This window comes from Leptopilina heterotoma, unplaced genomic scaffold (assembly GCF_015476425.1).
Source record: "Leptopilina heterotoma isolate Lh14 unplaced genomic scaffold, ASM1547642v1 Lhet_134, whole genome shotgun sequence".
Taxonomy (NCBI): Eukaryota; Metazoa; Arthropoda; class Insecta; order Hymenoptera; family Figitidae; genus Leptopilina; species Leptopilina heterotoma.
In genome coordinates, this window is record NW_025110853.1 from 26,274 (window position 1) to 148,169 (window position 121,896).

General features: G+C 29.2%; 1 protein-coding gene, 2 long non-coding RNA genes and 2 other non-coding genes across 5 annotated transcripts; 1 reads left to right on the forward strand and 4 right to left on the reverse strand.

Moving 5' to 3' along the window:
* Positions 1–45,308: 45,308 nt before the first annotated feature.
* On the reverse strand, positions 45,309–45,382 carry Trnaa-ggc. Its single transcript has one exon. It is a non-coding gene; the product is annotated as a tRNA-Ala (tRNA).
* Positions 45,383–45,646: 264 nt separating this feature from the next.
* Positions 45,647–45,719, reverse strand: Trnaa-ggc. Its single transcript has one exon. It is a non-coding gene; the product is annotated as a tRNA-Ala (tRNA).
* Positions 45,720–49,378: 3,659 nt separating this feature from the next.
* Positions 49,379–120,998, forward strand: LOC122497605 (BMP and activin membrane-bound inhibitor homolog). Its single transcript, XM_043604834.1, has 4 exons — positions 49,379–49,523; positions 52,801–52,935; positions 109,899–110,171; positions 120,472–120,998. Exons 1-4 carry the CDS (start codon positions 49,379–49,381, stop codon positions 120,723–120,725), a joined length of 807 nt encoding a protein of 268 aa, XP_043460769.1. The 3' UTR covers positions 120,726–120,998.
* LOC122513092 lies at positions 64,708–100,256 on the reverse strand. Its single transcript, XR_006302685.1, has 3 exons — positions 99,977–100,256; positions 77,569–77,651; positions 64,708–65,061 (listed from the first exon to the last, which is right to left on the reverse strand). It is a non-coding gene; the product is annotated as an uncharacterized LOC122513092 (long non-coding RNA).
* Positions 75,253–76,038, reverse strand: LOC122513090. Its single transcript, XR_006302684.1, has 2 exons — positions 75,695–76,038; positions 75,253–75,537 (listed from the first exon to the last, which is right to left on the reverse strand). It is a non-coding gene; the product is annotated as an uncharacterized LOC122513090 (long non-coding RNA).
* Positions 120,999–121,896: the final 898 nt, after the last annotated feature.

Sequence of the window (121,896 nt, forward strand, 5' to 3'; positions counted from 1 at the left end):
TATGTTTCGTAGTGGGATGGCCACAAGTTTAGAAGATATTTAAAAACAAACTAAGCGGCGCGCCCGCGTCGCTGTACGTTACGCTGTCGCTGCGCCGTTGAACGACACAAATATTACTGTTTCCTCTTCATCTGCTTCAGTAAAAGCTCTCTGCATTCTACAGGGTTGAGACTGTCATAAAAATAATGCCTGCATTACTGTTACTAAAAAAAATTTTAAATAATTAATTTTGAAAACAGAAGGGAAAGCTTAAAAAATTTTTGACTGAACAATTTTGAATAAATAATAAAATTATAATTATAAAGAAAATTATTTTTAATAAATAAATTAATTTTGAAAAAGAAAGCTTAATGCTTGAAAATCAAATACTTTTCTGATTCAATCGAAATAAAGATTTATATATGTATATGTAATTTTGAAAAGCCTGCGTTAGTATTATTGTTAACTTGGGTTTTGAAGTTAAAAGAGTTTTTTTTAATTTAATTGACGAGATAGTACATAATTTTTTCATTTTTTACTCGGTTTTTGTTGTTGAGAAACTCGTGGTGTAATTTTTTTTACTTTTTTAGGAAAATTATCAAATCCCTTGTATAGTTTGAGCATTATCAAATTTGTTCTTTAATATTTTTTGCTGTCTCAAAGTAGATGTCTTTGCCACTGTAAAATGTTTGGGTTTCTTTACAATATTTTTGCGTCTAGTCAAAAAGAACTTTTGCAGTCAAAATTCGATTATTTGGAGAATATTGAAGACTATGGAATTTTTGAATTTGATAATTTTCCTAAAAAAAGTAAAAAGAATTACTACAGGAGTTTCTAAAAAAACCGAGTAAAAAATAAAAAAAATGATTTATTATCTCGTCAATTAAATTTATAATTATAATTTTATTATTTATTCAAAATTGTTCAGTCAAAAATTTTTTTAAGCTTTACCCTTCTGTTTTCAAAATTAATTATTTAAAATTTTTTTTAGTAACAGTAATGCAGGCATTATTTTTGTGACAAACTCAACCCTGTAGAATGCAGAGAGCTTTTACTGAAGCAGATGAAGAGGAAACAGTAATATTTGTGTCGTTCAACGGCGCAGCGACAGCGTAACGTACACTGACGCGGGCGCGCCGCTTAGTTTGTTTTTAAATATCTTCTAAACTTGTGGCCATCCCACTATGAAACATATATGTTTTTTTTTGGAAAAAATGTCAGCTTTCAAATAAAAATAAAAAAAATTTTTTTAAAAATACCCATTTAGGTCAAAATTAAAAAATAAACTTTATTTTTTAAAAAAAGAGGGTTAAAAGTTTTTTTAAAAATTTTTAGAAAGTACGTGAAAAATGCTTTAAATGCATTATAGAAACATTAAAATCGGTAAAGTATTATAAAAGTTATATGGTTTTGAAAATCACAGTGTTACTGAAAATTTTACAACTTCAACCCCTACTACTTTCTAGAATTTTTTTTAAAAGAACTAATATTTTGCAAATTTATTACTTTCATATAGGATAACAATTTTCCAAAATATGAAGCCAATCCCAAGACTTTTTTTTGGGCTGGGACGTTTGAGAAATAATGCCTCATTTATAAAGATAATTTAAACTTAAAGGAGTAATTAAAAAAATTTTTAAACATAATTGAATTCCTGCGAAGAATTTTATTACTTTTGAAAATAATTGAATTGTTTTTTTAGAATTTTATGAAAATTTATGGAAATAATTGAATTTTTGTAAAGAATTTTTTTTTAAATAATATTCAAAAGAATTTAGTAAATCTAAAGAATTTTGCTATTTATATGGAAATAATTGAATTCTTGAGAAGAATATTTTTACAGTTTCTAAAAATAATTGAATTCTTTCGACGAATTTCAAGAATAATTACATTTTTAGATTGAATTTGATTTAATTTGTATTAAAATAATTAATTATTTTTAATAGAATGTGAATGTAAAGAAATTTTAATTATTTAAAAAATTTTCAATTATTTGTTTATAAAAATTCAATTATCTTGAAACAATAGAATTGAAAAAATTCAGAACTCTTATTTTTCAGAATTTTCATAAAAACTTTGCGAAAATTCAATTATTATTTATCAATTATTAAATTAAAACACTTTGAAAATTCTATTTGTTAAAACGTTTTTAATGAAATTCTTTAACAAATTTAATTATTTTCAGTTGAATTTCACAAAATTTGTATTAATTTGATAATTTTTTTTTAATTTATTTACTAACTATATTTTAATCCCTGACTGATTTTTTACTATCAAATTAATTATTTTTAACTAATTCAAATTTAGAGAACAGTATAAATATCTATAAAAATTGAAATAAAAAGCGATTTTTAAAAAACAAATAAAAATAATTAAACTTTTTTTAATTTGATGAAAAATTGCCGGTTTGGCATAAAATTCCTGACTTATTTCCGGTGTTTCCCTGTCAAATTAAATTCTTGGTTAGTTGACACCCTGTTTTCTACATTAAGAAAATTAATTATTTTTAGTGTTGCATTCGAACGAGAAATCGAAAAAAACGAGAATCTCGTTAAAAATACATACATAGAAAACAAATGAATACCTAAGTTCTGTCTTTTTTCTTTTATGAAAGGAGAGATTCTCGAATGCAACACTAATTATTTTTGACTAAGAAAATATTTTTGTTTTTTATTTTAGTACAGTAATGTTTGGAAATATTTAAAATAGATAAATTAAATATATAGATAGATATATAGATAAGTTAAATAATTAATTTTAGAATGAATTTATGAAATTTCATTACATGAAATTATGGAAGAAATTGACATTCAGTCGAAAAAAAAGTTAGCCCAATGACATAATTTCCTATTTTAACAGTAAAAGACAAATTAATTTTAAACTTTCTTTAGTGGAAGGGTAAAGAATTCAATTTTCAACATTTTAAACAATTAATGTTGCACTTATTGAATAAAAATTATAATTTTTTGTTATTGAGAAATAATTGATAATTTTTAGATTATGTTATCTAAATCGTTTCTATTGATAGAAAATTGTAAATTTTATTTAAATTCAACTTTAAATTATTTCAAATGTTGAAAATTAAATTCTTTACTCTTCCACTAAATAACAAATTAGAAATTCAATTTGTCTTTTTCTGTTAAAGTACGCAATTATGATATTGGACTAACTAATAGAATATTGTAATATTATATTATTTACTAGTTTATACAATTATGATATTATTTATAATAGAATAATTATTTTTCACCAAATAAGAAAATTATCCAATTTACATTTACTATAATCATATAAAAATTTTTGACTCAATCTTTCAAATGATAAAATAGTTTAGAAGCAACTGTCTTTTTTCATAATTTTATAATAACCTAATTTTAAGGTAGTTCTCCGGCTGCTACTCTTGTAAAAATTGATTTTCGATAGATTTTCTTCTAATTTTGAGAAAATGTTTCTTTGGGTGCCCTTAAAATGTGGTAAAAATTTAAAAACCCTTTGCCATGTCAAAAAACGAGATATTGTGGTTGACATTTTTTATTTTTAACATAATCGCATGTAAAAGTGAAAGTTTGAATTTGAATAACTCAAAATTTAGCATCGCAAAGGGGTTTGAAATTTTTACCACATTTAAAAGTCACCCGAAGAATCATTTTCTTAAAATTTGAAGAAAATCTATCGAAAATCAATTTTTACAAGAGTAGCAGCCGGAAAAATACCTTAAAGAGTTATAATTTTTAATTGTACACGGAAAAAAATTAATCTCTAAACTTGAAATAATATTAATTTGAAGTCCAATGAAATATAAGTGTATCTAAATTAAACATTATAGTCACAATTACTGTGCTAAGTTGTGTTTGATTCTGTCAAACTTTATACCAGAAAACGCCATAAATTCACATCTCTGATTTAGAGATTTGTTAATTTCACAACTTTTTTATATGAATTAGGTACATTGTGTTTTAAGTTAATCAGTGACAAAAAAAATTTAAACCATTTTAATTAATTAAGTATTAATTTTATTTTCAAATGTCCAAATAAAAGCGAAGGTCTGTGAAATTTTAAGGTTACAATTGTCGCCCGACAAAATACGGCACTGACTGATTTAAATGACGTGAAATAGGTAAATAAACATTTTTCAACCACTTTTTCTCTAAACACAGATACTTTTTACAAAATAGGCCAACATACAATGGGTAAGAATCTTCTTAATAACCTAAATTCAAAAGATTGTTTAAATTCATGCAGAAACGCGGTTGTCAAGCGGTTGTAAAATGTAAAATTGGAAATGATTGGAAAGTAATGTAATGACAGACAACAAGAAGCGGATTACTGCCAGTCGCCAAAAGAGGGCAGAAGCATGCAGAGAGCACAATGGTCCAGCTGTTATATTCTTAGCATTACATCACTTTCCAATTTTACATTTTACAACCGCGTTTCTGCATGAATTTAAACCATCTTTTGAATTTAGGTAATTAAGAAGATTCCTACTCGTTGTATGTTGGCCTATTTTGTAAAAAGTGTCTGTGTTTAGAGAAAAAGTGGTTGAAAAATGTTTATTTACCTATTTCACGTCATTTAAATCAGTCAGTGTCGTATTTTGTCGGGCGATAATTGTAACCTACAAATTTTACAGACCTTCCAACGCCGTTAAAACAAAAAAATGAAATAAAAATATAAAATTCGTATTGTGTTTTAAAAATATCCAACTACTTTTTTATACTTGTCAATGTATAGTTCATACAGGGAAAAAAATATAAATATTTTGTGAATAATTCTCACTCTAAATTGTGATAAATTATAAATTCTTATTACATCGAGTTATTACAAAAATAAGAATTATATAAATATACGACTAAAATTTTTAATCAAGTAAGTTGATAGTTTAGAACATATGTTCCATATGTTATAAAATTTAAGATTCCTAATATCATTTTTAGGCATAAGAAATACGTGTGTTCTTCACAATACTAATATTCGGATTAGATATAATACCAAATTTCAGTTTTAGTGATCTGCTTACATCTTACGTCCGATTCCAGTGATAGTTTATGCCTAAATCTCAGATTTAATCACTAATTTAGAGATTAATTTTTTTCCGTGTGTAAATCATAAATTCTAAATAATTATAAATTATTATAAATGTCATATGACAATGAACCATAATCAATTTTTTTAGATCAAAATCCCATTCGGATTTTTCAAGTTTTGAAAAAGTGTTTATTCAAGTATAAAAACATTATTTGCAATTAACATTTGTTAAAGTAAACATTCTGACATATGACATTTATTAAACATTAAAAAATATATTTCATTATATTTAGACTTGACAGACATTTTTTTAATTTATGATTTATACAATTTCATAAAAATCCTCAAAAATGTAAATATGTGATTACTTTAAAGTTTAAAAAATAATTTAAAATTATATTCATAAACATAGAAATAAACAATAAAATATTAAATATTAAGTAATAATTTAATAATTGATATTAAAAGAAATTTACTATAAATATTTGTTTCGACTGGTAATATCCCTTCCAAGCTTCGCGCTCGTTTTATGGATCTCGTGAGAAAAGTAGAAGAACCTCGAATGCGAAAAATGTACACGGAAAAACCTTTAAGCAGTCTGCTCACCCGAAACTTATGCGTCAGCGCCACCACTAAACTTGTTCATCTGCACTCCCAAACTGGGTGACCAACGTACCCAGTTGTAATTTTCTAAACTTTTTGGGAAGTTTGTCTATAGAAAACGGTAATGCTACGCACCCAGTGGCGGGCGATCAGACTTTCCATGCAGTGAGAAGCGAAATTTTGTGACAGTGGGAAGGCAGACTTCTCAAAGGTTTTTCCGTGTACACGGAAAAAAATTAATCTCTAAATTAGAGATTAAATCTGAGATTTAGGCATAAACTATCACTGGAATCGGACGTAAGATGTAAGCAGATCACTAAAACTGAAATTTGGTATTATATCTAATCCGAATATTAGTATTGTGAAGAACACGTATTTCTTATGCCTAAAAATGATATTAGGAATCTCAAATTTTATGACATATGGAACATATGTTCTAAACTATCAACTTACTTGAATAAATTCAAATCTAATATATTATTTGAATAAACAATATTAAAAATTTTAGTCGTATATTTATATAATTCTTATTTTTGTAATAACTCGATGTAATAAGAATTTATAATTTATCACAATTTAGAGTGAGAATTATTCACAAAATATTTATATTGTTTTCCCTGTATGAACTATACATTGACAAGTATAAAAAAGTAGTTGGATATTTTTAAAACACAATACGAATTTTATATTTTTATTTCATTTTTTTGTTTTAACGGCGTTGGAAGGTCTGTAAAATTTGTAGGTTACAATTATCGCCCGACAAAATACGACACTGACTGATTTAAATGACGTGAAATAGGTAAATAAACATTTTTCAACCACTTTTTCTCTAAACACAGACACTTTTTACAAAATAGGCCAACATACAACGAGTAGGAATCTTCTTAATTACCTAAATTCAAAAGATGGTTTAAATTCATGCAGAAACGCGGTTGTAAAATGTAAAATTGGAAAGTGATGTAATGCTAAGAATATAACAGCTGGACCATTGTGCTCTCTGCATGCTTCTGATTAACTTAAAACACAATGTACCTAATTCATATAAAAAAAGTTGTGAAATTAACAAATCTCTAAATCAGAGATGTGAATTTATGGCGTTTTCTGGTATAAAGTTTGACAGAATCAAACACAACTTATCACAGTAATTGTGACTATAATGTTTAATTAGATACACTTATATTTCATTGGACTTCAAATTAATATTATTTCAAGTTTAGAGATTAATTTTTTTCCGTGTACAGTTTGTGTAAAAGAGCTGGGTCTCGTTGGGCCGAGTATTCTCGATGATATTCGTTCAAGTTCGAATTTCTAAATGTATGTATGGGTCTCACGGGCATAGGGAGGAAACATAACCCGCGAAAGCAACTGAATTCAAATTACACCCCTAAGTACCACTTTTTGTCCGCTAGAGGCACTGTTTTACGGGAACAACTCATTTCCATTACGTGCCTACTCTCAGTTTCTCTCTGACACTGCTCAAGATTTTTCTCAACTTTCTGTACTTATATCCTCATTAGAAAAAGTTGCCCGATGATCAACATTCTTCATTATTGCAAAAAAAAATAAACGAAAATATTACATCTTACTCTCGAAAATGTTTCTCTATATGTGATATATACTAATACATATATACTCTGTTCAAAGAGAGAATGACCTCGGCAAAGGACGATTTTTCGTCTAGTTCGCGCAGAATGTTGTAAAAATGAAAAAGTTGGTGTGGTTTTTAATATAGAAACGCCTTTTTCGATAGAAAAAAAGAGTTTGAGTCGTGGTCTTAGCTCCCCTTAAACATCTGACTTTAGGTAAAATTTTTTTCTTCGGTTTCACATTTATGAGGGTTTCCATAAAAGTGAGTTTAAAGGGTCATAAAAAATTAGAAAATTTTTTATAACATATTTTGAAAATTTTAAACATTATATTCAGAATCTACAACGTCTAACGATTTCAATGATATGTTATTTTTTTCGAAAATATGAAATTTAAACATAGATATAAATGTTATAAGTTTTACGTATACCATAAAGTATCATCTTTCATATGTTACATGAGTGCGAGCGAATTATGCTTAGGTAATGTACAATGCTATTTTAGTTTAGTTATTCCAAGTAGCACGTAATATTACAGTTCATTACAGTAATATTACACTGTAATAGTACTTTAATATTACAGGATTAGGAAAAATTCTCAAAAAAGTTTCTTTTTATAAAATAAGAAAAAAATTTCTTCTTTAATCATTAGATATGCATTTTATAGTCATTTTTATTTACTTCATATACAAGTGTAATATTACAGTAACATTAATTATTTAATTTATTTAATTTAATAATTATTTCTTTATTTAAAATTAAGTTTGTACAAATTAAGTTATTTCTAATATCTTTTCATGCACTGAGAAAACTGTATAGTCAAACTTGGAGGGTTAGGTTTTGAGTGTTAAGCCTGATTCTGTGGATAGTTAACTTTTAGGCCAACGCAGAATAGAATCTTTAACCGGAACCGCAATCGTAAGCGTAACCGTAAGAATGAGTTAAAGAAGGATAGGTATATTGTTTATCCTTCTCTAACTCATTCTTACGCTTGCGGTTACGATTGCGGTTCCGGTTACAAATCTATTCTGCGTTGGCCTTTTCCCTCCGAGTTAGTCAAATTAATCATCGGAGTGTCTATTTATCCCTCCGAGATGGTTACGAAAAACTTAACCTCAAATATAGTCTGCTTGTCCCTCCAGATAGTTAGTTGAATACTCCAGTTTTCTCCGTGTATATTGTACATAATTTGTATTATGTAAAATATATCTGTATTATTTAAAATTTAATTTTTAATATTATATTTAGATATTAAAAATTAAATTTTTATTTATTATAAAAAACAATAGGCATTATTTAATTATAAACATTCGCAACGTCTTATTAGAAATCCTTATGACCCTATATTTTGAACTGTAGTTTGTTTTACTTTAAAATGTCAAAATAAAAATACTTATAAAGTATTCAATTTAACTGTCCTTTAATTATATTAATTTTCATATGTCAGAGACAAACGATATAGGTACTGTTTAAATCGTCTTGATATCAGGATTTCAAATTTAGCATTCAAATTTTGTAAAATTAATTTTTTTAAATATTTAATTTTTCATAAATTTATTAGCATTTGAATGGTCCGTTTAGGGTCTAGGGTTATAAATTACGCTTTTGTTAGCATCAGTCTCATATGGGAAAGGAGTGGTCACATCTTCCCGAAGTAGAAGAGTGAAACACGAAATTTTTACTGGATATTTATTTATTTATTTATTTAGATATAAGCTCCTAGGGCTAATAAGCCCTTCAAGGAACAAGATACAAATTAATTTCAATTACAAATTAAGGAAATTAACTTATAATTAAAGAAATTGCACTTAAAAATTTAAAATATAAAAATTGTATAACATATAGTAATTAAATCACAGCCAACCATGCTTGAATATAAAATAAGCAGTGGTATATCGCAGACAAAAAGTTTTCAACTCTATATCAAAGTAATGAAGAAAAATAATAAATTAATTATGTAAATATGTATATATGTTTCGGCTTCTCAACAATAGTGTCCCTACCAGTAGGTAACATCAAATAATGTGTTGTTGGTTCTAAATAATAAATCAAAAAATATTCTCTTAAAAATACATAACTTTGACGCATCTCTTATTGTAGAAGGGAGTTTATTCCACAGTCTAGAACCTCTGACTATAAATGACCTCTGCATCTTACAAGTTCTATGGGATGGAATTTTGAGAACAGATCCTCTCTCACGGAGTCTATAAAGGTCCGGATTATTATTAATTTTAAACTCAAAAAAGTCAAAAAGATAAGAGGGAACCTTATTTTGAAATATATTATAAAGTAAGTTACCCATGAAAAACTGTCTCCTCCCAGCAACATTTAGAAGTTTCAATTTAGACCTATATTGTGAGATATGTTCGTACTTTGGTAGATCAAAAACAAAACGAATGCAAGCATTTAAGGCTCTTTCAAGTTTATAGTTTAATTCATTCGTAATATCGTCATAAGCCACACAACAATAATCAAAAAAGGGCAAGATCAAAGTTTTTACTAATAGAGTGCGAGTTGAGGTTGGAAGAGAACCCTTGTTTCTATTTAGTTGTTGAAGAACCCTGAATGTCTTACGTGATATCCCAGAAATATGATCACTTAAGAAAAAAAAGTAGTAAAACGCCATTTTCAAATTTTTCTCCGCCTTGAAAGAAAAAAATCTGCGCGAGCGAGGTCATTCTCTCTTTGAACAGAGTATAGTATCAAACATATTACAAGTTGTATCAATTATATTTATGGTTCCGCTAATGAAAAATGTGTATTTCGTGGTCGATAAGTAATTCCTATACGTGAGTATATGTTTATGAACGCATATAGACGTTTAAAAGTATGATTAATGATTATGCTAATGTTAAATTCCGTATGGGATGTGATGCGGTATGCGTGCATGCGTTGCATTCGAAATGAAACGTAGCTTTCATTAACGAACTTCCATTCCATGTTCAAGTTACTTTTCCATTTCTCTTACACGATTCGCATTGCGATTTTTAAAACCGGAGATCAAATGTTTTACTCATCGCTAATGTTTTGTATGGATTCAGAGTTCATAACCTTTAAAACGCGCATATTTTACACTTTTGTCGCGCACTTATTTTATCTCACATTAACATTTTTTTTCTCTTTTCGTATATTTTATTTCTCAACTTTTCCATTCTGTAACTTTCACAAAGTGGTAGGTTTTATTATATTAAATATTTGGTTGAATTATTCAATATTAATGAATATCTAAATTGATTAAATGCAGTCGCGAGTTAATTCGATATTCTGTATAATGAAGAAAAAAGTATTCGTTTATAAAATGATTAAATCTACCCACTCGTAATCTTAAAAAATTTATAATTACAAGCATGTAACAAATTGATTAGAAATGGTAATAAGCTTCGCGTGTATTTTAAAATTATATGTCACTTTCTAGAGCACAAGTGAAATAAAAGATTAGATTATTTGTCGTTGGGACTGGATTTTTTTTTAAATAGTGAGAAATTAATCAAAATCATCGAAGTACTTTCGAAACATTAAGAAATTTATAAGTAATATTAACTTTTCGATATTATTAATGATAGTGTAGAGTTTTTGTGGTTTATAGGATCACTATTACAATAATTGGATCACAAAAGAGTCTTATATTTATTATTATTAATGATCCTTAAGAATGCTCAAGTTGTTGATTCAATAATTTTATACGCGATTCTCTTTTTGGTTTTGCTAATAACAATAATTTTTTTTGTATATTATACTGTTAGGAATTTTGTTTCACCTGGTGCATTTCTCTTCAAGTGGTACAACATACCAATTTTAAATTTTTATTAAAAGTAGCAAAGAAAATAGAATGCTATTTTCGGTGTTACTTTCATGGACATAAAAATTCTCTTATTATACTGCTGATATCATCAATATATTGCACCTATACAATTCTCAAAATCCGTAACCAGATCAAAAGAAATATCTGGGCTAAAGACTACTTCTTTGCGGATCTTACGACTTTTTTGTCATTTTAAATCTAAAATTTTATTTTTTACATTTATCGGTACAGAAATCTTATAAAAATAAAGAAATTTTATTGACTATCTTCTGATTTTTGTAATGTAAATATACTTAAAAAAAGACGCATAATGACATTAAATATTATAGTGTAAAGTAACTTCAAAACAATTATTTATCCATAAGGGGTCATCCATAAAGCATGTAATACTTTAGGGGGTAGTTTCATGATAATCATTAGTGAAAAAAGCATTATTATGGGGGGGTTCACAAATTAAGCATCTCATGCTTTTATTGATGACCGCTAATTATAAACAAAAATATTTTAAATTTCTATTATTAAAACCAAGTCCTATCCGAATTAGTTCGGAAAGATTATTGCTATTAGCTGATAAACCAAGATTCCTAGTTGCACTATAGCAAAAAATGTGTCAAGATTCAGCGGTAAATTCAAAATTAAAAGATAGGTGATAGAAAATAGAAGATTTCTACAGTTACAAATATTAAGGTTTGGGAATTTTATCCCGATTTTTGGTAACATTGATGTTACATTGATGAAAGTATTGTCAAATTTTTCCCCTCTTTCAAACCACATGAAAAATATTTGCACTAAAAATTCGAAAAAAAATGCAAAATGTCAAACTCTTTCTGGATTTAGGGATAAGTTATTAGTCCTAATACATCATTGGATTCATAAGTCCATTTTACGGATCATATATCTATTAGTATCCAGCTTACGAATTTTTTAGTTCAGCTTTTTTTGCTAAACTTACAACAAATAACAGTAAATATACGGTTGTAAATTCTGCTTCAGCTGTTGAATTTCTCTTCAAGCAGTACACAACATAGTAATTTTTTATTTCTGTCAAAAACACAGCAAGAAGAAAAGCATATGCTATTTTCCGTACTGCTTATTTCATGGAAATAAAAAGCGAAATGTGTGAATAACTGATTAGAACCATAATGCTACTCGTTAAATAAAGATTACGTGCCTGTTTTCAGTGTTTGCATAATGAGCAAATCAGTATTATATAAAATCAATCTTGTTTTTTTACGCTTCTCCTCCATTTCTCACGCACTGCTTCTATAAATACTATCACATAGCAGTGGGTATATTGCAATATGTATCCACTTTAGATCCAATGTCGACAATGCTTCAAGCAGATAATAATATGTTACGTGCTCCTTATATTTAATGAGCATAATCAGCTGCAAGTTACGTTTTACAAACAACGCCTCAGTCAACAACGACACGTAATTGTTTGAAGATTGCATTGATTTCTCTGTCGTTTTCGTCGAGATAAGACAACTTAATATCAGTATGTTTCTACTTATCAAATAGTGTAACAACTTACGAAACTTTTGCATTGAAAGAGAAAAAAAAATCTAACCTTGATTATAATTTTACAAAATTGTTAATAATATTAAAATACAATTCCTTTCGAACTATTCACCTTGCTGTTCACTATTTATTAAAGGAAACCATTCACTATGGTTTGATAGTCACTTTCGCTATATATTTTTTGGGGGGTGAAAATAATTTTCTCGTTGGAGATTACAGTGGAAAAATTTTGATGCGAGGGAAAACACCCGCGAATGGTAGTAGTTGATATTAAATTATCGCACAGAATTTCAGAGAGCGCTGTGCATCTTTGCGTATATACAAACAGACAATTTCATCGCCGCGGAATCTTTTATGCCCGGGAGGAGCCATCTTGAGAAAATATGCACAAGGCTGATTTAGCAACTGTGAGAATCGTGTATATAGCGGTTCTTGGCTTTTGAAAGCCGTGAAACGATCCTGAGGCTTTTATCGTTTACCCGCGTGCGGCTCTCTTAACACTATTATATTCACTCTCTGCCAACCAATTGCGCCATCTTATGATTGTCTTTGCTTTGCATCCGTACTGCTACAAACTGTTTATGCACTTACGAAATTACATCTAAAATTCACTTGAGGTGGATTCCACATCAGTTCAACACACTTATTTTCATGACTTGTTGGGATTTGGCTGTACTTTTGTAAATTTATTACTTTTATAGTGATAAACAACTCCACGAAATATTTTTTCAAAATTTTGACAATTACCAAAAATATGGCATTTTCAAAATTTGTGTCTTTTTTTTGAAAGAGCTATAACTTTGGTTCTAATTAACCGATTTTGGATTTTAAAAAAAGGATTTCTTTGGTTTTAAGTATATTTTAAGTTACAATTAATATAAAAAAGAAAAATTCAAAAAAAAATTTTTTTTGAAATTTTGAAAAATTAAAAATCCGTTTTTGAAAAAACATCATCTTCGATTTTTTTCAAAATTTTACTAAATGTTAGGGGAAATGTGCTTTATATGTCCTGTAAGTTTCATCTTAGGATCTCAAAGGGATTCGGAGTAAAAAAATAAAACGTAACCACAAATTACGAACATATATGGGGCAAAATTCCTCAACTGCCCAGATAAAAAAATGAATTTTCTCTAAACTTTGCTAAAATGTTACTATTATTAATAGAAGTGTAAATATTAATTTTTTTTTAATTTGATAAAATATTTTTTGAGTTATGGAGTTTCAAAATTTTGATTTTTTTGAAAATATCTTTTTTTTATTTAATAATATATTGATAAGTAAAATTAATCAAATTTAAAGTATGAATAGTGATTTTTAAAGGGGTTTTCATGGGCTATAAGCTGGTGATGAAAAAAAATTGTTTTCTGTCAATTTGACCTTGAAATTCGAGGTCAAATTCTTAATTTCAATATACAGTAGAACCCGGTTAATACGATCCCGTTTAATACGATTTGCCGCTTAAGACGCTCATTTACGGTGGTCCCTGCAATTAAAGACATACATTTTATATCCCACCTAATACGTTTTCCCGCAAAACGGCAAAAGACGCATTCTTAGTGCGGTCCCTACAGAATCGCATTAAATAAGTTCTACTGTATCTCAAAATCGGTGTTTTTTATTTTTTTGTAACCTATCCCAATCGAAAGCTTACCTTTTTTCATATGAGCCATGTAACAATCAGAGTGGGACCATGGAACTTTTTGAAGAAATTAATTATAAATCATCATTTTCTATGTAAAATAATGATAAATTATTATTTTCCTCAAAAATTCTCATGGTCCCACTCTGATTTTTACATAGCTCATAGAAAAAAGGTCACCAGCTTATAGCCCGTAAAAACCCCTTTAAAAATCACTATTCATACTTTAAATTTCATTAATTTTACTTATCAATATATTAAATCGAAAAAAAGATATTATCAAAATTTTGAAACTCCATAACTCAAAAAATATTTTATCAAATTAAAAAAAAAATTAATATTTACACTTCCACTAATAATAGTAACATTTTAGCAAAGTTTAGAGAAAATTCATTTTTTTACCTGGGCAGTTGAGGAATTTTGCCCCATATATGTTCGTAATTTGTGGTTACGTTTTATTTTTTTACTCCGAATCCCTTTGAGATCCTAAGATGAAACTTACAGGACATATAAAGCACATTTCCCCTAACATTTAGTAAAATTTTGAAAAAAATCGAAGATGATGTTTTTTCAAAAACGGATTTTTAATTTTTCAAAATTTCAAAAAAAATTTTTTTTTGAATTTTTCTTTTTTATATTAATTGTAACTTAAAATATACTTAAAACCAAAGAAATCCTTTTTTTAAAATCCAAAATCGGTTAATTAGAACCAAAGTTATAGCTCTTTCAAAAAAAAGACACAAATTTTGAAAATGCCATATTTTTGGTAATTTTCAAAATTTTAAAAAAATATTTGGTGGAGTTGTTTATCACTATAAAAGTAATAAATTTACAAAAGTACAGCCAAATCCCAACAAATCATGAAAATAAGTGTGTTGAACTGATGTGGAATCCACCTTGAAAGTTCAACCTGAAAGTTGCACTTTGTAAATTAGCGCAAGTAATTGAAATACATCTTTTACACAAAAAGAACAATTTTTAATTGTAAACTTTACAGAATTATCTGAAAAACAAGAAAATATCTAGAAGTTTACTAATATCGAAATAGATATACATTTGATTACAGTTCCCCTTCTTGTCTGATAAATCGATCGACTGACCGTAATATTAATGAACGCTCGCAAGATTTTGCAAGAGCACCCGCGAGATAGAAAATCGACGCCAATCGAAAGACTATATTGATTTTAATTGATAATCGGAACGACAAACTAAGTAGTCTTATTTTCCCATGAAAAAAAATCTATCACCGTAACGAGGTTCACAAAAAAAATTTTTGTTGCGCGCTACATAAATTACATCTACACTATACATACATAAATATAGATCAAGCGCTGGCATCTATACCAACATGACTATTAAGATAGTCAAGATTTTAACAATTCCTTCCATAAATAAACTTGCAACAATCAATAAACTTTGCAAATCGATAAAAAAGGGATAAATTAATGTTAATTAATCTCAGCTAATGACGCGCGAACTAAAATTTTTCTCTCTAAAATTACACGTACGCATTTAAAGCGAAAAGCAACTTTTATATAAATCGCAAAAAAAAGAAATCAATTACGTCAGTCTTGTGAAATGTCGCCAGTATTAAATTTATTAAGTTAACAATTATACTTTGACCTTTTGATTCTGTACTGATTCTATATAGTTAATTTTTAAATTGGCGTATTTATTTTCAACCTTTTTATATCATATAAATAATTCTGGATAAAATATTAAATTGTTCAATTTTTAAAAACATTTTTACATTTCCAGTCAATGAGGGATCAAATTGCCTACAAATCAACTGCTCACGATTAAAAATTACAAATTCTAATAAAAAATATCGATATAAATTATTAAATTACCAAAAGCACCAGTACATAACATATTGTACAAAGTAGAAAATGAGTCATATTGTCGCAAGGCAAAAAGGAGAAAAGAAAAAGACATCAAGAGGGTTGAGAGAAAGAGAAAGAGATATAAAGCTTGTGGAAGAGATAGAGTTCATTGATAGTGTCCGAAACAGGAAAGAGTAGAAGCTATTGGAAAGATCTTCACAATGCAATCCGAACAAATTGCCGACTTCGGTTCCAAGGAGGTGAGCACGCGAGTGTAATGTATAACGATTGGCGATAACTGGTAGTTCTCTTCAGGAAGACAATTATCATTACTAATAATAAAATCGTGTATACTTTTGACGTTTCTCATTTTTCAAACTGTTTCCTCTTTCAATAAAAAATACAGGTCTCATCGGATCGACTTTAAGATACAAAAAAAGTCGTTTTAGTCAATTCAAAGTACCAAATTCGATTTTGTACTTTCTTGCGCTTTCTTTACTTTCTTAATTTCCAGCAATATTTTTTAATCTTTTTCCTTATCCAAAAAATAAGTCGAGACAACAAAAATTTTTAATCATTTTAAATTTCTGAATACCTTTCTATATAATTGAGTGCTTGGATACAACAAGGGGACGTACGCTCGGCGAGCCGCTTTAAAGTCAGTCAAAGGTACCGTAAAGTGTAAAAAATGAAAATTCAAAATTTTGAATTTTGAAAACTGCCATCTTATAGGAAATAAAAATGCGCATCTTTTTTTTCTTTGAAATTTCTTTGAATAATTAATATTTTTAAATGATAATGGAAAAAATGTGATTAATTTTCAATGTTAAATTTCATTGAATTTTAAAATATAAATCGTCGTATCTCCGACAAAAATGAATGAATTCTTTTGATTTTTGGTATACAAATGCATTTGGACCTATAGAAGACGACAATATCACGAAAATGTTAAAAGCAATTAATTGTTTATTGATTTTTAATTGTTAATACTGACCGGTCAAAAATAATTTTTTCTTATCTTTGGCTGCAAAAAGTATGCGGGGAACTTTAAAATTCAAACAACTTCCAGTGAGACATTTGTTTATTACGATGTGAAGAAGTTTTCTGTAAAATTGCAGAAAGATTAGTTTTATATTTACAGAAATACAATAGTTTTAAGAAAAATGCTCGCGCCGCCAACGATCCCTACCGCACAGATTTTAAGGTTAGTTGCACGGTAAAGTTTTATATATGTATAAATATATGTGTGTAATATTTGCATTGAATTATTTATTAACTATTACATACTATACAACATAGGTATACACTTTTTTAATAATTTTGTAAAACATTATGTGTATGAATAAAAATATTACAAATAATTCTAGCAATATTTAATTAAATTAAGATTATTTCTGATATTTATTTTTGTTAGTATATCGTTTATTTACAACTCAATTTTTATCGACTCTATAATGTATTAAAACTATTACTCAATATGCTGCAACAACACTTAATGTCCTTTTTAATTACATACTATGTTGAATCTAGTATAATCTAATAATATCTATTAAAATATAATAGTTCAAAATATCACAATTGTCAAAAATTGTTTAAAATAAAAATTTTTCCTAGTTTTTAAACAATAATATTAACATCTAAAAACGTTTTATAAATTTAATAATGTTTAAAATAAAAACATTTCTTTTAACACAGATATTAATCTTAATTTAATTAAATACTGCTAGAATTATTTGTAATATTTATATTCATACACATAATATTTTACAAAATTATTAAAAAAGTGTATACCTATGTTGTATAGTATGTAATAGTTAATAAATAATTCAATGCAAATATTACACACATATATTTATACATAAATAAAACTTTACCGTGCAACTAACCTTAAAATCTGTGCGGTAGGGATCGTTGGCGGCGCGAGCATTTTTCTTAAAACTATTGTATTTCTGTAAATATAAAACTAATCTTTCTGCAATTTTACAGAAAACTTCTTCACATCGTAATAAACAAATGTCTCACTGGAAGTTGTTTGAATTTTAAAGTTCCCCGCATACTTTTTGCAGCCAAAGATAAGAAAAAAATTATTTTTGACCGGTCAGTATTAACAATTAAAAATCAATAAACAATTAATTGCTTTTAACATTTTCGTGATATTGTCGTCTTCTATAGGTCCAAATGCATTTGTATACCAAAAATCAAAAGAATTCATTCATTTTTGTCGGAGATACGACGATTTATATTTTAAAATTCAATGAAATTTAACATTGAAAATTAATCACATTTTTTCCATTATCATATAAAAATATTAATTATTCAAAGAAATTTCAAAGAAAAAAAAGATGCGCATTTTTATTTCCTATAAGATGGCAGTTTTCAAAATTCAAAATTTTGAATTTTCATTTTTTACACTTTACGGTACCTTTGACTGACTTTAAAGCGGCTCGCCGAGCGTACGTCCCCTTGTTGTATCCAAGCACTCAATTATACATATGTATATATCGCTTTTAGATCCTTTCAGATCTTTTAGAATTACGCTTTAAAATTTTCAATCTTCTTTAATTAAAAAGGATAAGTACATAAAGAAAGAAACATTTCATTCTCGTCGGTGTTTTTCTTGAATATTTTTTCTAATAAAGAACTTCTTCTGATCTATTCTTGATCTCAATTGGCAATAATGCTACAATTGATCACGGACTTTGGATTCGATTTGACACATATCAACGCCTCTTAGAAATGCGAATTATTGCAGTTGAGAACAACAGAGAAACCTTGGAGTGTGAAGAAAATAAAAAAAACTTGATCACTACCAGCAAAGAAATAAAACCTTTGTTACACTTCTAAACAATTTTCAAGTGCTGGTAAAATTTTTAACTCGTAATCTAAACATCATATTAGTACATATTGATCAATAATTTTTTTTGGAGAATATAAATGAGAAAATTCTTATACGTGAAACCAGTCGTGAAGAATGCGTTCGATTTTATATGCTTATAAAGACACTATGTTTAAGCAGATTGAAAAAAATAACATTTGGTGTATTACAGAAAGAACATCAATCATGCTAATGTGGTTTAAAGAATTTTTTTCTGGTAATATTTTTCTGAGAAACTATAAGTAAGCTTAAGAAGCGTACTAGACATTTAGAGTATATTGGACTAAGACTTGTTATTAACATACAGCATAAATGCTAAGGTGATCTCTGCCTCTCTCGCTCTGTATATTACCTCTAGAGTATATAGTAATGTATACTCAAACGAATCAGAGTCCATAACGATCGGAACTGTTGAGTAGGATCAGATGATAATCATTTTAGCTTTTATATCTCATGGCTTTCCTGTCGCTGTCATTATTAATAAATCATAGCTCGGTTTTACTTGCACTGACCCGTAACGATGTAATAATATCTCTTATTTTATATACTCTCTTTTTAATTCTTATTGAGTTATTTATATTATTTATTATATAAATATTTTTAGAGTTTCAAGAAAAAGAATATCAGCATCGTTTTAATAAGTCCCTGTAGGTTTCATCATTAATGGTTTAGCGAAAATTTTCTGCAAACCCTAATAAGTTTTTACTTATATATTAAAAGTCCAAACAGAATCAAAATTTTACCAATTTTTTTGAACTATTATAATAGTTCAAAAAAATTGAGAAAATTTTGATTCTGTAATGCCGAAAAATTAATATTTAGGATCAATGTACTTCAGTTTTAGGGGCCGTTCAAAAAATACGTAACGCTTACAGGGGGAGGGGGGGGGTCAGCTATGTGTTACTGTCATCAGAAAAAATTGCGCTAATGTATGCAACAGTGCGTTACATTAGGGGGAAAGGGGGTTTAATTTTCCGAGAAAAGCGTTACGTATCTTTTGAATGGCCCCTTAACAGTTTATAATTGAGCCTAATGATCTAGATTAATTTACTCACACAGCACCAGAAGATTCCTAACAGTTGAAATTAACTTGACTGTAACCTTCTTATAATCTTTAGTTGCGAAGCTTATACCAATTTCCGAGAAAGCATTTCTTAAAAATCGAAAACAAAACAATTTACTTATGGGATAAATTATAATCTTTTTTATAACTGGTATTGAATAATGTGGTCTATTTTAGATTAGAATAGAAAATAATTATCAAGATGGATCATGTTGAAGCAGTAGATATTTTCTATATATATTGATGGGATTAAGCTTACAAACTAATTTCAATTAAACAAAATCACTTAAAATTATTTTCCTATTTGAATTAAGTACCTATATAATGTTTTCTCAGTGTGGATGGAATGGATCATCTTATAGATTTGAACAGAGGAAAACTATCAACTTACAGATAATGTTAAAAATTACCGACAAACATTGAAATTTTTACTTCATATCTGGCGTTAATAATTACATTTTTCTACAAATTCCACAATAATTACCTTCAATCATAATATTTAGGCTTCGTCCGGGGGAGATGGTCATAATTTTTTTAAAGGATTTTAAAAATTATAAAAAAGCATTGATAAAATATTACAAAATTTTTTTAAAAAATTAATAACTCAAAAGCCATTTACAATAAATTAATGAAACACTGAGAAAAATTGCGTTTAACCGAGTGGTAGAAATAGCTCGGTTAAAAAAAAGTATTTAAAAATAAATAAGATATGGTTAAAAGAAACTAAGTTATACTGATTATCACAACCGAGCTGAGATGGTTAAAACACATCTGTTAAAAATAATCCTCCAAAGGATTGTCTTAACCAATCTGAAATGTGCATAATGGAAACAAACTTTTGTGGTTGTTGTTACCTATCTGTTTTTTGAATATAAACAATTACTATGCGATTAATATTAACCGAGTTTCATGTAATTACGTTCAGTTGTGAGATTTTAACCGAGTAAACATATCTAGGCGACATATCGTCAGTCACAGTCAGTCAGTCACTTCGTTTCGTCTTTTCCGGAGAGTCGTGTTGTTACAATTCTGGTTTCTACCGACGCGATACAAATTTTTATTGATTATGTTACAGCAGCCATCAAATATAGAATTCATCTACAATAGATACATAAAAATAAAAATGAAATGGAGAATATTAAACGCATTAAACCTTACATCCCCGATGACATATTACACGATGCACGTTAAAGAGGTTAAAAGTATTTTATTCTATTTGAAAGAGATTTGTTTGATTATAAAAAAGAATTTTAATTTTCAGAAAATTTTGGTTATCTTTAAATTACAACATAATTTTTTAATCAAATAGATTTCTTTTCAATAAAAGAAAATAATTTTTATCAAGGGAATATTTTATTGATCAAAAAATATTTTAATCGAGTTGGGTGGTTTAAAATCAATTAAACGGTTTCTTTATTATAACAGAGCTAATTGACTACAATATTCAAGTTTATATTATTACTGCAGCCTTTTTAGGTGGCTACAGTAACCGAGTAAGTTAACTAACGTTTACCGAGCATTAATCATAAACTGTTAGTTACAGTAACAGAGAAAGAAGCTACCGTAACCGAGTAGTCTTAACTAGTTTCTACCGAAATTTTTAATCGTATTCGATCGGTTACTGCAAACAATTCACATTGCAAGTGCTATATTAGCAGCATCGCTCGGTTGATTTAACTAAAACTTGGTTATATTTAACCTTTTATTTTTCTCAGTTAACTTACACTGATTACACAAAATTGTTCATACTTTTAAAAGAAAATATTTGCAAAATTGTGAATTTAAATATTCTATATTTTTAATAACAATTTTAATTATTTATGTGTTCTACCCCTCCAATTGCAATGAAATTCATAGGAAGTGTACTCAGTAGTCTCTTCTTGAAGCCCCCAAAAAAATTTTTGGTATTTTCAATTTGGAATGTACAAAACGAATTTTTTTATTAAAAACGCGCGCCAACTCCACAGTAGGAAAAAGTTTATTGTCGTGGAAAATTCAGTCTAGAGGTTACAAATATTATTTGTTTTTAAAAAATTTTTTTTTTAATGAAAATTTATAAAATTGCGCACCGATCAGATCAAATCAGATATCTTAATTTAAAAAATTATGAATGCTATACGCATTTGTTAACTAATATTTTGTAAATTTTTTTCTCTTTTGTTGATATATATATATATATATATATATATATATAACAAAATTTTATAAATTAAAAAAAATGTATTAAAAACAAATAATATTCGTAACCTGTAGACTGAATTTTCCACGACAATCAACTTTTTCCACTGTGGATTTGGCGCGCGTTTTTAATAAAAAATTCGTTTTGTACATTCCAAAATGAAAATAAAAAATTTTTTTTTTATCCCACATGCACAAAAATGGCGCTTTTAGATAGCTGACGACAGGGAGTAAAGTCACTCATTTGTTCGACCATATGAAAATGGCGTCCATTTTCTCCCATGTGTAAACATAACCGCTGATTCCATGCGTTATTTTTGTCCAAGGGAGAAAACGGCCGCCATTTTCATATAAACGCCAACGCAGAATAGATCTGTAACCGGAACCGCAATCGTAAGCGTAACCGTAAGAATGAGTTAAAGAAGGATAGGTATATTGTTTATCCTTCTCTAACTCATTCTTACGCTTACGGTTACGATTGCGGTTCCGGTTACAGATCTATTCTGCGTTGGCCTTACGTCGAACAAGTGACTGACTTTTATACCCTGTCGTCTGCTATCTGAAATCGCCACTTTTGTGCATTAGGAATAAAAAATATCGTAAGTAACACCCCAGTAAAAAAAAATTCGATACACGGACCGCGGAGTTCGTATACGAGCTCGGTAGCTCGTATGAGAAATATGAGAAAACTCTCATACGAGCCTTTTCCGTAATGAGAAGTGTATAGATGCTTGTATACGAGGTGACTTTTAAAGCATTTTTCTTAATATAACACTATTTTAAAGTAAATGTAGATAATAGAAAAGAATTTTCAAAGTAAAACAAAGCTAAATTTATAAGGGAAATGAAGTTTTAAGAAAAAAAAGGATAATTTTATTCAAAAAATTTATTCACACTGAAAACAGGTTAGAATTTGATAATTCCTTGTTACTCTAACTAACCGACATTAGATATTTCTCGTATACGGTAAGCAGATTTTGTATTAAATTTAATTATTTTATATAAGAACATTTATATAATAAATAAATAATAATATATTATTAATTAGTAATGAAAAAAACTTATTAATTCTACCGCCAATACAAAATCGTGCTTACCGCATCCGAGAAATATCTAATGTCGGTAAGTTAGAGTAACAAGGAATTATCAAATTCTAACCTTTTTTCAGTGTGAATAAATTTTTTGAACAAAATTATCCTTCTTTTCTTAAAACTTAATTTCCTTTATAAATTTAGCTTTGTTTTACTTTGAAAATTCATTTCTATTATCTACATTTACTTTAGATTAGTGTTATATTAAGAAAAATGCTTTAAAAGTCACCTCGTATACAAGCATCTATACACTTCTCATTACGGAAAAGGCTCGTATGAGAGTTTTCTCATATTTCTCATACGAGCTACCGAGCTCGTATACGAACTCCGCGGTCCGTGTATCGAATTTTTTTTACTGGGACGGGAATAAAGGCGGTGATTTTTGTGACACGAGTGGAGGTCGAGGGCGCCCTCGACCTCCACTCGTGTTACAAAAATCACCGTAAACAAATGGCTGCCTTTACACGGAGAAAAATGGATAGTTAAAAGTAGATAGTTAGAAAATATATAATCAAATTTATTATTTGTATAGTCAGAAATATTATCTTCCTAAAATATTATATATTCCCGTTTAGTATATCTAGATAATTAAATTTATTATCCTGGATAGTCAACTTGCCGACCCTGTAAAAAAAAAGTATTGGGAGGTACGGGATTCCGTATTGCAAGTGCCAACCTGCCAATGCGGTATTCGCGAAATACCGCATTGGGTGTCGTGGTGAATACGGAAATCAAGGGGTCCCAATGCGGTGCCAGTTTTAAGCTTTAAAAAAACGAAAATACGTGACAGGAGGAAATAATTAGTGTCAGTGCAGAAATATGCGAGTTAAAGGAATGAGAAAATAATAATAGTGAGTGTAAAAATGAAACTTTAAGAAAAAAAGGTAAGTTGAACTGTCAAATATGAGTCCAATGCGGCGTAGGCTGCTTTCAATGCGGTACACAATCGGTACATAGTGCAAGTCGCCAGTAGAGGGCAGAAGCAAGCAGAGCGAATCGAGCGAACACAGTGGCCCAGCTGACATATGATTTGCATTACATTACTTTCCAATTTTTTATTTTATAACCACGTTTCTGCATGAATCTAAACAATATTTTCGATTATTGTAATTTAGAAGATGCTTACCAATTGTACGTTGGCAGATTTAGTGAAAAGTAACTGTGTACGGACACAAATGTGTTAGAAAATGTTTGTTTACCTATTTCACACCATTTAAACCAGTCAAAGTTGCTTTTGCTGTGGCGCATTGAAATCAGCCTATGCCGCATTGGGCCCATATTTGACAGTTCAACTTACCTTTTTTTCTTAAAATTTCATTTTTACACTCACTATTATTATTTTCTCATTCCTTTAACTCGCATATTTCTCCACTGACACTAATTATTTCCTCCTGTCACGTATTTTCGTTTTTTTAAAGCTTAAAACTGGCACCGCATTGGGACCCCTTGATTTCCGTATTCACCACGACACCCAATGCGGTAATTCGCGAATACCGCATTGGCAGGTTGGCACTTGCAATACGGAATCCCGTACCTCCCAATACTTTTTTTTTTACAGGGGAGCGCTTGCGCAGAAGTTTGGTTACCGATCACACGCAGGGTTCGGAACGTAAACTACTCGATGTAGTCTACATACCCGTGTAGAAATGGTGGTCGGGTTCTAGTGGGGACCTCACCAGTTTACCCCATTTGAAAAAGGGCTCCAACTAGAGAAACTGGTGGGGTTCTAGTCGATTTTGTCACGCTCTAGTTGATAGGGCCCCGACTAGAAGTTCTAGTTCACTTCTACCGGTTTTAAAAATTATTATTTTTCAACTTAACTTATTTATAATTGAATTCTCCATTCATATTAACATTATTAATGATTGTTGCACACGAAAAATCTCGTGCCTATGAGGGTTCGAACCTTGGACCTTGGGGACACCAGACGGATACACATACCTCTCGGCCATGATAGGTTGGATGGACTTCCGCTTAAAGTACATCCCGTTTGGAAATTCCGCCATTTGTCCCTATCTCTAGTAGGGCTCTCGCTAGATTCTGACTAGAATCTCCAGTCAAGAAAAACTAGTCGGGTTCCAATCTAATTCTAGTTAGATGATTCTTACAAGCATTATTTATTAAAAAAGTTTGCATATTATTTGATTACTTAATTTTTTAATTATTTAAACAAAATCTTTTATTTATTAAGTACATTAAAAAAGAATAAACCATAAATAAATATTGTAATATATTATTTATTATTATATTATTTATTATTATTATTATTTATTAAAACAATTATAGTAAATATAAAAATATAAAAAGTAATGTAATAAATTAGTTATGTTTAATTTTTCAATAACGTTATAGATATAATTAATTCATAATATTTTGAATTTTAGGGAGTTATTATTCATCACTCTTATTTAACTCTGCATTCCTAATGATAGTTAATAATAATTAATTATGACATTATTGAAAAATTAAACATTACTAATTGCAGTGCTTTTTATATTTACTATAATTATTATAATTATATTATTCAATTTATTATTGTAATTATAATATTATAGCATCTTTTTAATTATTATTAAATACTTGCATTAATTGTGAAAAACATTTTAAAGTATAATTGCACATACATATCTTTTTAAAAAAAAATTATTTTTACGAATAATATTACAATATTTAGGTAATAAAAATTAGTTATACCCACATAATTAATATTTATTTATGTTTTATTCTTTTAATTTACATATTAAATAAAAGATTTTTATTTAATAAAATTGCTTTATTGGAATTTTTTGTAAAAATATTCTACAATATTTAAAATTTTGTTTAAAAAATGTTAAAAAATTAAATAATTAAATAATATGCAAAATTTTTTAATAAATAATGCTAGTAAGTTTTTCTATCTATTAATCTGAATTATTTATATCTATAGAAAGATAATTTATGTATGTCATACTTGTACACTAGTTTGTCTAGTTTGAAATCGATAAGGTCCTAGTGAGTTTTTTCCAGTCTGAATTATCTAACTAGAATTTGATTGAAGCCCGACTAGTTTTTCTAGACTAGAGATTCTAGTCAGAATCTAGCGAGGTCCCTACTAGAGATAGGGACAAATGGGGAAATTTCTACACGGGTAGTTGTCTACACGTATATTACCTGGTAATTTACGTGTCTAGTTCTCTACGTAGTTTACGTCCCTTAACAACATAACCTCTAATGTCACTTTGTTCATGTTGATCATGCTCACAAGCGTAGAGAAAACACGAAAATACTTATTATTTGGCTTTCAGTTTCAGTTCAATTAAATTTAAAAGAAAACTTAAAATATCAAAAAGTAGTAGTGGTGCTGGTGACAGGCCCAAATACGAAGTTTGGGATAAATTAAATTTTACTTTATCAAGAAATGAAAATGGCAAACATATTATATTTATCAGAAATTTCCGTATTTATATTAAAGCAAAAATTTTAATTTCGTATAAAAAACAATATTTATTTATCTAAAAAACTTAAAGTTTTATTAATACTTATCTGTGGACAACAAGTCGCATGTAACTTGTATTTTTTAAAATCTTTTAACAAATTAAGCACTTTGCTACCGTTTAATCTTCAACAGTTTTAATTTTTTCAAATTTCATTTCGAGCCACGAAATTTCTGTATATGTTTATTTAAAATTGCTATTTTCATTTTTAGAAGACATTGGTTAAATAATACAGCAATAAACATAAGTCAAATAATAAATGTCAACAAATTCTGCGTTTTTTGATTTTAGACAGTAACTTTGCCTTTCGTTGTAACAGTTGAAGTTGTCTACATACATTACGTATTCTACGTAAATTACGTAGAATATGTAATTTACGTAGACAACTCAAAGTTACGCGTAACTTCCGAACCCTGGTCACACGCAAGAAAAACGGCACTGCCTGTTTCAAATGACGTGAAATTCGTAAACATTCATTTTCTAACAAATTTTTCTCTGTTCACAGGCACTTTTTACAGAATCTGACAACGTACATTTGTCACAAATGTTTTTAATTGTCTGAATTCAAAAGATTTTGTTAATCCATGCAGAAACGCGGTTGCAGGATTGGAAATGCAAAAGTAATGTAATGACAGGCGGCAAGACGTGTGTTACAGCCATTTTGCCAGTGGAGGGTAGTACTAGTGGAGGGCAGAAGTATGCAGCAAGCGTAAAGGTTCAGCTGTTAAAATGATTCGCATTACATTGCTATGGTAATTTCAATGCAGCAACCGCGTTTCTGCATAGATGGACAAAATCTTTTCAATTCAGACAATTAAAAACATTTGTGACAAATGCACGTTGCCAGATTTTGTAAAAAGTGCCTGTGAACAGAGGGAAATTTGTTAGAAAATGAATGTTTACCAATTACGGTCAGTGCCGTATTTGTTGGGTGATAACTGTTGGTCGCACATTATCGAGAAATTTAAGAGACCATCGAACACCGTTAAAGAGTTTTATATTATTCGAAATTTAAAAGCATTGTCAAGTTTTTTATACTGAATTTCAGATATAGTATTGCTTAAAAAATATTGTTAAAAAATATATAAAACTTACAATTAGCAACATAACCTTTAAACCTGTCAAAAGAATTTAAAAATTTCAAGGGTATCGTTAAATTAATGTATTTTGTTCTTTAAAATTTTCAGATTTTCCATAAACAATTGTTTATCTAGGAAAAATGTTCACTAATTTCTAAAAAAATTAACTTTTATCATTAAATATTTCTTATTGATCAATTTAGATGTGTAGGTATAAACACAGCAACTTGCGTTTATTATCTAGGATAGTCAAATGTGAACATCTTGGATAATGTACACTTCCTATGAGTTTCATTGCAATTGGATGGGTAGAACACATAAATAATTTAAATTGTTTATAAAATTCTTATTAAAAATATGGAATTTTTAAATTTACAATCTTGCAAATATTTTCTTTTCAAAGAGTGAACAATTTTGTGTAATCAGTGTAAGTTTCATTAATTTATTGTAAACGGTTTTTGATTAATTAATTTTATTTTAAAATTTTGTAATATTTTGTTAATGCAAAAAAAATAACAAAAATTTAAAACTTCAAAAAACGGTTAAAAGTGTTTTTTTGTTTTGTTGTGAACTATAGATTTTCATAAAAGTTTTAACATTTTAGAAAATTAATTAAATTTTTTTAACACAGTTGAGATGATCTGACCCACCCTGTAAAAAAAAAAGTATTGGGAGGTACGGGATTCCGTATTGCAAGTGCCAACCTGCCAATGCGGTATTCGCGAATTACCGCATTGGGTGTCGTGGTGAATACGGAAATCAAGGGGTCCCAATGCGGTGCAAGTTTTAAGCTTTAAAAAAATCGAAAATACGTGACAGGAGGAAATAATTAGTGTCAGTGCAGAAATATGCAAGTTAAAGGAATGAGAAAATAATAATAGTGAGTGTAAAAATGAAACTTTAAGAAAAAAAGGTAAGTTGAACTGTCAAATATGAGTCCAATGCGGCGTAGGCTGCTTTCAATGCGGTACACAATCGGTACATAGTGCAAGTCGCCAGTAGAGGGCAGAAGCAAGCAGAGCAAATCGAGCGAACACAGTGGCCCAGCTGACATATGATTTGCATTACATTACTTTCCAATTTTTTATTTTATAACCACGTTTCTGCATGAATCTAAACAATATTTTCGATTATTGTAATTTAGAAGATGCTTACCAATTGTACGTTGGCAGATTTAGTGAAAAGTGTCTGTGTACGGAGACAAATGTGTTAGAAAATGTTTGTTTACCTATTTCACGCCATTCAAACCAGTCAAAGTTGCTTTTGCTGTGGCGCATTGAAATCAGCCTATGCCGCATTGGGCCCATATTTGACAGTTCAACTTACCTTTTTTTCTTAAAATTTCATTTTTACACTCACTATTATTGTTTTCTCATTCCTTTAACTCGCATATTTCTCCACTGACACTAATTATTTCCTCCTGTCACGTATTTTCGTTTTTTTAAAGCTTAAAACTGGCACCGCATTGGGACCCCTTGATTTCCGTATTCACCACGACACCCAATGCGGTAATTCGCGAATACCGCATTGGCAGGTTGGCACTTGCAATACGGAATCCCGTACCTCCCAATACTTTTTTTTTTACAGGGCAAGTAAAAGTCACTTATGGCTATCTTACCCAATAATACATGACAGAAGTAAACATCAAAATATTAAATAAATAAAATAATTTTTCCATTCATTTTTTGTTTATGGGTGATTCTCCGCGTAGCGCACAATTTAATGTCCCTCATGTTTTTTAAGAAATCAGTTTCTTATATTCTAATAAATTCAACGTGGATAACTTATTTCCATGATAACAAATAAAAGTCTATAGTCGTTTTCATTTAAAAGTTTATAATTTTACTTAAAAATCTGTTTTAAGGTGCCAAAACGTCATGGTGTAATCAGTCCCCACTACTATTTCATAATTAAAATGTTATTTTTTTAGTAAAATATAATAATAAATATAATGAATATTGACATTTTCTTATTTTCTAAATTGGTAGAATTGAGAAAAACAAAACACTTATGGAAAAAAAAAATTATTTTTTAATATTTTTGTAGATATTTCTTGTCCCCTGTTTTCGCGTCATGGTATCATCACTTTGTAAAATTGCCTAATTTACATAAAAAATCAAATCGAAAAATTACTTAACATTAATAAAAAGCATTAATAAACTCTCCTAAGAAATTACTAAAAAAGAAATTAATAAAAAAATTTATTTTTCTGTTTTATATGTGTTACAAGCATGAAAGTTGCATAGGGAATCACAGAATCGTCATGGTCGAATCATAATATATTTGCAATAAAATGAATAATTATTTATATTTTACCTCAAAACAAGTTTAGTAGTATAAAGTAAGTGAAAACAAAATACGTGGAAAAAAAGAATTTTTAAAATCGATAATAATTTGCTTAAAAAATTAGTTTTTCTTGTGCGTCATGGTCCCAATGGGAAGTAAACGATTGGTTCAATAATGGGCCATGCTTGGCGAACTCCGTTCCATTATTGGAACATTAATGGCAACCATCATTGGACCACCAATGGTTTAAACTTGGGATGATCACGCTACTGCCAATGATCGGTAGCCAAGCATCGGGCCAATATTAGTTGCCAAGGAATTGCCAAGAAAAAAAAATCGATTTTTAAAAGCTTGATTTTTTATTGGCAGCCAACAAAAAACCAAGGTTTTGAAAATTGATTTTTTTTAATTATTAATTAAAATTTATTTTCAAAAAATATATTTTTCAAAAATTAATTTTAAAAAAATATATTTTTCAAAAATATATATTTTTTTAAATTAATAGAACATATTAATTTAATTTGTCACCTCTGGTAAAACAAAGATGAAAGACTGATAAATTCCCTCACTTTATATCTTACAGTGGAGGGATAACTGTGAATGTCTTTGCGAGAGAGGAGCAGGTACTTATATAGAGCCAGTGAAACAGGTCACAAGCGAGAAGAAATCACTAGCATGCACTCTGGCGGCGCTTGTCGGAAGTGGCGCAACGTTGGTTGCCAAGCGCTGTGTCGATAATGTCAGGATATGCATGCGCGCCAGAAAACAGTTCCGACAAGCGCCGCCAGAGTGCATGCTAGTGATTTCTTCTCGCTTGTGACCTGTTTCACTGGCTCTATATAAGTACCTGCTCCTCTCTCGCAAAGACATTCACAGTTATCCCTCCACTGTAAAATATAAAGTGAGGGAATTTATCAGTCTTTCATCTTTGTTTTACCAGAGGTGACAAATTAAATTAATATGTTCTATTAATTTAAAAAAATATATATTTTTTAAAAATATATATTTTTAAAAAATAAATTTTTGAAAAATATATTTTTTAAAAATAAATTTTAATTAATAATTAAAAAAACCAATTTTTAAAACCTTGGTTTTTTGTTGGCTGCCAATAAAAAATCAAGCTTTTGAAAATCGATTTTGTTTCCTTGGCAATTCCTTGGCAACTAATATTGGCCCGATGCTTGGCTACCGATCATTGGCAGTAGCGTGATCATCCCAAGTTTAAACCATTGGTGGTCCAATGATGGTTGCCAATTGTTTTGCCAAGAAAAAACCATTGGGCACCAAGCATGGCCCATTATTGAACCAATCGTTAACATTGGCAACTTCCCGTTGGGGTCGAATCAGAGCGTCATGGTGTAATCAATTTTACATGGGTGTTTATTGTAAAAAAGAAAATTATAATTATTTTGTCTGACCCACCACGAATATTTCGTTCTTGAATATTGAACTTTAAAATTCTATATCGACTTTTACTTAATTTGAAAAAAAAATTTCAAAAATAGTAAAATCAAAATTGTGTGCTACGCGGAGAATCACCCTTATATCAAAGCGTAGGTTATGTACTACCCAATGAAATTTAAAATTTAAAATTATCTTAAAAAATATAAATATAACAATAAGAAATCTGAAATTCTCAAATTATTTTGGACCGATGCAAGAAAAATGTAGAAGGATTACGTTTACATTTTCATTATTTTTCAACAAATTATTTTTTACATTTATTATTAGTCACAAAAGGTTGAAGAATAACCAATAATAAGTGATATTTTTTTACAAATTCTGTAAAATATTTGAATTGGCCATCTCCACCGTATGGTCATCTCCCCCGGACTTATACCCTAATATATACCATACACTACGCTTCATAAAAGAATTTCCCATATATATACTTGATAAGGTTTAAAGCGTAATTAATCAAAAGATTACCATCATCGGCTGTAATATTTCATAAACAGCATAAAAATAAACACGAAAAAAACTATACGATTTTCATTTTCTCAGTTCAAATAAATGAATTGATAACCATTTTGTAATTAGCTATACAACCACAGTCACGTACCTGTCGGAATGATTTGTGGTCTCATTGTTTCTGCCGCATCGATAGTGAGAAGTTAAATCCACTACCCAATGGGAAATTTACAACTGGCGTAGTACTGCGCCAGCACTGGCAGCACTGGCGGCAAGGCTGAGAGCCAGCACTGGCATGGCACTGGGATGATAACGCCGTCTGGCGCTGCCGAAGTACTGTCTGTCAGTGCTGCCAGACAGCGCTGGCGCAGCACTGGACCAGTGCTGGCTGAGAATATTGCCGCAATAAATGCCGTAATGTTATTAATTAGTCGTAAATTAATAATTATAAATAATTTAACAACAAAATGGTAAATAATATTAATAAATAGTTATTATTCATAAAATATTTCTCCTCTTAAAGAAATCGTATTAAAGATGGAGACTAACAATGGATATAGTAATTGAAGTAGAAAAAAATTGTTTATAACATTTAAAAATTAAATAATAAACAATTACAGTAAGTGTGCATTAGATTATCATATGTTAGTACCTAACGTTTGGAATCTAGAAATATCGCAAACCTATGAAAATAAACAAAATTGCTGACGAGGGGATTCGAACCTACGACCTACGGACTAACAGACTAACGCTCTAACCACTATGCTAACGACACATGTGTACAGTAAAGTATTAATATCTCAGTATCATTCAGACATAAAATTATTCAGTCAAAGATGAGAAAAAAATAGGGATACGTTAGAAATAATAAATTGAAGTAAAATAAGTTAAACTAAATTTTTAATAATTAAATTAAATTACTTTATTTATTGCATTTAACATTTTACGTAATTCTTAAATTACGTGGTAATTTTTTAATAATTTTTTATTCATAGTAAGAAGTATAATAGTATTTTAATAGGAACCAAATTATTATTGAGATTAAAGTTTAAATTTTGTTTATAATTTTAATTTGTTTAAATAATTTATTATTTACAAAATTAGACAATTGTGTTAAATTGTTATTATTAAATTTAATAAGAATAAAAAATGAACAACTGAAAAGCAAAATATTAATTTTTTTCAATAAATTTATATTTATAAACATTTATAAACTTTTTTTATAATTTTTTTCAAGTTTATGTCAAAAAAGCAATGTTGGCAAAGAGCGTTGTGAACAATTTTTCTATACTCAGCCAGCACTTGCCGCCGTGGCTTGTCTAAGCTTTGGCGAAACAAAAATTCTGTACTGCGCCAGCACTAATTGTCGAGGCTCGGCTAGACTACGCCGAACATTCGTCTGAGTACTAAGCCAGTGGTGAACATCGGCACTACACTGGCATTTCCCATTGGGTATATTCCGAAAAATAAAAACCCCCATAATTTTCATTAAAATCCTTTCACTTGTTACTTCCAGAAATTTTTAAATCGAATTTATAAAACTCATATAAATTACAGAGAAAATAATAATTAAATTACCAAAAATAATTAAAAGAACACAAAAAAATAATTATAAGAAAAGAAAATGAAAAAACGACAAAATATTGTAGGACGAAAAGAGAACTTATTGGATTTATAAAAAAAGAGACGGGAGGGGATTAGATCTGAAATTTTTCCCCCAATGAAATTATTGTATATATCGAGTGTTTGATGCTCGTCGCTTGAAGGCTATACGCGTCTGTTTTTCTTGTCGGCGAGTACCGTGTAATTATCTCTGCATAAAGATTTCTTGGCTGAGTGCAAAATTAAGGACTCTGAGATTTTGTCGATGGTATAACGACTTGTAAGCACTGACGAGCAAAGAAAAGAAAAAAAGAGCTTTACTATTTTTCTTAATATTATTATCAACATTATTATTATTATTATTATTATTATTATTATTATTATTTTTATTATTATTATTATTATTATTATTATTATTATTATTATTAAAAAAAAAGAAAGAGGGTGCGCGTATAATTTGGAGCAATTTGGAAATTGCATATAATTGATGATAATTGATTTCACTTTTATGAACCGCGTCGCGTCTCAAAGTTTTATAAGTATCCCTAATCACCGGTTCCCGCTCTTTTAGAGAAAAAAAAATCGGAATCTTCTAGGCTTGAAATCCCTTTTATATATTCTGTCCTATTTTTCATAATCCCGCTTTTTATTTCTCATTATGTGTCTCAAAATGTTTATTTATTATATTTATTTATTTATTCATAATTCATGCCATTGACAATAAGTAAAAAGAAAAGAGGCCAAACTACAACATCTTTGGAAAACATTTAATTTCTCTGAAAATAATTTCCGATGAAGAATTCTCTCTGATCCCACTACATGCTTTTCCACTTTGTTTCTATGAATGATAGTGGAATTTTGAACATTTTTGGAGAATGTTGAATGTATTTTGTGTTTTATTTTTTTTGGCGCTGGGAATATACACAGTATATGGTGGGCAAAGCATGTCGGCTGCGTTTAAAATGTCTACCTGCTCGATTTTTAAGGCCCCGAGGGACGATCCTACTTCCCAGAAAGAAGAGCCCTGTTCCTATTGTTCTTGCTAATTGCCACCCCATATCCCCGACATCAGCACGATCCTCTCTCTCCCTCTCTCTTGGACGATACTTAATGGCCGGTTGTCCGGATAGCAAATACCACCTAGGTACGTTGGCTTCTCATTGTTTCCGAATTTGCCGAACCAAAACGGAGCACCCCCATATCAAGAAAAATTGCCTTCAGGTAGTCAATTTTTAAATTTAATGGCTCCTCAATTTTCGTCAAGAAAGACAAAAATTATCTCCCCCCTGGAAAAAAATGCTAACTGGTCAAAAATAATGATCTACATCCCTTCTGTTACATATTAATTTCACTTCCGCTTGGTTTGACCAAATTCTTTTTTCAAAAAAGGTACAAAAATTGAGTAAATAATTATTTGCACCACATCGCAATCGGTAAAGTCTTGAAAAAATTCACAGGAAAGTAAATTACAAGTTGTTTTATTTTATAATTTCGTAATATAACCTTTTGTATATTATAAAGGACCTCCCGACTATGTTTGTATCCGTAAAATGAGAATGAAGCCACGGTGCATCTAGTCAAAAAAACCGCTGCCAAGTTGTATATTTTTTTTATAATTTTGGTGCTCATTTCATGAACACTTTACTTCCTCATGGAGATAAAAATAATAGAAATATACACGGAGAGAAAAATCTAGCTTTAATAGTATGACACTACCTATACTAATTTCGCATGACTATAGTCACGCTTCAAACGCATGAATTCATACCCAAAAACCATGGGTCCACGCTTCACCATAGTTTTTCGGTATGTTTTCATGCGTTTGAAGCGTGACTATAGTCCATGCGAAATTAGTATAGGTAGTGTCATACTATTAAAGCTAGATTTTTCTCTCCGTGTATGAATAACTTTTTATAAATATGGTAAAAGTGATTGAATTTTGAGTCAATCAATGTATTTTTAAATACCGTACAAGATAGTTGCAATAATTTAATAGTTAAATAAAAATTTTCAAACAAAAAAGTTGAGAAAATGTCATTTTTCACAATTTTTGGTTTTTAAAATACCAATAATTTAGAAATTTATTATCGAATTAGGTTCAAAAATAGGTCAATCAAAGCGTTTTTTAATGGTCTACAAGTTGATAACGATAATTTTAAAGTTACTTCTACGTTTTTCAACAAAATTTTCAAAAAAGTCTTATTTTCCAAAATTTTTGATTTTTGAAAGTTTAATAACTCCGGTTAATATGGACGAAAAATGTTCAGTAATAAATAATTTGATTATTATAATGACTATTTCGCGTCGGGACAATATATTATAATACTTTGCAAGAGACTTTCATAGCCTCCCTTGGTCGAGCGCGTCTAGGCGCAGCTCCCAAGGTTGATGGCTCCATACAAGATAGACAACACTATATACGACTAAGGGTTCAAATCGTGGCGTCGCATTTCCGTAATAATGATAATAAAATGCTAATAAAACTTTTTTTTTAGTTAATTTACTTTTATTATAACATATCAGAAAACAATATAAACAGTTTTGATTTTTTATGTAAATATTCAAATGGTAGAATTTCCGAATTAATAGTAGGGAATATTTCCGAAATACATGGTATACTGTAAATTTACAGCACTTTAGTGAAGTAAAATTACATTATTATTTTGATGGATAATTGTTTCTTGTACTTTTGCTGTAAAATCACAACAGAATTTTCTAACAGTGTAGTTTACAATACTCTTCACTTATAACCACGCTTTTTCAAGAGTGTAGTTATGTACATGTTATATTAAATTATTGTTTCGTTGTTGTCAAATCAATGTTAGCGGGGCTAACCGATACTAAACAATAACAAAGCATACACTGAATGTGAAATACATCACTCTCTTGGATCTATATTTACTTTTAAGTTTTTACGCAATTATATAATTATGTTTAAAATGATATAAAATACGTTGAAAAATGTAAAAATTACCAAAAAATGTAATTGACGTCGTTAAAAAGAAAGCGCTAAACTTACAATTTTCGTTTCTTCACAAGATATGTCTATATATAGGGCTAGGATACAGAATCAACAAAAGAATTTGAGGTAATATCATTTTTCATTTAATTTTGACTAGACGCACCGTGGAAGATTATAAAAAAGAATTTGAAGGTTTCGAGGAGATCATATTTTTATAAGTTATATGATCATCAAAGGAAAGAGTGAAATTCTCGAGTCTTTTTCGACCCACTCTTTGTCATCAAGGACCTCCTGGAGCGACACACACTACAGTGCTTGTAAGAAAGTAGCAAGTATAATAAATGCAGAAGTCGTCTCGTTATTTGTCTTTCATTTCTGTTTTTTCTCCTTTTTAAGTTTTGCCTGTCTTCACAAATCATTGATCATTGATCGGTTCAATGATCAGTTAACGATGAGTAATAATTACAGTTCCTTGTCAGTTTAATTACAGACATTCACCATAAAAGAGCGATTATTTTGTTTCATTACAAAAGAGAAAAAATGAGATATTTTTTTCAAGACAGTATTTCAAGCCTCGCGCGTGTTCCGAAATTAATTTTGATTTCTTTTTTCGATATTAAACGACAAAAAATATTTTTGAAGTTTTTATAAACATTTTTACAAAATTAATTTTGAAGAATGTTTTAGCAGAAATTAGTGAAAATTACTTCGAAGTTATACTGTTAAAAATTTTTATAGGATTTTTCAGAAACAAGCAACGGAAGTTTTATGCAGTTACATATATGTTATACGTAAAATTTAGAAACGTTTCATTTTTTTCAAATACATAGGACTGAACAAATATTCAGTCCAATTCACCAAAAATTTTGTGACCGTTTCGTAATTTTTTGTAACACATCACAGCTTGAATTTGCCATTGCTCCTTCCTGAAAATTTTGTTACAGTTTCATAATTTTTCGTAACACGTCATTAGCTTGAAATTTTTTTTATTTTTCTGAAAATTTTGTTACAGTTTTGTTCAGTTTGGATTAATTAACAATATATGTAACTAAAATGTTACATATTGTTTAAAAATCAGAACTGAACAAAACTCAAAAAATATTTTCAATGACACTCATCAGTGATAGCTATAAATAATATTAATAATATTTATTTCTTACTTTTTATACACAAAACTATTTATTCAATTAAATAATATTAATCATTCATTTATTAGTAATTAAATTTCATAAATATAATTCAATAAATAGTTTGAAACAAAACTTTTCTTTGGCAAAATGTATCGTTCCTTTGATTTCTCTGAATATCATGCTCATCATAGTTACGGTACTGGTTCCTATAGCATGGATATTCCATTCTGCAGGACGATTTTTCTTCAAAAATATTTAATACGTGTAATGGAGTATGAATAAAAATAGATTTTGTACATACTTTTTATTATTGTAGAAATATGCTTTAACTGTTTAATCCCAAGAATGATCACTTATGACACTTTAAAAATAATTTATAACTCTTTTTTACACTGAAAAAAATCTTTATGGTATTATTAACTATGAACCCAGGGTTAAGGGGACATTCCAGTTCAAAATGTCAAAAAAATCTATTTTTTTTGTTTTTATTTTCGGATTTTTTATAGTGTCAAGAATACTCTCCTAAAATATTATTGCAAAATTCGAAGTAAAACAAAAGTTATACATCCTTATTCTTCGCCATGTCAAAGATGTTTTTGTATGCGGATAAGCAATCGAATGATTTAAATGTTTTCTCATTTGCATTTTTTAAGAAAGACAAACAAAAATGTATTTGGTGTTGCTGATCACAAATTAGATTTAAAATTTTCAAAATTCAAAATGGCGGATCCAATATGGCGGAAAAGAAAATTTTTTTATTTTAATTTTTTTTTTCGTTTATTTTTTTTTCGTCCACCATATTGCATCCGCCATTTTTAATTTTGAAAAAATGATGTCGTATTCGTAATCAGCGACCCCGAAAACTCCCCCGTAACGATTTTCAAGCAAATCCAATGATTTTGAAAAAAAATGTCCGCCATATTGGATCCGCCATTTTGAATTTTAAAAATCTGATTCCATATTCGTAATTAGCGACCTCAAAAACCCCCGAGTAACGATTTTCAAGCAAATCCGATGATTTAAAAAAAAAATTTCGAAACTTATGAACAAAAACTTTAAATGCGTTTTTCTCAAAATGCCTTTTTTTGATCTGGTAAGAGTGATATCTCGAGTTCTTCTGAAGCGATTTTAAAAAATCAAACGGCTTTTGATTCAGCGACATCATGCCTATAAGTGGAACCTCAAAAACTGGAAAATTTCCAACTCCCCTTTTTTTATAAGAGAAATTCTGAATAAAAACAGCTATTTTTTGCATATTTTGGGGAAAAAGAACTCTAAAAAAAAGGGGGAGGGAGAAAATTCCACTTTTTTGAGGTTCCACACCTAAAGAAATATCTAACAAAGAGAATGTCATTTCGTTTTTGGTTTTATCTGTTTCAGAAAGTTTGGAATCGATCTTACCACCGAAAATGGGCATTTTCGAAAATGGCGTATTCTACGCCATTTTGAAATAAAAATGAAAAAAATTTTTTTTTACAAATTCTTAAATAAATTATTTATTACACGTAAAAGAAATTTTTTAAATAAATGTCATAGTTATTTGAATAATATATACTAACAGAGAGAAACTGAGAGTACGCACGTAATGCAAATCGCTCTTTCCTTTGAAAGTCTGCCCCCTCGCAGCCAAAAGTCCAAAGCTTAGGTGGTTGGCTATATATATTGCCTAAATCGGTGAGCTTGCACACATATGTAAAATCTAATGGCTAAGCCGAAGTATAATCAGAAACCAAGAAGACTATATACAGGAGAGGCAACTATAGGTTTTTGGTGGGGCCGTTTTACGGGAACAGGGTTGGCGTGAAATGAGTTGCGCCAACAGTGAATTTGGGCTCTGTGCACACAAGCTGTCTGCTAAATCAGCTGATATATGTCATTAGTATGTGCAGAACCCAAAATTCGTTTCTGGCGCAACTCACTCCACGCTATTCTTGTTCCCGTAAAACAGCCCGCAACTCTCTATACATTTGGAACGAAGTTTGCTCTCCTGTATATAGTCTTCTTGTCGGAAACACTCGTGATCGCTCGTAAAATGCAAGGAACGCGAGGAATAGAACTGAAGTAATGTGATAATAGGTCGAAAAATGATTTTTAGTCCCGAAAGTAAATCTATCGCAATGCGCTGAGAATGAAAAAGAGAAGGACAGCGAAATATGATCGTCCTTCCTTTATTCCTTCTTACTATTGCGATTTGAAAATTATTACATAATAATTAATATAATTAATAAATAAATTAAAAAAAATAAAAATTAATTTTTAAGAAATTTAATTAATAAATTAAAATTAATTCAAGTAAAAATAAAAATTTAATTTAATTTAATAAAATTAATTAAATTTTTAAAAATAATAATTAGTATAAACATACCTAAGAGAGAAAATTAATTAAATTTTGTTAAAATTGATTTTAAATAAAATTTCATTTTATTAAATTTGTAGGGGAGAGTGGTCCTAAGTTGGCCGCCTAAGCAAATTGGTCAAAAATAGTAACAAAATGAAATTTAATCACTTCGGCAAGTATATATTAGTGTTCAGAGATCGTTTTGCTATAATTTTGTGGTATTTAGAACGTTATAGAATGACTTTTGTAGTCTTAATACAATAAATCGTGAAAAGCTGCATTTTGGACATTTCAGAAATAGCGGTCCTACACTGAAAAAAAAAGTTCATTGAATGAAGTAAATGCATTTTCTTGACCTGATTTATTTGAAACAAACACATATTTTCTTATTGGAAGAAATTTATTTTCTATTGTGTCAAGTAATTTTGAGCATTGATCAAAGTTATTGAAATAAGAAAATATGGGTTTGACATAAGTAAATATCTTACTGTTTCAAACGAACTGTTTTACATGCGCCAAGTCTCGAAAAAGTATTGAATCAAGAATATCATGTTCTCACGTCAAGTAATTTACCTTGAGTCATTTGGTATCTTGAGTCAAATAATTTTTTTATTTCCTTTAAAGCAACTATTTATTTCATCCAACACCCATAGTCTTGAGCCAAGAAAATGGGAAGATTAATACAAGTTAATAATTGTTTCAACTCAATTAAAAATTATTTTGTTTCAAAGAAATATTAATTAATCTAAGCATTTCTTTTACTTGAAGCATTTCTATATTCTCATGTTTCAAAATCATTAATTTCTTGCGAGAATGTTATATTTTCTGGAATGAAATATTTTATTTATTCAATCCAATTAAGTGTAAGATCTTGAATTAAATCATTCTTTTGTTTCCTTTAAAAAAGTTTTTACTTAATTCAACGCTCATATAATCCTGATTCAAGAAAATACGAAGGTTAATATAAGTAAATATTTGTTTCAAGTTGATTAAAAATTACATTCAATTAATCCCATATTTATTTGAAGAAAGAAATTCATTTTCTTGTGTCAAGTAATTATTAGCATTGAACCGAATTCTTGAATTAACAATTTAGTATTTGGCGGAACTAAATATGTAATTATTTCAACCAAATATTTTACTTTTCCGAAGTACCAAAAAGTATTGAATCTAGAATATCATGTTCTTAAGCGAAATAATAAAGTATTGTGTGGAGAATTCATGTTTCTTGAATCGAATCATTTTATTTATTTGCTTTGAAACTTTTTTTTACTTAACACAATGCCAGTGTTCTTGATCCAAGAAAATATTTTTCTTCAAATGTATATGCAACTTAAATATCAGTTTTTGAAAACTGTCCATTGAGGCTAGGATGGCATAGTGGTAGCGTGACGGCTTCTGGTGCGTGCAACCCGAGTTCAATTCCTCCGACCGTGGAAAATTTTCTTTCAAGGTATATTTGTTGTATTTGTGTTAAGTAATAATTAAATGTAAATATATATGTAAAATAACAATTATTTAATTATTTAAATAAAAAATATAATTGTTAATTAATTTAAATAATAAAAATGTTTGACCTAAGTATTAGAAAAGATGGGATGGGGGTAAGGGGGGGGGGGTAATTTAAGTAAATAATTTACTTGTATTGAGAAAGTATTTTTTTGATTGAAATCTATAAATTTTCTCAAATCAAGAAAATATTTTCTTGGACAGAGAACATACTTTCTTGATTTGATACATAAATGATTTTGAATTAATATATTCTGCATTTCTTACATGCTACTTAACTTCTTGATCGAATTCCATATTTTCTTGGATCAAGAATATCTGCGTTCTCTCACAAAATAAATGTTTTCTTCATTTAAATCTTGAATTACTTGAACGAATGTTACAAAAAATTGAATGAATCAAATAAAATAATTCAATTATCTATATATATTCTTAGAACAAGAAAATATTTTATTCATTTAATACATTTTATATTTCGTACAAGTCGATTAACTTCTTGGTCGAATTCCATATTTTCTTGGATCAAGAATATATGTTCTTCTCCCAAATATCCTATGTCAAGAAAATCGTTTTCTTGAATCAATACTTTAATAGTCTTGGCCGTATTCAATCCCACGATTTGCTTCAACCAAGAAAAATTTTCTTGGTTCAATACTTTTTTTTTTCAGTGTAAGTTGGCCACCCCCTGGTCCTAAGTTGGCCACCACTTTTTTTCGCTTGAGTATAAGGAAGAAATGCATATTCTTTTCAATTACGCAGAAATTTTACAAATTTGATACATTTAGGAGAATAAAAACGCATTATTGAACTATTTTTGTTTAGAAAATGAAGCAATATTTTATTTCATTTATTTACAGTGGTGGATGGCTGTAGAGACAGGCGTTTTTGTACTTCATTTTTTCTAATGTTTTTTAAACCATTTTTTTTTGTTTTTTGTCTTTGTTTAATTCCTACGTTACACTTTTACGGTCTTTCTCGTGATAAAAAACACAAAAAAGAAATAAAACATAAATAAAAACAAACAAAAACAATAGGTGGCCAACTTAGGACCACTGTAGATTTTTACAAGTTTCAAATTATTACGCTAATAAAAAAAATTTATTTAAAAAATCAACAGAACCTCTTATTACAACATTAAATAAAGGAACTAGCGCACACACTTATTTATAAATTTTTAATTATTTATCTCTTGTAGCTGCTCTCGAAAAAACAAGAAAAATCAAATTTTTTTGGTCAAAAACAATATTATTGTCCTCACAATGCGTAGAAGAATCTTAGATTATAATTAGGTCCATAAATTATATCATGGTTTATCAATATATCATACCACAAAATTACAGATTCGTCCAGTATACCATCTCTGAGAAATGCAGGGTGGCCAACTTAGGCCCACGGCCAACTTAGGACCACTCTCCCCTATAGGATGGAATTAATTTCCTAATATTTTAATTTATTTTTTTTTAAATTTATTGTTATTTTTTGTTATTAATGATTTAAAAATGTATTTATTTGTGTAGATTTGAATAATGTTTAATTTAACGTTAATAATTAATTAAATTAAAGCAACCAAAATTATATTTTTTTCTAGATTAGAAATTTACGGTGTAAAATTAATTGCGAAGAATTAAGCAAATTTGATTAAATTAAATTTTTTCTAATCATAATGTGTATGTACATAGATATTTATTAGTATAGGTACTCTCTATTTTTGAATTGGTAAAAATGTTTACTAATTTGAATCAGTGTCTGACTTTTCGCTTTTTAATTTGTAAATTTTACTTTTTTAAATCAGGGTGGTCACAAGTTTCAGTTTATCAATTTCTCCGACATTTCCCTGACAATTTACTGACATTAAAATTACTTTTCCTGACAAAATTCTATTTACAGGAAAACATGAATGTTTACGGAAAATGAGTAAAATTTATGAATTCTACACGGAGAAAAAAATGCTGTTGAATCAATGACATATGGGTTTGATTCATTGAATAGTGTCATAACGGGCTGCCTAACGTATATGCTGTTGTTTTGAAAGCACCGATTCTAATGATTCGATAGTATCACTTTCTTTGAAACAAAAGCATATTTCTCAAATTGACAGCATACTATGTTAATTCGAAGGTGAATCCTTTTGAATCAATAAACAAAATTTTTTAATTTAACAGTATATGCTTTTGAGTCAATGACTATAACTTTTAAATTTAAAAGCATCATTTTTATGATTCAAAAATTTGTACTCTTAATTTTTTTAGTTGTTGCTATCGATTGAATAACACCATACTGTTAATTCAATTCTTTTATGTGGTTAAATATATACCAACGATAAATTGAAAAAAGGGAATTTTTGTTCACATGTTTTTTATATACTATAATTAATTCTCACACCTTTAACACAACACTTTTTATACACATCTTTTTTTCAATTTTTCACACTAACATATACATCTTTATTATTATTTTCATTTTTCCCAACGGCTAAACACACACACACACATACACATTCAAACACACTTGTCTTTTTTAGTCAGAAAAATACGGCTATTCCCAAGCGGTCACCCATCCATTTAGTAACCGCGACCAACTACGCTTAACTTCCGTGATAGACGAGAACCGCCGCGCTGCAATGTAATACATCCGCTTCTCAACGTTGGGCACTTACTTTGTGGTTAAATACCGTGCTCGAGATTTTTCGCGTATATAAGGGAACTTATATAGGGAATTTATATTTAACTAGTCATTAATTAATTAAAAGAATTTAAATAATACTTTTTTATATTGGAATCTCAAAAACGACAGGTTTAATAAACATATAAATATATGTGGGTAAGTATTTCAATAAATTTAGTACCTGTCAATGTCTCAAAACATAGTGTTCTTATTTTTATAGCATATGCTATAGGCAGTCCGCAATAGCACCACTCATTGAAACGAAAGCATATGCTTTCGTTTTCAGAGCGCGCTTCTTTAGAGCAAACAATTTTTCATTTGATTTAAATTTACACGCATTTTCTTCAAATTCATCTATTAGATGCTTCAAATGAATAATGTCAAAGAAGCAAAAAAATAATTCTGTTGCTATATATAGATGAACTATAGAAACAATTTGCACAATATCATTAATTCTACAGTACCGTACTTTTAATTTAAACAGTTTCATTTTTTCATTTTAAGCAATATACTTTTCGATTAATAAATGTGTCATTGAATCAATGACGGGGAATTCAATAGCATGGAGATATTTGATTCAACAGCACTTTTTTTTCAGTGTAATAATTTCTAAAAATTACAATTATAACCCTTTCTGAATTCAATTATTTTATACAATTTTAAACTAAACTTCATTTCTCAATTAATTGCTTTAAATAATTTTCCAAAAGTTCTTCTAGAATTCACTTATTTAAATACAAAAAATTAATTTTTTTATAATAATTGTAACTCTCTATAATTTTTTAAGTTATTAAAAAATTAAGAAAATAATTGAATCTTAAAAAATTATTATAAACAATTGTAATTAAATAATTAGTTTTTTAAAATATTTTTATGTAATTTTTCGAAAATAATTGAATTTCTTAAAAGGATTTTTGTATAATTTAAAATATTAATTAATTTTTTTATGAATTTTAATTAAAAATTTTGAACTTGATTTTTTTCTCAAGAGTGTTAAAAATAATTCTGAAATGTTATTATTTTTTGTATGTAATTGAATTTTCGGAAATGTAATTGAAAATTTTTCAAAAGTTGCAATGAAAATTCTTCAAAAGTTGATTTTTAAAAATTCTAACAAAATACTTGAAAGAATTGAAAAATAAATTTAAAGCTATGAAAAAATGTGAGACTAACTCTGCTGGGGCTCGAAACCCAGGACCTATCAATTGCCGGTTGATTGCTCTTCCACTGAGCTACAGAGGTCCACCTCCAACAAATTTTCATAGCCTTATCGACTCAATAGTCAAGATGGTTCGCATTCTTCTGCATATTAATTTTGAATTTTCCCAGAATTTTTCACGAAACAATTATCAACTCATTAATAAGTTCCTTCACTAAACGTGAAGCTGAAACCTACCATATCGACCAAGTTTCAAATTCTAGAAGTACCGGTATCTAAACCTAGACGTCACCGCCAAATCAATAAATAATTGAAAAATAAATTTAAAGCTATAAAAAAATGTGAGACTAACTCTGCTGGGGCTCGAAACCCAGGACCTATCAATTGCCGGTTGATTGCTCTTCCACTGAGCTACAGAGCTATTGAGCTACTGAGCTATTTACTTGAAAGAAATTAATTATTTTCAATAAAATTGTACACAATTCCAATTATTCAAAAAGATTTTTATTATAAATATGTATATATGAAAAATTTAATTATTTTAAAAAATGATTCAAAAAAAATTTTTGAAAGATTTGTTTATAGTTATTTTTTGCATTATAAAAATCGAAAGAAGTTGCACTTTTTTACTGAAAATTGTGGTATTTTGTTGCAATGTTTGGAAGAAAAGTCAAAATTGTCGCAATTTTTGAAAATAAGTTGAAAAAAGTCTCAATTTTCTTACTTTCCATGACAAAAAAAAATTTTTCTGACATTTCCCTGACTTTACTGACATGTGGACAGCCTGTAAATCTAAAATCTTTAAAATAATTGTTTCATTTTTTCGGTTTTGTGAAAAAAAAAAATTTTCTATGCTCAACATCGACGCTAACTTTGCAGGGACTTTAGTAATTTAATTAGTAAAATTTTAATTTAATTTTAATTTGACTAATAAATAGTCATTTTTACTAATTTATTAGTAAAATGTACTAATTCAAAAGCAAAAAGTTAGTCACTGATTTAAATTAGTAAATATTTTTACTAATTCGTATATTTAGTTTATTTTTGTTCGATTTTGATTTTTCCTGTATTTCAGATAGAATTTTGCGACTTTTTGACAATTATTTGTGAATATTTTCAATTGTAAACTTTTATTTGAAACATCAACATAACGTAAATTTCAATTATTGTCAGAAATGGAAAAAGTCAAAAGTTTTTTGATTTGATTTTTTGTATGAAAATTGGAAATGATTCCAAAAGTTAGAAAGTGAATTAAGAAAAATTCCTAAATGTTTTCAATATTATCAAAGATTGGTGGACATCGCAAAAACCTGAATTTTTTTCTCAATTTTGGAAATTTAATATTTTTTCCAGTACTGTTGATAAAATTTCCAAATTTACCCTTATTTATTCAATTAAAAGAGTTTATATCGCTTAGCATAAAAATAGGTACTGATAAATGTTGATAATTAAAATTATTGACGACACAATATTTATTTGCCAATTTTAATTCCTCTTTTTTTAAGGAGAATTTTTTCCTATAAATATTTAATCAAACATATGTCAAAATAAAGATAAGCCTTAATTAAAATGTTATACGCTCAAATTCATAAAATAATTTATATATTTCACTTAAAAAAAGTGTATAAATATGTACTGTAAACAGTCTTTCGGGAATTAATTCGTTTGAAATTTTGTGTATCATAATTTGTATAGTTTTGAAGCTAGAAATTTTAAATAGTAGGCTAAAGTGCCGGATTTAAACTGGAAATTAATTGTTATCTATCACATTGAAGTATTGCAAATTTTGGTGTAAATGCAAAATTTTATCAGCATAAAAACCACAAAAAACTTTGCATGAACGATGTGTACAAATGTCAAAACATTGTCATAACCTCTTTTTAGTTCTATTCCTCGCGTTCGCGTTCCTTGCATTTTACGAGCGATCACGAGTGCTTCCGATTATAAGGTAGTCCAAGTTGGGTGGGGGAAATTCAATATGGCTGACATCAGATGTCAGCCATATTGCATTTCCCCCACCCAACTTGGACTACCTTATACTTCAGCTTAGCCATTACGTTTTACATATGTGTGCAAGCTCACCGATTTAGGCAATATATATAGCCAACCACCTAAGCTTGGGACTTTTGGCCGCGAGGGGGCAGACTTTTAAAGGAAAGAGCGATTTGCATTACGTGCGTACTCTCAGTTTCTCTCTAACACTAAAAAAAGCCTTCTTTTTGCCTGTTTTGAACTGGAATGTCCCCTTAAGGAGGAATGGTATACCTAATCGGGCCAAAAGTTTGTGACATTTAGGGGAATTTGTAATTTTTTTATTTAAGCTACATATAGCAGTTTTTCTTATTGAAATCATAAAAGTACGACATCAATGAATATTAAAAAGTATATATTAAATGAGGAAAATATAATAAATTTATTAAATTACATTTTTTATAAAAGCAGAAAATAATTTTTGTTACTGTCTGTACGAATATAAAACCTAAGAAAATAGAAGTTACTGAAATTCTCTAAAAATTATTTTCGGATTTATCGAGTATTCCATTGCAAACTTTGAAAAAATGCTATTATTACGTATATATGTGTCTTATTATGCTGTAATATTAATGTTATTAATTATAAACATTGTCAAATAACAATTTGTAATGAGCGTTTAATCGTGACAACCTCGCAATGCAAGTAGTTTGTTTTTTGATCGTTGGTAACAGTGTCAAGTGTTATGATTTGCATTTATGTGGTTAAAAATAATGAAAATTTGTCATTTTTGGTACCTTTGGCGCCATCTCTTGGTTCTATGTACCACTAAACAGCTGTCACATGTGAGTTTTTATATGCAGTGTTGCCACGTTTTCTCTGTTTGTCTATCATAAAATTAGTTTTCTTCCAGAAACTAATTAATTACTTTTAAACTCGTTAGTGAATAAAAAAGAACCTTCGTGATTAATAAACCTTAAATCTTGACCTTCAAGATGAAATTTTTACAAAAAATTCTGAATGTTTTAAGTATTAAATTTTTAATGATAAACATGCAAATTCGTGCTCTCTCCAAAAGAGGCAATGTTAAATTAAATAATTATTTTTAACTTGTAAACTATTTAGTGAAAAATTCTGAAACTTGGTGAGTAATTTTATTATATAAAAGCAAATCATTTCCCAAAATATCAAAAGATTCTGAATGTTTTGAATTTTTATACCATACCTCCTTAATCTTAACCTATAGTAAAGTTAATTAGGATTCCCAGTAAATTTTCCCTGATCAATTCCATAAATTCAAACTTTGTAAAAGTAACTTTGCATTCCCTGCGGTCAAATCAACTAGGATAATTAGTTATTTTGAAAATTTTCTGAACTGCGCATGCGTCTATTTATTTTTTGACAGTATTCAGCTCTGTCTTTTGTGATTCATGATTATTATTTCGTAAAACGATTTTTATATTCGTTAATCGTAGTTATTTTTTGTGCAAAAAATATATTTTCTGCGTATTTCACATTTGCCGTTTTTATCGAGTAAATCGAAACAGATAATTAAAATTAAGCTATTATACATTTGATAATTTAATTCGTTTAAACTTTATAGCTAACCTGAAAAGCCTGAAATTTCACACAAGTGGAATCAAATTTTTTTTAGTATTTTAATAACTGTATTTTATAATTAATTTATTTTTAATTAACTATATTTTATATTTTATTTTATATATTAATAACTAGTATTTTAATAAATGTCAGAAATAAATAAAAATAAATAGTTCTTGACGAGCAAGTAAAATTGTGTATTTTCAAATAAATAAAATATCTGATTAAATATTACATTTTGACTGGAAATTCTATAGAATTTTTATATTATAATTATAATATCTGATAAAAAATTTTATTCAAAACAAGTATGTAATCCCCGCTTTCTCGGCGCGTTTTTGAGACGCAAAGTATGCCTTTACTTCAAGCAGCAGTTTTACGGTCCTAGGACGAGAAAGTAGTCTTTACTTTCTCGTCCTAGGACCGTAAAACTACTACTTGAAGCAAAGCCATGCTTTACCTTTCAAAACGCACCGAGTAAGCGCGGATTACATTCTCGTTTTGTATAAAATGTCGTGTGTACCTCGGACGCACGCATTTCTCGTCCTCGCTTGTTTACAGTACTCGGCTTCGCCTCGTACTGCAAAATCAGGCTCGGACAAGAAACTTGCGCTTTGCGTCCTCGTTGCACAATGTACTGCAGTACAACACGTGCGTGTGTAGTGTAGTGGTTCAATGTGCGTATGCGTTAGTGTTAGGTGTTCGCGTCCCCCCCGTGTTAAATATTTATTTCATAAGTTTGTGTTAATTCTAAGACGTATACATATAAGGTGAATTATGAATGTGTTCTAAACAATATTATTTTTTTTTTTTATTTAATCTTTACTTTTTGTTTGTTATCGGCATTTTCAGTTATGTATTTCCTGCAACAGACCCAAGCGGCGCGAAATTAATTGAGCGCATTTTAATTCAGCTGTGGTAACTGAAAATTTTGTTACAGTTTCGTAATTTTCAGTTAATCTTTCTACTTTTTAAAACTATTCTCAAATTTTCAGTTACATTTAATTAAATTTCTTTAACTAGTTACTGACTTTAGTTTGACTGAAGTTAGAATTCCGTTAATCATTAAGGATTTTTACTAAAAATTTTGAATTTTAAGTAACATTTAGAAATCATAAGAAACGTTTAGTAAATTTCAAGCAAATGTAACTTATAAATGGTTTCAGTACCATCATTTGGGAAATTTTGTTACATTTTGTTACATTCATTTATTCATTTGATAAAATTTATTCATCATTTTAAATTAAATTTTACTATTTAAAAAGTAAAATTTTACAGATCTCCGACAGTTGATATAATCAGATTCCACGCCATCTATAGTGATGATCTTGGCATTCTCAAGTGGAGAAATTAAACCAGCATTTCAACCCTCAAGAAACTTTTTTTTAATTAAAAAATATTATTGTGAGCTTAATTTAATTTCTTTTACTAAAAACTTTGAATAAATTTTTAATTTCTTATTAAAATTAAAAAATACTACCTATACTTTAGTAAAAATTCTTTTCCTATATAGTTTGAGAAGAAGACACTGTCAAGAGAAGAGTTTTAATAAATAGTATCGAAAAATTTTATATTTGTTTAAATCTAATTAACAAATAATATAACTTAACAAATATATATACCCAATGGGAAATGCCAGTGTAGTGCCGATGTTCACCACTGGCTTAGTACTCAGACGATTGTTCGGCGTAGTCTAGCCGAGCCTCGACAATTAGTGCTGGCGCAGTACAGAATTTTCGTTTCGCCAAAGCTTGGACAAGCCACGGCGGCAAGTGCTGGCTGAGTACACGGAAAAAATAAATTTAGCAGATTTTACAAAACTGTTACGGAGTAGCGGATACAGCTTTTTACGAAACTGAGTTTTATAAAATGTAAGGAATATTTCAGGATAAAGACATAAAGTACAGAATTTTCGTAGTTTATACTGAATATTTTTTAAGTTTATCCTGAAATATTCCTTACATTTTACAAAACTCAGTTTCGTAAAAAGCTGTATCCGCTACTCCGTAACAGTTTCGTAAAATCTGCTAAATTTATTTTTTCCGTGTATGGAAAAATTGTTCACAACGCTCTTTGCCAACATTGCTTTTTTGACATAAACTTGAAAAAAATTATAAAAAAAGTTTATGAATGTTTATAAATATAAATTTATTGAAAAAAATTAATATTTTACTTTTCAGTTGTTCATTTTTTATTTTTATTAAATTTAATAATAACAATTTAACATAATTGTCTAATTTTTTAAATAATAAATTATTTAAACAAATTAAAATTATAAACAAAATTTAAACTTTAATCTCAATAATAATTTGGTTCCTATTAAAATACTAGGTATTATACTTCTTACTATGAATAAAAAATTATTAAAAAATTACTACGTAATTTAAGAATTACGTAAAATGTTAAATGCAATAAGTAAAGTAATTTAATTTAATTATTAAAAATTTAGTTTAATTTATTTTATTTCAATTTATTATTTCTAACGCATCCCTATTTTTTTCTCATCTTTGAATCAATAATTGTAAGCCTGAATGATACTGAAATATTAATACTTTACTGTACACATGTGTCGTTAGCATAGTGGTTAGAGCGTTAGTCTGTTAGTCCGTAGGTTCGATTCCCCTCGTCAGCAATTTTGTTTATTTTCATAGGTTTGCGATATTTCTAGATTGCAATCGTTAGGTACTAAAATATGAAAATCTAATGCACACTTACTGTAATTGTTTATTATTTGATTTTTAAATGTTATAAACAATTTTTTTCTACTTCATTTACTATATATCCATTGTTAGTCTCCATCTTTAATACAATTTCTTTAAGAAGAGAAATATTTTATGAATAATAACTATTTATAAATATTATTTACCATTTTGTTGTTAAATTATTTATAATTATTAATTTACGACTAATTAATAACAATACGGCATTTATTGCGGCAAAATTCTCAGCCAGCACTGGTCCAGTGCTGCGCCAGCGCTGTCTGGCAGCACTGGCAGGCAGTACTTCGCCAGCGTTAGACAGTGTTATCATCCCAGAGTTATGCCAATGCTGTCTGTCACCGTAGCTGCCAGTGCTGGCGCAGTAAATCCGCCAGTTGTAAATTTCCCATTGGGAAGCTATACTAAATATAGATCTACTATTACAAGTCCAAAATTTCGAAAATTTGGACAATTAAACAAAAATAAAAAAATACGTATTTGTTTTTTTTCGATACAGAATAAAAAAAAATTTTTTTTGCTGATTTTAAGAGTTCAACTAAAATCTCACGTGGAATTGCCCATATTCGTCTGGAAAAATAGTAATTCACTTACAATTTATAATCCATATTTCTCTATTTTTTCTATATTTTAACAATTTTTGAACAGTAAAATTATTTCCGTAAAGTTTAAAAATTTCTAAACACTTCGAAAATTGGGGTTTATTTAGAAGACTTTCAGACTAGTTTCCGCGATGCTTTTTTGTATCTAAAACAGTCAAGGAATGGGACGGAAATGGCAGAAGAGTGTTTTGCCGGCAAATAAATCACTTGAGAAATAGAGAGCGAGAGAGAAGAAGAAAGTCAGTAAACGCCGGCGCCTGTAAAGTCCAACGCACAATAGGTTCGCGAAAGTCGTTCGCGAACGAGACGCATGAGATAGACAAGGACACAAATATATCTCTGTCCTTTTCTAACTCATGCTTTGCGTTCGCGAACGATTTTCGCGAATCTATTGTGCTTAGGCCTTAAGTCGGAAAAGATGAGATCGAAGAGATTTCGGCAAAGATCTCTCTCTTGCATTTCTTAGCTCTATCCTATGCACTTGTATTTGAAAAACCGGTTCGATTTCACCTGTAAGCTTCTTTCCACTTGAAGTGTAATTTAAAATCATTTTAATTGCATTTTACATTTTATTTTATTCTCTCCCCCTTCCTTATTTACACGATTATTTAAGAAATAATTATCAAATTAAAAAGCAAACTCATAAATTTTTATTTTTATAATGAGAATTTCTTTTTCTTTGTTTCAGGTAAGTTGAAAGATTCTCTCGTGATTAGAGGGAAAAAATTAGACGAGCATATAAAAAATGGTAAAAACTGCAAGTTTATAAAAATTGACACTTTGTTTGACGAAAAAAGTTTTCTTATTTAAAGAAAATAAGTAAAATTTGGATGAAAATCAGGAAAAGGGGGGAAACTCGGGAAGTGTATTTCAAGTTGACATTGATGGAAACGCCTGTTATGTATCATTTCCGCTTGACAGTGAGTTGTGACGCACGCACAACTCCAACGGACATAAAGACATTAAAAGGGGTTCCACTATGGCCATACGGTGGCCAATTCGAATTTACGTCCCGAATTACGGTCAACTTCTGCAGACACCTGTTCGTTTTGCTGCCTCTCAGTCTGAGAAATGCCTATGACGAAACGAGAGAGAACAAACAAGAAAAATAAAATGAGTAGAATCGAAGACCCCTCCTGGGCAATCGCGCACTCGCCCAGTTTCTCCGCAAGAGATTCGTGAGAACCTTACTGGACAGGTTTCGACGGGAATCTTTACATTTTTTTCCTCCTTTCTTTTGCTAAGTTTAATTCGGTAGTAATTAACGAATAACGATAATTTCGCAAAGGGGCGGAACGCGTGTATATTCTTCACAACTGCCGAAAGAAATCCTATGAAAAAGCAGAATGTAATTCGTTCTATAATTGTGGTTAGGAATTCAATAATTATATACTTATTAAATTCTGGCATAAATTGATCATTCTTTCGAATTCGTGATTTTTAAATATCAATCGTCACTGGAGAAGAATTTTTTACTATCATGTAATGCGTATTCGAATTCTCTTCAGAACAGAATAAAAACATTTTCAATTTTCAATTAACATATTAATCAAATTGATGAATTAGATTCATTAATCATATTAAAGATGATGGTTCGCAATTAAGAATTCATTTTTTTAAATAATAAATTTTAAAATATTTTAACCCTATACCCTGTTCCACGAGAGAATGCTGTCGTAAAAAGACGAGTTTTCGTCCACTTCGCGCAGATATTAGAGAAATTGTCACTATTCGCTAAATTTTGAAATTTAGACGGCCCATTTTCCAAAAAAAAATTGTGGCCAAGCCTTTTTCCATAATTTAAATCCACCGACTCAAGTTTAACTCTCTGCCGACACATGTCTCGACGACCCACGTTTATGACAGTGGTAATAAATGAAAAAAATAGAGGCAATAAAATATTAAAAATGTTTAAATATTACAATTAATAAATTTTTAATAATATATTTGTAATCTATTAATTCTGCCGATTCAAATGATATATAATTTTTTTTTCAACTATGAAATTGAATATTTTCTATTGTCGATCTGCAAAGTAATAAATCTTAACAATTTTTATTGAGAGCTAATTTCACTGTCGAAATCACATAGTTCAATCTAATATATTTTAAATGATTAATAAATTTTAAAAAAATATTTTGAAAAAAATTTGGAGTTCTCATTTGTAATATAATTTAAAATAAAAAATTTTTAATTTTATGTTTAGAAACAAAAATTAAATATCAATGGAATCAGCAAAACTGATAGATTCCAAATTTGTTAATGGAAATTCATTAATTGTAATATTTAAATATTTTGAATATTTTATAGCCTCTATTTTTTTCTTTTATGAGTACCGTCATAAACATGGGTTGCTAGAACACGTGTCGGGAAAGAATTGATCTTCAGAGGTTTGAAATGTAGGTGTTCAGTTAGCAGGCATGATTTTCATTGGTTACAAAATTTTCGGAAAACACCATTTTTAAATTTTTCTCCACCCTTTAAGAAAAAAAAACTGCGCGTCAGAAAGCATTCTCTCGTGGAACGCAGTATAGAAGGTTTTTAACCCCATGCAATATTCAAGGTACGCCCCTGGCTGAACCAATAATTTTTTCACGTTTGAACCCTATTGATATTTCAGCCAAAATTCAAAATAGACAATCAATTAAATATGTAGTTTTCTGAAACAAAATAAATTCTTTTCTCAACTTTTTAAAATTGAGGCCTTGGATCCAATAACTCGCCCGACGCTCGGAGACACGCGCTAATGCCAGTCGGGTAGCAGTGAGTGGCCCAGAGGCGCTCACTGCTCACTGACTGGCAGTTGCGCGTTCCTCCGAGCGTCGGGCGAGTTATTGGATCCAAGGCCTCAATTAATGAAAGTTTAAATTTTAAAATTTTTTATTTTTGGATAAAGAGATTCTGTAAACAATTCTGATAAGTGTCACGAGAAAAACAAAGAAAGAAATTTTTACCCGAGGGGGTAAAATTGACTACCGTTATTACATTATTATTACAATAATTATCAAATATTTCTGCTTTTATCACGACTTATTACAGATGTATTACTAGGTATTTCAGGGTATTAGGGGCCGTACACATAATACGTCACGCGTCTAGGGGGAGGGAGGGGGTTTGAGAATTGTGACTAAGTGTGACATGGGGGAGGGGGGGGTGAACTCATGTGTTACGTCACAATCTTTTAAATTCAAAGATTTATAAGAACTTATATGTGACAATGTCACTTTTTCTAAATAAAACAAGTTAAAAATGCTTTAAACTATTTAATATCTGTTATGTACCTGTTTAACATCTATTGGCATAATATTTATAATATGATGATAAATAATATATTCTCTTAATTTGAATCAGTTAAAAATCATGGTTTTAGCTGACAATCAGTAGTGACTGACTTTTTGCTTCTGAATCAGTTAAAAATAACTGAAAAATTATCCACAAAACACCGAAATTTTTCTAAATATTGTATATTAATGATTTGCTTGCATAATTCGAAAAATTTACTTGCAAAGTTTATTTTAAAATTGTGTAAAGATTTAAATTTCTCACTCCAATAAATGTCTATCGTCAAATTTTCTTAATAATATAGCTTGAAACTTTCCTGAACATTTGAATTGCATTTTCGACTATACTTTCGTGAAAATTTTCCTGAAAATTTAACTTAAGTTTTCAGGAAAGTTTCGCGCTAAACATTTTTTGAAGTGGGATATTTAAATCTTTACACAATTTTCACTAAACTTTGCATTTAGATATTTCAAAGCTTGCGAGTAAATCTTTAGTAAATTTTTAGGAAAGTTTCGGTGCTATGTAGGTAGTTGAACATGACTAATTGAATCAATCAAAAACAATTGTATTGAAACATCAGTTATTTTCAACTAATTGTCAAAAAAAAATATTACTATTTGAATTAGTGACTGACATTTGCTTCTAAATCAGGTATTTTTAACTGCGATTCAATAATTTAGAGTGTAAGATATAATATATATTGTCCAATGTATAAAATTTACAGTGAAATTTACGTGTGTGACGTGACGTAGGGGGGAGGGGGGGTTCAAGATTTGTGACGAAGTGTGACATAGGGGGAGGGAGGGGTTAAAAAGGGTCAAAAATCGCGTGACGTATTATGTGTACGGCCCCTTACGACTACGTACCTAATAAGGCATTATTACTCGATATTACGTGGTATTACACAATTATTAAAAGAAATTGCACATTTCTGCTTTAATTTTTACTATAGGTCTGAGGTGAAATCACTATTTCCGAATATGTCAATTTTAATAAGATATTAGTAAAAATTCCAGGCAGTTTATATTTGACTTTATAAATAAATAGCAAAACTTAACTTTGAATTTCTTTCTTTTCTGTGCATAAATTTGGAATAACCGCGATGGACGAATTTTTTAGAAATCAATATTAAATTTACCACAAATTTATTTCTTGGAGGTTTTTGGGTTCACAGAATACAAATCGAATGTCATTTCAAAAATTCAAAATGTCGAATCAAATATGTTGTAACTTGGAAAAAATAAATTCTATTCTAAAATATTTTAAATTCCGTTAAATTTCCAAGAACATCGGAGGGAGATTTTTGAGTACATTCAGTACATTTTATAATATTCGAAAATCAAATTTAATTTTAAATTCGTTTTGGTAGAAATTTTTTGAAATTAAAGAATTTTTTGATTTTTTTATGAACAAAAAGTTTTGAACGTTCAAATGAACGAAATATTTTTTGTTAAAAATATTTACATAGATTATTGATTACAATTCAAATTAAAAACTCAAATTTTACATTTAGAAACATTATAATTAATTTGCTTAATAGTGACGCAAAATTATAGTAATAAAAATTTAATTTAAAGAAGAAATAAATAAATTTCGTTCATTTGAACGTTCAAAACTTTAACCTCCTATTTTTTTTGGATCTTCAATTTCAGACATCATATACATGTGTGTATTATTAGTGTAGCGATTGTCCCAAGAGAAACCCATTTAAACATTAATATACGACATGCTTTCTCGTGCGTTTTAATTAAATTAGAAATGGAGATTAAATTTTGGCGTTATTATTTTTTTCCTTGACACTTCCGTGTAGAAATTGAAAATATAGGACTTAGTAAGGGCCTGAATAGACGTCCTTTCGTTTAGCAAGGCGCAAACTAGGAAAATTAGTCAGGACCCGTCTAATTTCGTCACGCTTGAAATATCAGGTGATGATGTGGAAAGATAGAGAGGTTCTAACTAGATTGCCTTGTCACTGCCTGAATAGAAAAGCAGAATGTAGGGATTTAACTAGAGGGCCTTTTTAGCGCCTCATTAGTTTTTCTAAATACCAAAGCAAAAATTTACGACAGACGAAATATTGCGCCAGTAATACTGAACAAGTTACTGAACAAACACACATGTAAACAACACTGTTTCGACTAATCAACCTATGACTAACTTAACACTAACACTAACGCATACCTAACACTAACTCGCACGCTATGAATCTACTTTCTCATCGTCCTTATATACTAAACAGAACATTTCTTTACCGCTTGTGAGAAAAAGTCAAATATTTTGAAATTTAAAAATAGCAAATGTTTTTGCTCAAATAGTTTTGTAGCGGCAGCACAATTTTCAGTTAAAAAATGATTCTTTTCTTTATATTCATTTCAATTCTCTATTTTTACTATTTCTACATATAATATTGAATTTCATATTGCTATGTAAGTACTCGCTCAATTGATCGCTTTCTAATTTGTATTTAATCACCTATTATGGGCCTAGGTAAACTCAATAGTTCGGTTGTCGCAAAATCAGCCCTGTCGCCAACTTAATAGGTTTTTAACGTGTTTCGTCTCGCCCTTAGTCTACTATTGCATGAATGTCATTCATGCATCTGAGTTACCTTAAATTTAGTTTTAAGTAATTTTTAATAGCTGTTAAATGATTTTTAATACGTTTTCTTGCTATAAGAAGCCCCGTCTTCTTTACAGAGAGACAGTTCAATTTTCCGAGCGATTCGACCAACACGAGTAGTAACCGAAATACACACGAGCAACTTTTTCCTATACGAATTCACTTTTTTATTTAATGTAAATTTTCAGTGTAAATTCTGTTGTTGTTAATTAATAAACTGTTGATAAATTGAGAAATAAACTTGACACTCATTCCTAACAATCCCACAGTTTTTATATTTTAAATAGTATTTTAATATGCGTTTGGATCCATTTTTCTGATTAATTTCATTGCTTATTATTTAGAAATTAGGATTTTTCAATGAAATTGAAAATTAATTTAAATACCTAATAGGGGCATAAATAGATACCAGATAGATTTCCCTGTTTAGACAAAAAGGGCATTCTAGTCAGAGCCTGATTGAAATATTTAATAGGGGCATAAATAGATCTAGTTAGATTTTCCTATCTTCTGAAGATCGGAAACTTAATACGATATACGATAAAAATCCGCAGTCGACTATCTTTTTCTCTCTCTTCAGAATGGATTAATATTTTACAATCCTTGTTGGCTTAATTGGCCACCGGAAGATATATAAATTACTCGCTCTCAACCTGAAAAATACACAAATTTTTAACTACATATACTATACTAGCAAACGATAAACTCAGTAATTTTTTATTATTATTCCCAGGAGGAAAAGTCGGACGAATGTCGGTGTTTACAACCGCCTGGGATCCGCGCCCGTGCGGACCGCCAGTACCGATGTTTTGTACCGATTCGGATTCCAAAATTCAACCGGCGTTGAACAGATTAGGCTCAGAATTTTGGATCCGCCTTTCTACTTTCGTCAGTACTGGCGTGGTACTGGATTTGTTCCGCCTGCGGATTTCATTCTTCTACGCGCGTCGGAAGAATGACGGATGTTAGGTCTGTACTGGCTCGGTGCTGGGGCGGATCCGACTGCGGATCTCGTCATTTATTGTTATAGTTCACATTATCAGTATAATCATAAATTTATTTTATTATTATAATTAATTATTACAATAACTAATTGCATTTATTATAATATTATTATTAGTTAATTAATAAATAAATTAATTGTATTGATGCAAAGGAAGAATATAAGAAACTTAATTTTTTCATTATATTTATAAAAATCCAACTTTATTAATGTGCAATTAAATAAATAATTTTTAATAAATAATAATATTAACTTGAAAGAAAATGTGTTCAATATATAATAATACCTACAATAAATAACACATTAAATAAATATATAAAAAACAGATTATTAATTTATTTATTGTTAATTAATTAATAATCTCTTTTTAATTTAAACAATATATTAAGTAATTATTTATTGACAATTTATTGACACTTTTCTGCAAATTAAATAATTAAAAAAATATGTTGTGCATTCAAATTTCATTCAATTATTAATAATTACGTAATAAAATATTAAAAAATATAATAATAAAATAACAATTTTAACAAGTTCCTTTTTTAACGAAATATTAAAATATTCATAAATACCGGTATAACATCAGTCCGTATTTGAAAATTGTTTATTGCCGCGTAGTAATTTTACAATTTTCATTTTAGCTAGTGAGACTTGAAAGCATTTAAGATTTGAGAGTTCCATGCGAGCGTAGCATAGTGGTTAGCGTGCGTGATTTCGGTGCGTAAATATTCGGTTAGGCGTAGGTTCGTACCCCCAAGCGTTAGGATTTTTCAAATGTGAATATAAAAAAATACCGTTAAGTGTATAAAAAAATGTGTAAAGTGAACTATCAATGAATTGTTATCAGTATTTATCTTTTGCAATTAATTATTATTTTTTTATTGATATTTGTTGAAATTATTATTTTGATGCGAGCCGGTTGTCAGGCGGTAGAATGCCAGCATTGCCAGCGCACATCTGGCTAGGAAATGAAAGATCCGCAGTCGGTACAGTGCCGGCTCCCAGCCGGTTGAATTATACACGGAACGGCTCTTCGCGGCCGGTTACCGGGCGGTAGAATGCCAGTTCCGAGACGGATGGCCAGCCAGCTCCTGGCCAAGTCATCTTTTGGTAGAATACCAGTTCTCGGGCGGTAGGCAGGCGGTTCCCAGCCAGTACCACTACTCCGGCGTCGGTACAGGCGAGGATCCGCGCCGGTTGCAAATTTCCCACTGGGTTATTATGCAAATTTAAATTTTTTTTATTTTTAAATATCATTTTCAATTTTTGAATGATTTCAGATTCAAAATTAAAAAACATTCACTTATTAACTTATTATTATTGTTTATTTTCTTAAATATTACTAAAACTTCTCAGAAATAATATTTTAATATTAAATAATTTATAAGTATTTATATCTAATACTGTTAAGTGCACACGGTAATAAATAAACTATCAAGATTGATTCAAGCTTGAATAAAGACTGGATGTTGAAGCTCCACTCACGAAGATTGACCGAGTGTTAAATCGAGCATGGGACGAACATTGGTGTCCCATGCTGAACCAATATTGAGTGACAATGATATAAAGACTGCTTCAACTCTGGGTTACCCACGCTGGGCGTTCAAGACTCAGTCAAGTTTCAACCCATCGTCAGCACTGGTCTTTCGCGCCTGGGAATATAATATAATTCTTCGCAGGAATTTAATTATTTATAATACTTATAATTTAAATGAAGTTCCTGTAAAGAAGTCCATTATTTCTAAAAAAATTTATAAAATGTCATCTTTTATAATAACCAAAAATTTACTTATTTTCTCAAAATTATGAAAAATAATACACTGCAAGCCCGATCAGCGGTCACCCGATCAGTGGTCACTTGTTTACGTCGTTTGTAGATGGGGCGGGCGAGGGGCCATAAGGGAGTCGAAAAGTTGTGGCAGTAGCGTATACATTAAAGACGCTCTGGCCCCTTAAAAAAAAATTCAGTAGTCAAGTAATGGTAACCCATCATAAAACAGTTCGTACGGCCCTATATGTTTACGCCCGATCAGCGGTCGAGCACCCCCGGAGCTGACCGCTGATCGGGTTTGCAGTGTATATCTAATTTCTAAGTTTTTGTTTGCGAAAATATTTTTACAAAACGAATTCTCTGAATAAGTAAATTTTTAATAAATCTCAATTAATAAAAATAAAAAATTATTAAATTGAAATGAAATTTTGAAAAGGTTTTTGGAGTCGCTGATTGTGAATTTGAAATACATTTTATCAAATTCAAAATGGCGGACAGAATACGGCTTATTTTTAAAAAGTCTGGCGTTAAAGACTTATTTAATAACCCAATGGGAAATTGCCAATGCTCACCATTGGCTAAATAATGGACCAATATTGGCTGCCAACAGTTTTTTCTTGGTCAAACATTGGCAACCAATATTGGGCCACTATTGCCAGAGTCTTGGGATGATCACGACTTTGCCAAGCATTGGCAGCCAATATTGGATCAATATTGGCTGCCAAGACAAATGCCGGACTTTCCAAGCGTTGGATATTCATTGGCAACAAATATTGGACCAATATTAGTGACCAATTAATTACCAATGCTTTAAATTAAATTAATGCTTGGTTATTTATTGGTTACCAATACTGAACCAACATTTGAAATCAATATTTTACAAATACCAACATATAGCAAAAATTTTTCAAAAAAAAAAAAATAAATTACTAATCTAAAGAAAAAAAAATTAATTTTATTGGAACACTCTGTTAAAAACAGAATGTGATAAAAATCAGACAAAGATAATATTTGTCTAAGTTCGAGAATGCAAGCGTCTCCCTTATATAGAACTGGTAACACAACTTGCTGGTGAGTGAAAGAAGCTCTGGCGCACCCTGGTGTTCGATTTTGAAATGTCCCGCGCTGCTTCAAAGTATATGCTCGAAATTACTTTGGATAAGTGCCACCAGGGTGCGCCACAGTTTCTTCCTCTCACCAGCAAGTTGTGTTACCAGTTCTATATAAGAGGAGACGCTTGCATTCTCGAACTTAGACAAATATTATCTTTGTCTGATTTTTATCACATTCTGTTTTTAACAGAGTGTTCCAATAAAATTAATTTTTTTTTCTTTAGATTAGTAATTTTTTTTTGAAAAATTTTTGCTATATGTTGGTATTTGTAAAATATTGATTTCAAACGTTGGTTCAGTATTGGTAGCCAATAAATAACCAAGCATTAATTTAATTTAAAGCATTGGTAATTATTTGGTCACTAATATTGGTCCAATATTTGTTGCAAATGAATATCCAACGCTTGGAAAGTCCGGCATTTGTCTTGGCAGCCAATATTGATCCAATATTGGCTGCCAATGCTTGGCAAAGTCGTAATCATCCCAAGACTCTGGCAATAGTGGCCCAATATTGGTTGCCATTATTGCACCATTATTGGTACTGCTGGCTCCCAATATAGGACCATTATTGCGCCAATGGTTAATTTCCCATTGGGAAGTCGAGGGGGTATATACTCCCGTATTGGAATGTACACTCTTCTTGTAATAGTCGTGTAATATCGCGTAATAGGGCGTAATAGTACGTTATTACGTGGGTGTGTTACCTAGACATATCTCTGTATTGCCCTGTAATACCCTGTAATACTTGGTAATAAGTGTAATTTTAGCGTAATAAGTGTATTGGAGTGTACACGTTTTCAACCAGTAAATACCCCCTCGTAATAAGTCTTACTTATATTATAAGTTACGTTAGATTAAATAAATAGCATATTAATTGAGATCGGTGGTAATAATGGTATTGAAAAAATATACGAGCTTAATTAAATTAATTGGAATTAGTATAATTACTCTTAATGATTAGCAGGCCGCGGGATTAAAAAGGAGAAAAAGGGAAAAAAGTAAAAAAGAAGAGGAAAAGGAGGGAGAGATACATGTCGATGCAAAATGTTTCGAGGAACAGAAGGCCCCTGACGACAAGTGCCCTCGCATATAATGGGCCTTGCCCTTTTTTTTACTCTCGACCTACCCGACTTGTTTCTTTCTCTTTTTAAGGACTCGGGTGACTGGTCAGCGACCAGGGCTCAATTCGGCATCGCCGCGTATATAAGCATAGTCGGGATCTGAGATCCCAAGAAGAGGGCCCCATACAACTCCCCCTCATTCTACCATGCGGTCGGATCCTGGCGCAGATTCCTGGGCCTCGTGCCTTGGTAAAGAAACGCTATTACGTCCTTTTATTTGCCGAGCCATGAGCCAAAGCCGATTCCACGGCCATTCTTTTCACGTGATGTATTGTGGACTTAAACTTCTTTAAACATATGCGAGAATCGTGCCGCGTGTCAAACATTACAATCAAAGTTGGATTTTTATTTTACACGATTCTTTCCACTTTATGTATATTAAGAGAATTATTGCCGTTTTATTGAAATTTTATTTTCCTTCTTTTTTTATCATTTATTTAAAGAAATCTTTATTTACTCTTATCAAAAATGAACTTTGTCATTCTTTTCTATATTTTACTTTGTCAATTATGTTATATTATTCAGATATATGTAAATTCAGAATTTCCACGTCTAAATTATTCAAATGTTTTGTTTGAGAACGAAATTTTAAGACAAAAATTATTAAAAATTTTTAAGTGCAATATTTCATAACACTGATATCTAATTTTTTTGTTTGCATTACCTACTGACACTTTTTATACATAATTTTTTTATCTTTTAACATTAATTTTGTTTTGTTTTGATGTACTTTCGGTCAAAATGCATTGAATAAAATTGTATTCGGGGAAATTGTCATTCGGTGAAAAATACGTTTCGGTAAATTCATTCTGGAAAATAGTCTAAAACCATTTTGAGAATTGTAAAATTTTGTAATAGCTTTATTTAATTATTATTCTAATCAATTTATAAATTAATAAATTACCAAAATTGAAAATATCAGTATTTAACCCTCCTACGGTATAATTAAATTGCAGAAATCGGTACCAAAATGGTTATATCCGCCATATTGGATCCGCCATTTTGAATTTTGAAAATCTAATGCCAGATTCGTAAGAAGCGACCCCAAAAACCCCCCGAGTAATGATTTTCATAAGCTGATTTCATAAACTTTTTGATTAAATGCACATTATCCACTTATTAAAAAACTTGCTTGTTTAACTAACATTTAAAGTTACGTAACTTTGATAAAAAACTTTTTTATCATTGCTAACAAATATTTTTGAAAAGCTTATATAGAATTAGCTTCAATTTCCACTTTGGATCATGTAATTTCGATGTATTGTTGACGAGTTATAAAATATTTATTTACCCCGAGTATACTCGGGGTTAACCGTTCTGGTACAGTCAATTTACCCCGAGTTAACTCGGGACAAACCGTAGGGAGGTTAAAATAGTAAAATTACAACATCTTGTAATTTTCATTTTCAAGTATGTATTTTTCCTGCATTAAAAAAGGGTTATTCACTATGATTTCGTTAAGTAAAATTAACATATTTTGGAAAATTTGTTTCAAATAAATTTTATTTGGTTTAAATAAAATTTTTTTCTGGGTGTACAACACAAAATAGGAGAAAGGAGTAAAAAAAATAAGGGAAAAAAAGGAAATATTGAAAAAAGGGGAAAAAGTGTAATTTTTTAAAAAAGAGGAAAAAAGGGAAATAGGTATACTGTGAAGCCTGTAAACATTTTTACTAATTTAAATTTAGAAAGACACTTTCTCAAGTAACTTATCGCTAAACATCTTATTGCAACAGAAACATCTTAATTTAAGATACTTTAAAGAACTTACCAAAATATCTTACTTTTCTAAGATGGAAGAAATATCTTCATCACTGCTAAAACGTATAAAGCATCTTAAATATCAGTAAGATGCTTTAGAAAACATCTTATTTTAAAATGTAAGATACCATTTTTCCATCTTACATCTTATTTTAAGATATCAAAAAAGACTCCTATTTTTGCAGTGTGAATAGAGTTGAGCCACCTGAAATTTTCCAATTACAAAGCGTACTTGCAACAGAAATTCATGTTTTCACTTAAAGAGGTGTTAAAAACTTCATTTTAAGAAAAAAAGAGAGAGAGAGAGAGGAGAAAAAAAATTTTGATAACCTTTTTTCATTTTTTCAATTTTGGATTTCGTTCATGAGGAATAAATTATCTAAAGCTATATGAAAATGCATAATATGAGATTTTATTTTAATTTCATGGTTCCTTTCCTCATTTCCAAGTGTCATTCTATATCATTTGAAGATCATTTTTATTCATTTACCTAAATATTTCATTGATTTTCTACAGTGGCCCAACTCTGGCAACCATGTTCAACTCTGACATTTTTTTTAAATTGCTTATAACTGTGAATCTTTTGGTCAAATTTTTTTACAATGTTCAGCAAAAGCATTGCATTTGAGTTGATCTTTCCAACAACATGCGCGAAATCGCGAAATTCGTTCTGCAGGGGAAGTTATGAAGAAAAGTCAAAACTATGCCCAACTCTAACAACACTCCCCTATTCAATTATTTTAAAGTTTTTAATAAATTTCCTTGAATTCAATTATTTTAAAAATATGTTTAAAAAAATTCTACCAAGAATGAATTGTTTCCTGAAAATGTTAATAAAATTCAGTAATCAAATGTTTATTTTCATTTATTAACAAACATAATTATTTTAAAAATTTGAAAGAGATTCTTCAATAAATTCAATTACTATAATTCAAAGTTCAAAGAAATTCTTCAAAACTATATAGTAATAACTGGCTTTAAAGAATTGTGTTAAAAATTTTAATAAAAATTGAAAATTTATTTAAAAAAAAAATTAAAAATATTCCCAAGAAGCGTTTTATTAAATAAAAATTTGTATTTAAAGAAAGAATATTATATTATATAAAATAAAAAATGAACTTTGCCGTATATAGTTAATTCAAAAGAGCGTGTTATAAAACGGTGATAAAATGAAATTCTTTTCCTTTTTTATACGCCATTGATTGGAGTGAATTGTACTTAAACGATCAAAGTCTAGTGCGTTGGACAGTAGTTTGCGGAATGTGCGGACGTAAATACATAATACATATATATTCATCCTATAATAGTCTATGCAGGAGGAATATTGGATCCGAATGATGTGACTCGAGATGTGAACGACCGAAAGACTAGGGAGATATTGTGTGTGCAAAAGAGATGTTTTTCTTATCAAACGCAGATCGTTTGCACAACAAGTTCTAACTCGCAATAAATTCTTGCACACGCGGAAATTAAATTCAGACTTGATACTTATTATTTTCCAATTTCAAAATTAAATTATAATTCTTTTCCTAAATTTTATTTCAATTACAATTTTATAATAGCCATTCTAAGAATATGACAATTCTATACCAAAGATATAGAAATTTATAAAATTATTAATTAAATAAATTAGTTCCAAATGGATGAAACTATTTTGAAAAAAATATACACGGAGAAACTTTTTCTTCTAATATTATATAAATTTGGTTATATCTTCATTCTAAAAGTTCTTTAGAATGTGGGGATTTTCAGTGCATTGTGCTAATAATTTCAACATTAATACGAAAATATGATAAGTTCGTTATAATTATATTAAGCATCCTTCGGTGTACAAAAATAATTACTATCTGCATTAGAAATAGTCTTATTTTTCTTTAGAAAATAATAAAATGCCAGTTTTTGTTTGTGAAATAATACGATAATTCTAACCTTGCATAGTGACCTTTTGGTTTGTTTACATTTCACAACTTGGACATAGCCTTAAGATTTGTTTTTTTCTTCTTCTGAAATATTCGAAAAAGATTACAAAATTTTTTGAAAAATGTTAAAAAAAACAAAAACCAAAAATTAAATTTAACACACTGAGCAGTTTTACGACATAAATATAATAATATTTTTTTATTTTTATAATTATTTCCTTAAATTGTCAGTTTTCTGGAAAACTGTATTATTTCAAGAATTCGTTATCAGCGAAAAAAATTTGAAAGTCAGTTACAAAACATTCCTTTTTTTAAACTCGTATAAACTATGCTATATTGGAAAATGTTTATAAAACGTTAAGGCAATTAAAGATCTTCTTCAAGATGATAAGGAGGTTCTTTCTCAAATAGAATCAACATTACCAATTTGTTGAAATTTGTACCACTGTTAGATGAAGGTTTTAAAACAATGTAGTTAAATTTTTGAGACCTGTTGGTACTTGTGAAAAAAATTATAAGCGTCTTTGTTTTTAACTTTTAACATTGAGTTTTGTGGGAATTGGGTACATTTTCAAACATATTTACTCACCACAAAGTACTTAACATTAAGAAATTAATGAAACATTTTTCAATACGAGACAGATATATTGATTAAATATCTGTTTAAAAAAGTGTCATTAGGTACCTGTGAGAGTTGCAATAAATTAATTTGTAAAAATATTTCATGTTTTATACAGTATATTAAACAGTTGTTTAAACGTCTGGCAACATTGCACACAATTTTCTACTCAAAAATAAAGAAATGAAAACAATGTAAACAAGTCATACCAAACATTTGCAACACGACAAACGAAATACGGTGTTGCAAGACGTTTTAAAGTACCAATCAAGTCAAATTACAAAATAATGGTTTTTGTTTCGATTAGTTCAGTCAAGCGAGAGAAAAACTTTATATAAATTCATTATACATTAGAAGAATTATTTTATTGAAGTATTCTTCCTTCTTTGTCTCTGTCCTTTGTCTTTTCTTCTTTATTGATCGAGGGGGAATTTACTCAGGGAGTCAAGTGTACACTCTCCTGGTAATACTCGGTAATACTTGGTAATATTTGGTAATACTTAATAATACTTAATAATACTTAGTAATGCCTGGTCATACGTTCATTCTTCAAAAAACTTAAGAAATTTATTAGCGTAAACAATTACATTTGTTATAAACAAATTATTTACTTATTAAACAAATAAATGGCTTATTTCTGCAAAAAGAAAAACTGTTTTTCTTGTTTTTACGAGTTTAAAGTCATGTAAAGCTCTACTTGACTGTTGGTAAATAGATAATTGTTCATGTAATTATTGTTAATAAAAATGGTAATTATTAAATTCAAAATAATTTTTTAGCAAAACAAGACATAAATTACTTAAATAAACATTTTGTTTGCAAAAAAAACCATTGTTTTATGAACAATTATTCAAATAGTGCAATTTAAGACGAAAAAAACACATATTTTGATTTTTAAATCCGTCCACTGGAACTCAAAAAAAAATTTTTTAATTTAGCAGTACTAAAAAACTCAATTGTTAATAACTTTTACAAAAAAAATTTTTTGGCTTAATATTTTAAGGGATTATTCTTAGGGTGGAGTCCCATGGCACCGTTTTGCGTTGCGTTTTGTAACTAGGCCATGAGTGCAAATATAGCGAACGTATATCTTCATCTATCTCACACTCATTGCCTAGTTACAAAACGCAACGCAAAACGCTGCCATGGGACTTTAGCCTTAACCACCTTAAAAGTAAAACAAATATATTTTAGTTCAAAATGAAAATTTTTTAGATTTAGGTGATCCGTTTGGGAAATTCTCACTCTTAAAAGAAAATTCAAACCAATTGAAATGATATTTTTTATTTACGTTTTAAAAAAGAGAAAATTCTCAATTAAATTTATTTATTTAATTTTAAAATAATTTTGTTGTAAATTCTAAGTATAAGAAAGTGAAATTCAACGTGTTATATTTTTGATAATAGAGCTTAATACTCAATAATATGTGAGTAATAAATAATAATACAGCAAAGATATTAATATTTGAATGCGGGAATATTTTGGAAATAATAGATAATACTTGGTAATAAATGGTAATACTTGGTAATAAATGGTAATAATTGGTAATAATTGGTAATACTCGGTAATACTTGGTAATAATGATAACAAGTGGAACAGGGAGTCAAGTGTACACTATTTTTACTAGTAAATTCCCCCTCGTCAATTAAATAAAGTAAAAATTTTGTTCCATATTAGATCCGACATTTTGATTTATGGGAAACTAAAATCGAATTCGTAATCAGCGACCACGAAAACCCCCGAGTGACAAAATTAAGGTCAATTGCATACATTTTAAAAAATTTTGTCTGATATATTGGATCTGCCATCTTGAATTTCTTAAAAATAACATTGAATTCGTAATCAGCGACCCAGGTGCGAATTTAGGTTGGCCGCCAGAGTTTGAAGGTTGGCCCAAGGTTGGCCTAACTTTGGCAAGCAAAGTTTTGGTTGCCAGAGTTTGCCCAACTTTGGCAAGTACTTGTGCCCACAGTTGGCCCGACTTTGCAAGCCAACCATTAAATGCAGAGTTTAACCAACCGTCGGGCCAACTTTGGCGACAAAGGTTGGCACAACTTATCCAAACGTAGTTTAAAAGACTTTCAGTTTCGGTTGGACGAACTCTGGGCCACGGTTGGCCCAACGGTTGGCAAAACTATGTAAAACACAGTTTAATTGACTTACATTATTTTGGTTGGCCGAACTCTGGGCCACGGTTGGCCCGACGGTTGGCAAAACTATGTGAAACGCAGTTTAATTGACTTAAACTTTCTTGGTTGGCCGAACTCTGGGCCACGGTTGGCCCAACGGTTGGCAAAACTCTGTGAAACGCAGTTTAATTGACTTGATTTTTCTTGGTTGGCTGAACTCTGGGCAACGGTTGGCCCAACGGTTGGCAAAACTCTAGAAACGCAGTTTAAATGACTTAAACTTTCTTGGTTGGGCGAACTCTGGGCCACGGTTGGCCCAACGGTTGGCAAAACTATGTGAAACGCAGTTTAATTGACTTAAACTTTCTTGGTTGGCCGAACTCTGGGCCACGGTTGGCCTAACGGTTGGCAAAACTCTGTGAAACGCAGTTTAATTGACTTGATTTTTCTTGGTTGGCCGAACTCTGGGCAACGGTTGGCAAAACTCTAGAAACGCAGTTTAAATGACTTAAACTTTCTTGGTTGGGCGAACTCTGGGCCACGGTTGGCCCAACGGTTGGCAAAACTATGTGAAACGCAGTTTAATTGACTTAAACTTTCTTGGTTGGCCGAACTCTGGGCCACGGTTGGCCCAACGGTTGACAAAACTCTGTGAAACGCAGTTTAATTGACTTTATTTTTCTTGGTTGGCCGAACTCTGGGCAACGGTTGGCAAAACTCTAGAAACGCAGTTTAAATGACTTAAACTTTCTTGGTTGGCCGAACTCTGGGCCACGGTTGGCCCAACGGTTGGCAAAACTATGTAAAACACAGTTTAATTGACTTAAACTTTCTTGGTTGGCCGAACTTTGGGTCACGGTTGGCCCGACGGTGGGCAAAACTTTGTGAAACACAGTTTAAATGACTTAAACTTTCTTGGTTGGCCGAACTCTGGGCCACGGTTGGCCCGACTGTTGCAGCTTAAATATACATTTTGCGTTATGCACTCCCATGTGAGCGTAGCGTAGTGGTCAGTGTATAAGTCTTCGGTGCGTTAGGTTAGGGGTTCGATCCCAGCGAGCGATAGATATTTTCGAAAATGTATGTATGAGATTGTGTTTAATAATAATAGGTAAAGGTTATATCTGATGTTCCCGCTAATAATAACGTGTTAATTGTTTAAATAATGTAGTTTTTTAATAATTTTTTACCTTTGGCTGTTGAAGTTGGCCAAACTTTGAAAATTGTGGTTGGCCCAACTTACGCATCTAAAGTTGTGCCAACTTTGGCGTCAGTCTTTGGACCAACCATTGAAATGTATAGTTGGCACAACATATGCATTGTAAGTTGGGCCAACTTCCTTATGAGTTGTCGGGCCAACCATCGTCGCCATTAGACGGTCGCCGTTATCATCTGTATGGTTGGCCCAACCTCTGGCACGAGAAGTTGGACCGACTTTGTAAAAGTTGGCCCAACTATGGGCCGACCAAAAAATCGCACCTGGGGACCCCAAAAGCCTTCGAGTAAGAAAATTTAGGCGAATTTAATTACATTTTGGTATTTTGAAAAATAGTGACCAACCCTTTCAAAGTTTCCGTCATATTTGGTCCGCCATATTTAAATTTTAAATTCTAATTTACGTTTCTTAAAACTATACAATTTTTGTGCCTCTATGGATGAGAATTGAATATTATTCACGCACGTTTAACCCCTAAGCAGTGTAGTCAAAATAAAGTTTTCGTGACACAAATGTGCTAAATTTTTTTTATTTCTTTTAATACCTGATATCATTATATTTTATGTTTTTGAGGTCGCTGAATTCAAATATTTGATCAAAATTTAAAAATTCAAAATGTCGATCAAAAATTTCAAAGTTTACGGATTTTAAATTTTTTTGTTCGCCATTTTAGAGCCGACATTTTGAATTTTTTAATTCTGACCAAAGATTTGGATTCAGCGACCTCAAAAACTTTAGAATATTCATTGATATTCATATTTCATTTATTACAGCGATATTTTCCTTTTAGATGCCGCTATAGCGGTCATATACATTGGTGGCACGAATTATTTTTGCCTCTATAGACGTCATGCACTGTAAAGGGGTTAATGGGTAAAAAATTATCAAAATTGAAAAAATGAAATTTCTTTTGTGTTTTTGAAATTAAAACAGCCATATTTAATTTCTGGGTTGAACTAAATTCTTTTTTTTACACCGGAATCGAAAAGAGCACACTCAATACCTATAAGAAACATACTTGCGGTATAAAATATTATCCGTTTTATTCATAAAACTATAGGTTGAAATTGCGCAAAGAATTTTCTTACTTTAGGTGTTAATGGGTTAATCATTAAAATAATATTATAATATTAGTGGACAGTGGGGCAAACCGACTAGGTGTCAATATCACCGAAATGGCGAAATTGTCAAAAGTGTTGATTAGAATTTCGAAACAACAATGTGTAGTATACCTTATTTTTAAACAAATATTTATTCTCAAAATGAACCTATGGGGCAAATCGGACATAGGATATTTTCATTGTATCAGAGTTTCATGAAAATTATTATTAATTAGAATTTTTTTTCATTAAAATATTGACTTCCAATGAAAAATAATTGTCTTCCAATGGAAGCGTTTAGAAATGATTTCACGCAATTTTTCGGGATTTTAGACAACCCCTCCCCCCTGTCGCGCAATTTCACATGTAAAAATACATTGTGTCACGTTTAGTAGAGACCCCCCCTACTTCCAAAAACGTTACATCATTTGTAAACGCTGCCAATGAGAATTAGACCCTTTAATATTTTTTCCATGATAAGTTCAAACATTTTTGTTTGTTATTAAAAAAATTATTTATTTAATTAAAATACAATCCTGTATTATTATTAACATTATTACAACCATTGTTCACATGATTCTTTATGTTTATTGTTATAGTAGATTATACAAATGCAATATTATAGATAAAAAACCTAACTGGTAGGTTTACCCCAGGGGGTCGGTTAAACCGGCCAGTTGGAAAAATTTTTTAAAGTTAACGCAGCAACTAAACAATGAAAGATAAAGTATAGGTGTCTCTATGAAAAAGTTGCGCAATTAAATGATCTTTCAAACAACACATCGAAAAATGAAATCGGTTGATTCATTTAGTCACAAAAGTAAAAAACCGTTAGTTATGGCTGGTTTCTTAACTGTATATTAACACCAAAGACAGCGAAATGTCATAAAAAAAATTTTCAGGGAAATTAAGAAAATTGAGACTTTTTTCGACCTACTTTAAAAAATTGTCACTTTTTCGTCTTTTCCTTCAAACTTCAAACATCAAAATACAAAAATGATATTTTAGAATTATTTTTAACATTTTGAAAAAAACATTTATATTCAAAATTTTTATCAACATTCATCAAAAAATTAATTAATTTAAAGAGAGGAACAGAATTTGATGGAGGAAGGAAAAGTGGGGAATTTCACTTTCAAAATCTAAAAACATACAAAAATAATATTTTAGAATTTTTTTAAAAAAATATTGATAAAAATGATCAAATTTTTGGAGAATTTTAATTATAAACAGGACCATAATTTCTCAAAAAATTTAAAAGTCCAAAAAGTAAATATTCATATATTTTTATTTACATTGTTCAAAGATAATTAAATCTTAAATAATTAAACGAATTAGTTTTTAAAAATATTTACGATTGTTCACAACCGGAGGCGGGGTGGGGGTCAAAAACTGGTGACAAATTGTCCATTTGGTTTATGGAACAACGATAAAATTTATACCTCTCACTCATACCTCGTTCTCGATCTTCCTCTCTTTCACTCCTTAATATATCTGTGAGTGAGAAAAGAAAAATAATTAGCCAATTAGGAAATAAGACGCCCATTTCGCATTTTGTCTTGAAAGTAAAATTCCCCACTTTTCCTTCCCCTATCAAATTCTGTTCCTCTCTTTCTACCTGACACGGAAAATGGAGAAAACATGATACCCCCTTCTAAACCCAAAAAGTGGACATTACTTTCTTAACTATTCGTCTCTCTTTCGCTCCTACTCTAAACTAAAAGGAGAGACAATACCCCTCTCTTTCTCTCTCACTGTGAACAGAATATATAAGGAAAGACTAACTTAATATATATAGATATAATAATAATATTCGCCTCTCTTTAGCTCCTACTCTAAACTAAAAGGACAGGCGATACTTCCCTCTCTTTCTCTCTATCAATCTTTCTCTCTATCAATCTTTCTCTCTCACTGTAAACAGAATATACAGGCTGTGGACAGACTGAATGAATGAATGAATTCGAAGATTATTATAGTTAATAATAGTCAGAAATATTATCTTCCTGAAATATTATATATTCCCGTTTAGTATGTCTAGATAATTAAATTTATTATCCTGGATAGTCAACTTGCCGAGCGCTTGCGCAGAAGTTTGGTTACCGATCACACGCAAGAAAAACGGCACTGCCTGTTTCAAATGACGTGAAATTCGTAAACATTCATTTTCTAACAAATTTTTCTCTGTTCACAGGCACTTTTTACAGAATCTGACAACGTACATTTGTCACAAATGTTTTTAATTGTCTGAATTCAAAAGATTTTGTTAATCCATGCAGAAACGCGGTTGCAGGATTGGAAATGCAAAAGTAATGTAATGACAGGCGGCAAGACGTATGTTACAGCCATTTTGCCAGTGGAGGGTAGTACTAGTGGAGGGCAGAAGTATGCAGCAAGCGTAAAGGTTCAGCTGTTAAAATGATTCGCATTACATTGCTATGGTAATTTCAATGCAGCAACCGCGTTTCTGCATAGATAGACAAAATCTTTTCAATTCAGACAATTAAAAACATTTGTGACAAATGCACGTTGCCAGATTTTGTAAAAAGTGCCTGTGAACAGAGGGAAATTTGTTAGAAAATGAATGTTTACCAATTACACGTCATTTAAACCGGTCAGTGCCGTATTTGTTGGGTGATAACTGTTGGTCGCACATTATCGAGAAATTTAAGAGACCATCGAACACCGTTAAAGAGTTTTATATTATTCGAAATTTAAAAGCATTGTCAAGTTTTTTATACTGAATTTCAGATATAGTATTGCTTAAAAAATATTGTTAAAAAATATATAAATCTTACAATTAGCAACATAACCTTTAAACCTGTCAAAAGAATTTAAAAATTTCAAGGGTATCGTTAAATTAATGTATTTTGTTCTTTAAAATTTTCAGATTTTCCATAAACAATTGTTTATCTAGGAAAAATGTTCACTAATTTCTAAAAAAATTAACTTTTATCATTAAATATTTCTTATTGATCAATTTAGATGTGTAGGTATAAACACAGCAACTTGCGTTTATTATCTAGGATAGTCAAATGTGAACATCTTGGATAATGGCAGTTAGTATGTAAGTTTGATTATCCCAAGATACTAAATTTGAATATCTAGATGGTTGTCCTATAGTTGAGTATCCAAGATCATCACCCATGATTATCTAGATAATAAATTTGACTATCCATTTTTCTCCGTGTACTTTTGGAATAATTTAAAAAAATAATTGAGTAAACCGACTGTCCTGATTTTTAGAAATAACATTAAAACTGACGTAAAATTACAGATTTTCTAACCTCTCACCTCTAACCTTATGTTAGCATAATACACAGAATCGTGGCAACCACGAAGTAGTATAAGGAGACTTGACGGGCTGAAAAACATGGCCCCAAAACAAGGCGAAGCCTATCTCAAGTTTTCCGGTGTCCGACTGTTCAGCGCGACCTCCTCGGGAAAATTTACAACTAAGTGGTATATGTGGTTCGCCTGCTACCAATTTCAAATTAAAGAGCGCCCGTTAGAAATGTCAAAGATTGACTTTATTTATTCCAATTTTATAAACGAAATAAATTCTTTGTTTCTTGTCATATGATACCACTTATCAGAAGGTAATTGTGATTTATTAAATTTGATCTTACACTCTTCAAATGTAAGTTTTTCCATCGAATATTCCATGATTCTTTGTTTTTCTTTTTAATAATTAATAATATCTAAAAACAAAAATTATTTATGTATTTCCGTGTCTGTGAAAATCAATTACATAAATATAACCTAAAACAATAAACGTAAATACAGTCAAAAAAACATGATCTCTTTAAAAAATAATGCTGAATATTATTTGTAAAGAAAGTAAGCTTTCATACGTACTGTCAAATAGTCTTATTTTGCTCCCATAATTAAATAATAAGTAATTATTTAAATTATTATTTATGTCATTCAAATGTAAACACTTCACAGTGCTTTAAAAGCAGACGTCACTATTTAGTTGTAAATTTTCCCGAGGAGGTCGCGCGGAACAGTCGAACACCGGAAAACTTGAGATAGGCTTCGCCTTGTTTTGGGGCCATGTTTTTTTGAACTTTACATGGGCGTTAAGTCTCCTTATACTACTTCGTGGTGGCAACGTCGCAATGTAATCATATACGAATGAAATCTTATTTAGTGTTACCAACACTGATTCTAGCATGCATATGGAATGCGCTGTTGTCACGATCTCCATGCTCATAAAATTTTTTTACAAAATTTTTTTTACGTAATTAAATAATTATTTTTTAAAATATTTTTTGAGAATAATGAATTGGAATTATTAAAAATACTATTTTTTATGTCTAATATATTAAGTATTGCATATTTCACTTATAAAATATATATATTAAAACAGTTGGTATTTGCAGTTTTAATCCTATATAAAAGCATGTGAATTCCCCTCTCGCCGCCTGCCCCGAAAAGACAGTCATCATCCTCCTTAATTATCAGTTTCTTCGCAGCAATTAAAATTTTCAAAAATCAAATAATTGAATTCTCGAAGAATTTTTTGAAAATTTAATAAAAAAATTAAGTTAGAGAAGAATTTTAGTTATAAAAATTTTATTAGAAAATAATTAAATTTTGGAAGAGTTATAAATGAATAATTTTACAAAATCTTAAAATTAAAGTTATCTGGATAAGGGGAAAAGTTTAAAAAATATTCGGAAAATCGGGTAAAATTCAAGGGAATATAAAATCAAATTTTTGCAATAACCCTGAAAAAACTAAACGATTTTTTCTCGCGCCTTACAGTCAACCCGAGGCCTCAATCAAAAAATAGAAAAAATTACTTTTGGCAATTTTTTTTTCGACGTTTAGATAGCACATGTTTCTGGTTTAAAAATATGCAGAAGAAGAAGAAGAGGAAGAAGAAGGATTTTAATTATCTCTAACTACGTGGTCGTAAATGTCATTTAAAATTCGTAACGATATAATTATTTTCGAGGAGATGCTCCCCAAAAAGGGCAGGTCGAGTGACAAATAAATGAAAGGACTGATGCTACGCGATAAACATATATGGTGTGTGCAAGCTTGAATCGTATATATAAAGTGAGAATTTATAACAAAACGAGTAACAAAAGAGAGATAGAGAAAGAGAAGGAAGGAAAAAAGTAGCGAAACTTGTGGAAAGTATAGGCATATAATGATAATATTCTGCAGACGGCGGCTAAAATAAAGAGGGAAAATAACGATATTCTCCTATGCGATCCGACAAGCTCATTACTTTTATTATTTTCCCTACGGGCGTTGATATCTCCACATGAGCCGCTTAACAGTACATTGTTAATGCCATTTGCAACTTTCCTGATTAGGCATCGTTTTCATTAATCTTCAATTTTCTCATTATTCATTTACAGTCACTTTAAGTCGTCTGTCATTTTTATCACTCGTCATTAACTATCGCTGTTAATTTCTAATTAATTATATTATATTATAACTTAAAATATTCTTTATAAATTATACCTATTAGATAATGAGTTCCAATTACGTAATTTAATTTCGCTTTGACGATAAATTTCAATTCAAACCCTTATCAAATTTATATTTTCTTTAGAAATCAATTTTATTTGAGTTTATCACGTTACTTATGTAAAATTGTTTAATTTGTAACATTTTATGCATGCAAATAAGGAAGTAAGCTGGTAAGCAAGCAAGTTATTTCCTCCTTGCTTACTTCCTTACCTACTTATTTACTTACTTCTTTGCTTACTTACTTATGTATAATTGTTTACTTAATGGCAGGTCAAAATGTCGTCCCCCTGGAGGCACAAAATAGGAACCAAAGTCTGTAACAATTCTATAACAAAAACGATTTATCATAAATAATACCCAAGCAGAAATTTAATAGTTGCATAGAACAAATAAATGTTTATGAGTATGAATAAAAATATGAATAATTAATAGAATATATTTTTTTGCAATAAGTTTTTAAAAAATATTTTTCTTATTTTCTTTAATAATTTAAACAGACTATCTTATTTATTTAAATTAATGACTAAATTATTATTATCATTGTTAATAATTATTTAAACTTATACTTTATGTAACAATATTCAGAATTATACACAGAACACTTAAAACTAAGAATAAAAAATTTCGCACGCACGGGGGATCGAAACCTAGACCTACACGGAGAAACTTTTTCTTCTAATATTAAATATATTTGGTTATCTTTATTCTAAAAGTACGTTAGAATGTGAGGATTTTTCGTGCGTTGTGCTAATAATTTCAACATTAATACGAAAATATGATAAGTTCGTTATATATTAAGCAACCTTCGGTGTACAAAAATTACTATCTGCATTAGAAATAGTCTTATTTTTCTTTAGAAAAGAATAAGATGCCAGTTTTTGTTTGTGAAATAATACGGTAATTCTAACCTTTTTTCCACATATAGATAGAATATATAACAGACATTCTAACGTAACATACCAATTTTGGAAGGACTGCGGGCGGACTTGACCGATTTCGCCCGAGAATCACCGAGTCCATCACCTGACGTCGCGAACTAACCCTAATGTTTTAAAAGTTGAAATTCACACGTGTATGAAAGAAAAAAACCTTTTATTAATAAACGTGAATGTCTCCTCATGCCAAATTAAATTCAAGAACTGTTCCTCAATATAACATAATTTTTTTCACGACTTTTACTTATTTACATAATTTGATTAGAAAGTTATTTTAAAAAATGCTCTCTCTCGAAGGCACATATTTTTCCACTCGTTTAATATATAAGGACGATTCAGCTGTGTACTTCTAACGAATCGTGCGATCTTTCGGTTTCCGTGACCAATCGTCGTGTCTTTACTTGCGTGTGCGTGTGTGCGTTAATAATATAGGTTAGGTTCTTACGTCGTGTTAAATATATTTACCTACAGTTACAGTGACATACACTAATGCCATCTACCATCAGATCCAAGTATCACTATCGTCTCTATGAGTATCTATAGACAATTAATTTGTTGTGTTTCTTTTTAATTCATGGCTTTCCCAACTTTGCAAAAATTATTATTTTCTTTCTAAAACAACATACTAATTTTCGTTAGTTTCCTTATGAAGAACTGTAAAATATATACTGAATGAGTGTTTTTGATAGTCTCAATAGCAATTTCTATAACCTATGTCGTTTTTCCCTTGAATCTAACCTAACATACTAAAATGTCTCACCAGTTTTAAGAATTAGTGGTATTAAAAGTTTCTCCGTGTAGAGAACACAAGTCGAATACGCATACCGCATAGCCACGCAAGCTTGGAAGTGATTTTACTTCAACTTCCTTTTGAATTGTTGAACCGTTATGTGCAGTGCTAAAATTATGAATTGAAATGTAACATACTTAATAAAAAAATTACTATATATGGGGCATTCCAGGCCAAATCGGAAATTATTTTGCTTTTGCATCTTAAATTTTTTTTAAACATTTTCTTTCTTTTAGTACTCTTTGAAATGAGCTATCTTGAATTTTTTCAAATTTTTTCATAAAGCGGTTCAGGAGATACAGATTTATGAAAAATGACGTTTTTTACGTAAATTTTTTTTTTTAAATGCTTATAACTCGGTCAAAAATTGATCAAATTAGACGTTTTTATAATGAAAAGTTGATGTGGTTAAATAAACTTGAAACTCAATTGTTTAACAAGAAGTGAAAATATATTTGTAAATTCAATTAGAGTATAGAAAGGCGCCTGCAACAAATTAAATTAAACAAAAAATAATACATCGATTAAAAGAAAATAAAAAACAAAAGAATAATTTTTTGGACTTTACCTTTCTATTTCGTAAATATTATTTTGTAGATTATTTAACATTTAGCATTTCTTTAACTTCAATTAAGAGGCACTTTTATTTGATGTTTACTTCGAACAGACTTTCGACAGACTGACGATTTTATTTTGATACAGTGTTAATGCGACTGTCAGTGCCGTGCTAAATTTTCATTTAACGTAATGTAAGAAACAATATTAAATGTTAATTTTAAATATTAATACAAAAATAATTTAATCTTAACAAAAGTTTTGTTTTCACACGTAGTTTTTAATAAAAATATTTTTGAGATGCAAAAGCAAAATAATTTCCGATTTGGCCTGGAATGACCAGAATATATATATATATATACATAAATATATATATATATATATATATATATATAAATATATATATATATATATATATATAAATTTTTTTATTACAAATAATAATATATAATTATGCTACAAACAATAACAAATTTTAATTAATTAGTTAATAATAATAATTTATTATTGTATTTTTATGATATACTCTCTAAATCTGAATCAGCGATAAGTATGCCACTATTTCAATTAGCGTATATGCGCTGTGAATTAGTGAAATTTCACTAAATAATCAGTGAAACTTCACCGATTAATTAGCGCATATACGCTGTTTTAAAATAGTGGCATACTTATCGCTGAGAATCAGTGAAATTTCGCTGATTCAGATTTAGAGAGTACCTATTAATTAATAATTGATAATAAATTAATTAAATATTTGATATTATTGTTGGTGAATAATGTTTTTAAAAATCTTGAAAATTTATGCAAGCTGACAGTGAAAAATTATTTAATTTTTCACGAATCATCGATACGAGTCTTTCTAAGTATCTAAATTCAAAAGATTTTTTGTAATTTATGCAAAAACGCGGCTGCACTCTACACGGAAAGAAAGTTATTATATTAGTTATTATATTAGAAGTATTAAACTTTAATTAAAATTATACTATATTTAGTAAAGTTATATCAAATGTCGAAAACTTTTAACAAATTTTAATATAACTTTACTAAATTTTATATAGGTACGTTTTGTTAAAGTTTCACAGTAAAAAGAAAGTCTTATTTTAAAGCAGGAAAGCAGCCTTAAATTAAGATACAACATTTTTGTATCCTTTAACATTATAGCAGACAGTGCTGAATTTAAGACCGATCTTAAGTTTAGATTTACTGTGTTAGTTTTGTTGATAGCAAAATTTTCCTTTGTCGCGTTTTGTTCTACACTTGTAAAATACTTTTATAAAATTTAATAATAACATCTTTCCGTGTAGTGAAAATAAACACGAGTTTATAGTGAAAAAACAGTTATATTAAATTTTTGTAACAGTGTTCTAGAACACTGTAGGAACAATGTTACTTCAAAATTCTTTAACTAATTTAGAACAAATGTTACATGTCTGTTATAGAACAGATACAGAACAACTGTTCCAGAACAAATTTAGAACAAAGCTCTAGAACTGTTCTATAATAAAATTGTAACACTTATTCTAGAACACTGTTCTTTTTTTGGTATAGAACAGTTATAGTACGTGCACACTGGGAAGTATGTCAGTTTTATATTTTCTTTTTGCATGATTTAAAAACATTTATTACATATTTGACAATTAATAAGTGTTTAAAATAATTAATTAATTGAATTTTAATTTAATTAATAATGAAATGATTATTAATTAATTATATAAATAAGTTGAAAAAGTCAACTATTAGTGTGAAAGTCTTTCATTTGACTGTGGGACACTTAAAATAAAGTATTTCTATCCAGAAAACTAACACTTTAGGCAAGTCAAGAAAGTTTTACCGAACTTATTCCTGGAACGTTATAGTGCCCATCAAGGAGGTATTTATTTAATTTATATTAACTCTTTGCCGTTCATATGTTACGAAATGTCGTCTAGAGTCCTTTTTGGGGGAACAGCCAATGAGAAGATGCGTTTATGCTTGTGTTGATAAGTTAGTTATGTGTGAGTATGTAAGTGTCTAAATTTGCAGGATCGTACCTTCTCAAAATTGGAACCCATTTATATTTTACAATAAATTATATTTAATTATACTAATTGATCACTAAATTACGATTTTTTGTGTAAAGTGCAAATGTATATTTGCAATTTATTACAATTTAAAAATGGTAAATTTGATTGTTAAAGACTTTTATCAAACATAAATATCCTATGTAAACATAACCTCAAAATTAAGCTAACATCCGGCCCTGATATTGTCCACGTGATTCAACTGTCAAACTGCTTGTTTCTGAGGTGGGGAAAACTTATGTACGGCAAAGAGTTAAACGTTAAATTTAAATTTTTTTTGAACTTTTACAGTACTATCTTGTAAGGAATAAATATATCACATTAAATTTTAAATATTGCTACCCGTGCAGAAATCGACACTTTTGTTCCCGATTACCGCCCTGGCCCCGGTCGGGTTTTCATGATCTGGCCCCGACTTCGTGGCCCCGACCAGGACCAGGCCGGGTTTGCCCAAGGATCTACAAACAGCGCACAATGGGATTTTTTTTACAATTTACTGTTCAAAACTGTCTACAGCCTACAATTCTTAACCGGTTTCAGTATTCTTTATTTTAAATTAAAGGCGAATAAATTCTTAAGACATCCCTTAAGGTCAATTTTTTAGTTCTTAATTGTTTATAATTTTTATTTTCAATCAAAGTTAACAAATTAATACAATTTTTCAAAAAAGGAGGCTTATTTTCTTATTCCGTTGCTGCATATGATCTGAATCAGTTCAAATTAATACAATATGACCACCACACAATTAATAAAACAGAAAGTAATTTATATAAATTGTTATAAACAATATTAATTAACAAATAGTTAACTTTGATTTCTTTCCACTAAAAAATGTTTTTTTCACCTTTTCTTTTTAATTTAAGTTTATTTAAAGAATATTTGTTCTTTTTGATTATAAAATAACTTATTTAAATTGTTATAAACAATATTAATTAACAAATAGTTAACATTGATTCCTATTCCACTAAAAAATTTTTTTCAAATTTTCTTTTTAATTTAAGTCTATTTAAAGAATATTTGTCCTTTTTGATTAAAAAATAACTTATTCAAATTGTTATAAACAATATATTAAATAACAAATAGTTATGTAACTTATGTTCCTGTCCACCAAAAAAATTTTTTTCACGTCTACTTTTTAATTTAAGTTCATTTTAAAAATATGTGTCCTTTTTGTTTAAAAAATAACTTATTTAAATGGTTACAAATAATATTAATTAACAAATAGTTAATTTTTGTTCCTTTCCACCAAAAATTTTTTTTTCACGTTTACTTTTTTATTTAGATAATGTTAAAAGACCACGGATATATAATATTAAATATTTAAATAAGTTATAATATAAGCAAAAAAGACATATATTCTTTAAAAGAACCTAAGTAAAAAAGAAAATTTGTAACAAAAATTTTTTGTTGGACAGGATCATAAGTTAACTATTTGTTAATTAATATTGTTTATAACAATTTAAATAAGTTATTTTTTAATCATAAAGGAAAAATATTCTTCAAATGAACTAAAATTAAAAAGAAAATGTGAAAAAAATATTTTTTATTGGAGAGGAATCAAAGTTAACTATTTGTTAATTAATGTTGTTTATGACAATTGAAATATATTACTTTATGGGTTTTTAATTGTCTGCTGGTAATATTGGATTAATTTGAACTGATTTAGAGCATGTGCAGTAACGGAATAAGAAAATAAACGTCCGTTTTTAAAAAATTGTGTTAATTTGTTAACTTTGATTGAAATTTGAAAATAAAAATTATAAACAATTAAAAACTCAAAAATTGGCCTCGAGGGATGTCTTAAGAATTTATTCTCCTTTAATTTAAAACAATAGGACAAATGCACCAATGGTTGAGGGTGAACCATTTGTCGATGTTATCATGGTGATAACCAAAAATATTGCCTAAAATGTTAAATTTATTTGTGGTTATAATATTAACATATTATTTTTGACATTTATAACTCTTAAAAACTCTTAATTATTTTTCACACTTAAATTGAAATTCCATGTTTAAGGCAAAAAAATAAATTATTATTAATTAATAATTTTTAGTATTATTGTGAATTATTAATACCTAATAAAAAATTTTTTATTATTTTAAAAAATAGTTAAATTATAAATAATAGAGAATAAATAATTAAATTAATAATTTTTACCATATTATTATGATAAACATATTAATTTATATATATATAACATACATTTTTAATAATTTTTCTATAAATAAATATGATACAGTCAATTTATTATGATAACACTGTATATAACGGTCCCATGATTCAAAAGGAAGTTTAAGCGAGGTCGCTTCCAAGCTTGCGTGGCTATGCGGTATGTGTATTTGACTTGCGTCCTCGAGGTCTAGGGTTCGATCCCCCGTGCGTGCGATATTTTTCCGTCTTAGTTTTAACTGTTTTGTGTATAATTCTTAATAATGTTACATAAAGTATAGGTTTAAATAATTATTAACAATAATAATAATAATAAATAAGGCATTAATTTAAATAAGATAGTCTGTCTAAATTAATGAAAGAAAATAAGAAAAATATTTTTTTTAAAAACTTAGTTCAATAAAAGCAATTCTAATAATTATTTACATTTTTAATGACACTCATAAAAGTTTATTTACTACAAAAATATTAATAATAATTATTAATATTGAAGTAAATACTCCCCATGCTTTAATAATCAAATAACGAGCTTTAATATAATAAAATGCAGTCAGTATTGGATTTCTACCTGGGTAGCGAAAAAATCGGGGGAAATCCCATGGCCCCGACCGGGTCCCGACAGGGCGGACAGATCGGGCAAAGTGCCATGGCCCCGGTCGGTTTTAGTGTTTTAACCAGGCTGGGGCCAGGTCGGGGCCCGGTTTGTCCCGATCTGGCCCCGGTCAAAATTTCTGCGCGGGTACCGAAAAAATAATTTAAAAATTATTAAAAATTACGATTATGCCACTATATACCAATTTTATTGAAAAATTCGGTAAAATATAAGGAACAAATTTTCTCCGTGTATATTTTCCCATAATCTCTACTTAAAAATGAGTATGTGTACCGAATTTTAGCTCACTAGGTCACGATATATATATAAGTTAAGAATGGGAGACAGGGTCATTTTTTGAAATTTTTTAGAAAAAAATCATTTTTTTCCCTTCCCAGTTCGTAGGTGTGACCTCCAATCAAGTTCGCTATATTTTTCCCATAATCTACACGTAAAAATGAGTATGTGTACCGAATTTTAGCTCACTAGGTCACGATATATAGATAAGTTAAGTATGGAGACAGGGTCATTTTTTGAAATTTTTTTGAAAAAAATTTATTTCTTTCCTTTCTAGTTTGCAAATATAACAGCTAATCAGGTTCCATATATTTTTCCTATAATCTACATGTAGAAAAGAGTATGTGTACCGAATTGTAGCTCACTAGATCACGATTTGTAAAAGTTAAGGGAGGACTGGGACATTTTTTGCAATTTTTTAAAAAGAATTTGATTTTTTTCCTTTCTAGTTCTCAAATATGGCATCCAATAAGGTTGGCTATCATTTTCCTGTAATCTACAAGTAAAACCACAAATGTGTACCGAAATTTTGCTCACCATGTCCCAAAATGTAGAAATTAAGGGTGGGGGACAGGGTCATTTGTCGTAATTTTTTCTGAAAAAATCGAATTCAAACCCTTTCAATTCTGCCGTACTTGGTAAAAACTTGGTTAAGTCACTTTTTTGTGAAAAATGAGTTTTTTATATCAATGGATTCGTAAAAGAAAACTGCATCTACTTATGTTATTAAAAAATTTTATTTTAATTATTTATTGCAAAAAATAATTATTAAAAATCTGCGAAAATCGAGAAAATAAGGAAATACTTGAGAAAAAGTATAGTAACTCGAGTTACGTAGTGTAAAAATCGTAAAAGGCAATGAGCTCGAGCATAAGATAAGAAACAAAAACTTAGTCAAGTCGACATAATATTTCTGCTATCAAAAACATAGTGAATACTCAGCTTTCGTTTCGAAGCAAAAACCTTAAGTCGAGTTAACTGAGTTCTTATTTCGAAAAGTGGCATGAGCCAGACACTGTGTTTCGAAAGCAGACTCCTTAAGTCATAAGATTCCACCACGTGTGGAGTTAACTGAGTTCTTGCTTCTGATCGGCGGCCTGAACTCGACTACCATTTCGCTGAGCACTCCTTAAGTCAATTTAACTAAGTTTTGCTTTTAAAAATAACACTTAAGTCCATTATTTAATATAATTTGTTTAAATAATTAATTTTTGACTGCAGAATTAAAAAGAACTCTATCAATTTACCTAGGAAGTAAAGTTAAATTAAATAATTTTTTATACTATATTAGGTTTATTAATACAAACAGTTTTTCGTCATTTTCTCGGTTTCACTAAAATATGACTTAACTAAGTTTTTACCAAGTACGGCAGAATTGGGTTCGCTATATTTTTCCTGTAATCTAGACGTGAAAATACGTATCTGTGCCGAATTTCAGCTCACCAGGTTGAGATATGTAGAAGTTAAGGGGGGGAAAGCCTAAATAGTATATTAAGCAACAAGGTACGTAAAGGCAGCCGCATTTATTTACGGTGATTTTTGTGACACGAGTGGAGGTCGAGAGCGCCTACGGCGCTCTCGACCTCCACTCGTGTCACAAAAATCACCGTAAATAAATTGGCAGCCTTTAAGTCCCGTGTTACTTACGATATTTTTTATTCCAAAGGCACAAAAGTGGCGATTTCAGATAGCAGACGACAGGGAGTAAAAGTCATTCACTTGTTTGACCTGTATGAAAATGGCGGCCTTTTTTTCCCATGAGCATAAATAACGCATGGGACTAGTTGTTTTTTTTGCCCATGAGAAAAAAAGGTCGCCATTTTCATTTAAGTGGACAAATGAATGGCTTTTAGTTCCTGTCGGCTGCTATCTAAAACCGCCTATTTTGTGCCTGAGGTATGAAAAAAGATTTTACCCCCCTGGCGCTAATTATTCTTGGCTTAGTGGACTGCAGTTTTGCATTATTTATGTATTTTCATGTGTAGATTTTAGGAATAATATAGAAAAAAGTATTTGGAGTTGATCTTCACACGGAGAGAAGGGCGTAGTAGATTTACTGACATAGCAGTTAATAAATCTACTAAACATAATCGTTAGTTTTGGACTAACGGTACAGACAGTGCCATTAACTGCACTGTTCAGTAAGATAGTAAAATATACTGAGCAAACAGTATATTCTACTAAACTACAGTTAAAAATTGACATTTTTATGTTAAAAAAAAAATTAAAAAAAAAGAAAAAATTGCAGAAAAAATTGCAGAAAAAATGCAATTAAATTTATTGTAGTTGTATTATCTTTTTAACATTATTTGTTATTATATTTATTATTATTTTAACCGAGGGTACGAAACCCTCGGTTTTAGTACGAGTTCTACTTGCACTTGTCCAGTTTGGTATTTAAATACACTCTAACGCATGGTTTAGCGGACTTTTTGGGTTGTTTTACCGAACTAAATTCAGTAAAATTTCAGGAATAAATTTTCTCCGTGTATGAATAGTGAATGATCATAAATTGTGTTTAGATTTTCTTGCAAATGATAAACTTTAAATAAAAAATGTAGAAAACAAAATATTACCAGGTTATGAGAAAAAATACAGATAGCGATAGGTTACTTTAGAGGAACAAGTGAAAAGAGATTCTTTTAGAGGCCACTCTAAAAGAACCACTCTCACCTATACGTGAGAGTGGTAGGTTTTGCACGGAGGTATGAATTTATAAGTAGGTAACTGTTTTTATGTTTTGAAATGTTTAATAAAATTTAGAAATTAAATTATGATTTTTAATTATTTTCTGTTAGTATTTAATCTTACAATTAAATTATAAAACTTAATTAATTTTAAATAAAATAAAGAAAACATTTTTGTGTAAAGAATTCTAAACGAGGGGAAAATAAAAAGATATCCTATATCCCAGGTGCGAATTTAGGTTGTTCGCCAGAGTGTGAAGGTTGGCCCAAGGTTGGCCTAACTTTGGCAAGCGAAGTTTTGGTTGCCAGAGTTTGCCCAACTTTGGCAAGTACTAGTGCCCACAGTTGGCCCGACTTTGCAAGCCAACCATTAAATGCAGAGTTTAACCAACCGTCGGGCCAACTTTGGCGACAAAGGTTGGCACAACTCATCAAAACGTAGTTTAAAAGACTTTCAGTTTCGGTTGGCCGAACTCTGGGCCACGGTTGGCCCGACGGTTGGCAAAACTCAAGAAAAGCAGTATAATTGACTTATAGTTTTTTGGTCGGCCGAACTCTGGGCCACGGTTGGCCCGACTGTTGCAGCTTTAATATACATTTTGCGTTATGCACTCCCATGTGAGTGTAGCGTAGTGGTCAGTGTATAAGTCTTCGGTGCGTTAGGTTAGGGGTTCGATCCCAGCGAGCGTTAGATATTTTCGAAAATGTATGTATGAGATTGTGTTTAATAATAATAGGTAAAGGTTATATCTGATGTTCCCGCTAATAATAACCTGTTAATTGTTTAAATAATTTAGTTTTTTAATAATTTTTTACCTTTGGCTGTTGAAGTTGGCCAAACTTTGAAAATTGTGGTTGGCCCAACTTACGCATCTAAAGTTGTGCAAACTTTCACTGTAAAAACAAAGTCTTCCTTTAAGCCAGAAATTTGTCTTTTTTCAAGGTGTAAACGGAAGTAGACCATGTTGGCTGAATGTCAGTAATGATTAGAAGTTTAAAAAATATACTCCCCAATTGATACAAGTAAGGTGTTAAATGAACTGAAATTCAATTGTAAGCTAGTAAGAAGGCTAAAATTTAGCCAGACCACACTGCAAAAAGAGGTGTCTTGGGTGGAGACGTTTTTGGTATCTTAGACACGAAAAACGTCTCAAACCAAGACACTTTTGCTGTCTAAGACACCAAAAATGTCTCCAATCAAGACACCTCTTTTTGCAGTGCATCTAGCTAATTTTCAGCCTTCTTACAAGCTTACAGTTGAATTTAAGTTTATTTAACACCTTACTTGTATCAATTGGGGAGTCTTCCGTTTACACCTTGAAAAAAGACAAATTTCGAGCGAAAGACTTTGTTTTTACAATATTCTTGAATTTTATTAAAATAAACATATGTCACATTTAATTTCTTATAACAAACAACAATTATTAAAACTATCAGTGGAAATTTCTCTCTTTAAGATAAAGAATTAAATGCTAATGCACATATATATATTAGGTGAAATTAAGATTATAAAATGTTTATAAACTTGTTTATAATCGAATTAAAATATTAACATACTAATAAAACTAAACTTTCTGTCTAAGATTCACCAATTATAAATATAATTTATGGACTTATATATTATTAATAAAACACGAGTCAAAAGTAAACCGGCGACGCGACGCGCTATTCAGACTTTTCACGTTTGCAAATTGCGTCCCTTGTGACGTCACAATCAACTGTTTCAGCCTCGCCAGACTTACAGTCAGCTGTTAGCGTACCTTATTAGAAGTTAATTTCATCTAACTTTTTATTAATACCATTGGATCTGAAATTAAGTCCGGTGTATTACAAATAAATTACAAACTGAGTTTTATTTAAGTAAGAGTACAACTAACTTTAATTTTCAGTTAGTTTTTATGATTAAATAAAGTTGATAGCTTAAGATAAGTCAAAAATTAAAACTAGCCACCATTAAATTTAATACTTTGTTTTTACTGTGTAGTAACGCCTATCCCATTGGTTGCTTTCACTCGTGAGCTATACTCAATTGGCTGAATTCATATTTTCTATCTTTGTATTTTAAACACTTGAAATAGAGAGGTTCATTCACTATACGAACATATACTTACACATTAAAATAAAAGGAGTGTCCGTAAGAGGGCTATATTCCCTTTATCCAAATCTTTTTCATCATCTTCGTCTTTCAAGTACTTAAAAAAAGAAAGTCTCAATCTATTTTGGAAATACGTTCGTGAAAATCGTTATCTTAATTAACGCGATTCCTTCAGATATATTATTGACGTAATAAAGTGATTTAATCCAATTAAATAAATTATAAATTAATAAATTATTATTGATAAGAAATTATTTAGATAAATATAATTGTTAAATAAATTTAATTGAATTAATTTTTAAATGATTAAGTTTTATATATTTAATTTATGTAAATAATATTAATATTTAACTTATTCTAATATAAAATATTTAAAATTGTTAAAATTAAATGTTAGAAAATGTTATGAAAGATTAAATTTAATATAAAAATTTTATACATATTTTAATAACTAATAAAATAATTAATTTTACTAATGTCTTTCATTGCAGATAATAAAACGTATATTTATCTGCTTCATCTAAGAAGTGTGTATTATCTATATAAATTTAAAAAGATTAATTCTAAAAGAAATTATTAAAGAAATACATAAACCAACAGAGAAAAGAAGGTCAGAAGAAACTGACAACATTAATAATAAATAAAAGTGTTTGGTTATTAAAAGAATTTTATTATTATATAACGTTTTGAAATTAATAATAATTATATTATTGATTTAAAATAAAATATACACTACAGTCAGAAATTGTCGGTACGAACGACGGGCGAGCTAAGAAAAATTGCTGCTGCCCAGGCGGAAATTTCCAACCGGCGCGGATCCTAGCCCGTACTGACGCCGGTGTAACTGTACTGGCTCGGAACCGCCTGCCAACCGAATGTGAACGGGCATTCTACCGAATAGTGACTAGGCCAGGAGCGCGCTGGCAACCGGCTCAAAACTGGCATTCTACCGCCCGCTGACCGGCCGGGAGAAGCCGTTCCGTGTATAATTCAACCGGCTGGGACCTGGCACTCTACCGACCGTGGATTTTTCATTTAATAGCCAGCCGAGCGCTGGCATTCTACCAACTGACAACCGGATCGGATCCAAATGATAATTTCAACAAATATCAATAAAAAAAATAATAATTAATTGCAAAAGATAAATACTGATGACAATTCATTGACAGTTCACTTTACACATTTTTTTTATTTTTTTATACACTTAAACGCAATTTTTTATTACATAGACATTTGAAAAATCCTAACGCTTGGGGGTACGAACCTCGCATGGAACTCTCAAATCTTAAATACTCTCAAGTGTCACTAGCTCAAATAAAACTTGCAGAATTACTACGCGTCAATGATACCGCTATATTTTCAATACTTTATTGAATGTATATTTAGGACTATTTCAATATTTCGTTAAAAAAGAAACTTGTTATATTTTTATTATTATATAATACATATTATATTGAATAATTGTTTTTCAATATAATAATATTGAACGTAATAATATTAATAATTTTAATTAACATCTCAATAATAATAAATTTATTATTATTAAGATATTATTAATTAACATTAATATTATTGAGAATTAATAATAAATTATCAATATTAATATTAATTAATAATATATCAATAACAATAAATTTATTATTATTAAGATATTATTAATTAATATTATTATTAATATTAATAATTTATTATTAATTCTCAATAATATTAATGTTAATTAATAATATATAATATTAATTAATAACGAATTTTTTTAATTATTTAATTTTTAAAAAAGTCTCAATAAATAATTACTTAATATATTGATTAGATTCATTTATTATTAATAATTATTTTCTAAAATAATGCAATTACTTGTAATAATTATTTAATTTATAATGTGACAATAAATGACGAGATCCGCAGTCGGATCCTCCCCAGTACCGAGCCAGTACAGACTCAACATATCCGTCATTCTTTCGACGCCGCAGAAGAATAAGATCCGCCGGCGGAAGAAATCCAGTACCGAGACAGTACTGACAATAGTGGGAAGACGGTTCCGACAGTCGGAGCATAATCTGTACCGCGCCGGTTGCTTTTTCAGATCCGAATCAGTACAGACCGTCGGTACTTGCGGTCTGTACGGGCGCGGATCCCAGCCGGTTGTAAACTCCGACGTTCGTCCGACTTTTCCGCCTGGGTGAAATTAAATTAACATAGTTTATTGTTACAAAATGATAGAAACTTGGTTCTTAGATTGTTTGAAAGCCTATTAAATTCCTTCGACTGATATATAAATAAATATTATTTTATATTTTTCAGAGATTTTATCACCTAAGATATTTAAAAAAAAATTGATTAATTTTTCAATTTTCGTGTAATATGTTTGTGTGGCTGCACAGTCTAGAAAAATGGGGAGCAAAATTAAAAACTCTTATATAATATAACATAATGAGGGGCTAGATCTTAGAACAACACATAAAATTTCAGCAGCGGTATTTGTTGGATTTTTCTCAAAAACTGTTAAAAATATAAAAAAAATCATGAGAAGAAAAAAGATGCGCAAGGAAATTTCCTATATAATTTGGAAAACTTTGTGAAAATGATTTTAATTTTATCTCATGGGAACGCGGCTTTAGATCGTGGTTTTTCAATAAACAAATAATTAGATTATTTTATCTTTGTTTTTTTTAGATTTTATGTGTGTAATATTTTGTTTACAACAAAAGAAGGTTTATAATGATGATAAATAAAGTGTTTAAGTTCACTATCATAAAATTACGTTAATATTTACCAGCTCACATAATTTTTTTTTGTTAAAGATTTGTTATCAAAAAGGGAAGGAAAGAGTCAAGGGAAAGTCAGGAAATTTTTTTCTTAGTACTTGCAGGACACCCTGAATTAATTATAAAATAAATGTATATGTATTTTATAAGTAAATAGAATTTATTTTTGAATAAATACCAAGAACCGTTTCGAAATTTTAGATCGTTTTAGTTCCTGATTTTCAGTTTAATTCCACTGATTCAAATCGCGAGAATAAAGTCACTGATTCTTAGTCAAATTTCACTAATCTTAAGTAGGAATTTTACTGATTCTGATTTAGAGAGTAAATTTCAATAAAATTAGGCCTAATTTTTGATGATTTTGTTCGTATTACTTCATGTAATAAATGTTTTTTATGATAAACAAAATATGATCATTTATTTTATATAAATATGTCTATTTTTTATAAATTATGTTTAATTATTTGATTTTTTAATTATGTTTTGAAAATTAATTTTTTATCGTCAAACTCGAAACACTTGCGCGCGCAATTTGTCGTCTAGTATGTATTATATGAATGTAGTAAAAACGGAAATAAGAATCATGACTTGGGAGATTTTCAATCATCACTTTTTTCATATTGCCATGTGAGATGTCAAAATGGGATCGATAATGGATCTATGATCAGAATTCGTGACCTGTTTCTTGGGTTGTAGCATAAAGTCGCCTCTCGATTCTCATCGGGTCGATCGGGAAGAAATAATAAAGAAAAAGAAACAAAGGAGAAAAAAAATGATGAAAGCAATAAGGAGAGCTTGTCGGAAAATAATTAATATGCCGCGGACACATAACGAACGGCTTCACGGAGCAGTCTGTTTGTTTTCGGACGGGCCTTCCTCGGCTTCTCTCTCGGCATGTCGGTTGTATCTCTCTTTTGCCCGGGCCTCTTCGACCTCCCGCTGCTTCCCCTTTTTTTATTTTAAAACTTTAAACACAGGCCCACACTGAAAGATTCGCCCGGCTATCTTTGCTGTATACAATATCTACAAACGCTCATACACACACGACACGAGACTCTCTTTCTTTAGTTATTCATCTTTCTCTATACTCTATTGCTTCGCATCTCTTCCTCTTTTACTCTATCTTTTTACTCGTTTGGTATTCTTTTTCTTCTTCTTTCTCTTATCGTGAGAGACTATACACGGCCGGAACAGACTTGTTCGATTCTCTCTCGAAAAGAAGGTAGCAGAATTCTTATTTTTTAAGATTTAAAAGATTGAAAGCATCATTCTTTCTTAGGAGACGGATACTTTTGACCAAAGAGGCGACTTGAATGAAGATATGTGAAATGTCATGAACGTTAAATAGCGCATTTCATTTAGAAAGAGAATAAATACAAGAATTTTCGAATTTTTTTTATTTTTTCGAAGAACAGAGTTTATCCGAATCATGGCAGCGAAAAAATATATTCTCAAATTTCTACATGCATTCTCATTTTCGATGAATATTCAATAACTAAGGAATTTTGAAATTATGGAAAAATATTTGATTATTTGGGGGGAAAAGATACCTTTCGAAAGGAGCGGATCAGATTTCAGAGGAAGAATTTATTTGATTAAATCGAAACTTCTCGTGTCAAATGGATTAGTTAATTATCGCAGATTAACTTGTAAATTTCTATAAATTATTTTTATTAATTATAATATTAACGAAGTGCTTGCCCCCCCCAAAAGCCTTGTCTGGATCCGCTACTGGCAAGATTTGAAAGTTCAAATGAACGAAATAGTTTTTACGATTTATTTTCATAAATTACTAATTGCAATAAAAATTAAAAACTTAAAATTTACATTTAGAAACTTTATAATTAATTTTTTTAATAGTGACACAAAACTATTGCAATAAAAATTTAATTTCAAAAAGAAATAAATAAATTTCGTTCGGATCACAAGGTATTCTAGATTTATTTCTGATAATTAAAATTTTCTTCGATTTAAAATATTGAAATTTTATGATCAATATTTTATCCTACAACAAAATCCATTTAATTAATTTATTTTTTAAAGATTTATTTCTACCATTTGAAATTTTTTTCAACTCAAAATATAGAAATTTTATATTTGTTTTTCGGTGAAAAAAATTCATCAAGCCATAATTTTGAACATAAATGTAAATTTTTTTAAATTTCAAGTTGTATGAATAAGCCACAAAGCCATTTCTTAGAATTTTCTGATAATAGAATTTTCTTTTTGCAGAATTTTTAAATAATCGAATCTAAATACATTTCTCTATATGTGGACGTCCACATGAAAAGGGCCCATATTGTCGGTTCCAGTTTTCGAGATAGCAATTTAGTAATTTTGGAGCAAAATCTTAATTTATTTTTTATTTTTTATTATCAATCTACATGTTTTGACAAGTCGAATCATGCGGTTTTCATTAATTTATCGATACTTTAACTGTTTAACTCTTGATTTTTCATCTCTAAGGTGTCCTGGACTGTAAACAATTCTTATCTGAATAACTTCCGAGAAGAACCAGAGATATTAATGTTAGAATCTTTTTTTTGTAATTTTTGAAATGAAAATTTGGATATTGCGTCAATTTTTTTATAATAGAGACTGTCAAAAAATTTTTAATAAGTGTAATATCTATTCTTTTTCTTCAAATGACACAATAAAATTGTACCTAATCATTAATCTTGTAAAAAAATGGTTTTTTAATAGAAAAATTCTCCTTTTTAGAAAAGGGCCCATATTGTCGGTTTTTCGTATTTTCAAAATTAAGAGGGGGGGGGGGGGTGGTTTTAAAAATTTAAAACCTGTTGGTTTTTTATCTTCAAGGTGCTCTGAACTGGAAACAATTCTTATCTGAATAACTTCCAAGTAGAACCAGAGATACAACAATTAGTTGATATCGCAATCTTTAATTCCGTTTTTCTCGAAATGAGGTTTGTAGCGTTCTAAACTTTGAAATTTCGTAACTCAGCGAATTTTTAACCAAAAAAGTTCTAAGACCACTCAAAATTTTCCAAATTTTGCCAGGAATACGCCCATATAGATAACTCCAATAGTGCCAAAATGGGCCCTTTTCATGTGGACGTCCACATATATGTGTATAAACATACATTTCTATAGAGTAACAAAATCTTTATAAAATGGAATTTTTATATTTAAATGAAGTTTTAACAGAAGAAGTTTTACCCAAAAGAATTAAGCTCATTAAAGTTCACATAAACGTTTACGGTCAACGATTAAAAAAAGTCTTAATTTGTTCACAAGATAAACAGTTAAAATGAAATTTATTTACTTATATTACGCGGTATAAAAAAAATTCTTCCCTGACACAAAATAAAATTCTGATTAACTCCAAAAATTATTGGATACTTAAAAAGATATTCTATTACATTTATTTACGAATTTCTCTAATTGTAAAATTATTCGAAAACATCAATAATAACTTCTGTTTTAAATAAATATTTAGTTGGTAGGGGAGAGTGGTCCTAGGTTAGCCGCCTAAGCAAATTGGTCGAAAATAGTAACAAAATGAAATTTAATCAAGTCAGCAAGTATATTTTAGAAAATGAAGCATTGTTTTATTGTATTTATAATCAGTGGTGGATGGCTGCGGAGACTGGCATTTTTATAGTAGGGGAGGATGGGGCAAGGATAGTTAGTTGCTGTTATGGTTAGACGGCTTGCTCAGAAATCGCGTAAATCATGGTATATTCGCGTCTTAACACCAAAAGATGATAGTAAAAATTGGAAGGCAATCTGTCACCATTTGCGAAGTTACGAGTTTATTTTTGAAAAAAGTCTGTTTTGCTAAAATGGCAACGTAATGTTTATATATCATATTGTTTTCTATATTAGAGTTTCAAAATATTTATTTACGTAAGTGCACGGTAAAATCCTGTTAATGACATTGCAAATTTTAAAAAAGTGTTTAATTGCTCTTTTTAGGATGATATTCATAATGGTGCGTAATTGTATACGGAAAACGAAGCTTATTGACCAAGAAATTGGTGGTCGTCTGAAGAAAATTGGTTAAACCTCTGATTCTAGTTCAAATGAATTTAATACAATAATTAAAATTCAGAAAATGTTCAATAGGGGAGAGTGGGGCAAAGGCGCTATGCGGGGCAAAGACGTTTTTTAAAATATCTCCTTTATTTTCTGTCTATTCCAATTGGTATTAAAAATTAAGTTGCAATGCAATCAGACCAATTGATTAAAAAAAGAAAAACCTAAAAATATCAAATATTTTAAGAAATATAACAAAAAAATTGTTTTGCAAAAATAAAATGATAATTTTACTGAACAAACTTTTATTTTTTAAAACATAAGTTTAAGTATTTAATTTTTAAAAACGTAACATGTAAATAAATTAAATATTTCTCTACACAACTGGAGTGGTGTTTTAGTTTAATTTTGTATCTAAATATTTGAAATTTAAAGTAAAAAAAAGTTTGTTATGTGGGGCAAAGGCAATATTGAACATAATTTGGTTAAAAACAATTGAATATTCGAATTTTCTATGTATTAATTCACAATATAAGGTTAAAATCACTAAAAGTTTTTATTTTTTATTTAAATAGTTTAATTCTTTTAATAATATGTTGTTAACCTTATGTTTTGTAAATATTATACTAATAAATATCACTTGTTAATTTTTTTAAGGCTTATAAATGCTTTCTTTTAGAAATATAAGCGAAAACGTCGCTGCCCCAGCGTGTGGGGCAAAGACATTTTTTGCATTGTTTTTAAATTTCATTAAATAATGTATTTATAATTATAATATACTAAATAACAACTATTAAAATTTCTTCTTGATTAGTTTTAGAATAAGAAAAAACAAAGACCGCATAAATTAATTGCTTAATTTAAAAAATATACATCGTTAAATGTAAACCTAGCGCCTTTGCCCCACTCTCCCCTACATATTTTTAATACTTGAGATATCAATATTGAATAGTCTAAATCCAATAAAATAAAGAAAACGAAAATTTACTAATTTTCTATAACATTTTTAGCATTCGAATTCTTTTAACTATCCTTGCCCCGGTGCTGGGGTGAGAATTTTTTTTTACTTTTTCATTCGTATCTCGTAGGGATTTTCCATAGGAATTAAGATTTTCAAAAATTTGAAATTCGAACCTTGGGGTCATTCACAAACTACGTCACGCTTTTTCGGACTGATTTTTACCCCCCTCCCCTAGGAGTGTGACGGAGTTTGTGAACGACCCGCTTTTGAATTATTAAAATTTATAATTAAAGTCATTAAAAATTGAAATTTTCTAAAATTTCAAATTGAAACCTCTTGAAGTTCATCTATTCATGAAAATTATAAACGTAACTATTAAAATTCAACTAATTTTTAATTAATATTTAAGTAAAATTGTTCATTAAATAATTTCTAAGTAATAATTTTATATTTTATGATTGATACAATTTTCACACAAAAGTTTTAAAAAAATGTTGTTACACAAAAAATAGTTTTTCTTCTAAATTATTGATCATACAAACATCTGTGATACGAAAATATTAATTTTTCAATAAGAAATAGAAATGAGGAACGTGTCCATGAATTGTTTAGCTGATCATATATATGTCGTAGGCAAATATAAGAATTCGTCATTTAGCTAAATGCCTAGGCAATTAGCTAAACGGCGCCGAATAGACAAATGAGCTTCATTATTACTGTTATTCGTCTATTCGCCTGGAAGGATTAGGCAATTAGCTAACTGGCTAGGCATTTAGCTATTCGACAAACGCAGTTTAGGCAAATAGAAGAAAATGATAAATTGAAAAAATATTTTCATTTATTGAAATATTTGATATTTTATTTATTATTACAAGGTTGTCTCTGATGACAGCGCGAGTTGCATAGTGTTCCTGACTTAAAACACTCTAGAGAGTAAGAGAAGTATTATTATACTAAATAAAATTTCGTTCTTACATGTTCCTCTCTAACATTTAATAAAGCTATTAAATTTATTTTGTTTCAATTATTGTTTACAATTTATCACGATGTGTATTTTTGTATAATATTTATTAAGATATTAAACTTATTTTCTTTCAATCTTCTGTTTACAATTTATAGCTCATATTTAACGGAAAATAATGCAAATAAGACGTTCCAATATTTCAATAAATGAAAATATTTTTTCAATATATCATTTTCTTCTATTTGCCTAAACTGCGTTTGTCGAATAGCTAAATGCCTAGCCAGTTAGCTAATTGCCTAATCCTTCCAGGCGAATAGACGAATAACAGTAATAATGAAGCTCATTTGTCTATTCGGCGCCGTTTAGCTAATTGCCTAGGCATTTAGCTAATTGCCTAGGCAGTTAGCTATAAATGACGAATTCTTCTATTTGCCTACGACATATACAAGCCTGAAAGGCAACATCGGCATAGCACACACGCACAGCATGCCTCTCTCTCTATATACTTTCCAGTTTAATCTTTCTTTTGTGACTCTGCTGTTTTAGCGTTTTTATTTGGCCTGCTAAGACCCAGCCTCCAGGAGAGTAAAGGAGGTCCAATGCCTCAGGCTTATTAGTCGGAAAGAGAGACACTGCGAAATCAACCGCATGAGAGAGAGAGAGAGAGAGAGAGAGAGAGAGAAATGCAAAGAAAAAAAGATGAAAAAAATATAAAGAAAACGAGCAAAAATTTTAAATATAAAAAGGTAGTTAGAACTTCAAGGAATTTCAATCAAGAAATAACTTCTTTTAACATTGTTAATTGTTCATTATGACCAGTCATTATTAGTCTTAATGAAAATGTAAATTATAATGAAGAACAATAAAAATAATGATAATAAAATATAATGATTATTATTTAATTTTAAAAGAATGTGAAAAAAGCTAATTTATTTTGCCTGTAAAAATATTTCCCAAATTTCAGTTTTTGGTTTTTTGTACACACTCGTGTATTTTGAATGAATATGTTGAAAAAAATATTACGGGATGTTAAATTGCAAAAAAGAGAGATAAAATAAATTAAGAGCTATATCTTTTAATTGTTTGCTTCCTATTCGTGTTGAGTGACAAAAGGGGAAGATACAACTTTATGATAAATCGCATTGTGTGGCGCGGGTCTCGAAATTGATAGCAGATTTTCGTCACGCGATCCTTTCTTACGTAAGACAAGCTAAAAGACAATTTAGTGATATAAAAATTTAGAGAAAAGAGAGATAAAAATAAAATGTCGTGTATAATCTTATATGTGTAAAGTAGCAACTAATTTTTGTCATCAACTAATGTCCATTCACAATAAGGATTTATCTACAAATCTGTTTCGCTAAATTATCTCGTAAATCTTTTTTTTCTTTCTTTACGAACTTCTCCTGAAATAATTTCTTTCTTATGGGACAAAATTAACACATTTAAAACACACGAGATGAAGAACTGATTTAAAGATTTGTTTGCATTAAAATAATAATAATAATTTTAGTTTAATACAGATTTAATAAAAATAATTAATAAATTAATGAGGAACATTAGATTAAATGAAATTCAAATTAAACAAAATGTTTAATTTATTCATAAAAAATGAAAAGCATAATAAAAAATGTCTATGACAATGGGATTTTTTTAAAAACTATATTGAGATGATTTTATTGAGACACAGGGAGATAAATTAAAAAATTCTTCTCATCTCTAAAAAACTGGAGGTGAAAAAGTCGGGCGGAATTAATGAAAAGGGAAAAGAAAATGTTACCTTGGTAAACGAGATATCGCTGCTCAAGAAGCGGAGGCATAAATAATTTTTGAATTTAATAAACGTCTCCTATAAAAGTTGTCTTCGCCGCAAATAAATATCTGTCCGCTCTTTGGACACACAAGCGAGCCTGAATATGTATATATGATGGACGTCATTCTTATCTTTTACGACTTTCCAGCGGCTACTAATTAGAGGAAAAAGATAATCGGGTTTTGTTTTCTATATCCACTGATGAGCCTCTCTTTTCTTTTCCCACAAAAAAATCTATATTAGACATAAAAAGTAATCACAAAATTAGTTAAAAATCATTTAATTCGGTTTAATATCATTCGAATAATACACTAATTATTTAATATATGGTTAAAACAAGGAGAATTTAGATAAAAAGTAAATTATAAAAATTAAATTATGCAATTAAAATAGAAATTATTCCTTTAAATTAAATAAAAGCGAAAATATAAAATATTCTTTAAAAAATCTATTAGTAAATTTTCAAGAAATTGATTTTGCAGTAATCACTCGATCCAATTGAAATTTCTAAGAAATAATATAAGAAACTCAGCGAAGAACATTAAATAGCGAAAATTGGTAGTTGGCGTCCAGTTATTTATCTGAATATTGTAACCTACTTACTTCAAGTCATAAATAAGTTGGTTAAAAAGTAATAAAATCATAATTCAAAATTTAAAAGAACTTATCAAAACAAAGGAAATATTTATTAACTTCTATTAATTTTATCATTCAGAAAATTCAAATACTAAAATTCTAAATGTAAGGGAGCGTTCATAAACTACGTAGCATGCTAAGGGGGAGGGGCGGGTTCGGCAAAAGTCTACGCTAGTCTACGTGGGGGAAGGGGGGGAGATCGACTCTTACTACGTAGTTAATACATATAAGCTAAAATTAATTTTGCGTCTTTTGAAATTGCGCGGGACCGAATTGTCACGTGGTATACCAAGTCGGCGCAAACTCACTACCCGTTGCCATTGTTAAATGTTGCTATATGCCAAGAATAATATATTTTATTCAGAATATTTGACATTGTTTTTAATTTAATTTTTAATGGTTTAATGCGAATATGTGCCTGTCCACGACAAAACACGGCTTAGGTCAAAAAAATCAATTTTGAGTTTTTTATGGTAATCGACAGATTTTATGTTGCTTTTTCAAATGCAAAAGTCAAAAGTTAAAAATATCAATTACTTTCGACAATATATCGTTTTAAAGATGGGTATGTCAAGCGTATAGTTAACTTCAATCGTAGTAGAGGAGAACGGGGCGAGGCAGCTAATTGCTTCTTATTTCTGCATAATTTTTTCAAATCGTGCGGTATTGATAATTTAGACTGCTTATGGTAGTTTACTTTAGTTGCTGACAGATGGGCATTATTGCTGCAGCAGTTTAGCAATGACAGTATCATTTATGAAAACAGACTTTTTGGATGTAACTTTTCTAAGAGTTATTTTGGTGATTTTAGTTAATAGAGTTACACGAATAAAATACTTGTAAAGTGATTTTTAATGCAGAATTTAGTGCTGAAGACGATGGTGTTAATGAAATTACGATATTTTTAATATTACGGGTTTTGTGGATGTTTTCTTAAAAAAGTACTCGCGGGGTTAGGCAGCCAACACTAAATTTTTCGTCTTTTTGTGGTGATTTTATTGGTTCTTCTAAATGTTTTCTCTTTTTTCCTACTCCAATACATTTTAAACTTAACATTGAATTTTATAAACCATTTTTTAAGAATAACAAATTTATATTTCCTTAAAATGTTCAATTGAATTTAATTAATGTTATTATTATAATATTATTGAAATGTAAATTTTTGAAGTGTACTAACAAAATAAAAGTAAGTTAAAAACAACTACCTTGTTATGTTTCACTAATTTTAACTTTAAGTTATGTTTTTTAACTATTAAAATAGTTGGCCGCCTCATCCCACGTTTTTCAAATATGCCAAAATGTGGTCCTTTGGGAAAAGGGTTGTAGAAATTTTTAAGTGCAACCTACGTCAAAATGTTCTATGGCGATTTTTTAGCCAAAAAGACAAGCTTTTTAACGTGTCATTAGAATTGAAAAAACCTATTCAAATAATTGCCTCGCAAACCAAAATGTGCCGTCTTGGATGCCTCGCCCCCAGAGATGTTAACTATTTCAAATAAATCTATTTCAAATGCAAAATAGAAAATGCAAAATGCCTATTTTCATTTTACATTTTAAATGCATTTGCCAAAAACCATTTTGCATTTTGATTTGAAATGGTTTTTTTCATTATTTTGTATTTGAAAATGCAAAATATAAGAAATTTTTTTTTATATTGTAGCAATTTTTTCTTTTAAGGAGATTCTTCGGCTAATTCATTTTCTTTTAAATTTTACCAAACTTTATGGGATAATATTCATTTTTACATACTAAAAACGGAAATTTTTAGGATCAAAGTTTCAATATTTACATAGGATTTCACATCAAGCATTCGAAAATGAGATATTTTATTTAATTGATGACAAAGTTTTCTTACAATTTTTTCAAAAAAGTAGTTTATTGTATAAAGTCAAATTAATAGAATAATATATAAAACAGATTCATAAGGGATACAATATTATTTTATGGAAAAGTCAAAAAGTTACGTAAAAATAAAGTTCATTTAAAAAAAGCATTTTATTTTGTAAAACCATTTTGAAAATGCGTATTTTCTATTTTGCATTTGAAATAACTTTTTGAAAACTATTTTATATTTTATATTTGAAATACTTTTTGTGATACCATTTAGTATTTAGCATTTGAAATAGGTTTTGAGACCCATTTTTAACATCTCTGCTCGCCCCGTTCTCCACTACTTCAATCGCTTGCCCGGTGAAATTCACGTTTGGGAGCTAAGCCGCGTTTTCTCGTGGACAGTCACATGTTAAATATGCAGTTTGAAAAAAACTACGTAACACACGGGGGAGGGGGGGGGGGTTCAGCAAAAGTCTACGTTAGTTTACGCAGGGGGAGGGGGGGGGGGTAAAAAATGACAAAAATAGGTCTACGTAGTTTATGAACGCTCCCTAATTGCGAATAAATTAACACGAATATTTACACGTGCGAAATTTGGAGAAATTAATATGAAAGATATGAAATAAAATAAATCCGTGTGGATTATAACTGCAAGTGTGAATATAAATAATAATAGGCTAAGTCATTAATGACTTGATGAATGCAATTTCGAAAGCGATAATATAAGAAGATAAAAAATTTAATTGACAGGTTGTTGACTTTAGTAACCATCTCTCAATTGCGGAACACTTTCTTCCTCGGACATTATAAAAAAAGCTTTTGCATGAATAAAGATGAATTGCAGTCAATTAGTCAAATGCGTCTCGCTTTTGTTTATAATTATGTATGCGAGTGTAACAAACTAATCTTGTATTTTTACCTTCAAGCTTCATTAAGAAGCTCGCCTTTTACAGTTTTACTATAAAAAATAAACTCCATTGAACTTCATCTTATCTGATTCCGCGCAACTAACAATGCTGAAACAGAACATATAACCTATAAATCCTTTTTTATATTATAATTCCCTCAAATTTATTGGGACGCATGATTATTCCCCAAATGTCATTTTTCCGAAATGTCATTTTACCGAACTGCACTTTTGCGAATAGTCATTTTTGCGAAAAGCCATTTTTGCGAAATGTCATTTTTACGAATAGTCATTTTTGCGAAAAGCCATTTTTACGAAAAGTAATTTTAGCGAAAAGTCATTTTTACGAATCGAAATTTTTACGAATTGTCTTTTTTGCGAATCGACATTTTTACGAATCGCCATTTTTACGAATTGTCACTTTTGCGAATCGACATTTTTACGAATTGTCATTTTTGCCAATAGCCATTTTTGCGAAAAGTCATTTTTACGAATTGTCGTCTTTGCGAATTGTCATTTTTGCGAATTGTCACTTTTGCGAATCGACATTTTTATGAATTGTGACTTTTCCGAAAAGTCATTTGTGCGAAAAATACAATAGTAAACTTGTAGGTATATATATAGATTCACTATTGTATTTTTCGCAAAAATGACAATTCGCAAAAACGACAATTCGCAAAAATGAAAATTCGTAAAAATGGCTATTCGCAAAAATGACATTTCGTAAAAATGTCGATTCGCAAAAGTGACAATTCGTAAAAATGGCTTTTCGCAAAAATGACTATTCGCAAAAGTGCAGTTCGGTAAAATGACATTTGGGGAATAATCATGCGTCCTAAATTTATTATTTATTATTTATTAATATAGAAAAACTAATTTGGCTTTAACGGCGTTCGGGCGTTGGAAGGTCTGTGAAATTTCTAGGTTACGTGAGACCTCTGACTGCGGTTTAAATGATGTGAAATAGGTAAACAAACATTTTTCAACCACTTTTTCTCTAAACACAGACACTTTTTACAAAATATGTCAACCCAGTGTGCACGTTCTGGAACTGTTCTGTAACAGTTAATGGAAATAAAGAACAGTTACAGAACGGTTCCGGAATTGTTCCGGAACGTGCACACTGGGAACGTACAACGGGTAAGGATCTTCTATAAAATACAATAATCCAAAAGATTGTTTAAATCCATGCAGAAACACGGTTCTAAAATATAAAATTTAAAAGTACAATTTTACTGTGTTTAGAGAAAAAGTGGTTGAAAAATGTTTTTTTTACATTTCACGTCATTTAAACCAGCCAGTGCCGTATTTTGTGGGGCACGATGACAACAATCAAACATAACCTAAAAATGTACACAACCCTTTTCGAGATTCCTGAAAATTTCCTAACTATTTACGGCAAAATATACATTCCCAGTGAGAAATTTCTTACCGGTCCAATATCGGTCCAATATTGGGAGCCAAGAGACCAATCATCGGTCCAATAAAGGCTCCCAATATTGGACCAATATGGGCTGATGCTTGGGATGTAACGGGTTCGCCAAGCATCGGTTGTTAATATTGGTCCAATATTGGCCGAATATTGGCAACCAAGAGAAAAAAAATTTTTTAAATAAATTTTTTTAATTAAATAATAATAATAAAAAATTAATGTTTATAATTTTTGTTTAATATATTTATCATTGAAAAATCAATGATAGGCGAGAGATATCCGCATCATTAAATAGATTCGCAGATATACTCTAGTCTCGCGACGAATCTCTCGATACTTATATATACTGGAGTCGCCGTGTCAGCTGCGAGAACGGTTACAGCGTCCCTCTTGCGGCAGAGATAAGAATTGTCACGTAAACTGCGGGTATAATAAGGCCGTCGGTAAAGCGATTTAGCAGTTTACGTGACAATTCTTATCTCCGCCGAAAGAGGGACGCTGTAACCGTTCTCGCAACTGACACGGCGACTCCAGTGTATATAAGTATCGAGAGATTCGTCGCGAGACCAGAGTATATCTGCGAATCTGTTTAATGACGCGGATATCTCTTGCCTATCATCTGCGAATCTATTTAATGACGCAGATATCTCTCGCCTATCATTGATTTTTCAATGATAGAATTTTTTTGCAGAATGCTATTTCCTAATAGCTGCTGCATTTTTAAATAATTATAATTTATAAATAATAAATTATTTATTATTTACATGAATTATTAAAAATAAATAATTAAACAAATAAATATATTCAACAAAAATTATAAACATTAATTTTTTATTATTATTATTTAATTAAAAAGAATTTATTTAAAAAAATTTTTTCTCTTGGTTGCCAATATTCGGCCAATATTGGACCAATATTAACAACCGATGCTTGGCGAACCCGTTACATCCCAAGCATCAGCCCATATTGGTCAAATATTGGGAGTCAATCGGCGCCCAGCACGGCAACCAATATTGGACCGATTAAAGTCTATTGGCAATTTCTCACTGGGTTGTTAGAGATAGCAAACTTACTAAAAACTGTTTTTCTCGACTCAGAACTACAATAATGTTCGGGAATTTATATCACCGTCCGGTGATTTGATTCGTTGATTATTGAATATTTTAAATAAAAGAAAATAAAAAATTAAATTTCTTCTTTTAAATTTTGTTAGTTTAGGGGACATTGGGAAATTGTGGCCCAACTCCATTATATAATACCTAATATTTATAAGTTTTATCATCCAATTTTTTTTATTTTCTTTTGTTCGTTCAAAGTAAATTTTTCATTATAGCATTTCATGACTTTACAACGCTTTACAATTACCTATAAACCGTAAACAACAATCACAGCTGAAAAATTGCATTCAAATATTTATTTTGGGTGTTCATGGTTTTATTGTTTTTACAAAGATTTTCAAGAATTAATTACGAAAAATATTTTTTTAATTATTGTATCATTGATACTGTGACTCCAAAAAGAAATTTTGCATCAAATTAAAGTGAATAAATAGTACAAAGATTTTTGTAAAATGAAGCATTTGGGGAATATTGTGAGCCACGTTTTTTGGAAAAGTATTTGTTGCTTGCTTTTGGCGATTTAATTGCACAATTCAAGTACATATTATTAAAATCACTCATAGCTATATTAATTTAACGAAAACAATTCGTTTCATTTCGATTCATGCGACAGGTCTGTTCATTTAAACTGTGTAATTAATTGAGCCAATTTTACTTGTCCAAATTGTGATTCAGATTAACATTTTCTTACTTTTTCTTTTCTAATTTTAAACTAATAATTAAACATTTATAACATTTTTAATATTTCCAAAAATTTAATAAATATATTTCATCGTTATTTTTTATTTTGAACTTAATTTAGGCAGTGGTCCACAATTATTCCCCAACATTTTTAAAAATCATAAAAGCGCACCGTTTGGTAAAACTGAAATTTCTTTTAGATAAGTGATGATTTTGGGAAATTGACTATGATATGTTAGTTTATACTTCCAACTGACACAAAAAATTTTTTAATTTAAAAAAAATTTTTTTGTGTAAGATATTGAGCTAAGAAAAAGTGTGGCCCACAATACCCCAATCTCCCCTATATTTAAAATTTCTATAATTTAATTAAAACCGCTGCCAAATTGTATATTTTTTTATAATTTTGGTGCTCATTTCATGAACACTTCGCTTCCTCATAGAGATAAAAATAATAGAAATATATGAATAACTTTTTATAAATATGGTAAAAGTGATAGAATTTTGTGTCAATCAATGTATTTTTAAATACCCTACAAGATATTAGTTATAATAGTTTAATAGTTAAACAAAAATGTTGAGAAAATGTCATTTTCCACAATTTTTGGTTTTTAAAATACTAATAATTTCGAAATTTGTTATCGAATTAGGTTCAAAAATAGGTCAATCGAAGCGTTTTTTAATGCTCTACAAGTTGGTAACGATAATTTTAAAGTTACTTCTACATTTTTCAATAAAATTTTCAAAACAGACTTATTTTCTAAAATTTTTGATTTTTAAAAGTTTATAATATCTCCGGTTAATATGGACGAAACATGTTCAATTAAGGCTCAAAAGATGCGTCTAAAAAAACTCTACAAAATTGAGCGGCCGGATCGTAGAAGGGCACGTAAATTTTTCTCGAGCGAAATCTAAGTCCCCTGAACACTCAAAATTCAACTTCTGAATTTAAATATTTTAAATACACATCCTTATAGAAAATTTCATTCCGCATCTTTTTTTCTTATGAAATTTTTTTCTATCTATTACCGTTTTCGAAATATTTTAGAAAAACTGTTTTTTTTAATACTGTAAATTTAATGACATTTTTCACTTCAACTCGCGATATTTCAGACAATTTTAAAAATTTTTCAATGAAACAAAAATGAAAATACGTCTTAAGGTATTCTACGAATGATAAAAAAAGAAAAAAGTGGTTTTCTTTATAAACAAAATTGTTATTAATTTTTTTCTTTATTAATGTAAAAATCACGAACTACAATCTTCACGGCTCTCGTTTAACTTGCGAATTTTTAGTAACAGAGAACTTTCAGTAAGAAAGTTGTTCATTATGATCCAAAAAAGTTTTCTGGAAAATAATAAGGTTAATAATTAATTAGTGTCGAAATGGTAAATGTTTAAAGTTGCTAGCGACCAAACGCATAGCACGCGTCACTCGCCATAGTTGCTTGGGAGTGTTGTTTCATAGGTTATGGCCAGTGGCGCGTGCTATGCGTTTGGTCGCTAGCAACTTTAAACATTTACCATTTCGACACTAATTAATTATTAACCTTATTATTTTCCAGAAAACTTTTTTGGATCATAATGAACAACTTTCTCACTGGAAGTTCTCTGTTACTAAAAATTCGCCCGTTAAACGAGAGCCGTGAAGATTGTAGTTCGTGATTTTTACATTAATAAAGAAAAAAATTAATAACAATTTTGTTTATAAAGAAAACCACTTTTTTCTTTTTTTATCATTCGTAGAATACCTTAAGACGTATTTTCATTTTTGCTTCATTGAAAAATTTTTAAAATTGTCTGAAATATCGCGAGTTGAAGTGAAAAATGTCATTAAATTTACAGTTTTCAAAAAAACAGTTTTTCCAAAATATTTCGAAAACGGTAATAGATAGAAAAAAATTTCATAAGAAAAAAAGATGCGGAATGAAATTTTCTATAAGGATGTGTATTTGAAATATTTAAATTCAGAAGTTGAATTTTGAGTGTTCAGGGGACTTAGATTTCGCTCGAGAAAAATTTACGTGCCCTTCTACGATCCGGCCGCTCAATAATTATGGAAAAACATTAATAGATGTCCTAACATTTTTTTAAAGTTATGGACAAAAAACGTTTTTTTGCAAAATTGAAAATCCAAAAAAAATTTAGTTAAACTTTATTAATCTTTCACAAAGTACTCTCACTTTATGTCCGCAGGTGAGATCTACAATTTAAAAAAAAATTTAAGCCAAAAGCACTTCATGATTTCAAGATATTTATGAAAATGTGATGTTTACACACACACACACACACACACACACACACACATAATCATATTTTTCAAAAATGTCATTTTTGAACTCCTGAGGTCAAATAACAAAGATATGTCAAAAAATCGAACTCGATAAATTTTGGTATTACAATACTTCCTCTATGAGAAAGTAATACAAAAAATATATTCTATTTGATTTTCAAAATAATTATTTATGTTTAAATATAAATCGATGAGAAAACTCATTATGAATAATAATTTTTTAGTTTCATTTTTTTGTCTTTTTTGTTTGTGGCCGTTAAATAAAAAAACAGTATTTAGAACTTTTTATTATTACACAAATTTTGTTTTATTAATTATTCCTCATTACTGGAATATAAATGTTTTTAATAATAAAATTTATTAAATTATTTTAAAAAAATAATCTTTATTTAGTACCTCTACACAACATATTGAATAAAAAAAATTAAATATAAATAAATTTTAAAAATGGTGTCTGTTATTATATACTGTATGAATTTTATTATTATTGCAATAATTGATTACAAACAGTAATTAAAATAAATTACTATTAAACAAACATATATATACCTTTTCCTCAGATTGGTAATGTAATTTATTCTTTGTTTGTAAATTAAAAATGATTTATTTCATCGTGTTTTAAAATAATTTTCTTTCTTCACCAAGCAAAAAATTTAAATAAAGAATAAAAATTTGTTTTAAATAACGAAATAAATAAACAAGTTCACTTTTTATTTATTTACTTTTTCCTCATTTGTATATTATTGAAATAAATAATGTTTATGATCGTTTATTTACCAACTCTTCTTGTTTATTTAAAATTTGTGTGACACTAAATAAAGAAAAAAAAACAGCCGATAAATGAACAATTTGAAAGAGAGAAAAATAACTAGAAAGTATAAATTCAAGGTTGGCTATAATTAATTACTCTTAATTGCTTGTAGACTATTTTTAGTTGGTATTTTTTGAATATTATGTTTGAAATATAAATTTTGTTCCTCTTGTTACAGAAGCAAACGATGTTGAATTAGTGAGATGCTATTGCAATCAGCCAGATTGTGTTTCCCAGTCTTATCTCTGCATGGGCCGTGGATGTTTCACGGAATTGCCATCAAGTTTAAATCCAGCGTCTTTGAGGCCAGAACACAGTCCATATAGTGGTTGTCTGGAGAAAAGTCTCAAGGAAAGACAATGCCCGCCTGGATATTTGTGCTGCGAAGAGGATCTTTGCAATCACATTGACAGTCCTGCCGTGAGGAGTAGGCTCAACAAAACTCTTCAAGGTCGGTTAATTATTATCCTCTCGTTACCTGTTTCATCTTTATCACCCCTTCAAGACTCGTAAATTGTTTAAGTACTTTATCCAAACGCTCGCGATCCATACGAGTCGGTCATCGTCAAAGCCAAAGAGAAACTCTTGGAACGACGCTTCGTTGACCTCTCGATTCCTCTGATTAAAGTTTTTTTTTTAATTCACTGTTTTTTCTTTATCTCTTTTTTTGCCTGTCAAGCATCATATTCTTCACTCCGCGAGTCTAGACGTCGTGGAATCAACAAATTTAATGATAATATACTCCAGTATTGTAGATAATTCATTTCGAACGATGTAATTACAAGTCGGAGAGAATTTCTAACAAGAAACTCGCCCTGATATGGAACCCTTTGGAATCTACGCGGCAAATAAAATTTTTTATTATCATTATTATATATGAAAATATTCATTTATTGAGATAAAATTATTACGTACAAATATAAAAAATACATAAATAATAAGCAAATAATTCAGTTTAAATAATTATAAACATAAAAATTTGAACAAATCTTGTAAACTGGAACCGGAATGGGAATGAATTTTCGTCTGGAAAAAATTATTCTGCAATCCTAACAATTTTTTTCTACTAAAAAATTCAAAATCCCTATTATGGTAGAAACAAAGCCATCCTTTGCGATTCTATATAGTTGACCAAAATTACACTGTAAAGAAAAAAGGGGATTTAAATTTGCCTTCACAGGGTGTCTACTATATTTTTGTTCAATAAAATTCCCGATTTTTTTTCTCATCAAAATTTAAATTTATTTGATTTCGAACATAAATAAATCTACAAATGGCTTCCAAATTTATTATTAGAGTTTTTTATGAATAATTAAATTCTTTTGACATGTTTCTTTAAATTTTTTAAAAATAATGTTTTTTTAATAATTTTAATTAAAAATTTGGAAAATAATTGAAATAAACAAAGAATTTTTTCAATTTTTTAAAATAATCTTGTCTGTTCATAATTATAATTGAAAATTTGATTAATTCAATTTTATTAAAATGTATTCATACTAATTGAATTTCTGCAAAGAATTTTACTAATATTTATAAAAGTAATTGAATCCTTCCAAAGAATGTTATTACATATTTATAAAAATAATTAAATGTTTGCGTAGAATGTTATTAAAATTTTTGAAAATAATTGAATTGTTTTTTAGATTTTATGAAAATTTATGAAAATTATTGAATTCTTGTAAAGAATATTTTTAAAAAATAATATTCAAAAGAATTTAGTGAATCTGAAGACTTTTACTATTGTTTTTTCAGTTTCTTGAAATAATTGAATTTTTTCGACGAATTTTAATAAAAATTTTAAGAATAATTACATTTTTCGAGGAATTCGATTAAAATTGTATTAAAAATAATTGAAATTCTGCAATGAGTTTTACTATTTATGAAAATAATTCAATAGATTGCGAAGAAATTTTTAAAAATAAAATTATAATTACGGTGACTAACTTCCCTTGATTATTTTCGAAAAATTTAAATAAAAATCTTTAAAAGAAGTTAATTATTTTTAATAGAATGTAAAGAAATTTCAATTATTTTATAAATTTTCAATTATTTGTTAAAAATAAAAAAATTCAATTATCTTGAAACAAAAGAATTAAAAAATTTCCAAAATCTTATTTTATTATTTTGCAGAATTTTCAAAAAAAATTTGCGAAAATTCAATTTTATTAATACTTTGAAAATTCGATTTGTTAAAAAGCTTTTAATGAAATTCTTTAATAAATTTTATTATTTTCAGTTGAATTTCACAAAATTTTTATTAATTCGATAATTTTTCTTAAAAAATATATTTTTACATACTATATTCGAATCAGTGACTGATTTTGTACCACCAAATTAATTATTTTTAACTAATTCAAATTTAGAAAACAGTATAAATATCTATAAAAATTGAAATAAAAAGCGATTTTTTAAAAAGGGGCCATTCAAGTATTACGTAAGCATATTTTTCAGGTTTTTAGACCCCCCCCTCCCCCATCGTAAGATTTTTTATATGTATTAGCGCCATTTTTTCTAATGGAAATAAGCAATAGCTAGACCTCCCCCTCCCCCTTAAATGCTTACGTATAGTACTTGAATGGTCCCAAACAAATTCAAATAATAAAACTTTTTTAATGTGGTGAAAAAATTCCCGGCTATTTCTCGGTTAGTAGACATCCTAGTTCAAAAGAATAAAATTTTGATTTTTTGATATTTTTCAATCGGATATGGCTAGCATTTTAAGTTAGACTAATACCTAAGCTAAGAGTTTGAAAAGTTTCGTCTTAATTTCTTTAATTGCCCTGACAAAAAAATTTTTCCTGACATTTCCCTGACTTTACTGACAAAAAATTTTTTTTCCTGACATTTCCCTGACTTTACTGACAAAATATTTTTTTCCCTGACATTTCCCTGACTTTACTGACATGTGGCCACCCTGAACTTTTCAAAAATCAAATAAAAACTCTACTATCGGCTCAAAAAAAGACTTAAAAGCTCATAACTCAGGTAAAAAATTCATATGATATTAAGACAACCTGATATCATCAACGACACTACTTCTATGAAGTAAGAATTCCTGAAGTGGGCCCCTATTTTTCATTGGGTCGGTGGATTTTTCTCATTCTTATATGTTTCGATAGCCTATGATGGCATAATAAAAACTTGTAAATAGTTTTCCGAAATTCGAATATTTACAAAATCCCACTTTTTTATTGTTAAAATAAAATCTTAAAAGTATTCTCTATTTGATTATTAAAAAAAAATTAAAAAAAAAGATGGAGAACATATTTTTTTTTAACCCCAAAAATTAAAAAGTTAATTTATTTAAACAAATTATATTTTTTAATTAAAATTTTGATCATTTATCTAAAGTACAGTTCTTCAGGTAAACTCTCCTCCAATTTTTATTAAAATCGGTTCATTCGATCGCGAGTAATTAGCTATTTACTAAAACGCTACAAATAACTTTGACCTTGAATAACTTTGGTAAATATTCGAATTTCGGAAAACTATTTACAAGTTTTTATTATGCCATCATAGGCTATCGAAACATATAAGAATGAGAAAAATCCACCGACCCAATGAAAAATAGGGGCCCACTTCAGGAATTCTTACTTACTATACAAAACTGTAAAATACAAAAAAAATTTTGCCTCAATTGAGGCTCCGGATCTTAAAAGGGCACTTTCACCATGTAAAGTATATGCGGAAAGTGCCCTTTTAAGATCCGGAGCCTCAATTATAAATGTTTGAATTTTTGAAGTACATGGATTGTTCTCATCATTATGAAAAGGGTCTACTCCCTTGCAAATAAAGACACAGAATTGTCAACATGAAGTGCAAATTGTGAAATAGTTATTTTCGTAACAAGGGCGCAAAATAGGTGATTTCGCCAAAGTCGTAATCACCTTTGCGCCCATGATGCGAACATAATTTTTTGTCCTAACTGCATGGAAAGTATGGCATTGAGGGCACGCACGATTAAACGCTCATATTAGTTAAAAATTAAGCTCTATATAAACATTATATCGAATGAAGTCTATAATGATAGAAGTTTTAAAATAGAAATAAAAAAATAATGTATTCTGGAAACAAAGTATTTATTTAGAACGTAGTAATTAATAATTAAACAAAACTGAAACAAGAACTTTTAAAATTGACAATTTTGATAAACGAAATGGGAACAAAACCAAATGTCTCATAATTTTTTTTAGAGAAAATAAAAAAAAATTGCAAATTTTTAAAGGTAAAATAAAACAAGTTGAAAATATTTGCAGTTATATAGTCAACTTATAAAGAAAGTCGAAAATGTCGCATTTTAATGAAGAAAATCGAATAATTAACAAGCGGGCGCAAAATACTTTTCCGCCCACTCGGAGGTAGGGGAAGCGGGCGGAAAATACTTTACCGCCCGCTGACGTCATACAAGCGGGCGCAAAATACTTTTCAAATATTTTATTAAAAAAATTTAGCATGCCAGTAGGATATATTTATCCTACTGGCGAATATTAATGAAATTTGTAATATGCTAATATGCTTGCTGATATTGACTGGAATCTTGTTCTTGACACTCAGAATTTAGATGACGCTGTTTCTATTTTTTATGACAAAATTAATCTTGCTATAAAACTCTTTGTACCACTAAAAAAGGTTAGGGATGATAATTATCCACCATGGTTTACTCATCAGCTTAAACGTCTTATATTTTATAAAAAGATAGCGCATAGAAATTTTAAAGTGTCAAATAACTATCAGGATTATCAAGAATTTTCTAGGCTACGTGCTGACTGTAAGAAATTGGCAAGGGAAGCTCATAGTAATTTTATAACTAAAGTCGAAAATAATTTAATATCTAATCCGAAGCATTTCTGGAGTTATATAAATTCTCTTAAAAGCGATACTCTAATTCCTGGGGAAGTTAAGTATAATAATGTTTCTGCGAATACTCCTAATGAAATTGCCAATCTTTTTGCTGATTATTTTAGCTCTGTCCACACTCTATCATCAAGCGATGTTCCTGTTTTTCATTTCGATAATAATTTAACTATTAATATTAATACAATAACTAAAGAAATGATTGCATTGAAGTTGAAAAACTTAAAAGTCAATAAGGGTGCTGGTCCAGACCAGATTCCGCCTGCCCTCCTCAAGTCATGCAGTTCGGTATTAATTGAGCCGTTATTTATTCTTTTTAATCGGTCATTGAAATGTGGAGTATTTCCACTTGTTTGGAAAAGAGGTATTATAGTACCGGTTTATAAAGAATATGATAAGAAAAATATAACTAATTACCGTCCTATAACGCTTTTGAGCTCTTTATCTAAAATTTTAGAAAGCCTAGTTTATGATATAATTTATAATCACGTGGAGCATCTCATTGTAGATGAGCAGCATAGTTTTATGAGGCGCAGGTCTGTATTGACTAATTTGGCTTTGTTTACTAACTTCGTGTCTTCAAATCTTGATAGGGGTATTCAGGTTGATGCGATTTATACTGATTTTGCTAAGGCATTTGACAAGGTTGATCATGTAGTTTTGCTGGCTAAGTTGAAAGCATTGGGATTTTCTCGTGAGTTCATTGTATGGATAAAAGATTATCTGAATAATCGTTATTTATCTGCTCAACATGATTTTTCAGATCCTTTTTTAATAACTTCTGGAGTACCACAGGGCTCGAATCTTGGACCTCTCTTTTTTTATTATTTATAAATGACATACCGATTTCTATAAAACATAGTTCCTTTCTTTTATTTGCAGATGACCTTAAAATTTTTAATAAAATTACCTGTAATCAAGACCTTTATAATCTTCAATCAGATCTTAATAAACTAGTGGGATGGTCATTTAGAAATAAGCTTTTATTTAACAATAATAAATGTTTCATTATCTCGTTTAAAAAAAACTCTGACCTATTAAAATATAATTATACTATAAGCAATAGAATTCTTTCACGGGTCTCCATGATTCGGGACCTGGGTGTTTTGCTTGATGCATCTTTGAATCTTAAATCCCATGTTTTATTAACCATTAATAAAGCAACCAGAACCTTGGGCTTTATTACCAGAAATGCGACTCGCTTTAAGAGCATACTAGCAATGAAGATTTTGTATTTTTCTTTGGTAAGATCAATTATTGAGTTTGCCTCAATCATTTGGTCACCCTATCAAGATTATCTTATGATAGAATTAGAAAGAATACAAAACAAGTTTATGCGTTTTGTTGCGAGGCAGACGGGAATGTCGTTTGATTATTATAGTCATGACTATTCTGAGTTGAGACGGATTTTGGGAATACCACTCTTAAGGAACAGATTTCTTTTTTCAGACTTACTTTTTTTGATTAAGACAATCAATGGTATTATAAATTGCTCACCTTTATTATCGTTATTAAATTTTGCAGTTCCATTTAAACCTTCCAGAAATCCGACTCTATTCAAGGAGTCATTTCTTAAAACTAGTCTTATATTGAATTCAGTGATCGCTAGAATAACTAGAGAGGCTAATGAGTATCACAATGTTATAGATTTCTACGGTGTGCCTCTGGTTACATTTATCAATAGCCTGAGAAATCACATTTTCATGACTGTGTGAACTGTATGCCAGCGTTTGCATTTGAATGAAATTAGTACCCATAGGTTATAAGTACTTCTGTACGAAAGGGATTTTCCCGTGTAAATTAAATAAAATAAAATAAAATAAATTATTGATGCAAAAAAAATTTTTTTGTGCAGTTTTGTATAGGAGGCATTCCATTTCAAAACGACCCCCTTCGTAAACAATTGCCAATGTAAGACAATTTTTAAATGAATATTTCTTTAATTCTTTAGAACCAAATTACTTTTTATATTAGTGATTTCGAAAGTAGAATTTCTGAACTTTCTGATAATAAAAAAATATATTTTTTTAATAATTTAATTTAAATAGAAAATTGAGTTAAAAAGTTAAACTTTGAAAAATCTCAAAACACGTTACCTCCGATTTTAATAAAATTCATATTAAACGAAAGCTTGAATATTGTTCTTTTTATTTATCAAACGATAATAATGGACATTTCAGTGGATTTTGAGAAAATAATTAAATTTTACAGACATTTAGAAGGTTATTATGCATAAATTGGGAAAAACAAATGCCGCCCTATACTTAATAAATGGTTTTCTCAATATAACCTTCGAAATGTTTGTGAAATTTAATTATTTTCTTAAAATCTACTGAGATGTCCATTATTATCGTTTGACAAATAAAAAGAAGAATATTCAAGCTTTCGTTTGATATGAATTTTATTAAAATCGGAGGTAACGTGTTTTGAGATTTTTCAAAGTTTAACTTTTTAACTCAATTTTCTATTTAAATTAAATTATTAAAAAAATATACTTTTTTATTATCAGAAAGTTCAGAAATTCTACTTTCGAAATCACTAATATAAAAAGTAATTTGGTTCTACAGAATGGAAGAAATATTCATTTAAAAATTGTCTTACATTGGCAATTGTTTACGAAGGGGGTCGTTTTGAAATGGAATGCCTCATAGTAAGGTAGGAATAGTGCATCTACTGATATGTAGGTTGTTTTAAGACCAGAAGAATTTTTTTACTTAATTATGAGTTTTCAAAGTTAGAGGGTATACAAATTTTTTGAGCCGATAGTAGCTTCCTATTTCGTGAAAAATCTAAAGATAGATAATATTTATAAGATTTGTTCAATATTATAATATAATAAAATAATGTCCAATATAGCGATCAGTCAGACTGCGCAATTAGCTGTAGTAAAATTTTGCAGGTAATTAATTTAAACGTAATTTTTTTGGCATCTACGGTTTTTTCAGGTTTTTAAGAAATTTTCAAGGTTTCAAAATTGCATTCTGCATACAAAAATATAAATTTCACAAGCAGAAAAAATTATTTATTTATCAATAAAATTAGTAAAATTCAAGATTTAAGAAAAAATCAAGCATAATTCCAGGTTATTTCAAGGTTTTACAAAATTCACATCCAATTCCAAGTTTTCAAAGTTCAATGCCTGGTGGCCACCCTGAGTTAAAAATTAAACATTAAAGGTTAAAAGTTAAACATGTGAGTTGAAAATAGTGTCTTTAGTGGCATTTTTTTCAAAATAGTAGCTAAATAGTGGCATCAACTGAAAAAAGTGTCAAAAAGTGTCAATAGTGGCATGAGTGGGAGGCCTGACTCGAATAGAATAACTATAAACATAAATTTTCAAATTCTATGCAATGTACAGACAAAAGTTTGATCTTATTTATAAAGATAATTAAAAAAATAATTATTAGTAATTATTTTTTGTAGATATTTGAATTTTCCGAAATATATAATTGAAAATACCTATTGAAAATAATTGAATTTAAAAAAATTTTAGTAAAAAAATTCTAAGAGTCACCTATTTTACTTTTTACGACGAAAACAGAATGAGAATGGATTTTCGTCTGAAGAAAATTATTCTGCAATCCTGACAATTTGTTTCTTCACAAAAATTAAAAATCCCTATTATGGTAGAAACAAAACTATCCTTTTCGATTCCAGTCAACCAATTTTCCACTGTAACGAAAAAACAAATGGTTATTTAACTTTTTCTTCCAAATTGTAATAAAATTCAATTTACTATTTATAAATTTTATGGAAACATTTTAAAAGACGAGATGTAAAAGAAACAAAATAATTATTGTTCCACTTTAGCAGGTATAATAACCACAATGAAATTGAGCTCCCGCGTCCAATAACTCGATCTGCGCTTGAACTAAAAAATTCAAGCCAGTCAAGCCGTCAGAAAATGGAAAAAAATAAAAGTCAGAATTTTTAATTTTAAAACATACTACCGTATAGAGCATAAAAATGCCCAACTTTTTTGTCTTTGAAATTTTTTTGTAGGACTTTTATTTTTAATAATAATGGACAAAAACTGAATTTTTTTTATTCTTCAATTTAATTGAATTTCAAAACATAAATCGACTTTTCTCAAACAAATCTTAATGAAATTAATTAAAAATTGATATACTTACTTATCAGGGTCTACCGAAGACAATGAAATGATTGAAACATTAAAAAATGTTTATTGCAAAATTATTTGTTAATATAAATACAGATCTGTCGGTAAATACGTTTTCTCAACTTTGACGAGGAAAAGTGTGCGGTGAACTTTCGAGTTGACACAACTTCCAGTGAGACATTTGTTTATTAACATGTGAAGAAGTTTTTTGGAAATTTTTATTTAAATCGGATGAAAAATAAAGAAGATACATAATGTTTAAAAAAATATGCGTCGTGCGGCGTTTTGACATTTTCACGCAAGAGGAGAAAACTATTGGAAACTATTGCTATTTTCTATTGATTTATTTAAAAATAAGTTTATTCATGTATTATATTTAAAATAAAAACAATTCTATACTTTAGAATTGTTATTAATTTATACTATAACTAACTATACTATACAATTGTACAATTTCTATACTTTATATTTTAATATTATTAAATTTTTTATTATCACTTTACCATTAATTTTTAATTTTAAAACACGTGGTTTATTGAAAATCTTAACAGCAGTAATAAAGTAAACAGTATTTTCTTCAAAAAAATACAAGGACCTGCTTTGTTTACATTAAGGGCATTTGAACCTTGATGACGTTACAGTTTGTGCAAAGCATGTGTGACGTCATCAAGGTTCAAATGCCCTTAACGGTGTTGCGCAATTTCAAACAGTGGTCGCCTTTTAAAAATGGCTGCTTCAACGTAAACGAAATTTCAAAAGGATTTTTCTCCTAATTTGGACAATTATTGAAAAATAGGGAAAAATACTAGTTATACTAAAATTTTGTTCTTTCATTTGTGCACAAGGAATTGAAAATCCAATATAATACACGACGTCAGGAGGTAAAATGAGAAAATTAGATGTGCCCATTAGGTGCTGCCCTCTGGTGGTAATTTTATGTATCGCGCATTTGTTTAACTTTTTCCTATTTTTTTTATTGTCGTTGTAAATCTAAATAAATCTTTTACTGCCTATCATGTTATAAATGTATAGAATTGTTTTTATTTTAAATATAATACATGAATAAACTTATTTTTAAATAAATCAATAGAAAATAGCAATAGTTTTCAATAGTTTTCTCCTCTTGCGTCAAAATGTCAAAACGCCGCACGACGCATATTTTTTTAAACATTATGTATAATCTTTATTTTTCATCTGATTTAAATAAAAATTTCCAAAAAACTTCTTCACATGTTAATAAACAAATGTCTCACTGGAAGTTTTGTCAACTCGAAAGTTCACCGCACACTTTTTCTCGTTAAAGTTGAGAAAACGTATTTACCGACAGGTCTGTGTTTATATTAACAAATAATTTTGCAATAAACATTTTTTAATGTTTCAATCATTTCATTGTCTTCGGTAGACCCTGATAAGTAAGTATATCAATTTTTAATTAATTTCATTAAGATTTGTTTGAGAAAAGTCGATTTATGTTTTGAAATTCAATGAAATTGAAGAATAAAAAAAATTCAGTTTTTGTCCATTATTATTAAAAATAAAAGTCCTACAAAAAAATTTCAAAGACAAAAAAGTTGGGCATTTTTATGCTCTATACGGTAGTATGTTTTAAAATTAAAAATTCCGACTTTTATTTTTTCCATTTTCTGACGGCTTGACTGGCTTGAATTTTTTAGTTCAAGCGCAGATCGAGTTATTGGACGCGGGAGCTCAATTGAAAAATAATTTGTTATTAATAAATTAATATAAAGGTTAATTACATACATACATTTTCTTACAGTGTTAGTTGGTGATTCGAGGGCCTTTTTGGGACCAATTCAACCAACGGGCCAAGGAATACAGAATACAGACGGCTGGTTCCGAACTGCGACGATTGCAGTGCCAATTTGCGGCCTTATAGTTCTTCTAATTTTGGCGACCTTAGCGATTAGGCTGCTTCAACCATTGCCAAATCAAATTGATAAATTGGGCCCACATCGAATGCCCGATAACGCTCCACCTCTACTGGGAACACCGAAAGTGCCTTTGGTCTAAAAAAGACCTCTTCGAAAGGATCCAAAGACTTTTATTTCTATCATTCTAGAATTGTCTTTTTTAGTATAAAAAACTTCACTCGTTTAATTTAATTTCATTCGTAAGTTTCTTTATTTAAAAATTAAATTCCATTTTATTTCTCGACAAAAACAATAAACAGAAAATTCTCTGCTTTATTTGGTTTTAATTTTTCAAATACAGATTAATTATAATTTTTTAATTAGAAAAATGGCTTTATTTTAATTAAACAAAAAAATATGTATATAGAAGAAATAGAAAAGAATTTAATTTTAAAGAAAATCTTTTCATATTTTAAAGAAAAAGTAATTTCTTAAATTGAAAAATTTTGCATTTTTTTATTTAAAAGAAAACTTTTTTAACAATGAGTACAGAATAATTTTAAAAATATTTTAATCTCTCTTAGTCTTCGTTATTTTGTAAATAAAAAAAAAGTGCATTTAAGTTTTAAATAAAGAAATACGAAGGATCCGAAGACTCCTTGAAAGCTGTGAGCCCAAATGGCTCCACTCGGCTGTGAATTTTTTCTTGAAGAAAACATCAGTGTAAATTATATATATTATATAATGTATAAAAAAATATCTTTACTATTCTTCGCGTACCAACATGTTATATATTATTATTATTATTATTATTATTATTATTATATAAATAAATATATATATTTTGTAACTATTAGAAATAAGACTCGCGCATTTTCCTCAAAGCGAGAAAAAAAGAGAGAGACATAAATATTTCATGATGAAATTTGTCATTTTTAGTTGAATTGATAATTCGAAATTGCATAATGTCCAATGACGTAAATAATAATAATAATTAGCCATGATTTCGATAAACTTTCTTTTGTATAAAAATATATTTTATAAAAACACTTATTCGTTTTGTAAAAAGAATACAATTTTTATAAAATAGTCTCTTTTGTAAAAAAATTAGTTTTTTAAATAATTTCTTTCGTAAAAAACAGTTTTATAAAATAATTTCTATTGTGAAAAATTTTTATAAAATTGGTTTCTTTTGTAAAATAAACAACTTATACTATAAAATAATAATTTTTTGTGTAAAAAATACTGCAAATTAAAAAAAAGAAAACTTGCAGAATCTTTTTAAATTGTGGCAAAAGATCTCTTGACAGTGGAGGCTTTACTTATGCTTT

What these genes read in the sequence shown, in the direction of transcription:
- LOC122497605 (XM_043604834.1), top strand. Translation starts at nt 49,379, where the DNA reads ATGTCGTGTGTACCTCGGACGCACGCATTTCTCGTCCTCGCTTGTTTA. An exon ending in TACTGCAGTACAACACGTGC is followed by an intron (nt 49,524 to 52,800) that starts GTGTGTAGTGTA and finishes CGATTATTTAAG; the next exon opens with AAATAATTATCAAATTAAAA. An exon ending in AGACGAGCATATAAAAAATG is followed by an intron (nt 52,936 to 109,898) that starts GTAAAAACTGCA and finishes CTCTTGTTACAG; the next exon opens with AAGCAAACGATGTTGAATTA.